Below are 140,350 nucleotides of genomic sequence, written 5' to 3'. Positions count from 1 at the left end.
TAAGAAAGTTAGTTTTGGCAGTAGCAAGGGGACATAAGACAACACAAACAAATACATAGATCTGAGCTTTTTCCTTCTGTAACATAAAGACACAGAGAAGCTTGCTTAAATTGGGTGGCACAGTCTGGCTTTTGTTCTCTTGGGGGTTACCAGCTATGATGGGATATTGGACAAAATTAAAATAATTTCTTTTGTTATAAGACAGTACTCGTGACCTCAACATAGAAACTGCAGATGGTGCCAGCAGACATCTTCAGTCTAAACATGTTCTTTGAATAACATTGAACCTAAAAAAATATCGTATCTGTTTTTTTCACTTTTTCTGACACACCTTGATAGTACTTATGGCCACCAATGGACTAAGCAAAAGCCTAATGTCATCCAGCATTCTGGCTAAAGATGGAAAAAACTTAGAATACTGCTAGATCAAATAATATTTAGAGGTCACAAAATTAAACACTCATGTAAGTTTTAATAGCAAACGAAGCATGCTCACACTGCACACCGAGAACTTGATTTCTACCTTTAATAAGAACCTCACAATGCAAAGTCAAATACAACTATGTGTGCATACACTGTTAGCTTTAGCTGACAGAAAGCACAGGAGGTGACCAGTCACTCTAGCAAGATGCTAAGGGCAGGAAAATGAAATAAATAAAATTTAAAATTACAATTATTATTCAATTTTCTGCTGAGAAAGGAGAGGATGGTTTACTCAGTTCTCAATAATTTATGTGAAAACTAGTGGCAGATGGGAAGGGGAAAAGGCAATTCTGTCCTAACAAAGCTAAGGCCAGCAGAGCCATCTTCAAAATATGTTGCATCTGACCTGGATATGAGCCACTTACTGTCAAGTATAGACAGTCAAATCAGAACACAGTGTTAAATGACTGCAAACATAATTACTCTCAGCCTTAGCCAACATAGTCTGTCAACACTGTTATTAATATCACTTGGCCTTCCTTGGCTCTCAGCTGCGTCACCAGAGTCTAGCACGTGTAGGTCCATGGCCTGACTTTTTGGTGTCTCTGACACTTCTGGGCACACCTCTCAGCAGACCATGAGTTACCTGCCAACACAGAGCTCTCAAAAGTCAATTTTTTGGTCCACATATCCATGGCCCACATATCTTCCTCAGATAACCCCACACCACCAGGCAAGTCTCTTCTCCTTAGTTCTTTCTTGGCAGCCCGACACAGGTCTTGTGTATTGCAAGCCAGGATGGACCAAGAATAGAGGGATCTTTTTCTGAATTGCATTCATTTTGTGAGTCAGAAATTACATTATGAGGTTCGTAATGTAATTATTGTACTATATTTGTGCTAAATTCTTTATTTATTTGGTTTACTTTAAAATTATAAACTTAAGACCACATACTATACATACTGACTCACAGGCACCAAGGATATTTACTGTGTTTTTCTGTGTGTAGATTCTTCCATCTTAATCACTGTTTCATCTGGGTATCTTCTAACAACACGTTAAGTACCATGACTAACACATGTCAAGTCCTGTTTATTCTTGTTGTCAATTTGGTTTGATTTAATGCAGCTTCAGGCTAATATGCCCACAGCTGTGTTTAGGTTAGAGAAATAAAGGTTGAAGTAATACAAATTGCTGTTAGAGCAGAAGGCATTGAGATCTTCCTTACTGCTCCCATCCCATGACTATGTGATTCTCAGCCTCAGATAAACCAAGGTGGAAAATTTTGTCTCCTACACAGGGAGGCTTGCTCTTACAGAGGGACATTCTTCTTCCTCTGTGGTGGAAAGAAGTTTACCTTGGTTGTTTAGGCGTCTATTTACATCTCTGAGAACAAGCAACTTGGAGGGCAAGAACAGAGATCTTGCATTTAACAATAGTTTATGGAAGGCAAAGCAGAGAACAGGCCACGGATATGTGTTTATAGTACTCTGTGTTAACCTTGGGGATGTGCACCTTGTGTTCTGCACTTCAGGGTATTTCCTATGGGCTGAAGGCTTCACAGGCAAGTGCATGGAGTGGATGTAGTCTGGAGGGAACAGGCAGAAGCAAAGACAGTTTCGTATGTGTCACACCAAACTATGTTGAATCATAGAATGGTTGATTGTGCCCTTCACCTCGTTTCAGTTACAGTTACAGCCTCCTATTCTATGGGAGATATAAGAGAAAGGGGTATTCATGTTTGCTAATGTGGTTAATATGCAAAAGGTTAGCGGTGGTGAGAAATGTAGAAGCAGTCCCATGCCATGACTTGAACCGGCTGGATGTAAACTCATACATATGCACCTTCTGCTCTTACTGTTAAGCTGCAGGACATTCCTGGGAATCTCGTGGCCCAATTTACATTCATTACATTTTTTGTTCTTTGTTAGTGCCCTCATCCTTGCCAAACAATTCTTATTTCTCTGATCAAATCCCCTGCCCGCATTTTCATTCTGATGGCCTTTCAACCTTTATATACTGGGACAGAAAGATATGAAAAGGCTGTGGATGTTTTCAGAAGTGGACTGGTAGTTCCAGGCACATCACAAGGAGGAGAAGGAACCATGAAGTTAGAAACGTCAGCAGCAAAACAGCAGCTGTGGCAGTAAGGACTGCTAGGTGAACCACAGAGCATAAGAACAGAAGAAGGACTGAGGATAAAACGTGTGTGTCCAAACTGGTGCCAGAGAGAAAAACAAGGAAAATCAGGTAGAAGGATAGAAAACTGAGCACGATAAAAATAAAATAGAGGTGAGGTTGACCACACAAAGGGGACAGGGAAGTAGAATGGTTATGTCAGGTACTAAGATGACCAGCAGATGGTGAAGTTTTGAATAGCTGCCTTGTCCGACAAGCCAAGTGTATGTATGCATCGGGTCCCCCCAACAACTGAAATTCAAGACCAGATTGACAGAGAGGAAACTGTTTAACGAATCCCCTCAGTTGTGACGAGGGGCAGGCAGGAATAGGTGGGATAAATTTGTGTGTATATTTATAGGCTCATATCTCTGTGCATGGGTTAGCTTTAGGCTATATCAGTAGTCATGGCTGTATTTCTGTTTCTGTAACCAAATGCATTTCATACCCTTCAAGACACACTCCACAGCAGCAAACTGTTATTTTCCCATCCTTCCTGTGCTTTTCGTCAACCCTCCTGACACAGAAAGTCAGTGCCGTCATGTGTGCCCCTTTCTTCTCCAGATCATCTTCAAAGGAGGTGACCAGCCAGCAGGGGGTTGCACAGAAGTACCACCCCTCTCTCTGGCAGCAGCTAAAAGAAAGCACAGAAGCTTCCCACCACTTAGGTGCAGGAAGCACCAGGATTATCCTTTCCCAACAGTAGGCTCTGACTGAATTAATTTTCCATGCTGCTAACAATGTAGATGGGATCTTCTTGAATCCCCGCTCCAGCTTAGCACCTGTGCTGATGGCTCTTCCTTCCCAGCTCTTCTGATGAACAGAGGAAAACAGAGAGTAAAAAAACTTAGTCATTTTCCTACCAGGTAACCTTTATAACACAGAGTTTTCAAGATTACATAAATCGCTCTCTTCATACTTTCATGCTGAGCTCCTTTGGCAAGTGACTATCCCTTTCATTCTTTAATTGTCCAGTACTGGCAGAGTGTTTCTACTTCAGGAGTGGGATTCCCAGGAGCTACATTATCACAGAAAAAGAATAATCTTGCCAGCTTTTGTTTAACACATTAAATAACGACCCTTTGAATGAGTCATTTAACCAGACAAATTTTTGAAGAGATTTTCCTTGAGTAATTTTGTAAGAATGATATTTCTGTATAGGAAGGTCATTCTTTGAAGGAAGAAGGCCCATACAGAATATGACCGTGGCGCTGGTAATTTCTGCACTGGAACATTTGTCAGTAGGTGAACTAGATAACTGCCGTCCATTTCTCCTGCAGAGCTTTTATTCAGCAGGAGTGACTCTGTACACCCAGCTGTTTTGTTGGACATAATCTGCACATAAATTAGAGTGAGAGAAACAAAATACGTAAGTAGGAGTAAATATGACTTCTGGAAATGAAAACAAAAATAGCATCCTACTGGACTCCAGGCAGGCTCCAAAGCCTGTTCCTGTTGTTTGTACAACCCTTCATGTGAGTCCAAATATTAAATACATCACTAAGCATCCCTGCAGCTCTTATTTAGAAAGATTTAAGCTGCTGGGAACCTGGATCAGATACAAAGTGCCACGTGTTGTCACTTCTGTGTGAACTAATGTAGGGTATCTTCTCTCTGGTGACCAGTGACAGAACCCGAGGGAATGGCAGGAAGATGTGCCAGGGGAGATTCAGGTTGGACATGAGGAAAAGGTTCTTCCCCCAGAGGGTGGTGGAGCACTGGAACAGGCTCCCCAGGGAGGTGTCACGGCCCCAAGCCTGACAGTGTTCAAGCAGAGACTGGACAAGCCCTCAGACACACGGTGTGACCTGTGGGGTTGTCCTGTGCAGGGACAGGAGCTGGACTCGATGATCCTTGTGGCTCTCTTCCAATCCAGGAGTTTTATTTCAAGCTGACAACTATTATAGGTCATAAAGCAAATTGCTTAGTCCAGGGACGTCCTTATCTCCCTAATGGGGCATGATGCTAAAAGCATCATTTGCAAAGCATGTTTAGGGTGGACATAATTTGTACGAGTGACAACATGGGACCGATACAGAGAATAAAAAATACATGTTCTTTAGCAGATTGCAACCTAAAAAAACCCCACACCTAAATTTGGTGGCAGCTGAACAAGTAGGGAAGGAAGCAGAGAGAGACCTATGCTACGTTCCTACAGCCGAAGAAGAAACCAGCAGGAGAGCAGGGGCTCCCAAGTTTGTGGCTTGACCAGTGAACTGTCACAGCTCCCAACACTTGTATAGGGAAGTTTTAGCTGCTATGGCAACCGTTTTTTTTCTGGTTGACTGCACTGTGATAAATATTTGATTAAACAGTTTTTATTTATGTCTCTAATCGCAAAGGTTTCTTTAGTGAAACAGTTACTTTAAAGGTTTTGCTACCTAATCATGCAGCAACTGGCACAGTTCAGCCCTGGCGTGGATGAATGGCAGCACAATTAATTAATAAGAGATGACAGAAGACAGAGTGTCAAAGCTGTAAAGGAAGTACAAAAAGGATGCTCTTTTGGTAGTTAGATGGATGGATGAACCTATGTGAATGATATTTTTTAAAAATTATTTGATGGTAATTTCACACAAGAGGTTAATTTCAGGTTGAAGAAAGCTTTTTATTCAGCCTGTCAATCTGAGCACTTTACATTTTTAATCTTAAAAGAAATTCAAGACTGAACAAGTAATTTCAAATAGAAGAATCAATACATTTTATTTAACATAAAGATAATATTTTTATTTTCTTTTGCTGTATTTCTCAGCTTGGATTTTTTTTTCACACAATTTAGTGAATCCAGAACAAATTGTCTTGCCAGAATTACTTTTTTTCCATAAAAGACTACTGAACATTTTGCAACGTATTTCAAGAAAACTATAATCTGAGGAACCTTCAAAAAATTCTTTAAAAAAAATATCTATTTGACATATCTTAATCCCTGCATATGCCCTTCCCTGTCTTTTCATGCTGACTCAGCAATATAGTGTCCCTCTACCTATCCCCACTAAAATATTAAGTTTAGAATTTGTTAGACCTGAAAATTTTTAATTTAGATTTTATTAGGCCTAAAGCAATCTCTCACTGCATTTCATTTCTCTGGGCCCGCATTTAAATGTATCACTAGTTGGCTTTTTATCAACATCCCCTTTCCATGACTAGCAGGCATCATTTCTTGGTTCTTCTAGGGCGACAGGTTCACATGTTCTTTTAAAACTGGCTCTAAACCAACGTTTCTAAAACTTGTGGTACGTAGGGCACATGGATTTTTTTTCTGGATTAAAATTGGATGGCATGTGTCAGATATCCCTGACTTACTTACCCTGCTGGGTCTATAGTGCAGTGGTCCTGCTCCTCAGCTTCGGAGACCAGTAGGCTCCTGGCAGGCTCACACATCATCTTGCAGGAAACCTTCTGTGAATTGCTGCCCTAAGCAGGGCCACAAGCAAAACAGGTAGACTCTGAACAAATGTGGAGAAAACAGAAGGTAAAATGTCGAACAGGATGATGGCTTTTCAAACCAAGAATGTTGTATTTATTACTGGATTTAGGCAGTACCTGGTTTAAAAGCTTCTGCTCTTGTGATCCAACAAAAGGCCGTTTTTATCTTCTAGAATCAATGCATTTATAGTCTGAGGACATGAATAAGTGAAGATTTACAATACATACTGTAAGTCAACCCTTTTGATTTCATTTATGTTTCTTATTTGTTGCTGGGATATAAAGCTTTGATATTTTACAAAGGGTACTCAGAATATAATTTTTCTAAGGAGTGAGGCAGTCACAAGATTTTTTTTCATAGTTTTTAGTACTTGCTTTTTTACTCTGCACTCTCAAACTTCTTATTTTTCTTTCTCTTAATGGTTTCTCTTTTTAAAATTTGGCACAGTATTGGGCATTTTCCTTTCTTTTCTCTCTTTGAAAATCAGAGGTCTGCTCTATTCATGTTCTTTTGCATAAAAGGCATTATCAGTAACATCTGCATAGGCACTGGAATAATTAACCTTTTCTTTTTTTATTCTAAGCAGATTTTTATGATTACATAGATGCATTTCTATATTAGTCAGAGGATGCGATCAAGATTGAAAGCCTGCACTGCACACATTGCTACACAGACATAGACACAGCCACTTCCCTAAACAGCTACACACAATTGTCTCCATCCACTTGGTCTCCTGTCCAGCAACAGATCTGACATATGAAAGACCACAGCAGACAAAAGAAAAATCTTAAATATTTAAACGAGTGCACTTTTTGGAAATCGACAAACAAATAAGAAGCCACTTATCCTTGCTGTGCCCTCATGTAGAACATTATTACCAAATGCCGATTTTAATGGCTACCACAACATCCATGGGGATGTGCTTTAAAATAAATTGTTTCTCCCTAGCTGTGAGATATTGAACACTAAATGCATGCCTCATGCACAAGTGCTTTAACTACGGTATGAAAGATGAGCAGTACCAATAACATCCTCCCCAACAACCATTTTAAAAAAGGAAGCCCTGCTCAATTGGGCAGTTTTCCCCAGGAAAGCACTGTGTATGCTGTAGATCTCTCACAGTGATGGGGCACAAAGGTAGAGTATCATACGTGTACCACACTCCCCACCTCCCCTGCGAAGCGCCTGTACCACTCTCCCTGTGTGCTCCACATGCACCCACTGACCACGTCACACAGCTGCCTCATGCCTTTATCTGTCAAGGTCTAATAGCAAAAAGGGAGGTAAAAATCAAGAACCAGCACTCCAGGCTAACAGTTTTCTATAGTCCAAGGGTTTTCCTGGGGTATACCTGGCAGCCCTGCTGGGGTCACTGACCTGAACCAATTCCCACAGGCACAGCCTGCCCAACTGCTGGTGTGGAGCAGGACCCTTCTGCCTCCCTACCCCTTCCCACAGTGAGCCATGTGCTTCCCTCTATCCCTCACTTTTGCCAGGACACCTAGATGTCCTCTTCTTTTTGGGTGCTCCAGATTCAGAAGAGCTCAGACTACAGGAAGGCAGAGAGCGCATCCTTTTGTGCAACAAAGGCAAAGCCAGGAGAAAGGAGGACTTTGGGCAGTAAGGCCCATCTCCAACAAGAGGTGTTCATAACCCAACAAAAGCCAGTTGCCAGTGCTGATACCCAGGACAGACCATTTTTATTCTGCTCGCAAAGGCTGTGGGCAAATGTAGGCCCTTACAACCGGGACCCAAAGAACAGCAATCTCATGCTCCCTGTGGTGCTCCCAAGGCAGCATAACGTGGGGACTGTTGCTCTCAGACCACTGTAGAAAACTCAGAAATTTTGTGTTGGATGGTTGGGCCTTAACTGCCATGGGTCTGAAAGACTCTGCTACAGCAGGTGAAATCTTCCTGGCTATACCTTCCACAGAAAACTCCTGAATTAAATGTGCTTTTGCCTCTAGCTTTTAGCTCCAGCCAACTCAGCCCAGGCAACTCAGCCCGCTAATGTGGTTAGAACAACACACAACTATCTAATGAGAAATCCCCAAGGATAGAACAAGATATTTAAGCGCCCTGCAGTGCCTCAAGGCCTGTTCCTGTTTTTTGCCCTCGTTGCAGAAGGAGTTTGCAGTCTGTTGCAGGCACAGCCCCCTGCCAAAACCAGACTTTGGTATTCTTCCAGGACAAACCCACAAAGATTTTTTCTCAGACGTGGGAGAGCAAAGTTTGTTTTCTGTCAGAGATGGTGCCTTTCCACATTGCCAGCCCTGGCAGGCTGCACACATTTCTGAGAATCCTGGAAAGTCCTTTTCCCTCCCCCAGAGCAAGCGGGCAAGACTGTGGAGGCGGCAGCATCTCTCTGCAAAGGAGTGGTAGGATGCCCACCCAACACCAGGACTCAGTACTGGGACCAGTTCTGTTTAATCTCTTTATCAATGATCTGGATGAGGGGATTGAGTGCACTCTTAGCAAGTTTTCAGATGACACCAAATTGTGTGGGAGTGTTAATCTGCTGGAGGGTAGGAAGGCAATACAGAGGGATTTGGACCAGCTGGATTGTTGGGCTGATGCCAATTGTACGAGGTTCAACAAGGCCAAGTGCCAGGTCCTGCACTTGGGTCACAACAAGCCCAGGCAGCGGTATAGACTTGGGGCAGAGTGGCTGGAAACTGCCTGGCAGAGAGGGATCTAGGGGTGTTGATTGACAGCTGGCTGAACATGAGCCAGCAGGGTGCCCAGGTGGCCAAAAAGGCCAACAGCATCCTGGCTTCTATCAGGAATAGTGTGGCCAGCAGGACTAGAGCATTGTGCCACTGTACTCGGCACTGGTGAGGCCCCACCTTGAATACTGTGTTCAGTTTTGGGCCCCTCATCATAACAAGGACATTGAGGTGCTGGAGAAAGTGCAGAGGAGGGTGACGAAGCTGGTGAGGGGCCTGGAGCACAAGTCTGTTGAGGAGCGGCTGAGGGAACTGGGGCTGTTCAGCCTGGAAAAAGGAGGCTCAGGGGAGATATTATCACTCTCTACAACTACCTGAAAAGAAGCTGTAGCATGGAGGGTGTTGGTCTCTTCTCCCAAGTAACAAGTGATAGGACAAGAGGAAATGGCCTCAAGTTGTGCCAGGGAACATTTAGATTGGATATTAGGAAAAAATTATTCACGGAAATGGTTGTCAGGCGTTGGAGCAGGCTGCCCAGGGAAGTGGTGGAGTCACCATCCCTGGAGGTGTTTAAAAGATGTTTAGACGAGGTTCTTAGGGACATGGGTTAGTGCTAGAGTTAGGTTATGGTTGGACTCCATGATCCTGAGGGTCTCTTCCAAGTGATTCTAGAATCCATAGATTTTATGATTCTAATGCTGTTCTGCTGGGGATATCTTTGAAAGAGCAACACCACCTCTGTCCTAGTAAACTAAGAAGTGCCAGGGACACAGTTTTAGGCTATCTAGGTGACACAGAGTGCACCAAATGGTGTTTCCATCTTGTGTGTCCAGTCTTGCCAGTAATTAGGTAGGAGTAAGACATCTAGCGAGTGGGTCATCTTATGCTGTCTCGTCTCTCAGAAGTGTGTAACTGCTGCAGGTTTTGCAGAAGATGAGGGCAGAGCCAAGCTTTGAGGCCTCTGAGATGCAGGTTGGTTAGAGGTGATGGGAAAGGACAGCAAAGGCAATGAAATACGGGGAATGTTTGACTTACCTTTCCTGTGTGTTTCTGTGTACCAGCATTGGACAGTTCTGGTGGGTACTGTGGTTTCCATGCTTAGCCACTTGCTACTGGCTGAAGGAATAAAGGAAAGGGAAAGTGAACCATGTCCAGGCAAACAAGACCTAAGAGTATGATACGGTTGTTGCATTGAAAGTTATTTCAGTCTAACAGCAGCATCTAATACACACCATGGTGAGGTCATTGCTCAGCTCTGCTTCACTGAGCTATGTCTGCATCTGAACTGGATAATTTTGTTTTCCATTTTATCTGCTATTGCTTGTGACATTGATATGTTCATAATATGCTTAACTGAAGGCATTCCCTGGAGCGGTGTAACAGGGCAGCAGTCCCTGGATTACAGACTGGCAGGGGTATGTATGTGCCCAGGCCCTGTATTAATTCAGATGATGTAATATAAGTATCTGCATGACTAAGTCTGTGGGCTTTGCAAACATGAGCAATGATGATTGATGATACTTGCACATTAAGGCAATCCACTTGATATCACTGCAAAACAGTTGCAAAAAAAAAAAATCAATTTGCTCTTGCAGGGTTAGGATCTTAGTCCATATCCCCATGAGTGACTACAGAACACTTTGTGAGAAGCAATAAATTTATTAAGTACTATTGTGTTATCCTCAACAGGCCCAATCTGTGGCACATTTGTAGCATGCCTGAATTGAGTCCATTAGAGTTTTCAACAAAATCACTGTAACACAGTTCTAAAGAAGAAATGGACTTTTTAAAGGCATTGTTTTGTTTGCATTTTAAATAGGGAGTAGTACTACTGACTATCATTTTAAATGACTTCATCCATTTGAAACTGCATGGAAATCATGAGATTGAGATTTTAAAGCGAACATCATCCACATGAACCCCAAACTGGAGTTCCCAAATACAGGTCAAGTCAAACATCTTAGCAAATATGTTAGTTTTGCTCCATCTGGACCCTGAGGTAATAAAAAGATTTAAGACTGTCTCCTGAGGAAGATAAAAGCTCTGCTCCTATTCAGACTACTCAAGAATCAGGGGAACGGGTAGACCTGCTGTTCCTTTTTTTTTCAGCAAAGAATGGGACTTCTGTTAGTTCGAAACATTTGGAAATTAGATTAAAAGATTTTGCAGATGATCCAGTCATTAGAGATGCAGGAATTTTTAATTTCTAAAACTGGCCTAGTGACAACGTCTCCCTCAAGACCTTGGTAGAAAGAAGTGGTTTCAGCAGCATGGTCACGCTGCAGGCACCTTTTGGAAGCTGAAGGATACAGAGGCACTCAAGCATTGCCACAGGAGAAAGAGCCCAAATCTGCATCCAGAAAGTGAACCCTGCACAGATTGCTTCTGCACTGGATGGCAGGATGTATTGACTTCCTCGCTCATGTGGAAATTATAAAGATGTTGTGTCATTTTTGCCTTAATATCCCCCTGAAGAATCCCAAAAAGTTTTGCACACTGCAGAAGGAGTTTGTATCCCACTAAGTACTGATATCAATTAGGAAGGAAGAACAAACCAGATGGAAGCTTTTCTGCTTTGCTGATTTTGAGGGATAAAGATAACATAAGCCTAAACTCTCTACATCAGCATGTGTTTAGGTGGTCCCTCACATCAAAATTATTCCAGCTTTTTATCCTGTTACACTGGATAGCATCAAATATGCAAGAACTGAAAGATGAGACTAGCTGTTGGGTATCTCCCTATCCGACCAAGTCCCTTACTTGCTATGCCCCAGGGCCAGGCTCGATGCCTTTTCTGAAATCATGAATCTTGCATTGGCAGCTGTGTGGCTGCCTAGGGCAGGAGCCGAAGTGTGTCTCCATCCCATTTGCTCCATAATCCACTGGCTGGTCATGTAGTCTGCAGGATTCACCTGGGGGGTTGGGTTTACACTAGTTGAGGAAAGGGCTTCCACTTCTTTGCTGACAGCTTTAATTGATATATTATTATCCAGAACTTATTATTGCCTTTTTCAGTTTATTCCTCTTCCCCATCTTTGCTAAGGAAGCCATGAGCCAGTCATCTACACCCCAATGTGGGTACCAAGCACAGCGCTGATCCAGGCCTCAGTGGAGCATCTCCTGCAGCCCTTGATAGGGTGCTCAAACCCAGGAGACAGATGGCATTTTAGACCACCCTTTGGTACTCTCTGTTAACAGTCTCAGATACACCATTTGTAGTGCTTACCTCCTCCCTAGTCAATGCCTAATAAATTCAGGCACCTGCACAGGTACTGCCGAGTGGGTGCTGGCTATAGCACAGCCCACGTCCCTTACTGGATTCAATCCTTCATTTTGGATTCATACCAACATAGCATTAATATTTACCTAACCCTCTTTCCTTACAGCTGTTCCACATTTGCTTTCTTTGTTCTCTCTTATTTTGTATGCATCAAGATCTTTTGTTGTTTACTTTGAAGTTCTCTGTGAGCTGTGAGCCAGTTTGGTTTTTGGCATTCCTAACATTATCCCATTGCATTGTGGACCACAGATAAATGCTTTAGCAGGCTAAAATGGTCTCTGTTACTCACTTTTCCCTATTCATCCAGTAGGTTTGGAGATATTTTTTCCCTTTTGTATAGCTGCAGGTTACAGACTTCCTCTACATTCGAGTCCCTAAAGTTAATGTAGCTGATTTTACTAGTAAGTCCTATGAATTCATCACCACTTCTGCTTTTAAAATCAGAGAGTTAAGTTGCAAATCTACCTTAATTTCTCCTTTTATCTTAAATTGAATCATCTCGTGACTACTTAATTTAAGATTATGCCCCAGAACCAAATCTTCCATAAAGCACACATTTCAAAACTAAGTTTAAAATTACATCAGTTCCTGATGTTTAAATTACTATTTGCAGAAGAATCTGTCATCTCTCACAGATATAATGTGTTCTAGTGCTACTAAGGAAACAGGAAATACATATTTTCAATATATACCTAGAAAGTTTGTGAGCACAAGGAGTAAAGCAGCCCAGGTAGACCTCATCTCATTTCATCTCATCTCATCTCATCTCATCTCATCTCATCTCATCTCATCTCATTTTGAGATGACACCTGTCTATGTCTGCCAAGGTTTTACATTACAGAATGGACATGTAGTAAACAACTGGTAAAGAAACAGGGAGGTGACACAACAGCATCAACAAAAAACTGAGATATGGAGCGAAAGAGGCTAATCAAGAACAGACAGAAATCACAAAGGAATTTGTTGCCAAAGCATCGTATCCTTTTTGTATGCCAAAAAGTTAAATTCTGCTTCAGTGATTCCACATTATGAGAGCTATTTACATTTTAGATACAATTGCTAAGGTTTGTGTTCCTCTGCAAAATGAAGTTAGGTGGTCTTTACCAGCATTACCCGAGTAGGTCTTCTTTTAAGTCACTTTGACCTAGATGGTTTCTTATCTAGCCATGTTTTCCTTCCTTATTTTTTGCAATTTTATCACATTAGTGATATGGACTGCTTCATATTTTCTTTTTCTAGAGTGGTTTGTATCCCCTTGAATGAGTATTTCACTCTTACTTTCTATTTTTACCGTTTGTATGTGTAGTCACATCCTTATCTTAGTTTTATCAGAGGAAAGTACTCAATGACAAGGGTGCAAATTCCATGTTTTCACTTAAGGAACATAAAAGATAGGTTTTGTAAGCACCACTTTCAAAACATTGTCTGCCTACCTATATTCAAGAAGCAGTGTTAGTATTCAACGATCTGAAGCAGTTAGAAAATATGGAAAGAAAATAAAACTGGTGACTAATGCCAGCATTGTGGAAGGTGTTAACACCAAGGGCATTTTCACTGACCTCGCTGGAGCTATGGCCAAATGAGGCCTTGCTCTTGGAGCTGGACTTTAGACAAAGGTCTGTGAAGTGTGTGTGTAATGCAACTGAGCATGGTCACTAGATAAAGAATTCTATGCTTCAAGATGTGTTTTATCTCTCTTCTCTGAATGAGATTTTGTAAGTTTCCAGACCTGAGGAGGTGTCAATTAAGTAGTTATTCTTATGTCACGATTGCCCTTCTCAGTAACCATACAACTCTTGCTTCCATCAAATCCCAATAAGACCGATTATTTAACAAAATTATAAATCAACCAGGAGTCAGACAATGGATATATACTGGTCAAGAAATGCCTTTCTTGTAAGAATTAGTGTGATGAATTGTATTACATTGGAACAATAATTAATACCACAAAAAAAGGGTAAATCAAACAATTTTTTTTTTGCAAAGTGGATTTTTTTTCCACTGCTGACCTGTACATGCTACTGACAGGAAACAAGAGATTGTACTGATATCTGATTACAGTTGTCTAAGCCAAAATCCTCTACTTTCTGAGCCCACTGCAAATCTGTTGAAAGGCACATGGAGAACACTGGAATATTTATAATGTATGTGTAACATAATAGAGGCTTTGGCATGGCATCACTCAGAGAGCTGTAAAATACCTGCTGCAGGAGGTGTTTCCACTTAGTCCCTTCCAGATCTCCGAGAACTGTTTGCTTTTTGGAATTTGGCCAATTCTGAAAAGCAAATGATAGCTAACAAGTTCAGCAGTGCCAAGTAGATACTGAACTTTCAGAAATATTGTAGTTGCCAGCCCAAATGAAAAAGTGTTTTTTGTTCTCTGCTCACTAAAGTCATATCAACAATCTTATTTCGCCTTACATCTGTACACAGTCTCTTTAAGAGACTCCTTTAGAGTCCCTCCTCAAAACTGAAAAAGCTTTCAGGTTGAATTATCTCTTGGCTGTGAGTAAAGAACTTGATATTAAAGAAAGACAAAAAGACAATTTATGCATACAAGACAAAAGATGATTGAGACAAGGAGGTGATGTTGACTTGGACAATGTGAATGTTTTCAAAGCTCTTCCCTGTGATGCTGCTCCATAGGACTCAAAAGTGTAGTACCGATCAACTCAAGTACACAGGGTGAGGATCAACATTTGGTTCAGGATGTCCAGGAACAATAAATGCAGACAATAGGCTTTTGGAAGATAGCAGAGAAGCTCTTGTTCCCACTATGTGTTAAGTACGGGCTTCAGCCCTAGACATTGTCCTACTGAGCATACCAATGCACATCTGTCTTCAGGAATGGATCAACACTAGCCAGTGACTGAGTGATTGCAGATCCCCTACCCTGCTCTGCCTTACCCTTTCCTTCCCTCCCCTCTCTGCTCTGATTCTGGCCCTGCTGTCAGCTTATGTTTCAGGAGGGAGGAGGTGGGGAGACAGAGGAAAAGGAGAATTCCCTCAGCCCAGGGCCAGGGACCAGATGGGAGAAGGCACAGCTCTTCTCACTCGCACTCTGCTCCTGGACCCCTGAGAAGCCAGCTCCATGCAGGAGTACAGTGTTGATTCCTGCCAAAGCTCAGCCTGTGAACAACATCGCTATCGGTTCTCAACTATTCCAGCAAAAACTTCCCAGTGATATCGTTCCTCATTCCTACACCCATCCTTCCCTTCCCAAGCCAAATGAAATAATAACAAACTACAAACATTAGCACAATGTGTAATCACAGATAAATACTGTCATCCTGCTAAGGAAATCCATTTAGTCTCTCAGCCTGTAGACTCCACACTGCCATAAGAAATGTCAAAGTTTTTCCTCAGACATCACCATTTCTGTCATGAAACTGCAGGAGTAATTGCATTAATTCTTGTTCTGAAGTATTCTGGAGCTTGACTTTTTGGTCCGTCTCAGAACTTCTCAGGCAAATGTGCAAACGTTGCTGGGTCGTGATCAAGTACAGATACAGAGGCATAAAACCCACTGTATAAAAGAAAGCACTTATTTTGCTCTGGTTGCCAAAATAGATCACACCACAAAGTTGAAGTAGGTCAGTCAATGTATTTCCCATGATAAACTGTAACACCAAGACAATGGTTTGCTTTCCAAGCACCATGCAACACATTTGGCTACTTACATGTAATTAAGCAGAACACAGAATGGGGAAGGATGGTCGGTAAAACTGAAAAGGTACCTTTGGCATGATTCCAGGGTTTAAAATCTTTAGGAGGAATATGTTTTTATGTTGAAAGGTCGTTGAACTACCTGTTTTCCAGCTGGACTGGTTTTACTCTGCCAAAGCAGCTGTTCATGTGCACATGCTTTTTGTCTAAGATGGCCTCGTTTCTTAATTTCCAAGGTCTATTACTTTTACCAAGACTTTTTTTTTTGTTGTATTTTGAAAACTTTATTACTATCTTTCATTAAAGAGAGTGAGCAAGCCTCTCTTTGACATAGATGGCATCAAATATTATTTTCTTTTAACAGAGTCATTTGTAAAATAGCACATGGAGATTACTCAATTTCCAGTTCTGGAATATAATACTTTTAGAAAGTGCTCAAGAGTCATAACTGAACATGAGTTTCCAATGCAGTACTGTGGAAAATAAAATTAACCAGATTTTTCTGGATGAAAAAAAAAGTTGGCACTGGAACAGGTGGTACCAGACTATAACTTTCCATTTTGGTGCCCAGAATTTGACAAGAATCTTGAAAAATTAGAAAAGATGCAGCAAGAAGCCCCAGTGAGTATCTGGAAGTTCAAGAAAATAGTTAATGCAAGAGACTGAAAGAGCTTAATGTGTTTAGTTTATGAAAATCATAATTGAGGGTCAATTATACACTGACTCCAGTATAACATTATTTCATAGAACACTCCAGGCTGGAAGGGACCTCAAAAGATCATCTGGTCCAACCTGGTCCATTTCCAGAGTAGCCAGTATGAAAAGGCTGTTTAATAAAGGAAAAGAAGAGACACTGGGTGATGAAATCACATTTAAGATATTGAAAAAAACTGCTTGGAGCAAGCTGCTGTAGTAATGCATTCCTGTCTACATCTTCATCCATTAAATCAGAAGCAAATGCCTTCTCCAAAGATAGAATTTAGTCAGATTATCCTCAGTGAAAAGGGAAAATGGTTGAAATCTAATCCATGTTGTGACATACAGAAAGATGAAAAGATTTAAGGGTTCCTTCTTGCCTTAAGGTGCTGCAATATCAAGAGCCAGTAATCCATATGAGAGTCAGCTAGTGAGTGACGAGCAAGATGCAGCATTTCAACTCCCCTCCCCTCCAGTGCTTGCCCTGCTATGAACAGAGAGCTGAGAAGGGCCTAGATCGCACTAAACAGCTTCCTGACTGCTCTCAGTCCTGCATTCATCTGCTGTTCTTTACAAGACAGGTGAAGCTGGGCTCAGCCCACAGAGGGCTGTGATCATGCTTTACCAGCTCCTGACAATTTTGGAAGACGTTAATGTGGTTAGCAGTTCTCAGTCAGGTGTGTGAGTCATGGGCAATGGTCTGACTGGGTATGTTTTTAATTAGCAGCAAGGCTGGATTTGAGAAAAAGGCTGTAGCTGTTGGGCCTAAGTCCAGTTGAGTGGTATGCTAAGGACATACTAGCAAACAAAGAGCTGTGCCACACCTTTAGCTAGCTCCTCACGAATGCTGCCCACGTGGTCCATATGGAAGGGTGACACAGATCTACGTAGTCACCTCACTGCTCCTGGCAAGCTTGATGGTGTTGGCTCAGTGGGCTGAGACATTCAGAAAGGCCATCAGAGCAATACTGACTTTCTTCCGTTTTAGAAACTTGAGCTCTGGGCAGTGTCAGCTGCTCTCAATCACGGCTCGGTCTAATGAATTGCTACCTGAAAAGTGAAGAGGTGGAGGATTTCTTGAACATCACAGTAAGCTTCCCTTTGAAGGGAAGACTGGAGACCAGCCAGGCCTGAAAACTAATTCATATATGTTGTGTGAAACACTAGGTTTGGGCTTTCTGGCAGGGTGAGCAGTACTGCTGAGATTCAAGAAGGAAAAGTAGAATATATAACTTCAAGAGTCCTTTCCTGCTCTAGAGGAAATGGTCTGAGGCAAACACAGCTGCAGCAAGAACGGAGTGCTTTGGGCTGCTCCCAGAAGCAATCCAAAGAATTTGCAAGGAGAGCCTTTACAAATCCTGGTATTAGACCTTGGATAAAGTGATAAAGAGGTGTGTCTGGCATGTCATGGATCTGAGATGTCAGTGGTGACAAGCAAATGTGTTAATGGCTCTGTTGAAGATGACTTCTCAGTGACTTAAAAGTGCTAAACTCTATCCAATTCTGCTTTCAGAATTATATGAGCAGGTTGCAGGAATTGATGCCTGGATGTGGAGGTGTGGTTCTGTGTTTTGATCACTTAGTCTTTGCCAGTGGACAAGGGGGTACTAAAGGGCTTATGTCAGCAGGAGAGGTTGGTATAGCTCAAAGGAACTTGCATATTCTGTTCAGTATCTCAGTTATCTAAGACAAAAGGAGTACCTATGTGTGCTTGTGAGACTATAATTTTCTGCTGCCTTCAGGGAAAAAATTATTAGCAGCATAGCAAAAGTCATTAGAGCTGCACACTGGCAGATGCCCAACAAATGTAGTCATTCAGCAGAGGGGTTGGTTCCCCACCACACCGGATGGGACATGGGCTGGGTGGAGGCTCCCTCTTGAAGAGGTGGGGGGGTGAATTGGTGCAGAAAGGCAACCACACTTCTTTCCTTCTTGCCTAAATCCCATGTGAAGTGATAGCAGCCCAGAGGGCTGGTAGCCCATGGTGCTCAGAGCAGGGCTCAGGGTGGCCTGAGCTGGCTGTGGGGTGACGGTGGGTCCCCAAGGTGAGGTGGGGTAGGACGTGGCTTTGCAGGGCAGGGGCTCACTGGCCAGGGCTCGTGACACCGCCCCAGCCAGGGAGCAGCCCAGGGAGCAGCAGTCCATAGTGACAGTGACCAGGTCAGACACAGCCCAGTGATCCCCAGGCAGGTCCATGGTGATGAGGCAGGTCCAAGGTCAAGCTGGGAAGTCAAGCTGCAGGTCAGGGACAGGGTCCATCTCCAGATCAGCGGCCCATGGCCTGGTGCAGGCTGGGCTGGCAGGCAGCGGGTGCTGTAGCTCCAGCAAGAGCAAAGCTCTGGAGCCCCAGCTTAAAAGCAGATCCCACATGGGAGGGACACTGCCTGTGACTTCCCTGCAACACCATGCTGGCTGGGAGCCTCTCCCCATATCTCCAGCAGGAAGGGGCCATCCTCGGCTGCATGGTTTGTAATCTGGCCCCAAGTCCCAGCGGCCAAACCTCCAAGAGGGGCAGATGTACTCAGGGCCACTGTGTGGGTTTTCTGGAGATTGAGCTCACTTTGATTGCAGATTAATGCTTTTTTTCAGCATCGTGATGTTTTTCTTCAGTGTTTATGTGTAGCAGTTACATCACAATATTTCTGTTACTACCCACTTTCCCTCTTTTCCTGCCTCCTTCCTTCTTCATCTGTGTTGCAATAATTTCCCTTTGCGTCTACCATCTTTCAAAGCACCGAACTCTTCTGTCCACAGCACCGTGATGCTTGTTTGTGTCTAATACTAAAGCTCCTGTAATGCTATCAGTGTGCTGTAGCACAGGTTAATTCTACTAGTGGCTGGGTTTGATGATAAAAAACATGATACCTTCATTGATCCCATCACTTCATCAATGTCTGTTCAGAAGTTCTCAGCAAAGCGCAATGACCTTGAATTTCATCCTGGCTTTCAGCACTGATCAAACATATGACTTGTCCTACCATTTCAACTTCACCGCATTTTAGTGTTTTGCATTTTGTAGTTTTATGTAGGTGCAACCATTTTGGCTTGCTGCCACTTACGGCAAGTCTAAGCAGAGTGTGCCAACAATAACAGTACGCTTAACGATAGCAAATGTTTTTAATCCATACGTGTTTGCTAGTGTCCAGCGCCAACAGCATAAACTAAGGAGTCTAATGCTAGATCATCCAAAAGTAGCATTTTCAAATCCATATCTTACGTCCAGTTAAGTAACAGGATAAAAAAAAAAAACCCAAGGTTAATCCTCTGTATTTTTATTCTCCCACCAAATGCTGATTTGAACCAGTTGTTCAAAATCCCACCCGTTCTTAGGCACATATTCAAAAAGTGCTCATGTAAATAATGTACATGAGTAAGTAGTTTGCCCATTGAACAACTAACATGAAATGATTAAAAATGTAATGAGGCATAGCTTTTATCTATATAGACAGTAAATACATACACATGGCAATATACCTATTCATGTGTATTCTTAAACACATGTATACCTAGCTTGTGTGAAGTTAGTGTAACTCCTGAACTGGGTTATCTGCTGTATCTATATATTCTCAAAGCAGTTCTCCTAGTGATAAGTGTATGAAGTTTCTGTTCTACAGCAAAATAACAACTGTACCATTAATTATAAGAATTTACTATAGTATGTAACACTGATACTCTACTCGTATTGTGACTGCAGTGCTCAAAAAGAGCAACAAATCTGAATGGTCATAAGACTCTGAAATTACCTTCTCTAATTGTGTATGTCACCCAGCACTTTGTGAGTAACAAGGTGAGCAGCAAACATCTCAAACCGCAACTGTTTCGTACCATTATAACGTGATGTTGTCCTTTTGCTATAGCGAACTGCGAAATGGTCTTTTCCATCAACTTTCCCATTTCCAGTGATTTCATTGCTCCTTGAAATTCCTCCCTAGGTGGTGCCTCTTCAGGCTTTGCCTGCTCCCCTGTTTACCCGGAGTTTCTAGGGTGCATGCACCTGGAAGGGACAGCAGGATTTGGCACTCAACTAGAACACACCCTTCCTACTTTCAACACCACCTGGTACTTCACTGCCAGTTCTCAGGAACCCGTTCTGTGTTTGTGTTATTGTCCCAGTCATATCGCCATGCAACTTAGCCCTTGCCTGTGTTGAGTAGTGATGTCTCCAGGCTTTTTGATTTCTTTGCCACTTTACGCAATGCTTTTAATTCTTCACCTTCTATGGAAGTCTTGAGTCACTTAGTCTCTGTAACTTCTAGTTCTACTGCTTGTCCAAATTCTCCATGGTTGTTTAGGCCTCTCGTAACTTCCTCCACAGCCTTCAGGATCAATTTGCATTATCCATCCACTCTGCAGAGGGATATCTTTATCATTACTAGTTAATTATCTGGCACATTGTCTCCATGTTACCTTATCTACTTCCTTTGCAGATCTCTCATTTTTCTTATCCAGACAACATCTGAATTGATTTACACTTAGTTCTTTTTCTAATTTTACCATAGCTGTGTATGTCTTCATGAGGAAAACATATATTGTCAGCAGTCAGATCTGTATCAGCCAACATACCAGCCTTGGGAACTCCTTCAACTCACAGGTTACGGCAATTAACATACGCCGAAGTAGAAATCTCAAACTGAAGGCTCCAGCTTACCCATATATACGTTCTTGCCCCGCTGCAAAGGTGTCAGCTGTGTTTAAAAACTGGCATTGGACTGATTTAAAAAGAGAATATCAGTAGTAATTGATATATTACTTGTTACTGACACAGAGTTCAATTAAATAGAGCCAGCCATATGTTACATGATCAGCTAGTGTATTTGTGGAGTTTTGGGGAAATGGTTTAACAAAGTCCTGCAGCAGTTTTCCCTTTTCCAACTTTGTATTTAAACACTCCTTAAGCTCCCAGACGCTTTCCAACTTTTGTCTGTTCAGTAACAGAGAAAATAAGTTTTGATGTAATGGAAAACACCATTAACAGGTTAACTTTCAACTTTGCCTTCAACTTCTTAAATGACTGATTAACTTACTTTCTGACAGTTTATAGAAGAAATGAGTGTTGTAAACAGGACCTCTTACTTCTTTCTTATCACCTAAGTATCTGTTTAATTTATTCATCACTCACACACTAACAGCCTAGAAACAATGCAGGGTGAAGTGCTTGCAACCATGAATTCCACAAAGTCATGCACTAGACTAGGCTCAGCATAAAGGCCAAAGAACCACTAAGTCTTCCTTGAGCCCTGCAAGTGTAGTCTACAGTTCAAGTGGTGCCTACAGGCACTTTCCACTAAAGTGGCTTTCAGTGTCCCACAAGCGAGAGTGACACTCATGAATGAATGTGTATTGGATGGGACCTTTGTATGCGAGCATCTAAGAGTGAGAAGGGGAAATGACTTATGAGTTTGTAGTTCAGTTTATCTAGAAACAGAAATGTGAAGTCCTTTCCTAGCATGATACCAGTTTAAAAGATAAAAGAAAAAAGAGAAAAAAGAGAAAAAAAGAGGAAAAGGAGAAAAAAGAGAGAAGATAAAAGGTCTTACTGAGGAAGCTCCACTGTCTTTGGCCCATGTCACTAGGAAGCAACCTGTCCTGAGCCTGGGTAGCTCCTCATAGCAAAGGGCAGAGGAAGGAAGGAAGGAAGGAAGGAAGGAAGGAAGGAAGGCAGGAAGGAAGGAAGGAAGGAAGGAAGGAAGGAAGGAAGGAAGGAAGGAGCGAGCAGTGTTTGTATCCAGTCACCTTTGCTTTCGCAGCCAAAATAGCGGCTTCTCCGTTTTGTTCTGGGTCAGTGAGGAGGAACACCCATGGCAAGTCCAGAACAGGGCTTGAATTTAGCATCAGATGTAAAACATGTATTTGAGCTTCTCTGAGCACTGACAACATCAGTGTCACTGGGCTGGTTTAAAAAAAAAAAAAAAAAAAACCAAACCTAATGACATCTCCTGTCAGTCTCCTCTGTGAACTAGCACAGCCTTTCACAAACAAACAAACAGAAAACCCACAACAAAAACAAACAACGCTTTCCCCCTCAAAATGAAACCAAATCTTAAAAACCAAAAACCTAAAACTAAATCACTCAACCAACCAAAACAAAAACAAACAAAACCAGCAACTACAACAAAAACAAAAACAAACAACCAAAACCCACAACATTTTGTATGGTAGAAGTTGAACAAAACCCAGTATAAGCTCTCAGGGATCTACTTCAAAGATCAACCCATTTCTGTATACTTCTCTATACCATTTCAAATTTACGGAAAAGACATGTGAAGGATTACATGAAGGTTGACCCTTGCCATACGAGAAATATGCCATATGAAAAATATGTTACTGCATTATTTGACAGCAAGGAAAAATAGCTCCCTTTGTAATATTGTCCTCATCATTAGAACAATCTGCTCTATTATAATGTTGCTCTGTAGCAAAACCACTTTCCATGTCTCTCAAGCTGGCTGTGTTAATAAAAAGCTTTATATTTATCCTTGATGTGTGGGAGGTGAGCCTACTAATTACTCTGAAAATAAATTCCTTCTTGTTGTGTAATTCTTTGACCTGTGTAATCCTACTTTTGGGTCCTACTTCTTACCACTGAGGTGATGGTTCAACAGGATGGTCTCAGTAAAACTCCTCTTGGTCCTTACAAAGGTTATCATGATGCTTTAGTAGCCTTCATTACCTGTCCTTGAGATTTGGAAATCTACAGAAAAACTCAGAAGCCAAAGTTCAGTGCGGTGTTTATCACAGCTGTAAAAGGGAGAAACAACACTAGAAGCATCCAAAAGGAAAAAAATAGACTACTTTCGTTGTCAAAAGAGATCTCCAAAGTGACCTCATGTCACCAAGTTGCATATGGTAACACCAAAGAGAGGAGACACTTGCTCATTCTTCAGAGGGGAGACCAAAAGGACTGGAGCATGAGGATGGCATGAATAAAGCTAGAAGTTGTCATACTGAAAGACTGGAGGCCACACATATTTGCAAAATCTTGTGTAAGTCTCACACTTGTATTGAGAATTTACTGAGGAACTGGAAGCAGAATAGTTGTTTCAGTGTGGTGCTGCACCCCAGCTTATCAGATCTGCTAGGTGTCAGTGCCTTCTTGTGAGGATGACATTTTATTAAATCATTGGTGTTCTTTGAGGATCTCTCATGGCATGAGGTTGCAGGAGCTCAGTCAGTGGTGGGACAGATGTTTCCGTGCTATATTCATTGTGCAAGGCAGACATGCCGTAAGACACAGTAAATTTTCTATGCTGACCAGAGAAATCTTGATGGAGGATACATAAGGTTTATTCTGCTGACTGCTACAAGGAGCACTTGCTGTTTCTGTTGTTGCTCTAGATTTGCAGTTCTACAAACGCATCCACAGAGGCTGCCTCCAAGATGCTACTGTTTTATGGTGGCTAGTGATGGCTGAATTAATTTCACAGCCTTTCCAAAATTTATTCTTCAAGTGTTGTGTGATCCTTCTAAAATGTTATGGTAATCTGTTAAATAGCACTGTACAGTTTGGACTCTGGACTTCTTTTGCTAGATGCAATGGTTGTAAGTTTCCAATTAACTGAAAATTAAGCATTAACTGGAATACTTTAATTGAAAAAATATGAAAAAAATTAATTAATTTTTACAATTAGAAATTAGTAAGTAAGTACTAGTAATTAGCTTCCCTAAAGTTGTACCTTGTCTTGCTTTCTAAACATTTGTAATGCCTGAGGCCTTTTTTGAATCACTCGAGCATGACAATTTCTTCCAGCCACATTAACTTTCTGTAGCAAGTGTTACTGAACTTGTTCAAGGATAATTTGCTTATGTTATGCCTTTTTGCTTACTCACATGACTAAAGTACTTTTCTCTCCACGCAGTGGCATTACTAAGTCCCTGGGCTACAAAGAAACATGCTAGGAATACAGATTATAGCTTTCATATTTTGTTTCTGTGGGCTGGGAGCTGCTATTGCTGCTACTGCATCAAATGAGTGGAAAGTCACTAGTCGAGCATCATCTGTTATCACCGCAACCTGGGTTTTCCAGGGGCTTTGGATGAACTGTGCCGGCAACGCGCTGGGTGCTTTTCACTGCAGACCTCACCTAACTATCTTCAAAGTAGAAGGTAAGGAAGTTTAATTTAAGCGGAACGTATGAAGAACTATGTGTATTGCAAGATGTGAGCCTGAGGAGAAAAAGATTATTTGGGCTTGTGTAAGAAATTATGATTAAAGCATTGAGATGAAGTATAAGTAAAAGATATTGTGGGCAAAATATCAGAAACAACTTTGTAGGAATGACATGTATTCCAAGAAAGACAGTAAGCTCTACTCCGTAGTTGGTAATATGCGAGAAGCATACTGGACAAAGTTCCAGTAAATATTCTATCAGTAACAAACCATTGTTAGCAGGGAGATGGACTACACTGTCTTCCAGCTCTAATTTCTATGCAAAAAGAAGTGTTCTGCTTGCTGGATGGGGAGAGGAGGAAAGATAGCAAGGTCTGTAACAGCTATCGATCCTCTTTTTAGTATCTAAGGAACTTAGATAGCAAAGAACCATGTCCGTGAATATTATGCAAATATTCATATGCTGGGAATTGTGTGTTTATATACGTGCTGCGTCAAAGGCTAATATTGTAAGTTTAAAAATCAAAGTTGTGCTGTTTCAGAATGTCCATTTTGATGGAAAGCGTTGGATTTGGGAGCTGTCTGACACAGTATAAAAACAAACGAGTTCTTGCCTTAAATCAGAGATAGGGACTAACTAAAAGTCTACTGCACGAAGTGTTTTCTATGTTGCTCTACGTGTAAGACAGTAAATGAAGAGGTTTGTTTTCTATTTGTTGTTAAACCTTGAGACAGTAGGTAAGGCAGTGTTTTCAGTGAAACTGTGCAAGCACTCAGGAGGGCAAGGGCAGTGGGATTGCTCTCTCCTGGATGTGGGCAGCGCATGAGCAAGATGGAGTCAGGCTACAGGAGGAAAAAATGGGTTAAGACACCGGCATTTTAGGAAAACAGAAAAGAAATCCAGGGTAGACATAACATTCCAAAGCTTTTATGAGACCAGAAAAAAGCACAATTGTAAGATGTAAACAGCCAGTGGCTGAACAAGGTATAAAATGTACCGTTGAATCGTTCTTACCATACTACATAAACAGGGTCATACACACACCTCACACACGTGTGGAAACATGGAAATACAGGGATGTTACAGATTCATACTTTTCCTTGCCTCTCATGCCCCTGCCACCTCAGACTGCATGCTGGGACATACAGGTCAACTCTCACACATATAGAGGACTTTGAGATACAACTCAGCATCATTTTTGTACACATTTTATCGTGTCCCACTCCAAATAATCACAAATTGCACATGAGGGATGTGAATGGATAAGAATAGTTTTATGTATTTTAAAGAGTGCTGTTCATCAAAAATTACTTAAAAGGCATAGAAACTCACACCTGCACTTTAAAAACAAATATTATATCTTTGTGAATCACCATTTGTGCATTACTTCTGCCAAGATTTAAAGAGAAAAATTAAAAAAACCAACACTCTTCTTCTCAGGCACGTATGATCAAATTTCTTTAAAACGATGTAAAGTACTTCAGTAACTTGAAACTATCATTATTGCTATTTTTAGTAGTACAAAAGCTACTTTCAGAATAATCAGCTGTAATCCACTTGCCACTGTGTATCGTTACTATTATTTTGATCACTGAAACTTGAATAAACAAAATACGCATCATTATGTGTGCATCCTTTAAATATGTATTTAAGCATCTGAGTTAGATTTTGCTTATTTGCTGTGCAGAGTAACATAGACAAGAAATTCACCACAAGTCAAAGTAGCACACTCTTGCTAAAGTAAGCAAGTAGCAAGCTGCTGCCCTGACATTTAGGAAGTCTAATTTTAACCTGCCAGTGCACGCACCAGCAGAGGATAATATTACACGTAGCATAAACACTCCTGGGAAAGACTGAGGTATTTTGTTTGAAAAACCTGCTAATCATAAACTCCTGGTAATCCAAGGAAAACAAGAGTTCAACAGGGAAAGAGCTTTGTACTCTCACTCCATCCTGCAATGTAAAACAATAAAATGCTCAGATTAAGCAGGTAATGAGCTCCCATCTCTGTCCTCAGAGCTTCAATATATCATCATTATTTGCATACTGACATTAGAGTCATCTGGCAATATACATTTTTCTTCTGCATGTTTATGACTATATGGAATCTATTTGCAATTTGTCCTCTAGCCAAAGATAACTGTTACACAAGCTCCTCACTCCATTCCTACCTGTCCAGTGCTCCACAGACGGTAGTTACCTCTCTTCTCACTCCTCTTGTGTTTATCATCCTGAATTCTTACAATCCCAGAATGATCCAGATCTGACAAGAACTAGCTTTGAGTTGTCTAGCACTGCTTAGACACCTTATTTAAATATATTTTGCATTTGGTGATGCTACAGAGAGTTGCTTTGTTCACATAAAATACTGAAGTGTAACTAGAAAACTGAATTGTGCCCACAACCCTTTCCTATGGCACTTCCCTAGCCTGTCAGGGCAGCTACTAGGCTTCTTCAAACCATTAGTTCGGCATTTGTCATGCCTAACCTACAGTACTGTTTAATGTCTCCTTTGCGCTCCCTGGTTTTCCATGCCATGTATTCAGGGAAGCGTGCCAGCACATAGAAGAAATGTGATTCCTTGAACCTTCTCTTGTTTGAGCCTCGGATCTTCTGCTGGCACCTCTTATTCTTGCCAGTGCCTGTTTTGATGGAGTCACATGGGGCAAGCAGTGCTATCCTGATGGTAGCCAATATGGAAAGGGCAGTGCCCAGGTGTTCTGGGTCACATCGGCAGACAGATTCGAAGATGCCATTTCATGAAGGTGTTGCTGTAAAGCAGCTGAGGGGTGGAAGGAAGGTGAAACTGGGCAACTGCTATTGCAGCACCTGTAGCCAGAACAGCCTTGCTTAGGTGAACACCATCTAAGTTCACCAGGGCGTGGAGAGCAATTTCAGCCGTGCTTCAGGGTGACAGAACTTTCTCAGAGGGCTCAACCAAGAGCAGGAATCACAGAATCACAGAATGGTTGGGTTTCGAAGGGACCTCTGGAGATCATCTAGTCCAACCCACCTGCTAAAGCAGGTTCACCCAGAGCAGATCACACAGGAATGTGTCCAGGTGGGTTTTGAATGTCTCCAGAGTAGGAGACTCCACAGCCTCTGTGGGCAGCCTGTTCCAGTGCTCTGGCACCCTCAAAGTGAAGAAGTTTCTTCTCATATTCAGGTGGAACCTCTTGTGTTTCAGTCTGTGCCCATTGCCCATTATCCTGTCATTGGGCACCACTGAAAAGAGTCTGGTCCCATCCTCTTGACACTTGCCCCAGGAAAGGACTGCCATGAGAGCTTCTCTCACTAGACAGAAACTTACTGCCAGGGAAAACACTACCCATTTGATTGCTGCCAGCCAACAACAAGCCAACCAGAAACCTGCATGGCAGCCAAAGCCAGGGATTTAGTACTAAAACCTCTACTGCTCTGTACTCATCATGAGTGGGTTTACGTAGAGGGCAGGCTGAGTGAGGGCCAGAGAATGCACTCCTGCTCCCCGCTGCCTGCCAGATTCAGCTTGAGATTCAGCAAATTCTGCTTACTAAGTAACGTGAAGCAGAGAGTGTATTAAAAATCACACAACCTTATAATTCTAGGTGATTCATTCTATTCAGTACACATTGATTTAAGCTAAATGATTGATATGAAACTTAAATTAAGCTCATCCACTGATCTGTGAGTAGTAAAAATCATCGCCATACAGCCATCTTACTTAGCAGAGAGAGCTCGAAGTAGGCTCACCCAGCCTGTCATATTTATAGAATAAAGTGGATGTACTCGTAATCAAATTGCACACAGTGGGAAAGGTCTGCATGGAACTCCCTGCACCCACAACTCATCAGCGTTCAATGCTGTTCTGCTTCCTCGTGAGTTTCCTAAAAGGAGTTATAGAATCATAGAAACATAGAATGTCCTGACCTGGAAGGTACCCACAAGGATCATCGAGTCCAACTCCTGTCCCTGCACAGGACAACCCCACAGGTCACACCATGTGTCTGAGGGCTTGTCCAGTCTCTTCTTGAACACTGTCAGGCTTGGGGCCGTGACACCTCCCTGGGGAGCCTGTTCCAGTGCTCCACCACCCTCTGGGGGAAGAACCTTTTCCTCATGTCCAACCTGAACCTCCCCTGGCACATCTTCCTGCCATTCCCTCGGGTTCTGTCACTGATCACCAGAGAGAAGAGATCAGTGCCTGCCCCTCCTCCTCCTCTGGTGGGGAAGCTGTGGACCGCAATGAGGTCTCCTTCAGACTGAACAAACCAAGTGACTTTAGCCACTCCTCATACGGCTTCCTCTCCAAACCCTTCACCAACTTCATAGCCCTCTTCCGGGCACTCTCTAGCAGCTTAATATCCTTTTTATCCTGTGTTTCCCAGAACTGCACACAGAGCTCCAGGTGAGGCCGCACCAGTGCAGAGCAGAGCGGGACAGTCACCTCCCTCGCTCGGCTGGCAATGCTGTGCTGGATGCACCCCAGGGCACAAGTGATCCTCTTGGCTGCCAGGGCACAGGGCTGCAGCTCAGGCCTTTACCTCCTTTGTAGCCTGGACCAAATGGTGCTGGTTTGGCTGGGGGGGGTCGGGTGCGTCCACCACAAATCCCGGCTCCCTGCCCGCTCCGTCCCGCCGAGCTGGGCGCGCTCCCCTCTCCATGGTGCTGCAGGCCGATGGCCAGCCGCAGAGGACTCTGCTGAGGGGCACTCCGGGTGGTCAAAGGGACAGAGTCACAGGGTCCGATTTTGAGGTTAGAAGATAACTGCGTCTAAGAACTTTCCTGTAGCAAGCAAATCCTCCTAGGAAAAGTGCTAACTAAAGGGAAACATGGTTGATTTGTGTTCGGTAGACTGACACACCCCTCCGTTAAGTTTCTCTGCCCACTGAGTACAATATCCATTTAGAAAAACAAAGTCAAAAGAGCATTGGCAAAGTTGAGACGGACAAACAACATAGACCAAGTTCTTAAGTACGAACAGCAGTCTCCATTTATTGCCACAAACGCCTTTTTATATAGTCTTTACCAGTTCATGTGTCTTTTTGCTGTTGGTTACAGGCTGCAATAGTAACATATCATTGGCGAATTTTGCTTACGTCAATGTTACTCTTTTACTCCCTTCTTTCTCACGAGTACACCTTAATATCTCCGGATACTCCTTTACTCCCATCTTTCTCATGGGTAGGCCTTAATATGTTCCAGGCTAATTTCTGTTCCCATACCCTCTGTCAGGGAACCCACGGACCCGCTGTAGTTTCCCACATAAAAGAAATATACAATAGGATCAATAGTGCAAATTTGGCAATGGTGATCATAAGACATGGCCAGGATTCTTCTCAGATTTTTACGGCATAATTCCAAAGTACTCTCCATTTCTCAGCAGGCAGAAGGGTCACTGTTTAGACTGATCAAAATACTGATTTTTGCATGGGGACTTTTGTGTATGCAGAGAAACAGGGTGTTAAATCTTGGTAGTGAAAGGTTCTCCACTCTCACAGTTTGCCTCTCCATTGCAGCAAACCTCTTTCCAGGCTCATGGACTCCATTCTGACATTAGATGCTCTCCACTTAAACAAGATAGCCTGAAACACGTTTGGTCCCTAGAGGAAGCTGGTAATGCACTAGAGGTCATGAGATGTCACAACAATATACAGAAAATGTTTTGGGAATCTGTTATATATTGTATACTATTCCCAAAAGTGAAAGAAGAAAATAAATTTAAAAGTTCAGCCTAGGCAGGAGTTAGTCTGAGACATAATGGGTGTTATTTGGGTGGTTTCAAGTAAGGGAAGGAATTTATTCATATGCAGCAGAGCTATTCATGAAGCAGAGAGCCATGTTTGACCTGGCAGCCCCTGGCAGAGTAAATATGAACTGAAGGACGGGGCTAATTCCCAAGTATCCCCCAGGGACCTCCAGCAGCAGGTTTGCTGAGCAAAACCCAGGGCTTCCATAGGCATGGTGAGTTCCAGAGGAAGCATCCAGAGCCCAAAAGTTACCCAAGAGGCAGGACAGCTCTGTGAAACCTGGCTTTTTGGATCTCAGAGCTGAAACATAGGTTAGAAATTTTGAAGTGGTTCACAAGGAATCTTGCTGTCAAATTTCATTTTCTCTTTGAGCCGTTTGTTTCCAAGATTTTAATCTTTAAGCTCTGAAAATTCATGAATCTAAACCACAATGAATCACTATTTACTATGAAGACTGTCTGGATCTGGCCGATTACTTGAACCAGATTAGTCCAGAGCTGTGGGGCAGACTGGAAAGAGGTGTGCCTACTGGGGGATCTGCAGCCACAAGGACATACAAAGGGAGTCCAAGAACTGCAGGACTAGACTGCACAGGGCCAGCTGGAAAACACCAAGGGTGGAGGCTTTCACAGCCAGCTGCCAGTTTTGGAGGAGAAGCTGATGGCAGGTTACAAAGAACAGACTCTGACACTACTTTAAAATCTGCAGGATTCCAGGAAAACATGAGGCATTGTGGACCAGCCCCCCTTTTTTGCTCTTGTTTACACCTGGCAATTTGACAGTATCTCTGCAATCCTCTTTTTGTGGTACAAGCCTTCTGTCTTCCCACCTCTGTGCAAGGGCAGAGGTTACGGTGCTGAGATCTTTTTCACTTTTGTCCAGACCTGGACAAGATTAATGACGCTTATGCTTCCCTTCAGTCATCCTTACAGATTTTTTCCTGGTGGTCAGTCTCCAAGAGGTGGTCTTCATTTGCAGAACATCAGTGAGAAAATCTGGAAAGTGCGAAGTGCTGCAATTTGCTAGCGTGGTTCCCGTGCAGCTGGTGCAAGAATGGGAATGCAAAGCTTGTTATTGGGGCATTAATAATGAAGCTCTTTCATCTTCTAATACTCACGCTGGATAGATTGTTATCTCTGCTTTGCTTTTAGCTGTCTTTGATTACTCCTACATAGCAGCATAGAGCGTACTGCAAAATGAATAGAACTCAGCTGTAATTGGTATGCAGCCAATGTCTTAAAATACCTCTGTTCAAACAGGTTTTGTAGCCTGGTCTGCCTTGTGAGCACTGAGGTGGGTGAGGGGAGCTTGCCTGTAGCATGAGCTGAGGAGCATAAGGCCGATGTACCTCTTCTAATCTTTTTAGCAGTCGTGCTACAACCACAGCTTCATTCAAAGTTACAGAGATACAATACATTTCATTTTTACAAGTTCCTGCAGTAGGAGAGGAGAGGAAACCTGGCAAAAACAGCCATGGTAAGCAGATGGGTGGGAGAAGGAGGCTGGAGTACAAATCATTAAAGCTGATGATTTTGGAATTCAGACTGCTGAAACTTAAGATTTTAAGTCTTTAACCTTCTAGCACACATGACATTTTCAGAGAGTGGTGCAAGGGGGAGGAGAGAGGCTGGAGCAGCAAATAGCTTGGGAATGGTTATTGGGGAATAAGTGTAGCCAATGGTCATGAGATGAGAAATTGTAGACAAAAAAATATATATACATAAAAATCTCTGCTGTGGATACCATTTGGAGTTGGCTGATCAAGTGTGAGCTAAGTGCCAATTTGGTAGAGAAAACGAATTGCTACGCAGACAATAGCGGTATTAAATCCCTCAATGTAGGTGTTACTCTGTGTCTCATGGTACTTACACATAGTTTTGCAATGTCAAGCAAGGTGCCAGATGCGTGCAGCCTTTTAAGTAGAGCTGTGCCCATGGGATCCCTCTCCATATCCCACATGTATCAAGTCCTACAGTGTCTGGTTATCTTTATAACCCTTCCCTGGAGTGGGTGCCTTGGGGCTCTCTGGTGGTTTAGAGGCTGAGCGACGTATCCTCTTGGGTGTTTCACTGATTCAGATGAGATCAAATGCTTGGAGCAGAGATATTGCCAGGGGTGTTACTGAGGCCTTCAGATCCTCACTTTTTCAGGGCATTTATTCCTTGGCTCGGTCCTGGTGTCAGTACTGTGAAGGACCTCTGGCTTTGGCCAGCAACCAACTCAGACTTCTCTCTGCAGACTGGACATCGAAGCCCAGGGCTCCTGTATGGTTTTCCTCTCCAGAGATGCATTTCCTAACACAGGAGAGAGCACATCAGCTCACATGGCTGTGCCTTAAAGCAGGGATTTGTTATGTGCAAAGGAACTTTTTCTTTTCCCATGCCATGCCTCTCAGACCGTGACCTCATTTGCCCCGCACAGCCATGCAGCAGCTCATGGACCTGCTGACCAAATGGTCTTATCATGGAGGTGAGCAGCCAGGGGTGCAGGAGGTAAAGCAGGGGCCTGGAATTTGGGCAGCTGAGAAGGTGTGAGATGGGCAAGCTTGTTAGCGGGGTACCTGGCAAGGTACTTGATGAGGTGGCACAGATAACTGACAACACTGAGCAGATATCTACCAGAATCTGTTAGTGTAGACCCTACAAACTGACATTCAGCTAGCTGAGGTCACTCAAGAACAAGGATGAGGGCTAAATAGGGTGGAAAATAGGGTGGACCCGTAGAATAAGATGGCCTCATATCTTCTTCGTGCCAGGCAAAGGACTGACAGGGGGTGAGTGAATGTGCTGGACTGAAGAGAAAGCTGGAAAGCCAGATCATTGTTCTGCCCCTACAGTCACCTGTTGTGGGATCCTGGGAGACACTGTTGCCTGCCCAAATATTAAAAAATCCATAATTTAAACATGTATAGTCTTAATTAGGTGAAGCACATATTGAAATTCAGGCATATGCAAAGTCTCCTGAGAACATTTCATTCACCTCTCACCTTTAATACCTTATGCTTATCACCCAGACATTTGCCTTTTAAATTTCAAAAAAACAATCTGAAACAGTTAAAAAAGCAGAGGCATTGAAGACTTCTAAAGGTCATGCCCAACAGTTCACAGATGTGATCATTTTACACTTACGTTTCTCTTACTGTGTTAACTTTTTTCTAAAGAAAATGTATGTTAATCTGGAGGTAATTAGTCAAGTTCTGGTATAACACAACCTCAGGATTAACCTGCTTAAAGATGGAATATTTAAATTCTATATCCTGAACTAAGATTTATGTTGCACTATTTAAGAGTTTTCCATAAATCAAGACTTCCACGTGGTAGATTTTATTACTATACATGACCAACTGTATATGACATTAATCTTATTTTCTAAGATTATTTTATGTTAAAGTCCAAAATCTCCCTTCTAGCCCTTCACTTTCCCAAAAGTTAATTACACAAACTCTACTAGTATTTACAATTACATAACCTCACAGTCCCAATGAGAAGCAGCACTGAATACTTGAAGATACTAATGAATTTGCTTTCATAATAATATATATTGATTTTCTACCAGGTCCACTCTACCGATTGTTGTACTTGCTAGTTTTTTTTCTATCCAGCTAAGATGTGAGGCTACTGTTCTGCAGACACCAGTCAGACACAAAGATGCATCTCACGCTCATATTCAGGGCAATGCATACCAATTCATATTTCCAAAGGAAACAGGAGCTCAGAAGCTCTAAATTTCCGCTGCAGGAGGAAATCTGCCATAATCTTTTGTTATTTGAAGACTGCCTTTTCCTTCTTCACAAATGAATTTCTAAACAATAACACAGAACGTCACATAAAAGCCTTTCTATTGATTTTTCAGCCTATAAAGTGGCAAAAGCAGAAATCAAACCCCAGCCACTAAGAAACAGTGAAAGTGAGTCATTAATCCTATGTCAGCACAGTGTTTAATTGGGTGGACAGGAGAACGGGACGCTCGGGAGGCATAAAAACTTTCTCCACTGCAAGCCCACCACCAGCCCAGGCTGCTGCCCCAGGCTGGCATCCCAGCCCGAGCAAGCACCGCACCATATACTGGGCCCTGAGTTCAGCCACCTTTTGTTAATAACAGAAGTAGTTATGTCACAAAGTGGGGAAAAGAGGTAATTTAATTAACTAAATAATCATTATGGCATCTGGCTGTTCCATAGCATAATTTTAATGGAAATGTTCCGCCTTACAAAACAGATGATACCATTATATACCACCAAAACCAACGCAAGAGACAATTTTACTTTCGTTTACACCACCTTTCAAAATCTTCATGCTGCAAGAAGTTTCACTTTGCTCAGTGGCTATTATGAAACCTCCAATATAATGATTTTTTAATATTCTGTCTAGAAATGCAGTGGTTTGCATTTAATCTTTACAGAAATTCAGCATTTGAAAGTGTCTGTAACTCTTGTGCCTCTGTGTGCAGAAAGGCTCAGGTCCTCTTTGAGCAGACCTGTTTGCCTGGGCTGGTGGAGCTCTTTTGACCCTCATAAGTGCATTCCCATTCAGATCAAAGCATCCTGCAAAGACATCCTTTCAGTGCAAAAGCCAAAGCTTCTTCAGCTTTCCTGATGAGCTGGGTCTCATCTTGCTCCTCATCTTGCTCCTCCACATCGGCTGTACTGAGGAGGTAGGAAATCCCAATATGATGTGACATGACCAAAAAGCCCCACCAGCTAAGAAGTAACCCAGCATTCTAGTCAGAGCCCTGGACCTCCGCTTTAAAACAAAAGCACCCACCACAGCCAGGGACAGGATATGAGTGGAAGGCAGAAAATTTGTTTTCCTCCCTGGCAGGGATTTGGGTCAATTCCTGCTGAGTCAGCAAGACTCGCTGCCATCTCAGGCAGCTGATGGCAGCCAGGACTTCTCTCCCCGCAGTCCCAGAGGCTGAGCAAGCACCGCGGTCTGGCACTGCTCATGGAGCTCTGCGAGGGAGGTCACTGCCCATGGCACTGCGAACACCAGCCCTTCCCCACAGCACGGCCCTCCTGCACATCTTATCAACCCCATGGCCTTCATCTTCTTTGCTTTTCTCTCTCAGCTCTTTTCTCCCAAGAGCATCTCCAGCTGAGACCACCTGGGCTCCTGTTCTGTTCCTGGCTGACACTGGAGTCCGACGGTACAGGTTGCAGAGGGACCATCGCATTACTGCTGCCTCTGTGTAGGCGTTTGGTACAGGGACATCCTTCTAGGAGGTGCAGGAAGCTCAGCTGACATAGAAGGTGGGATACTCAAAGGCAGAGAAATAAACTACAGCTGGAAATGTATATCCCTGAGGGAGCAGGAGGCCACATATAGTAGAGCCACCTTCCCCAAAGTAAATGAGATGCAGTGTGGTTGGAGATGGTGAGGTTCAGTGCAGGGATATTTGACAGAGCACTGGAACAGGCTGCCCAGAGAATTTGCGGAGTCTCCTTCTCTGGAGACATTCAAAACCTGTCCAGACACACTCCTGTGCAATCTACTCTAGGTGAACCTGCTTTAGCAGGTGGGTTGGACTAGATGATCTCCAGACGTCTCTTCCAACCCCAACCATTCTGTGATTCTGTGATATAGCTGGGAGCAAAGGGATCATGTTTCTCCAGCTCTGTGCATCTCGGCTGCTTTCCAGGCTGTGGTACAGGGCTCACTCTCAGAGGGTCAATGGCCACTTGGGTCTCTGCGGCTGGGAGATCCTGCACCACCATAGCCATACTTTGGCCTGGGCTTCACTGGGGGTGCAGACACCCCCAACCCATGGCTTAGCTAAGTTCCAAGCAACAAAGCTCCCTTGTCCTGGCTCGTGATGGTGGTGGTCCCTCTCGAGAGGCAGTGCTTGGCACGGCTAGGAAGAGAGGCAGGAGGAGAGCCAGGCAGCCAAAGCTAGAACCCCTCCCTGCAGGCAGCAGCGACCACCCTCAGGCAGGACACACAGCCTGGACACACGGTGCAGAGGTGTGGTGGGCTGCGAGGGGGGTGGCTGCGTGGGGTGGCGTGTCCTTCCCCTCCGTCCTCGCATCATGCACGGAGCAGAGCGCTGTGTGTGTTAACGGGAACAAGGATAAACATTTCCAGCCAAGGTACTTAACACTAGTGTGTTTGCCAAATGGCTTCACTACCTTCTTTGGTTAAGTTTAAGAGAAATGTTGTTGCTCAAAGGAGAAAACAAGTGGAGGTGTTTTTCCCCCTCACCCTTCCTGTCTGCAAATCCAGGCACCTCTGGTCTGCCGTTCCTTATAAACAAAAGAAGGATCTTTTGTGGAGCCTGTTGATAAGAGACACTCCACACCACTTCACATCCCACAGATTCTTATTATTATTTTTATGCTTGCAATAATATGCAAATGTTTGAGCACTTTCTAAGGTCACTTGCTGGTTGTGCTACGGTGTGGCGATCGCTCTGGTTACTGCAGAGACCTAAGGACAAGTCCAGGACACAGTAAGACACGACAGGTTGTCTGGGCCAGCTGATGGGATTTGCACTCAATCAGTGAGACATAAGCGTGCAAGACTTAGATGCTCCCTGGTGAGAGGAGACTCAGGGAGATAGGAGTGGCTTTCTCTTGCATTCCTCTTTCCTGGGAATGCTTTGCAAGGACACAAAACGTTTGCAGCTGAGGAAAGTGAGTCTGGTGTACAACAGCTGGGGCATGGAGCAGGGAGAGAGCTCATGACAAATCACATAGGCCACAGACACCCAAAATACACCAGGGAGCTTGATGGAAGCAGATCATCAGGAAAGCAGAAAGTGAGCTTGCGAGGTACAAGGCTCTGCCTTGACCTAGTGGTGACAATTTGGCCACCGCTTTCAGTACAAGAGGGACCAGGCCCAAGTTCTCTGCAATCTCAGCGAAGGCTCACCACTCAGCTGGGAGAGATTAGAACATTTCCAAAAACCTCCAGCATTTTAATCAAAAGAATGAGTGGGTGTTCTTATTTAAGGAACCTGAATGCCTTCAACCACCTGTTCTTTACAATTTTGCCACCTTGGATCATTTTGAATAAAAGTCTGTGTCCAGCAAGAGAGTTCCATGCTGTACCCACTTGCTCACACAGCCTTGCAGCAAGATGGTTATGGTTCATAATACTGAAGGGAAATCACTGCTGAACAAGTGAGAGGAACTAGGAAGGAAAGAAACGTACTTCAGGTGCACAGGGCTCCTGAGTAGCTCTTTAAAAGAAGAAGGAATGATGAGGAAAAGTCTGTTGCCAAACAACACTCATTTCTAATATAAATGAGTCATACAAAGTGATTTTTAGAGCCAGAGATTTCTTCACTGGCATTGCTCACTTTTCTCAGTACGCAAAAGAAAAAACATTACTTCGAGGTCTGAAGTTCACTGGGTTACATCTGCTTTCACTCGTTTCTACCAACAGTAATATTTTCTACATGGATTTATTTCTTTTTTTTTTCCTTCCCTCTCAACATCTTTGGAGCCTTACTGTCTCCTTCATGCCACTAGCAGAGACAGGATCATAAATTAGTTCAGTGCTATGTCTGACCCAATACTGTTGCTCAAGTAATGTTAAGTTTTTTATAATCTACCCCTCCTTTGCCTCAAAATATCTACCTTCTCCTTTCTGAATCACTTACTGGAAACTCAACAGAAAAAAAATCCCACAAGGTTCTGGTCAGCTATTTGGTCTGGGTAGATGGATGAGCAGAATCCTCTCATTTGGGATCAGGCAATGCATGACATACAGATTGTACTGTGTTGGAGAAGAAAAAAAAAAAAGGTGGGGGGGAGGAGGAAAAAAAAAAAAGTCAAGTCTTTATAAAGAAATGGCTTGTCTGTAAGATGTGAGATGGCTTCTCTTGGCCCAAGCAAAGCCTCTGCTGCAGTGCTGTGTCCAGTTTGGGTACTACACTTGAAACAAGATGAAGAGCACTTGGAAAGAGCAGACAGATAAGAGCAACAAGAACCCCTCGAGTTTATGAAATGTGACCTATGAGGAAAGACTGGAAGAGTTAAGACTGTTTAGTCTGAAGAAGAGTAGACTAACTGTAGGCATGAAAATAACCTTCAAGTACGTGAAAAGTGGCTGCAAACAGGAAGAACTTAATCAGTTCCCCATGGCCAGTGGCAGCACCACAGGAAACGGTGAGCCTGGCTTACCACAAGGACTATTAGCAGTTTTAGCATTCTACCCTAAAAGCAACTGTCCTTTTTTGTCTGTCTACAGACAGCCTACCTCTAACCTTTAGCTTAATTTTGTTAGTCTGTGGTTGTTTTACTCTGTGATTAGCTGAATCGGTGCAGCCTTATACCCCTTGGTCAGTTCTAGCTGTCAGAAGTGAAACGTGTCCCCTGAAGTCCTCACCTGTTCTCCCTTAGATTCCCCCTTGAAATGCGCTTAGGTGGAAAGCTGTAATTCAGAAAATATCATTTATAAAGTATCTAAGGTCCACTGGTTAGTAGCCTTTAGTCTACAAAGGTCTTTTAGTGGATCTTTGCTTTGGTCTGCAAAGGTTGGTTGGTATTAAATCCTCTTGCACTTTTTCTATACATTTCCTACTGTCTGTCTGGACTTGGAGAGGCCATTTTTCTCTGTGCTTGCAGAGCACGTAGCTCTGTGTAACACATTTGATGCCCATGATTTGGCCTGGATGTTGCTGAGATATCTATAGTCCTGAGCAAAGGCAGCACGCTCACATTTGTCCCATTTCACTTCTCTGTGCTATTTTCACTGTGAAACAATATCCTCCTAACATATCTGAAACAGCCAAAAACGGAGGAGGTAGGGAGATAATATAGGCCAAAATGCTTGAAGTACTCAAGCTGTAAATTATCTTCCTTGCTTCAAATATAAACAGCATTTAGACTGGAATCTGAAAAAAACCATTCAGTTAATGACCAACTCAAGGAAGAGTCAAGTGAGGCTGGCAGGGAAAGGCAGTGCTTTGAATAAGCTTCATGTCCTCTGTAACAGCCGAGATTTGCCGTGAGATGGTGAACCTGTGTACAGAGAGTCACAAATCAATAATCTTGAATGGTATGGGTCCCATAGTTCTCCTTTCTTCCTACCTAGGAGAGCTTGTCCTGCTTCATCAGGTACCTAAAGCTGGGCACAGACGAGGTGCTAAAAATGCTGCACTGGATCTTAAGCATAGGTTTAAGGTTTATCCCAGACTGCTTAGACATCTGTGATGTTAAATGCTGCGTGGGAGCTAGTCATTCTTATAGTCAACAGGGACAGAATCCATCCTATCCCTGTGAGACACCTACACCAAGTCAGAGGAGCAGTCTAGACGTGCCAATGGACAGTAAAGTAGACGGATGATTAGTGAAGGTATAGAGATACTGGGCAGGATTCGGCTGAATCCCACCCTGACTCAGTAGATACCTGCGGGTGAATCCTACCCTATCTCAGATCAGTTGGATGTAATTTATACCCACAACTTTCAGGGCAAACCAGAGTGCACATGGAGAGCACTTTCCTCCTTTCCTTCTGCAGTTAATTTTCCCATATTTCACGTCTCTCCCTTCTCCCAGTCTGTGCCTGAATTTTGGCCAAAGCTGCTGCAGTGGTAGCATGCTGAAGCCCTTAAAATGTCACCTTGCATTGAGGACCCCCTATCCATCCCACATTATTAATCTCCATTGAATAGACCGTTAGCTGACCAGGACTCAAACTGGCCTCAATGCGCAAATCCTTGTCACCCACCTCTTTCCGCACAGCCTGGGTGACCCAGTGAAATCCACATTCTTCTTTAGCCATAACGTGGTGATGGGCACGAGTAAGAAAACAAGTCTCTGCTAGGCATTTGCTGACAGCCTGGATCTCATTCACACAAGAGATAACACCAGCTATTTCAAAAACTAAGCCTGCCATTTGTTCTTTTGATCCAGCTTTTACATAAGCCATGTTCGGGGTGGGTGTGTGTGCACACAAAGTCAAGCTGTCCCTCATTTTCCTTGGGCAGAAGTAATTTCATTCTTGAAGGATGCCTCACTAATAAAAGGCTGCTGGAGAAGCAGTTACACTGGGCAAAAAGGCTAATCAAGAGCAAGGGCTGGTTAAGATCAGTTGTTTAAGGTTATATCATTGCCAGGCAGCTTTTGGGAATCAACAGACATTTTTGTAAAGTGTTTAATAGTTAGAATGCACTGAGACAATATAAACCCTTTCCAAAGGAGCCCTTTGTTGAAATTTTGGCAGTATATCTCTGGCTGCAGTGAAATAAATTAGTCGTCAGATAAACCAGTCATGCCAGCTACGAGAGTGATACCAAAATAAACAAAATGTTTTAGTCAAATCCATGAAACAAGAGGATCAGCAAATCTTATTTAAAATTCCCCCATGTAATTGATGCATAATTAAGCTTCTAAACATGAATGCAAGTGTGCTGTTCCAGAGTATGTGGCGATGAAGACTGTATCTTTGAAAGTAAATGGGGATCTCCGGATGCGATTAAAAGTAATTTTTGAACTGCTGGTTCCAAGTTCCTACTGGCAAAATCCAATAAATTCTCAGCCTGAGTCATTCCCAAATTACTGCAGTTTTGATGCCAGGGAAACTCCAGAGATTTTGATGGAGTTACACCAGACTCAGGTTGAATCAGGCCCTCAGGACTTAGTCCCATTTAAAATGCATTTCAAATATTTTTATAGGAAAATGTCGGGATAAGTTTATAGAAATCACATTCCCCAATAAAAACAGTGTAATACCAGCAACTTGACTGCCTTGTCCCAAATGTGTTGCCTGAAATAATCTACCTTACTAGGTCTAAAATACACAAATATTCTGAACTCTTTTAAATTTCTCTTGTCCTAAAATACTCACAAAATAGTAACAGTGATACCTTTATAATTATTCCAGTTATCCTTATGTTTAGCTCATATATTAATAATTATTTTCATATAAAATACTTCCAAAAAGCTACTTCTTTTACCAGTGTCCTTACCCTACTCCTTGGGGTGCCTGTCAGTCTGGCAAAGGACCCAGGTCCTGGGAGGGCATGAAAAAGAGCCCATCGGTTGTAGTCAGTGTTTGTTCCCTAAGAGCTGCTGTCTCAGTCCAAAATATTACACTTTGTGTGCCTAATGTCAGATAAGTAATTAGAGTAACTGGCCTTGTGCAAAGAGGATGCAATTCTCACTGGCTTCAGTTGTCCGAGCCTCTGAAATAAAGTTTGGAAGGGGTGCAGGGGCAGATTCTCCTTTACCCCAAGTACATTTAGATACATCAAGCCTCACAGCTTTGATGTGAGTCTCACACTGTCCTCCCATCCAATGCATCCCTGTGCCACACAGCCATGGTCATCTCTGTCCTGTTCCAATTCTCCTTACGCCAAGTGCAGTTGATGATCATGTCCTTCAGGCAAGGAGACCTGCAAGGGGGTGGCTTGAGTATGGATGACCCATACTCAAGTACTAAAGCAATTAATGCATTTCAGTTCAGGTTGATGATGGGATTCCTAACCGAAGCAGTACAGAGAGCTCTCTCAGAGGTAGGATTTCCTCTCCTTCCATTACTGAGCACATGTTTCCATGAGATGCCTCTCCTAAAAACGCTCCTCACTTATTCAGTCCCTTAGTAGGAAGTACCCTAAAAGTAACAGCCTTTGTCACATTTATTCACTAATGTTGTATTCCGTGTGCACATACAAGCAAGGACAGGCCATCACCTCTGTGCACACTCACCAAATTCCACTGAAAAGAGACTAGGGAGCAAGCTTCAGATGTATATTGTTTGGAGGAATATCCTCAAAGCAGAGAAATTTCACATTTCCTCATGGAAATGTAGGAGCCTTGTTGAGATTTGGCAATGTGGCCAATAGTACTGCTAAAGTTTGACTTATATTACTTCACTTTTACAGCAGCTCATATACTATTGAATTCCATATCTACAGTTTAATTCAAGCAATAACATGTTCTTTCTCTTGAAGCATCAACTAAAGTCAATATGTACTTGCATTTGAAAGGCTGTGCCACTTTCAACAGTACCATAAACCACACAGATTTTAGAATTGACAAGGACTAGAAGGAAAATATTGCTCTGTAGGATGCTCAGGGCATTTGTGAATCTGATTCTGCTTGATGAGGTATTTTCACTGCTCTGCTGATGGTCAGCTATATTCACATATTTTTGGGATTACAACTCTCACATGCAGTGCTCCACAAAGGAACCAAACACAGGCATTGTGTTCTGTTCACACTTATCAGGAACCACTGAAACCAGAGCAAATGTTTATTATTTGTTATTATTATTGGCTTCTAGGAGCACAGCTTGTAATTGGCACTGTGCAAACACAGAACACAAAGGACAGTTCTGTCCTAAAGCGTTTATAATCTAGGGAGCAAACTTCAAAAGAAGTGGGTAGGTTTATGCCATGAAGGAGGAGGAAGAAGGAGGTGGAAGAAGATTGAGCTTGTTTGATCACACTGCTTCACAAAAAGCAAAAAGGAAAAATCCTTTGGATTGGTGGGGTGTGTAGACTCTTTGTCAGGCTGTTCCTCCAGGGCACTGGGAGTTTCTCCACTGGTCACTCCTGCGTTTTCCACCTTAGAATCATTTCTGTCAAAATCGAGAAGGTACAGCACCCCAGCTCTCCTTTTGAAATGTTTTATAGTTCATAGTTTTTTGATGTCTTGAAGAAAAGGATGAAAATGCCCAGTCAGACTACACCCAGGAGTGAGATGAGAGCCAGAACTGTGACCCCCAGGTAGGAAACCAGGTGGGCGATGGTGGCAGCCAAGGTCTTGGTGGCCCCCACCTGCTCTGCAGCACCCGCAGGGCTATGGAGGGCACCTTCTTCTGCTGGGCCATGCAGGTGCTCAGCCCAGCAACAGCAGAGCATTAGAGATGGGAAATTGGATCCAGTCCTGTCCAGCTCCTGAGTTTCACACAAAACCTTAGTGCATCTTAGAGCAAAACATAGTCTGTAGGATGAGAGGGTGTTTTGGGGTGGTTGATTGACATTGGAGCTAGAGAACAAGCTTGTGAAAAGCGACTGATTATAAAAGCGACAAAAACTCAGCTCTGAAACCCCATGGGCACTTTCCCAAATTATTTAATGATATCTGAGTTGGCAATAGCACCAGAATACTTTTCTGGTATCAGTACAAGACAGATTCAAATGATTCCTCCACTCACCACTTCAGACAAGTCACATTATAAATGGTCTGTTTTCCAAGCCAGGATACTTTAAACACATAAAAGGTTTGACTGCTTAGCTTCAGTATATTTTACACAGCTAATACTTTTTAAAGATGGGGTTTGGATTTAAATAATTAAATGTTTCTTGAGGAGTGAGCATAAGATAACTGAGATTTCCTGGGAAAAAATATGTCTCTGAGTTTTATGCTATTCAAACAACAGATCTGAGGCTGAGAAGAATATGTGTAGGGCACATTTATATACATGGATAAAGATGAAAGTCCTGATCTTACATAATTTGAAACCATTATCCCATATGTCATGGAGGCACCCCAAAGTCCGTTTTAGGTGGACAACAAGTTCCAAAACAGTCTTCATTCTAGCCGGAAAAGTGCAGCCGATAAATCAACTAGAAACAGGGTTTATACAATTAGTTAGCACTCTGACAACATAAAATACAGGTTCAGATATCAGTTGAGGAGATTATTGGGGTACAGCAAAATAAGAATAATGAGGATCCACAGCATGCATGCACACACTCACAAGAAACAAAACCAGAGCCCTTCAGTTCAGTTCATATATCTCACATTGTGCTCTTATTTTTTAATGTTAGGAGAAATTAATCTGCAAGCACGGGAAGCAGGTTTTGATGTAGGCACCAGTCTGGCCGTAAACATCTGAGCAGGATTGAGTTGGCCACTTATCCAAGCTTATGTGATGTACCTATGAAGAAACAGATGATTTCTTTAAGTTTGTGTCTTGGTTTTGTGATAATAATTAATTTATCATCATCCATTAATAGGTATATGGCAGAAGCTCTTATATGGCCAGTTACAGCTGAGACCGTGGTCCAAGAAACAACCATTAGGGGAAGAACTTTATGCAACTGCATTAAGAATTGCCTTAGGTAGCAGGATTAAAAGTTTTTATTTTATCCTCTGGGATAAACATGTATAAAAATTTTATTTTGGGATCCTCTTGTTAAGTTATGTTTTGCTCTTACTTAATTCTCCCTATTCAGTTTTCTGGTTGCCTCCACTTTTAGTTAAAGCTTAAATACATGTTAGAAAAATAATAAAAATATACATAGAATTAATAACTGCAGGTTATTTTCATTGGTTAGTCAAGGTAGAATGGCTGGAAGGATTTAATATGGTCAAGGTAGAACGGCTGCAGGAATTTAATAAATTCTTCATTTAAGAGGAGTTAGCTAATTCTGCTTACCGGACAATGCTGATTATTATTATTATTATTATTTAAAGAATCTATCATCCTTCCTTGCTACCACATAGGGAAACATAGTAACAGCCACATTTAGGATTTACTATTCAAATTACTGTGCACACAGGAAAAACAAATCTCTCTCACCTATAGACAAAAAGGAGAGGACAGTGTCACGTTACCCAGCATAGATGTTTCTTCTTTCTCTGGTTCCTCTCCATCTTTATGCTGGCATTTTCAACTGGACCTTACTTGGAAGAAGGAGAGGTTTTACAGTGGATAATGCTTTTTGCCCTTGAAATGACCAAGAATGTGGACCTTCTTGTCTTTTTTTTTTCCCTAAGACTTTAAGTCCTATCTCTAGAAATTCAAAAGTTCACCAGTAAAAACCCCAAATCAGTCTGTTAGGATGTTCAGGCCAATTATGACTAAGAGTAATGTAAGAGTATACAAACCCAGTAAGGTTTCCACAACATGCAAAATATTGTCAAATGTTGTTTAAACATTTCATTTGAAATGTCCTCTTGCACAACCCTTGGATGTTAACATACGTGATTAAAGTTTAAACTTACACCTAGCACTCCTTAATCGGCTTATAGCTTCCCTCAGCAATGCCAGTGAAAAGGTATGCACCAAGACTGATGTAATTTATCCGGGTTTATGTAAGTCTGGGCATGACATCTCATTTAAAACGGGGGTAGCACCTCCTTTTGTAAGCCTGGGAAGTCCAGAGGAGCTTTAGCTGGGAGCACCATGGCCTGTGTTGGCCAGGGCAGCACCCACACTCAGAGCAGGCAAGGGGCTGCCGGGGAGATAGGCGCAAGTCTAAAAAACACTTTGCAAATAACGTGACAGAATTGGGAATACTTTACTTTACACATACATGTAATAGTTTGTGCTGTAGCTCTGCTAGTGGTAACAGAGGTCCTATTTGCTAGCTATACCAACAAAGGACCCAAAAGCACCAGGTTCAGCACGGATCCCTGCAGACCCCTCATGAGGGCATCGTGGACAGCAAGCCACTAATGACGATGCAGCGGGTGTTTGGGGTCTCTGCTTTAGAGTGATTTCAGCAAATTTCATATTGTTTTTATTGAGTGTAAAAAGCCTCAAGGTATAGAACATTTAAGTACAGCTTCCTAACCAGGAGGCTTTCCCCTCTTTCAGGGAAGAAATTAGATTGATTTGTCATGACTCATCTGCACTGGCTGTTATGCATCTCTTCATTGTCTTACAGGTACTTATAAATACTTACCTTGGTACTTACTTTGGGCCCCTCACCAAAAGAAAGACATTGAGGTGCTGGAGAGAGTTCAGAGAAGGGCAACGAAGCTGGTGAGGGGCCTGGAGCACAAGTCTGATGAGGAGCGGCTGAGGGAGCTGGGGCTGTTCGGCCTGGAGAAAAGGAGGCTGAGGGGAGACCTGATCGCTGTCTGCAACCACCTGAAAGGAGGGTGTAGCGTGGAGGGGGTTGGGCTCTTCTCCCAAGTAACAAGTGATAGGACGAGAGGAAATGGCCTCAAGTTGCAGCAGGGGAGGTTTAGATTGGATATTAGGGAAAAATTCTTCACGGAAAGGGTTGTCAGTCATGGGAACAGGCTGCCCAGGGAACTGGTGGAGTCACCATGCCTGGAGGGGTTTAAAAGATGTTTAGACGAGGTTCTTAGGGACATGGTCTAGTACTAGAGTTAGGTTATAGCTGGACTTGATGATCCTGAGGGTCTCTTCCAACCGAAAAGATTCTATAATGCTATGATTCTATTAAATAGTTTATTTCCCTACCTGTTCAAAAATATTTCCAGCAATTGACATTAGGTGTATGATGCGTCTTGCTGTGCCTTTTTTTTTTTTGAAGTTTTTTAAGTTTAGCCCTGTTTGTCCTTGTCAAAGCTTCTCCATTTACAAATCCTCCAAGAGCCTGAGAAGGCTCTGACTATGGCATAAAATAAAACAGCCCAGGCTGGTATTCAGGCCTGCTCAGGGCACACTCCAGAGCAGACATGTCTTGGGGAGAGCCAGTTAGTGTGGCCTAAATCGAGCCATAAAGTTGTACAACTGGCAATCAGAAGTCCGAAGCCATAGCTCATTGCTTGGACCTTCTTTCTCTAGAAGTATGCATATACTGAAAACTACATGAACTTCTCTAAGACTGCTTCAAACTCATTATATCATTCCAGGCTATATATAAGGCATCTGCCTTCTCCCCATAAAACATCAGCTCTGGTCTGCCAGAAGTGTGGACACAGGCGCACTGCCCTGGCCGAACGCCCACAGGGGAATTACTGCCCTGTCAATGTGCCATCAAACGGAAAAAAGAAAAAACAAGGGCAGAGAACTTGACTCATAGAGATTTTGCTGCCACTTCTGATCTCTAAAGATCTTAAAAGTAATCATTTGTCTTTAAAACTCCTTTTAGTGCAAAAGGAAAGCTTCAAATAGGTATAATTACACCACCACACATATCACAACCCTTCAAATATGTAGTATTTTAAAATCACCCTTTAAGACTTTGGCTCTGAGTCTGTATGCAGGTATTTTTCAGACAAGATTGTTCCCTGATCCCTCATAGGAGAACAGACAGAAGTCAGGAAGCTTCATGTCATAGATTTATTCCAAATCATGCCTTATAATGTCAGAGAGGAGAACACCTCTTTCCAGACTTGATGAGTGCCCTCCCTGCTCCCGTGATTCTCTGTCATCCCCAAATCCCATTCTCAAGGGAGCTTTTGAAGACTAAAGGAAGACTCGCCAGATGACAAAGCAGCAAGATCTCCTGACATGAGCAGATTAAGATATCTTAGCCATGGGTTCCTTTGCTCTGTGAGACCTTTCAGACTGGAATAATGTGAGGAGTATTCAAATCTCACCCAATACTACACAGGAGCAAAGAGAACAAGTCAAGTATCTCAGCTTTGGGTGTTGTTTACCAAGATCTGGCAGTCTGATCTTGCAAAATTCTTGCCTCTCTCTCCATAGATTCTTGGGATCTGCTTCCCTCTAAAGGCCATTCAGCGAATTATGGTATTGCCCTGAATGTCAATCAAGTCTTAATGCAAAATCAGTTCTCAGAGGTATTCCTTATCTGGAGAGGTGTTTGAGCTCTGTGAAATAGAGGAATAAATACTTTAAGGGTTGCTTCTTGTTGTAAGAGAGCTTAAAATAAGTAAGATTTAAGTCAAGTCATAGAATTTATCAGCAAGCAGAGGTTTTAATGATAAAATTTATCTAAAATAGAATCTAAAGCACGCATGCTTTTGAAGTAGTACGTTATCGTACAATAAAGTGAACTTAAAAGCTGCACTGGCTTGTCCCAGGCAGAAACTGGAATCTGGCCATCCTTGCTCCCAGCCCGGTGCCCAGAGCAGTAAGTGAGTCTCTCCAAACATGATGGAGCATTTGACCTCGTATTGCTGCAGTTTCACATGATTCCAGCTAAGGAACTTCCTGGTGTAGTGGAGTTTGGGCAGACTGTGTCTTATCTCAAAAGGTGAATTGCTCCTTCAGCTGAGAGGCTCAGATGCGCCATGAAATCGAGACCTTTAACTGAGCTGTTGGACTCTCACTGCACTCAGAAGATAAAGAGAAGCCCAGGTTGGAATGGCACACTGAGAAGCTGGTCATTTTGTCTGCTTAGTTAAGGAAGCATTAAAAAAAGGAGGCGTTTAAAGTCTACCTGCTTTTTATTTGAGAAGACCGTGAGAAATAGGATCATCTGTAAGTATACTTGTAATCTGAGTAATAAACATTGTCAAGCAGCATTTGGGCTCAGTTTCAGCACTGTATAAGTATCTCTGGAGGGGATCAGATTTTAGGTAAATTGAGTACCTCTCTCCAGTCCTCTCCGTGGGGGGAGCACACGGCAGTTCCACTCCTGAATTTAATCGGATAAATCAGGGTCTGAGAGAAGGGCTCGTCTAACTTAGAGTCAAGGGAATATCTGAGGTATTTAAACATAGGCCATTTTAAAAGCCCTTAAAATATCTGAGTCTTTCCACAGGCCTGGCAAATATGATAGAGGAGACCCACATCCTGCAGTCAGGGCACCGGAGAATACATTAGGGCAACTAGAATGACACAAGCCACATATGCTTATGTACCTGCATTGCTCCTTAGTTGTTTTATCTGCTATAACTGCCCTAACCAGAGAAGGAATCATCCTTTGGGATTGCCTCTTTATCTCTCTGCAAACTATAAGAATCTGCATGACAAATTCAGGGTAAATCTTTACACTAAAGCTGGCAGAGCTGCATCCTGCCTTGACGCGAGGAAGCAGCAGTAGGGCTCCTTATTAGTGTTTTAGCCTCCTCCAGGTGCAACATAGTGATTCCAGGTGGCTTCCAGCTGTTTGGGGTCCTGTTCTTAGAGACTGAAGTCTCCAGGTGAAGAGTTGACCCCACTGCCACTGGGTCTTCACCAGACCCTTCGTTGTCCTCACCATGATTGTCCACACTATTTCATTTAGTTCACTTCCAGGATCTCTTTTGGAGGTAACTCATTAATTTGGCCAAAACATAAACTGGGATGTAATTCTGAAGACAGCAGGCTCCACAGATTGGCTTTACCAGGAGGCAACACATTCTCTCACACATGCCAACATGCTATACTGGGATGTGAAAACCTTATATTCAGTTTCATAACATAAAAACACTGAAAAAAACCTCTACCTTAAAATTCATAACTATGTCTTAGAGCTGTGACTTAGGATTTGGAAGAGATCCAAACCAAACAGCATACAATGAGATCCTGAACAATTTGCTTCAGTGATAGCTAGCGGGTGGATATAAACCACCCTGGAAATTTGGCCTGAGAGCACCATCTGATCCCCAGGAGTGCCTTTAGCTACACGGAGGCAGCCCGTAATTCTTACACCTTTAGGGGAGTACCGAAGCTGTGCATGAACGCAATGTTCACAGCAGCCAGCCCAGCTGACTCGCAGCTCACACAACACTCAGTCAACAGCAAAGCCATTGCTACTAGGGACCTGCTGAAGGTATTGGTCACAAAGGTATTGCAAAGAAAATCCTCTGCAGATCTTCACCCTCTTCAAAGCAGACAGGGCAAATTAAAAATTAGGCCACCTTGGTGTTTTAGGTACTTTGAACTAGATCTGAATCCTGAGCTACTGTTTTCTGAGGGTGCACCTCCTTTGTTCTTCAAGCTGATCCTGAATCCAGTTTCAGCGTTTCTTAAGACCGCTCATCTTTGTTTTATGCCTCCATGCAGCCAGCCCTCCAGTCCTCTGTGCTTTACTCCTGCTGTTAACAAGAGCTCTGCCACATGCCTGCCACTTTCCAAGGTCAGCCCAAAAATATAAAGCCCATGCAAGCAACAGAACGTTCAAACTTAATAAATGAGAAATTGTTAAAATAGGTGAGAGAGCACATATTGCCAAAGGTGTTTTGGAACATGTACAAAACATTAGACATAACCAGTTTTGCAAGACCTGTGTCCGGAGTATCTGCAGAGTCCAAACCTCTGTGAGACACTTCTATGAGAACAGAGAACAATATACAGTAAAATGAGATATCCTGAATACAGTTAAGTATTATTTACAGAAAATATTATGTTCTTTGGCAGGTGATAGGGACACAAAGAGATGTTAGAAAGGGAAAGGATGTAAGACAAATCTTCTACCAAGAAGCTGTTTATAGAAAGAAGTTATATAAACCAAGTAAGTTCTTACCACTTATAGAACCAAAGCTGCCTACAACAGTAGCTCAGTGCAGTGGAATAATGAGATAATAATGAGATAAACAGGTTAGTAATTAGGTTTGTTAAAAAGCACTGTTCAGAGTATGGCTGACTTGGGTGAAAACAGTTCTCAAAGATACATGACAGACCTCAAGGTCACTGAAGATTAGCAGATCAGAGATTTCTTGTTCACTTCGGTGTGAAGAAAGTACAAATAACTAATCGTATCTCTCCCCAGCCAGACAGAGTATTATCCTGCAAACATAAAGAAAAAGGTACTACCTTCTTTCAAATACTATATGATTGGAGGTATCAGGTTGTCAAAGCTGAAGATGAAAATCCTCTAATGTCCAAAAAGTTGATGCAAAGAGGACAATAATAATTAAATAACTGGTTTGTTCTCTCCCTATTGTCTAGAGAAAGAAAGAGGCAACTCACCCCACCTATCTCAGACAACTATTTTTGTATATGATGTCCTTCCCTGTCTGTTGTCTCTGTCTTGCCTGTAAGACAGCCTAGAGAACTGGCGTAAACTACCCATGAAATTTTAGCCTGCTCCAGCTGGGCTAGATGAGACACATCTTAACAGTGCAAGTTTCTTCAGCAGTGCTTCATCCTGGAGTGAGGATGACCATATCTCAAAAGGGAGGTTTAGTTACCTCTCTGCAACACTGGCAGATGGTCAGTGTGTGCTATTTGTAATGGTCATTTGGTACCTGTGCACCTTCCATAGCTGCCTGTGCAGATAATTTTCCATCCATAATCTGAAAGCACCAGCTGTAGTGTCTGTATGTTATGTTCCCAGAAGAAAGTTCACAGAGGTACAGTTTCGTTATCTTATGAGCAGTTGATACCAGATCAGTTACCCAAAGTCTTGCAATAAGTGCCTCAGTTGAGAACTGCTGAAGTACTACCAAGTCAGGGCCACCAAGACCCTTTCCTCGGGTAAGCCCTTTAGACAGCAAAGCCACAAACATTATCCTGGTAGTGGAACTCTCCTCCATCACTTGGTGAAAAAATTTGAGTTTAGAGAAAGGTTGAAATGTTCCTTACAGGAGTACCTCCATGAAAGGGCTCAAGGTTAGAGAAATTAATCTGTAACACTGCCCCAGATTTGAAGTTTGGGCATTTAACACACGTGTTTCTCTGCAGCTTTGCCTTGTTCCCCCTGGTCCCCACAGAGACCACCCATTCAAAGGGCTAAGCAGAAGGCAGGAGAAGCTCTGTGCACCTAGTACTGGGAAGTTCAAACATGAGATTCTTGTAGATCTTGAAGTCCAGCCTGTTATGCATTGTCTGGTAGATGCCAAATCCTACACAGAGTTCGGGAAGGTTTTAGAAAGAGAAAATATAGCATATTGGGGCAGTTGAGAGAAAGACCTACTAATTAAAAATAAATAAATAAATACAGAAGCCATCAAGAAAATATATAGAATTGTGTTTCAAATAGAATTGTGTTTCAAATACAGCAAGGCTCAGATGTGAGTTTTATGGTATGAGGAAAACAAATGTTTCATATGCTCAAAAGGACCACCAACCAGGTCACGTACTATGATTTACTTTTAATTCTGCTGAAACGCTGAAATGTAATAATACCTGGTGAACTGATGTTTGGGCAGTCAAGCAGACCCATTCACCGATTTCAAATAATAAAAGTAGCATTTACAAAGTATCACTGAGAGGATCAGATAAATATATAGGGGAAAATGAGCAGGTGGAACAAATCAATACCAGGTCAGCTCAGCTTTTTACAACGGCAGGTGGAAAGCAGCAGAGCATCTCCCACATACGTAGGTCTCTCCGCTGCAAGAACAAAGGCATGTCTCCCGCCCAGGAAGCAGTGTGCTGCCCATGTCAGGAAAACTCTTGCAGTCGCTTTACAATTACAGTGCAGCTAAGACAAATGAATCCTCAAGAGCAGTGGTAATGTTCCTTGAAATATAAGGTGCGCTATCATAGGGGACATACAGTTTGCCCTGTAATATCTGAAACTCTTCACCACAACACGGACACAGCTGAGGTGTCTGAAAGAGAAAAAATAAAGAGTAACTAGGTGGGGTAAAGTTGAACGAGACAGTACAGAATGAAGGAGTGATACATATTTTTGGCTAAGGGCTGTAGATGGAAAAAAAAAATAAATATGCAAGAAAAACAAAAGCAATGGCAGAAGAGTAAAAATGTAGCAAAGGACTTCAGGTAAGAAGTGAAGCAGGTGAAAAGCCATTCCCTCCCCAGAAGAGATGCTGTGAAGTCAGGTAACTTAGCTGAAGCCATCATGATGGCTTGACCAACAAGCACTCATTAAAAATCCAAGCCTACTCACATGGCAAAGCAGTAGACCTTACCTGAAAAAAGCATTATTTTCAGGACAAAACCATTCATACTGGAGTTTCCCTACTAGCCCACTGAACGTCAAAGAAAATTTTAAAAAAATCAGATCACTTTGCACAGAATACGTTTGTCTCAAAATCTCCAATCCACTCCTCCCATTCCACACCAAAAAATCTAGAAGTCTCTTAACAAGTGGCAAGAACATGTCCAGAGTTACTCCCAGTGCGCACCTTAGAGGTAGATGTTAATCAGATCCCAATTTTCCAAGCACCAAGTGGTAAAGCCCTGCCTTGTTTCCCCGTCACCTCCCATGGAGCAACAGAAGGACCTGGTACCAGGGACCAGAGCGGCAGCAGCCTCTCATGTCTTCCTCCCAGAGGTAGTGAATGACTTGATGAACGAGATCTACGTGAATAGATATTTGAAGAGATGGCCATAATTCAACCGAGGGCAGTAAGAGGACATGCCAAGGCAAACACATTCCAGATGACTTGCAACACAGTGTGAAACTTCACCCTATCATAAATAACACAGTAAATGCGAATGTTGTATTTCCCGAGGTACTGGTCGGACACATCCTTTTCGCTCAGGAGCAGACGTGTAGGAAACGTAGCGTCCCTGCTCCTTAGCCCTGAAAAGCAGATGGGAGGGATGACCGTGGTGCCCACTGATCCCACCTGCTGTCTGCCTGAGCAAAGAAAGATGCTTCAAAAGCTGCAGCCAGGGCACACGCAGCCAGTGAATTACATAAATACCAGCAGCTCCTGGGAAGACAATGAACAAAGGTGTCCTCCTTCCCCTTTCCTGATGTGACCTTTTCGCTGCATTCAAGCCATCCGCAGCACAATACCTTGATTCCACTGTAATTTGAGGACATACACTTCCACATGCCTAAAAGCCAACCCACTTGTTATGCTGAAAGCAGGTGTGTCTATACCTTATTAGTCAACAGCCAGGCTCATCCAACCACATCTGGAGCAGAAATCATCTAAAAGGAGAGAAATCCTTCGCAAGTGTGACCACAGGGTCTGTCCACAGTCAGGAGATGGCGCAGACAGGCACCAAACTGTGGGCAATGCATGCAGTTTTTCATCAGCCCAGAAAGCTGCTCAGTCACTCATCTCAACAGCACGACCTCTTGAGTTGAGCAGTGCTTAGGAGGTGGGACTCACCTCACTAATTTTGGCAGTCTAAAGGGGATGTCTAAAATAATAATCTTAAAATTGTTTCCACAACAAGTGAAAACAGACAGGCGTCCCCACAGGGCAATTCGTATGAGGTCAACAGGATAGATCACCCTCTGGAAGTGTCCAACCACTAGATATGGAGCTTAGAGTCAGTGGTGTAGGGTAAATCCTTAAACTTTAGACAGTTAATTTAAGAGGGACAAGTCCCATCCAAAAGGAGTAGGTGGCTCAAGCTTGTGGTTCATAGGTGAGACGCATGGTTCATGTATTATGGATTCATCATGGATTCCTCCATATTCACAGCTCTATTAGGTGGAGAGTGAGTTTTTCTTACAAAATAACCATATATTTAATTTTGCTGTGCCTTCCTAGCTTTGTGCCAAATCACTCGTAAGTGCTGAGAGGTTCTTCCTCAGGGCTTGCTCTTACTTTTCATGCCTGTTTTTTCCCAGCCTACGGGCAGCATATTCTGAAGTGCCACACATTTCCACATCTCCTGGGTCCACAGAAGCTTTGTTCTTCTGCTTTCTCCCTTTTTTTCACCTACCACTCCTGTTGGAGCCTCTGCCTCCCCATGCTCCCGTGTTGCTCTTACAGAATATCGGTGTGAACAGACTTATTCCTCCATCACAATGTGCAGTTTGGGAACTCACAGGAAATTCAGTTCCCAAAAGCAGATTTTTTCCCATCCTTGGAAAGCCTAGGTGCCCCGTTGCCAAGGTCCTAGTAGCAAAATACATTCAGGTCCAAGATCAGCAGGAGGGCAGGAAGCTGAAGTTCAGGTTGGCAGGAGGTGGGACCCACCGCCAATTTGCACAGACTGGGCTGGGAGTGGGGAGCAGTCCAGGCTCCCTGGGCACAGAGCTCAGCCAGAGGTGCAAGGTCTCCATTTCAGGGGATCAGGTGATGGTTCTGGAGATAGTGGGGGCCACTGGAGCTCTGCTAACGCTACATGACTCTGTCCGCCAAAAAGAGAATTCTGGTGGTTTCTGCAGCATCCAGAACTGAGCAGGAGCTGTATGGTAGGACACCAGACCTCTACTGATGCAAAATATGGGCATTTCTAATAAGCCATTTTTGTGCAATTGTGGTTAAGAACCGCTTCAGATAGAGTCTGCTCTTTGCGCAATGGCAAAAGGATAGGACACAAATTTTTTATATATACTCCAGTGCTAGTCCTTTCCTCCAGAAGAGGCAGTGGGTCCGTATCTTTGCACAGAAACACAGATCCTCCTTCTAGCCCTTCCTGTAGATAGGAATCATATTTGCCAACTTCCAGTCAACTGGGACCTTCCCAGTTAGCCAGGGCTGCTGATAAATAATTGAAAGTGGCTTGGTGAGCACTTCAACCAGCTCCCTCAGTACCCTTGGGTGGATCCCATCTGGCTCCATAGACTTGTGTGTTTAAGTGGTGTAGCAGGCCACTCATCATTTCCCCTTGGATTATTGGGGTTTCATTCTGCTCCCCATCCCCATTTTCCAGCTCAGGGGGCTGGGTACCTGGAGCACAACTGGTCTGACTATTAAAGACTGAAGCAAGGAAGGCATTTATTATCTCAGCCTTCCCCTTGTCCTCTGTCACTGTGTTTCCCCTCACAACCTTTCTCAAGGCCATTTAGCAAAGCTGACACCTAACAGCTCAGCAAAGCAGACCTAACAGGCTGGTCTCTGACTTGATCCTGCCTTATGCAGGCTGGAGAAAAGGACTGGCCTGAAGGACAGCTGATTTCACAGAACAGATCTCATTTCTTCTCCCTGGCAAACCTTCTTTTCTTTCTGAAGCTCAAAATGACTAGAGAGAGATGATCACTCTAGCGACCCTTTTCAGACTGTTGGCTATGACTCTGCCAAAGATGGGGTTAACACACATTATTGGTCTGTCAAAGGTGCAAAGAGTAGTTTTGCGGGTACCCTGCGAAAACGTCTGCTGAGTTCATACAGATGGGAAACTCTGGCAACTGCTTGCTCCGTTTTAGTTTATCCTGTTTAAATGAGAAGTTTAGAAGAGGCGTCATTCAACCAAATTGGACAAAACCACTCAGAGACATAAATGTGCAGATCCCATCTGGAAAGCTCTCCATACTCTTCTCATGTCCCTTTTCATACATGTTTCAAGTTTCAGACCTTGAACCTACCACATAAGTGGGCAAACTGGTAGCTCTCTTTTTTGATAGCCAGAATTACCATTCCTCTCAGGTCAGACTTGCTAGGTCCAACCGTTTCTTTTGTTTGCATTATCCAACTGCCACATTTCAGCTTGTTCAGGAAGATAAGGTGTGTGATATAGCCCTGAAAAGTGTCATTTATTCTTACAAGTGAAATAATAATTGTTGTTTACTTTCCTGTGACTGGATATAGGATCTGATAATGAACTCAGAGCTGCATAAATCTTAACAGTGTAGACACTAATCGAGTGATGTCGCTGTAAAACTGCCACAGTTGAGATAAAATTCAGACTTGTTGGGTCGTTTTCTGCTCTGGATTTTCCAGGTGAACAGATACCAAAAGACTTTTTTTTTTTTTTTTAAATCTCTGTTTTCATGGAGCTTCGATGTATTCAATCAAAGTCATATTTCACAAGAGACTACAGTCTAGTTATTAACTTCATCAGCAGATAAAGTCACAATTCAGGAGCCATTACGTACCAGTATTTCTAAGTGATCAGAACTGAAGGAACAGTCAGCATCTAACAAGATGTTCATTGTGCCAAGTCTGCTCTAGGAAAAAAATGAAGGCTTCACTGTATGGATGTCTTTTTTTATATATATCTTTTATTACACCAATGTGCCAAACATTTTTTCCAGAAGAGGGCGCAAAATTTATCTCCAGCAACACAAAAGAACTACGTTGCTGCCAGCCTGTACCTGTGTGTGCTGAAAACTTTTCAGACTGTTTCTATCTCCATTTGTAAAAATGCCATCCTGTGACATTTACAATATAGATGACTACGTATGAATCTGTCAGTCTTGGTTCCTTTTACAGAACAGTAAAATGAAACAGGCATTTCAAGGACACAGTTCATCTCATTTCACCCTGTATTTGATCAGCTGAGTAGCTTTCCAGACTCCTTTGACTATATTTCCTGTAGCTCTGATGACCACTATGGAGCCTGGACATCTACTCAACATGTGGACACCTACAACTAATGCCAAAATCTAGATGTCTACAATCTGGAATTGAATCCCGTACCTCGGATAGGATTCACCTGACCTATTTTACATAGTGACAAGGGTGACTAGCCCAGATATGGATATTTGCACATTGGATATTGAAGTTAAAGAGAATCCCACCTCTTGCATTTGCTAGGTAATGCTCTGCAGTGACAGTCTGGGACAGGGCTACCCACACTGTGCTTATTACCAGACACCACTTGTCATATTACATCATATTCATTGTGAATTTAAGTGAACTTATGGAAAGTTCTGATTACTTGATTTGTGGGGCTGTTATCAATGTTGCAATAGAGAGAGGGGTGAAGGGCCCCTTGCAGAGATGCTAAAGAAGTCGTGATGAAAATGGCTGGCAAGGGAAGGGAGAGGAAGACGAGCATCACTGCGGTTAGACCACAATGTTACTTATGCCAGCTGTCACACAGATCAATTGCTCTGTTCATTCACATGTCATCAATCCCTGTTACCATTTCACATGGCCCTTGTCAATGCTCTTTAAACTTCACAGACTGGCAGATCTTTAGGAAGGGTTGAAAGCTTGAAGTAAGCCCTTCCTGCTGAGCGTTCCTCATCCTTGTTCACATGAAAATGAATGAGTGTGGATCATTATTTAAAAAAAATCGTTCATTTCGGAGATATACCTGCTGTGTAGATTGTACCACCTTTGCTGGATATGATACAATCTTCAAACACAGTGCTTCTGTGATTTATGTATTCACAAAGAGTTGCTTTCAGAGCTGCTTTCAGCAACCCTGCCCCTTAAGCATATATGCAGCAGTCATCGCACAAAACCACTTCTGTTAAGGTGTCTCCGCATACTCAGGTGCCAAACAAGCGTTATATTTCCAGCCGTGGTCCAGCCAAATGGGGAAGTTACACAGCGTGCCCTCCTGTTGTCTCAGCCTACAGAGGTGGGGAGCATTTTACATTTCTCTGGGGTTTTCCATCTGAAGATTGCTTCCCAGGCACAAATGCATTTTAACGCCACCCCTACTCACAGCAAACAGCGATAGCTAATATTTACGTAGTAATATTGTCTTAGTTTAAGAAGCAACAAAAGTAAGTCTAAGAGAAATTCATAAGCACGCTAATACATAAGGCAAGGTCAACCCTTGCTATCACAATTCAGAGATCCTTCCTGAAATGGGCATCAGAAAAGGATTTGGGAGCTGGAGAAACAGCATTCACAGCTGCTTCACACCTACATTAAAATACTCTGATATTAACAGAATAACAAGGTAAATCCTTCGCTGACTTGCCTCTTTTGGTGTTGATCCCCCAAAATAATAATAAAACCCATCAGCATCAGGCTCATAATGAAGAAAGAACCATTGGCAATTGGCTTTGGATATGAACTATTTAGTGAGTTGGTCATGAGCAGAAATCATTCAAATAGGACCAGAAGTCGCTGGATACACAGTGCAGAAATAATTGTGCAAGCCAACAGCTGGCTGTTCTGAAGGAAGACACTAGGCAGAATAAGACTACAGCAAATTTACATGAGGTGGCAACTTCATCCTTTTAATACAAAATCTGGCAAGCTCTGCTGATGACTACAAATTACTCCAAAATCCCACTGATGAGAGTGTGATTATACAGAGCCACCACCAAAGCTCTGGGTACTCCTAAGCTTACAAATATATTTGGACAGTAGAGCTAAAGTCACTTAAAGCAATGGGACTCTAAAGTGAAAAATACAGCACTGTAACACTGCAGAGAATGCCCATAGAAACGCTGAACAGTGTCTTTATTGCCCACCTGAGTATCAGGAAGGGCTTGAGATAGCTTATCTAGCCAAGCATGACTGCTGCCATAAAAGAAAAAAGTGAAATCAGCATCAAATGCTGGAAACCAACAGGGAAAGAACCTCAGAAACATGTCTCCGTTCAAGGCTACTGCAGCCCTATTGAAAACAAATGGAGATTACTCAAGTACCTTACTTCCCCCTTATAAAAATCCCAGCTGTTGCACAAACAAACCAAGCCAGAATGTCATACCTTGTCGTAACCTGCCGTTTGAGTGGAGCTGATGAAAGGTAATGACCTGTGATTCACAACTTCACAACATTTGGGGAATCTTCTCTAGTGGATTAAACATACTAAAGCAAGTTCTTAGTGTCAAGAACACAAATAGTGTAGAAGAGAAAAAATAAAGTATGAAAAGCAAAATCCTAATGAAATCAATGTCGTGATGGGCATTTTTAGGACAGGGGTTTTTAAAGCAAAACTATGAAGGAAGTACCTCTCTGTTTTGCAAGTAAATCTAGATAATTCCTGATAAGGCTAATGAATTGTTATGCCCATCCCACTTCTAGTAAAAAAAAAATCCTAGGGATACACAGGTGGTGGGTAGTAGTGTGCAGGAATATCTAATGCAGAAGAAATTCTGTGAACAAAGAGAAGCCCTGTGATCAGACACCATTTGTGGTCCCTAGTTGTAGATTTCTGTAATGAAAGGGAAAAGAACATTTTTATCTGCTAAGGGGGAGGTTGAGTTACTCTAGTTTCCTCTATTTATCCCAAATCTTTCTCTCTTGCTGTTTTATGAATTGGCTTCATCAGTTGGTGGTGGTAGTGCTTACTTATTGAGCCATGTAGGCATTCAATTTTCCTAAGAAAAGATGAAACTGTGGTTGGTGGTGTTTGTGGCTAATAATTTTGCTCCTATATCAAGGAAATAACAGTTATGATAAAAGCCTCATCTCTCCTATTCTTAGACATGATATAAGGCAAGGATAAAAAAAGTCTTAGTATCACCATCTTTCAACATATACCAATACATATATATGAGAGTGTGCTTGTTTGCTTTGTTCGAAGAAGTGAGAAATTTTCTTTGTAAAATATCAGTGACTGGTGTTTCAGTCCATTTGATATTCTGCAGACCAAATTCTGTTTTCAGGGATGCATATCCTAGTCTAATGGCTTTGTTTTATTTACTCATGTATATGAATATATTCAGTGATGCATGTGCCACGTAAAGGACTATGGATAACTTCTCGGCATGATGAGTATGTGGCATGAATCCTTCCCTTAAGCGCAGCTACAGGTTTTGATGTACTCAAGGGAGGGCTCACTCCACTGAGTTTAAAGTTCAGAAGTTCAAAGGCACTTCTCATTAGAAATTAACCATGAAACTTCAAAAATGAGAAGGGAACGACCTACTCCACGCCCGAAGAGCTTGGCAGGGGCCCTTCTCACAAGCCAACAGACACCAGCGTGCCGAGAAATGTCTCGGAGAAAAGGGGTTGAGCTCAGGGGCAGCACAAAGAGGAGAGTGACCTCTTACAGTCCTGCCCTGGAAAACACAGATCCCAAGCCTTGTTTGGAACACAAGGTCTGCAACACGAGCTGTAATGGGCTTTATCTACAGCTGTCGATATTGCTCTGACCACGTGGTGGCTGAATATCTAGACGGACGCCCACCCTTGGGGCATCATACCAGCCTCAGACAGTCCAAGCAAATCTTTAACCTTCCTGTCCTTCTGGTGTGGTGTAGAAACCCATAAGCTGACAGACAGAGGTAGCAGGTTAATCGCTGAAATGCAGCCGGGCAAAGAGCCTGTCAGCTGCTAGGCCTGCGTCCAAAGATGCCGCTAGTCCCTGCCAAACGCCAAGAAATGTGCCGGCACCCGTGAGGTTCACTGGACAACCGGGCAGATTCTGCTTGCAGGAGACGCTCGCCTGTGGGAGCCACCGTTGGAGACGTGAGAGGGGCACAGGGATTTGGGCTCAAAACTTGGGGATGCCCGTTTGCTGAGCTACTCGTGCGGCGACTCATTGGGATGAGAGCCGTCAGCCGATGTGTACATTTGGGTGGGAGGTCTGGAAGAGCCCAGGACAATATTGGGCTGTGGCATGGGCAAATGGAGGCTGCTCGATCAGTGCTCCAGGAGTGAGGCTTGCTAGAAAAATATGAGAAATAACTTCTGTTGAACACAGGGGAGGATTGAATTTTCCCTTTGTTTCAATCATGGCTTTTCCTTTCTGTACTTTAAACTCAACCTTCAAAACCATCATTTCTTTCATTTCTCTTGTCAGATCTGGGGTGTGATGCCTGCCTGAGGCTGGTGACCTTCAGCCAGCGTCCCCCTAGAAGCAGTGGCTTGAAACAGAGCTGCTATAGGGCTCTGCTGAGAGACCCTGCAGGCAGAAGACAGGGACTAGCAACTTGGGTCACACTTAAGCAAACCTCAGCCTGCAGAGGTGCCCAGAACCGGGGTTTCCAGAGCTGGAAAACAGCTGTGGCAGGGGTGGGAAAAACCTCCTGCAAAGTACAGGCAGCAAAAGGGCTTGGAGGAACCTCCAGGGCATTACATCGGCTTGACAAGGATCCCAGCTTGAGGATAGCTCCTGTTTGGGATGGGAGGAAAACTGAAACTGGTTCAGACATGTGATCCCAAAATCAATATTTTCACAGCTCAGGGCATGTGACGTGTCACCAGAAAGTGCCCGGTGAGGACAATGGCTGGCACAGGACCACAGCTCCACAAGGCTCTAACGTGCCCCACCACTGACCAGCCTGTCCATGGGCATCTATAAGCTGATGCCTACACCTAAGACAGTCTTTCTAAGTTTCCTTTACAGGCAAGAAAATTCCTCTGATAAATCTGCACATCTTCCAGAGATGCCCTGTCTTTAATGGGACTGGAGGGAAGAGTGGGGGATTTATGACTAGGAATTGAATTTCATGCATGATTATGTCTTGCATTTCATACTAAAGTACAGTATTTTACATTAACAGTATATCCAGCAATAATGCAAATGCTTCCTCCAGCTGAATTTTGACATTGGTGTCAGGTTCTTTAATGGATACAGCAAAACTGTGGCTTCTGCATACCGGGTTATGTCCTAACTCTCTCTTACCAAATCAGGTTTTTCCCATATGTACATAGAAAAGTTAACACTTCCCAGAACACCGCATGAAAAAAAGGCTCTGGGCCATCTTTCCCAGCAAACTCTTCATCCTCAGACATCACCAAAAGTCATTTTTGTCAGCAGTGCACCATCCTGTAGAAAAACATAGGGTAGCCACTGCAATAAGCACTGGTGTCTCCAACCTCACATCCACTGGCATTTTTATTTTGTTGGTATTTGTCTAACAATTTACAATCGAAAGCCACCACTTTGTCACATGGAGACATCTGAAATTTATGAATTCGCTGTTGGAAGGTTTTCTGATTCCTTCCTACACGTAACATGTAAGATAATCACACCAAAAAGAAAGGGGGGGGGGGAAGAAAAAAAAAAAAAGAAACTAAATGTTCCCAGAGCTGGCACAAAGTAAACACATTGCTTCATTATCCCATTTTCTCCCACTGTACAACTTTGCTTACTGAAAAAAGTGCAGTGCAATATTTAAATCCACGTGAAAGCCTCACCACTAAACCCAGAAACATTGACTGTGTGCATGAGGCATCATTCAGTGCTGCAAACTTTCCTTACAAACTGGACTTCAGTCAAAATTGTTTAAGAATATCTCCTTTTCTAAAAGTTGAAATTCATTTCTGACATGAAAAAAGACTTTAGGTAGTTTTAACACTAAATTCTCAAAAGTGATTCTGCCCTTTTTCACCTGGCTTGCAGCTATAATGAATTAAAAAGCTAGAATGAACACCTAAATGAGCCACAGAAATAGATAGTTGGCTGAGAAAAGACACTTGAACAAAGAGGAAAACAGAAGAATGTTGGGCATATCTGAATCTCTATTATCAGTGGAAAACACTATTTCTTTGCAAGGACAGTGGTAAGGTAGAACTGCTGCAACATAATGAAAGAAAAATATTTTCAGTATGGGAACGTGAAAGCATTAACAGAACAGGTAGAGCACATTGTGTCCTGCTCTTGGCGAATGTCTTATTGGCTACTCTGGCCTGAGACCCAGCAAAAATAAGCAGTCCAAATGAATTTTCTCCTAGGCAATATACTATTTCACTGCATGCAGTAGGCACTGGCAGACTGTTTTCTTGAGAGTCAGTTGTGATCACAACATTGCACTCAGGAATAGGAAGAACCCGTGCTGCACGCAAATTGCACACAAAATGAGCCAAAGCCCAGCTCGTTACACTAAAAACCTTCTGAGTACATTTGATCCATTTGATTTTTTGATAAGGCAGTGCTCTCGGAGGATAGGAAGACAGGGGAAACCAGACTGTGTACCCCAGCACGTGCACGCTCCCATCGGCATTTATGTTTTTAAGGTGTTTTTTTCTCCTCAGACCTCATTACTGTCAGTTGTATTTGTGATTCCTTAAGCTCAGTACCTTTAAATTTTATTTTAAATCTCTCCTCTTTACCCAAGAGCTTCTGTGCCTGTAGGCAGCCTCCCCTTTTTGCTGGAGGGTTTTACCCACTTGTGTCAGATCAGTCTGGCTATCACTTCTATTTCAAATACACCACTTCAGAAAACAAATCAAACCAGTAGGATCAAAAGAAGCAGTATTGCTGATGGAGCAAATGCACATTAATTTCAACCTGTTTTATCAATTTTTTTTTAATCTGTATTGATCGAAAAAAAGTCACATATTATTTCCTTATTCCCTTTGTTTCTGAATTGCTGAACATGTTGATCTAAGTCAGCTTTTAACTCCGCTTTGTCACCGTGACCTTTTTTGATACCGGCCTGTTTGCTCTCAGATTAAGTCACGCTACAGAATCTGCTTTGCTCCAGGTTGTGGTTTTCACGCTCTCGGTTAAATGAAATCTTTCTGTGCCACCGGCCGGGACAACTGGTGCCTGACAAACAGTGGTGCCGAAGACGGTAAACCACAACACCTTCTTTGTGACACAACCCTTCTCTGAGTAAATACGGGTCCACTGTGGGAATCGGGGAGAGGAAGCGGAGGAGGGCAGGGGAAGAGCTTCCTTGCAGAGAGAGATACTGCTGGGAAGGTATAAGGCTGACCCTCACCTTGACCTGTCTTCCCCTCCTCCCAGCTCCAAACTGGGATAAATTTGGGTTGAGGGCTAGGCTGTACCTAACCAGGGCTAAGTACAAAAAGCACAATGTAAATAATCACCCCTTGCCCATGATCTCCCATGGCTCATTTCTACCCCCGCTGGGACCCTTGCCATGCTTGCCAGTCACCTCACACCGCATCATCTCCTCTACCATTGTTGCTACCACCTGCTTTAGCTTAAGCACGCGCTCATCATCTTTTCCAGCAGCTCCTCTCTCCTCCTCATCCCCACCCTGCTGTCTCAGGAAGGGTATTTCACTGGCAGAGCTAAAGGCCTCCATGCCATGCTCCCCGCTTTGGGTTTTCTTTAGCATATCCAGAGGCATCCTCAAAAAAAAAGGATGACCGTTGGAGCACAAGTCTGATGAGGAGCGGCTGAGGGAACTGGGGCTGTTTGGCCTGGAGAAAAGGAGGCTGAGGGGAGACCTGATCGCTGTCTGCAACCACCTGAAAGGAGGTCGTAGCATGGAGGGGGTTGGTCTCTTCTCCCAAGTAACAAGTGATAGGACAAGAGGAAATGGCCTCAAGTTGCACCAGGGGAGCTTTACAGTGGATATTAGGAAAAACTTCTTCACAGAAAGGGTTGTCAGGCATGGGAACAGGCTGCCCAGGGAACTGGTGGAGTCACCATCCCTGGAGGTGTTTGAAAGGCCTGTAGACGAGGTTCTTAGGGACGTGGTTTAGTGCTAGAGTTAGGTTATGGTTGAACTCGATGATCTTGAGGGTCTCTTCCAAGTGAAATGATTCTATGAAATATTTCCCTATGTGTAACCAGCTGGAAAAGTTGTTAAATGTACTGCTGCTATGAACTGAAGTACATAGACCTCTGAAAAGATTTCAGCACGTGGGCTAAATAACAGGGTAGTAGGAATGACCTGCCATTATGTATTATGAGTGTAATATATAATATGTAATCATTAGTTGCACTGCTGCACCACTTAGAGCTATAATGAGCCAACTGCATCCCAGTGCTACTCTATTTGCTTCAGTGAGGTAACAAAATCGCAGGGTAACAGAACAATTCAGGACCTCCAGAGGCTGCCTAGTCCGAAACACATCTGATCAGATGGGCTTGTTCAGGGCCATGTCTGGTGAGGTCTTGAACACCTCCACAGAGGGAGATCCCACAGCCTGCTCCAGGGCTCGACCATCCTCATGGTAAACAATTTTTCCCTAATACCTTACTGGAATTTCCCATGTTGCAACTCGTGCCCCTCGTCCTGTTGCTTTGCTCCTCTCAGAGGGTCAATTCCAGCTTCTCCGAGTCCTCTGACTGGGAGCTACCTTGGTACCTGTAAAAGATGACAGACTCCTCATGCCCAGATCCACCAAGTGCTCAGGAAATGGCAGAGACCAGCTGTGGCACACGAGGGCAGAGGACACATGCGGTGGGAAAGTGTTCCCGCTCTGGGAACACCGTTGTCTCAGCCCTGGCCTGCAGCTCAGCCGCCGGTCAGGACTCAACCTCTTCATCTTTATGGCTCATGGCAAGGATCGCTTCTGAACACCGGCTGCTTTGGAAAGACATTTGCCTATCTGCCTCCCACCTCGATTAAATCCTTTTAAATTCCATTAGATACCGTATTCTTTTATTTTGCAAACACTTTGTAAACTGCTTTATATAGGGCCGTATATTCTAAAGATCAGTCTGAAAGTTTCTCATCACTGCAATCTACCTGCATTTAGCAAAACCTAATTTGATGTGGAGGCAACTTCTGAACGACGAGAGCTGCACCTGTGCTCTTGGCCAGGTGGAATGCACCTCCAGTAAAGTAGGAGATGCACTTCTTCACATTTCCTGCTTAGTTTGTTAAACAGGTTATATCTATTTTTAAAAGCATTGTATTACAAACTTTCAGAGAACAACACATGCCTTTTTTCAACAAAATTAAGCCAAGCTGAAAAAAAGAAAAAAAGGAATAATGTATTAATCTCAGTGTCAAGAAACAAAAGTCTGTAGTGTTGGAACGTGCTGCACAGAATGAGAAAGAGAAAAGTTTATTAGCTTATGGAATGCAATTTTTCACTCCTTAAAAACTGAGTTGTCACTTCCTATTAAATTTTCTACTTTTTGTTACATAACATACGTACATAATGCATAGCTTAAAATCATTTTTGTCCTAGCAGTTTACAAAAGACATGCAGTAATTTAATTCAATTTCTTATAGCTTGAGAAAAACAACAGCAGCGACTCCAGCAAGGACTGGTGATCATTAACTGATGTTCCCACTCTGATGGACTGTTTTTAGGCAACACAGAAACATCCCTTTGTCTACTCTCTTTTGGAGAAGAGGACCTAGTTGCCCACTTTTTAGGCAGCACTTTTTGTTCTTCCCAGTGCAGAACACCATGCAAACCTCCTCATTTTACAGTCAAGTTAATCTCCTCTAACGCATATGCCAATTTGAGGTGTACTCCTCAGATCTACCACTGACAGCAGATCCAACTTTGTCCAGGTGATGATGCTCTTAGAAGCCTGTCTATATTCCCTGCATGTCTGCCTTACCTTTTCAATATTTAAATTCTCACTGAAACCCTAGCAAACAAGGAAGTTGTCCTTCAGCCTTAGAAAAATAAAGTTGGGTACTTTTTTTTCCTTTTGCACAAGTGCTCTAGGCACCCTGGAAATCACAACACGGCAGAGCCAGGAAAGAGTCTCAAGTTGCCCAATCTGTGCATGGTAAAATTACAAGGAAAATTACTCTAGGACAGAGGCATGACGACCCTAGCCTGCTTATCCTGGCCGAAGAACAAATGCTGTTGTCATCCGGTGTTTAACTTATGATTGCTTGTAATTTTGATCCTGCAAGAGCTAAAATAATATCCTGCATTTCAGACTTGGGAGCAAAGCCATTTCTGAAGGACTTCTGTACACAGGAATACAAGAAATTTTTGTACATTGTAAAAATCCAACTATTGAATAATATTCTATTCTGATTTGTAAAATATATGTAGTTTAAAAATCTTGGGGGTCCGGGGAGGTCCCTGCTGACTGGAAGCTAGCCAACGTTATTCCAACCTGCAAAAAGGGTGTGAAGGAAGACGCAGGGAACTACAGACCTATTAGTCTAAGCCCGATTCCTGGGAAAATTATGAAGGAGATTCTACTGGGTACTGCTAAATGGCATTTAAATAACAGTGCAAACGTCAGGCACAGTCAACATGGATTCACAAATGGAGGGGGAGGTGCTGATTTCTTCTTCCTGGGATCCAGTGATAGAACACGTGGGAATGGCTCAAAGCTGTGCCAGGGGAAGGTTTAGACTGGACATTAGGAAGCATTTCTTTACCAAGAGGATGGTCAAACACTTGAAGAGGCTTCCTAGAGAGGTAGTTGATGCTCCAAACCTGTCAGTGTTTAAGAAGCCTTTGGACAATGCCCTGAACAACGTGCTTAAACTTTTGGTCAGCCCCGAAGTGGTGAGACAGTTGGACTAGGTGATCATTGTAGGTCCCTTCCAACTCAAATATTCTATTCTATTCTATTCTATTCTATTCTATTCTATTCTATTCTAAACACTTACTCATAATTCCCCTCAAAATGCCATTTTTATGCCCAAGAGCCAATGAGATTTACCACAAAAAAATGAAACACAAGGGTTGCTTTTCTTACAAAAAAGATGTGAGCACCTTTCTTTCCCAGTCTGAGAGAATAAATCCAGCCTCATTCAAATAACCGAGCACAAAACTGTGCAATGTTCTTATCAATTTATGTACAGAAAATAACAGGAATCAGTCCCACAGCAGTCTGAGGAGCTTCAACAAAATTCCCAAGGCATAGCTTGTCCCAAAACACAGGAACAAGAAACAAAGCAAAGGCCAAGTCTCACTCCAGTACACAAGTTAAGCATCACCAAGAAAGCCAAGTAAGCAAAGGCAAAGCTGGAGGGAGCTATGGTGGCAGGAAGACAAGGGTTGAAGGGAGTTATAGGCATGTCTTCATATGGATATCAAGTTCCCAGCACAGCAATGGAGAGAAAAGGGACCATTGTTTTCTGGAAAACTGGAAACTGGAAGACACGTGGGTTACAGTCATGATGGAAGAATTTGCAGTTGCACAAGAGAGCAAAGCTGAAAATGTAATAAAGGGAGAAACATAGCCTCACAGATGAATGTTTTCCAACATCTAATCCCTGCAGATCCCAGCCAACACAAAGAAAATGTCATAGAGGAAGGGCATCTCTTGCAGCTTCCCTTACCGCTCAACCTGAACACTCAGCCGTGCACAATGTCATTTTGGGTTTACACCACAGAGGAGACCACAAGCTCAACCTCTGGATTTTTACATAAGAAAGATGGTAACAACTGGACTAGTAACATAAATGTCCCCAGAAGCAGCAGTGTCAGGAGCAGAAAAGAGGAGCCTTTCCCTGAAGCTGAAGTGAGTCTGGTTCTTGTGTATTCTGAGTCCACCTTACATCATTCTGGATAAAAAGGTGTTTACAAAGGAATAAACATACACATTAGCCCTGCTTGAAGAGTCTTTGCTCCTAGGAAGAGTAGATTTGAGGTGGAGTTAACTTCATTTAACTTAAGCCACCTGCATAGGGCTCGCTCTGAAGTCACTGGTGATAGATAGGTGCCTGCCAGAGGGACATGGATTCACACTCCATATCGCAACCAAAGTCCAACTCTGTTGAAAGCAGAGTGGTCTGGGACAGCAGAATCGGTTGTTGGAGACCACAGCTGGAGCCCACAGCAGCTTCAGCAGAGTTACCCACCTTCAGCAGGGTTACCCACCCAGCCTACCCCTTCCACAGCCCCTCTGGGAAGGGGTGCTTATGCTTGTCAGGAAGCTTCTCTTCCTCCTCCTCTTCTTCCCTGGGGCTCAGACTCAGACATGGCAGTCCCCAGGCTGTACTTCTGTCCTTCAACACTCGTTCCAGCCTTCTGGTTATAGCGTGGCAGCATACGGTAACCTTCTGATAGGCCCTGGGATTCAGTAAGCTTTACACTAACCACATTGGCTTTATCAACAAAAGAACAGGTGAGTTCCCTGCGTCAAGTAAACATGATGACCCAGACTGGGACTCAAGTCTCCTACCTCAGACTGGATTAGATCCCAGCTGATAGCTGCTTGGATTGACCTAGCTTTCCACCACCAAGAGAAATCCAGTCTGCAAGACCTGAAAGTGCTATGATGGGGGAAAACACTCAAAACTCTTTTTTTTTTTTTTCCTTTCTGCTGCCATGTCCTACAATAAATAGGTCAGAATGTCATGTAGATGACACTTGGATCTACGGTCATGCCCCTATTGCTTGACCCAGAAGCACTTCCCTGTGTCCCGAAGTGAGCTCTGGCTGTAGCCCACCACCACAGCAGAGTGCAGCTCACCCACATCTAGGCCCTTTCTCTCTCTTTTCTCTCTCTTCTCCCTCCTGAGGAGAGGAGATCTTGGCACAGAGGTTGAACGGGAGCTGTAGCAGACTCCATGCCCAATGCTGCTGTGCAAACATGCCTACTGCTGCATTCCCTTCTCCCTCTTCCCTGCCAGTGCCTCTGTGCGTCACCTGCAAGCTGGAGGGTACCAAGGAGGCAGAGAGCAGGCAGCGAGCCAACACATCAGCAAACACGGCTGTGGACCCCATTTTATCATGCTGGGGCATTAACAGATCAACAAACAGCCTGTTCCCATTGAATTCTGACACACATCCAAGGGTACACCCAAGTCTAGCTTTTTTTTTTCTTTTTAATTTTTTTTTTTTAATATCTATAATGTGATTACATCCGGGTTTGTGTCCACACAGCAAAACCAAAGAGCATTCATCATATGAATAATGATGTCAATGTGGCTACTTATCCTTCAGTGATTGCCCATCTGGCAAAAAGGTTTAGAAAATGTAACAATAGTTTTGAAATAAATAGGAGGAAAGTAAAGACTGGCAGTGTACTTTCCACATCAATGGCAAATATACTACTCATGTGGAAAGTAAACAGCTTCAGACAAGAGGACAAGCCGCAGTGGATAGCTTTACCCCTGTGAGCTGCAGGATCGGATGCCAGTGCATTAAGACTGAGGTAGAAAATCCCAAGTTCATCACCTCACATTGCAAAACCAGCTATTAAAAGCTGTATCGTCTGTGGCCGGATAATAACTGGAGGCCAGCTGAGATTCAGAGGATTAAAAAACCTTGCCACATATTTTAAAAGCTTACCTCCTTGCATGAATATGGAGTGCTCAATATGGTTGGTACGACTCCTTTCTATAAGCCTTGCTTGAAACTACCCCCCAGCAGGGCTGTTTTTGAGGGGCAGAAGGATGTCTGCGCGGAGAAAGAGATGCAAACCTGAAACTACTGAGAAAACTGCTAAGGAATCATAGAATAGTTTGGGTCGGAAGGGACCTTCAAAGGACATCTAGTCCAACCCCCCCGCAATGAGCAGGGACATCTTCAACTAGATCAGGTTGCTCAGAGCCCCGTCCAGCCTGGCCTGGAATGTCTCCAGCACCTGCCAAGTTGCTGCCACCCTGTCCCTTGCCCTGCCGGGCTCACCTGCAGGGGAAGGAGAAGCTAAAGCGTAGTTGTAGGTCGTGCCGCCGTTCGTTGTTTTTTTTTTTTTTTTCAGGTCTGTTTTTTATTGCTGCCCCGGGGAATCACCCCGCTCCTCCCGGCCGTGCCGCAGGGCTGCGGTCCGCCCCGGGGGCAGCGCCCCGCTCCCCGCCCCGCCGCGGCCGGGGGGACCCCGGGCAGGCTCCGCGGGGGCCGGGTGGGGCGGGGGCGGCCCCGGGGGCGCCGGGAGCTGCCTCTGCTGATTGGGCTGCGCAGCCCAGGGCGGCCGCGGCCGCCACCGCCCCGCTCCGCCCGCTGCCGCCGCCGTCGGACTCCGCCGCTGCCGGGCTGCCGCCGCCGCGGCTCCGCGCCGCCCGCCCGCCCGCCCGTCCGTCTGTCCGCCCGCCCGTCCGTCTGTCCGCCCGCTGCCGGGCCCATGGCGAGCACGTCGGCGGAGATCATCGCCTTCCTGCTGACCATCTCGGGTTGGGTGCTGGTCTCCTCCACGCTGCCCACCGACTACTGGAAGGTGTCCACCATCGACGGCACGGTCATCACCACCGCCACCTTCTGGGCCAACCTCTGGAAAACCTGCGTGACCGACTCCACCGGTGTCTCCAACTGCAAGGACTTCCCATCCATGCTGGCGCTGGACGGTCAGGCTCCCGCCGAACCCTATCCCAATTCAGTTCCCCCCCACACACACATCCCGTGCCGGTCTGTGGGAATCGGGGGCTCTGGGGCTGCCCCTCGGCGGGGCTGGCGGGCAGCGGGGGTCGGGGCGCACCGAGCGGGCCCGGGGGGCAGCGGGGACCCCGTGGAGGCGGCTTCCACGCGGGCTCGTGGGCGACTGCCCCCCTGTCCCCGAGCAGGTGGCAGCGTGCTGCTTGTGCACACCCATGGAAGTGGGGGTCTTTTCCCCAGACACATGCTGATTGAGCTTATATTTGGTTCCTAAGTGCCCGGTTTAGCCTTTCTCACTGTCACTACCTCCTGTTTTTTTTTCCCCACCCCCCCCCCCCATCGGAAGACTTCTGTGCGTGTGGATTTGACACAAGAAGAATGCAGGCAAAATTTTCTTGCCGATTTATTTTCTGACTGTCGTGACAATCCTCTTTTTTGTGGTTTTGCCAGCCGTGCAACGGTCAGTGAAGAAGAACAAGCCTTGGCGTCATGTTGGTTTAATTAATGTTCCTTTCCTTTTTTTGCTAAGCGGTTATTAACTTGGATGTAATTGTTTCGTTGATAAATGACAGTGTAAAAGCTTGGGGCAGTAAGGGATGCAAAGGTATGCAAAACTGCTGCATAGCTCGGCTTGGATTCAGGACAGTGTTATTTTGAAGCAAAACTGAGAGTTTTGCTCTAGTGCCTGACACCAAAGACTGAGTTGGTGCTGGGTTTCTTCTCTGGTGAAGGGGAAACATTTTTGCCCTTTAAGAAAGCCCAACTGGGAAACTGGGTTGCTGCAGGAAATCTGAACAGCTAAACTTTTAGTTGATAAATCTGCACTGATCATGGCTGGTAGAAACGGGGAAAGTGCAGATGGCATTGGTTTGTAACCTCAGGAGTGAGAGTAAAGAAAGGGAGGAAAGTTTTTTAAAATGATGGCACCTTTTCTGAGTTTTTATAGTCATAAACTAATAAACTACACAGGGTCCCAGCATCTGTGATACTCCAACTGTCCGCGGTCTGGCCAGGCCCTCCCTTTGCACTGGACTCTGGGTGTGGATTTTGGTGGGAAAGGTTTGTTTAAAAGGAAAAGAAAGTCTGTTAATCAAATCACTAACAGAGATTAATATTATGATAACAGGGATTAATGTTGTTGTGAAGCTAATTAATACTAATACCAGAAAACATTTAAGCTCTGTATGTACAAAGGGCTAAAAGAGGTCAAGACACTAAAAAGAGGTAACGCAGTGAACACTTAAGTGTCACTCTTGCAAGATGCTTCCCTTGGCTGGAGAAGTACCATTCCCCAGACCTTATTTTGACCTAGCCCCATGGTCACAGAGGGGTTTTCCAGTTCCTGTGAAACGGTAGGAGAGCTGGCTCAACTCACTGACCCTATGGCCAAGTGTAGCAGCTGAGAATGCGGTTTCCAGGCTTGGGCAAGGAGCTGTGGTCTGTGTGTAGGCGGGCACAGAGTGAGCACTGGTGTGTAACATTTCAGATCCACCGAATCTATTGTTTAGCTGTTCTTTTAGTTCTGGGTTAATCTGTTTTCAGAATAAGAAGAGCGTAGTTACAGACGAAGTGTACAGAATTGGGAATATTTAAAATTAAAAAAAAAAAAAGAAACACAACAGCAGTCCTTACCACCCCTGCCTCCAAACTCAAGTCTGGGATACCTAATGTGTTGGCTAACATGTTCCACTTGCCCAAAAAATGAGTTTCTGAGGCACCTGCTGCACAGTGAAACAGCCGTCTGAGCTCTAACTCATTTTGGAAAGAAACGGGTCCGAAGTGCACATCTGGAAGGGCCTTATCCTACCCTCCTGGCCAGACTCTTTATTAGTAGTGGGAAGAAGCTTGGCTTCAGTGTTTCTTAATAACACCTCTAAATGCTGTGGGGCCAGATCCTGTGGGGCTCTGCTGGGAACCCGTTACCATCTGGCAGTGGGTGGGTACATCCCTGTTTCGCCCTAACCCTGCCCTGGTGCAGGCGTCACAGTTCCAGTGTGTTACGCATAGCTTAGAAGGATTTGTATGTCAGCATGAACAATGATGGTGGTGAAACACTGGCCCAGGTTGCCCAGAGAGGTGGCAGATGCCCCATCCCTGGAGACATCCCAAGCCAGGCTGGACGGGGCTCTGAGCAACCTGATCTAGTTGAAGATGTCCCTGCCCATTGCAGGGGGTTGGACTAGATGACCTTTGAAGGTCCCTTCCAACCCAAACTATTCTATGATTCTATGAAGCCAAATCTGTCTCAGCCCTCAAGTGGCCTCTCCCTTCCTCTGTGCCCAGACTTATGTGGCTAAGCCAAATTCCCTTCCCTGTGACCAGGAACATGGGAACTTCCTCACTCCATCCTCAGGTGAGGGACTCGGAAGACACAAAAAAGGGCAGCTCTGGCTTCCCATTTTCCCGTAAGTGTTTGTGAGCAGAAACAATAACCTTATCAAGATACATATAGGGATAACGTATTGCTCTCCTCAAAATGGATTTGCCTTGCAGAGCAGTTACTCTTCTACGGAAATGGGTTTTTTTGTCAAATTGGAAACCTCTGAGTTTTGACGGTCTTGTGTGGAGGGACCACTCAGGTCTACCAGAAGGTCAGATGAAAACATGAGGATAAGGAATCAGGGTATCATCATGCTGGTCGTGTAATCCTTCTTCAGAAGCCATGTCCTAGTTTGGGTCAGGAGTGATCCGGAGATCGTTACTCTTATTTTGGTTTGTGTCACGGCGTGCCCCAGATTGTTGTAGGGTAGCGGGCTGCCCTGATGGCTTTCAGACCATCGCTCCACATGAGTGGCCACCAGAGAAACTTGCAGGTGATGCCCCTCCACCTTCATGCATTCCTGTACAAGAAATCAGTTTGGCCAGGCCTCGTTAAGGGCTCAGCCCCACATTCGGTGTGTGAGCAAAACTATTCTTGCTGTCTGTGAGACTTACAGTCATTTTGGGTTTACTTGTATGTGCTACAGGTCATAGGTGGAAACTTAGTGATGAAATCACCATCCTCAAAAGAGGACGTATCAGCTACCATGTTTCCAACGGTGGATCTAATGGCCTTGTGCAAGAACAGAGCTGAACGAAAATTTACTTACGAGCTAAAAGAAGGTATTAGAGCTTAGAAAAACATACAAAAGCAATGGGTGTGTACTTTTAGAAGGAATCTGCGATGTATCTGTAAGGCAACCTCTTATACTCCACGTGATGCAGGCTGCGGGATGCCAGTGGAGGCATTTATTGTGAAAGTGACAGTCCCCAGAACTTTGCTTACGTGTTTTTTTCTGAGTGTCATATGATAGGAATATATGAATCCCTCCGAACTCTTTGTGAGCATGAGAGGCAAGCGTGGGAGCAGCGAGGCAAGAAAGATGACGTTCTAACAAGATTAATTTGAATGCAAGACAAAACACATTTGTTTAAAAGAAAAAAAAAAGTACTTTGAAATAGGTTTCTCTTGGAATGTAGCTAAACATGACTGCTGGTCTGTTTAAAACATGGTTTTTTGTTGCTCGGGAGCTTCATTTGGGTGGTCAATGCATACATAGCAAGCTTCCTACCACAGCTGGTGCAAATACAGATGATAAATACTTGGAAAGGGGACAGTCTTTGGTCTTGAGTGGAGGAGTGTGAAGAAATAGGCAGCTCCCCCTTACACTTCTCTGCATTATAGGCCTTGGTAAGCAATGTAATGTTCTTGCTTTCTAGGGAGCAAAGAAAAAGTTTAATTACTTTACAGCCAAATGCCATAAAAAGTTTTAACATGGGGTCCAAGCAATAGGAGGCTGGATTTGGTGAAAAGATTGATTTCACACTTTCAGGCTTCCTAATGCTCCAGTCAATCTAGTGGACTAATGGAGTCTTCTGCTCTTCTATGTAGATTGTGAATTTTTTTCATATATTTTGTTTTTAAAAGGTGTGCTGGTTGGATGTTTGGTGTGGTGAACTGAAACAAGTCCCGCTGTGGCTGGCCTGCCTAATTGAGTGAAATATTTAATGAGGAAGGTTATTCATTCTACAGAACTGAGCAGTCCACCAGCTCATGCTGTTTATAATTGAAAATGATTTCTGAGTGAGTTAATTATTTCTTGCTGTCTCACTACCCTCTACCTATTCTAAAACTGTGTATTGACCTTCAGGAACAGCTGAATTTCAGCCATGTGGTTCCATCATATGCTGGTTATTTTGTTTGAGGTGAATATTTACTGTTTCTCCTAGGAGGTTCAGACATAAATAAAAGTTTAGAGGACCTCTGGGTAAATATGTTCATGGTTCAGCACTTTAATGTGTCAGTTAGCTACTAACAGTGTCAATAAATTGGACCTGTCAAAAATAATAGCTTCCTTGCCAGTTTTCATCTCCTGCTTTACCTGTGTGCTACAAGAAATGCATTATACATCATCAAAAGTAGTAAAAGCCAACTTTTCCATGCCTATGGCAAAAATTAACAAAGCAAGACCGCTTTCTTCAGACTTGAGTTTTATAAACTAGGAACCACCTTTTGAAATCTTTGTGAAGCCCTTTTCCTACAGACATCGCTTGAGTTTTGCCCAAGTGAAAAAATAGGAGTGAGAACAAGGGATTTGACTCAAAAGCAGAGGTGTACCTGTTACCTGAGTCTGAACTGAACTTTTTGGGAGTACAGTGTTGTGTAATTTTACTCTGCCCAGCTGGATGAGAAGGGTGATCATCTCACCTGATTTTAGGTAAACGCGATCTGGCTGTTCCCTGTGAGTCACTCTGGGCTCTTCGCTTCATTTATCGTGAATGGAGAAAAGGAGGTTTCTCCGGAGGGCGGCTCATCCTTCTACCATAGGAGTCTACCTTATAGTTCAGTCTTAATTTACCTATTTATAATGACAGACACTTCAACAGGCACAAATGACTCTCTCTTACATTCCAACATGAGAGGCGCATGACAGTTGCAGTTATTTCATTGACTCTTGTATTTCTTTAGCAGAAGGGTTACAGAAGCACGATGCAAATGCAAGAAGTCTCCGTGCATGCCAACAGATGTCGATAAGTGGCAGTAGGTTACATTCGCAGACGTGCGGCACAGCACCAAAATTCCGTAGGCCTGATAAAACAGAGTGTTAGGTGGCACAAATTGCTTCTTGTGTGCTGCTTGTTCCGCCAAGCTGTGAATCAATGAGTTTTTTAAAAATATTGTTCAAACACAAGGCTGTCATCCTGGAGCTGATGTGCCTGCAGCAGTGGCCAAAGTGGGTGGCAGTAAGGAGAGCAGAAGGTGGCCAAACATCAGTGATAGCCATCTCCAGCTAAAGGACCTGCCAGCCAGACACAGGTTTCTCTTTAATGAATATATCCAATCTCTTTCTGAATCTCTGCAAACCTTTGGCATTTGGGTACCCTGTGGAAAGGAGTTCCACAACTTCGTTGGATAAGCAAGCGCACGTTTTGTTTTGAATCTGCTGCCTTCTGTTTTTATTACGTGTCCTCTAGTTCCTGGGTTTATATATATATATATATAAAGACTTCTATGCAGGGTTGGTTTTTTTGATCTGTTATGATGTCAAATTTGCTGTGATAGGCAGTGAAAATGTGGTTTAGCTCCCAACATTTCCACCCACTGGAGATCAAAGTGAAAAGAATGAATACCCTAATAGTGGAAGCACATTGTCATTTTAAATGAGACGTAACAAGAGGTTATGAAGAAAAGCATCTTGTCATGGTTATTCAGCTGCGTAAGATTGCAGTGTTCCACCCTGTAAATAGTGATATGGGATTATCGCAGTGTTTCAATTCCAAGATGTTCTCAGAAGGGAGAAGAGGCCAAGCAACTGGTTGTCCTGTTGGAACGCCTTGCCCCTGGGAGGTCCCGCTCAGAGCAGCCTCAGCCACCACGGTAGAATCGCCTGTGGCTAAACCCAGCCACACTGGTCCAGGCTTAAGCATGGCAGACGTTTATCTCAAAGGGTTCCTGCTGTCCATGAAGCTGAGCACATATTTGACTTTCTTGCAGATTGAGGGCCGTCTTGGCTCTAAATCAAATCGGTGGCATGTCCAGGCAGGCCCAGGACTCCATCCAGGGTCAGCACTGCCCATCTGCTGCCGTCCTATTGCACCCGTGACACACACGCACAACAAGACCGACATGTAAGACTTGCTTTGTGTGCACAGAGCGGCTCTGCAACCTGTGACAGCCGCTGCAGAGACCGCTTGGAGTTGCTCTTCGAAACCTCATGGGTACAGCCTCTTGCAGATACTGTACCCAATGCCACAGGTTTATTTTTGGCAGCCCTGGATACCATAGTGTGCTTCTTGTGGGCTGGGCTCAGGCGACGATGCCCTGTGAAGGTCATACATCACCTAGGAGAATGCACTCAATGGTGGGGTGACATTACTCCAGCCAGAGTCTGGTTCAGTTTGCTATAGTGAATGCCTAATGCGCAGAGGGAGGGGAGCTACGGCAAAACCCCTTCTGGTTCCAGTTCTCATGCCAGCCTTACTCTTTCTCACTGCAGGTTACATCCAAGCCTGCAGAGGACTGATGATCTCCGCTGTCTGCCTGGGCTTCTTCGGAGCCGTTTTCGGACTGGTCGGGATGAAGTGCACAAAAGTCGGAGGCTCCGATCAGACTAAAGCAAAAATAGCTTGTTTAGCTGGACTGATTTTCATACTCTCTGGTAAATATACCTTATTTCTTTAAGTTTGGGTAGTTGAAGTCATACCAGACCTGCTTCTTTTTTCTCAGAAACTCACACACAGTTTTCCGTGACTTCATTGGCTTCAGGATCAGGCCCAAAGGTCTTCTGCTGGCTCCACTGAATGGTTTGTCTTATGCTTTTCAGGGTTGTGCTCTATGACTAGTTGTTCCCTGTATGCAAACAGGATTACGTCTGAGTTCTTTGATCCTACTTTTGTTGCACAAAAGTAAGTACTTTCCTATACCCATAAATCTTTCACAGAAGTAGACCTTAAGTTTCATGCTGCACACCAGAACCCGTGTAAACAGAGAGCAGGAGCTTCTCCTGTTGGGCAGAGAAGGAGAGTGGGCTGTGGTTTTATTTAATCGTATTTTCCAACTGTAGTAACCGTGTGTTGAAATATGACAAACTGACACCTCGCCACACAGTGATTGCTCTGTCATTTTTGTTCCCCGGGCTTATCGTAGCTCAGCAGGGTTCTGCCCTGCTTGCCACAGAGCAAATGGGGTTAATCAGGAGGGAAGCTTGCATTTATGTGAGGGATGTAGCAAAGGGATTTTGCAAGACAGAGGCACTCATTAGGTGCATCATTCGACAGGGAAGGAAGAAAGTTATTTCCTTAAGATTTTGCTAGAAGGCGGTTTCCATAAAGGTGTCAAGTACAGCGCAATCTTGACTCCTCTTGAAGACAGGTGTTTGGCAGGGTCTGTGGACATTTTGCTGACAGATCTTCAAATACAGATGACTGAAATTTGGATCATAAACCTTATTGTAACCCGTGATCATACAAGCACTAACATAAATGCTTTGACTATACATGCAATGAAATTTAAGGGAGCGAGTGTTCATAGAATTGCAGGATCCGTATCAGAAATAATGAGCATCCCTAAAGACTCCCTTTAAAGCTGTGCGAGTTCTCGGGACCTACAAAGGCAGCAGTTCGTGAACCAGTGCTTAGATTTTGGATTCATGTCTTATCCACCAAGTCTGAGAACATTGGCTGTAAATTATACCATTGCGGACTTTATTGTTTTGGCTTCTTACATAGTGGAACTTCAAAGTTTTCTTGGTGGTGATTCCAGAATATGTGAAGTATTGGGTATAAATTTCCCTGAGACCCAAGTAAGGGCTCAATAAGGAGCCTGAGCCTTTCTGTTTCTTCTTGATAGAAATAAAATAGTCTGAATAAATAATATTAACTGGATCCATGTTTGCGGTAGGGCTGACACTGTTTCTGCTGTCTTGAAAACAAGTTCATAATAAGTTTTCCTCCATAATTCTGCTATAGTTTCTGCTTGTTTGATACAGTGAGGGCAGGAACCAAAGGCCTCCAAAAGAAACAAAGATGTGAGGTACTGTGAAGAAAATGGAGCCTGCCTATATAGCCAGAAGTTAATAATTCATCAAGCTTACTGTTCCTAGTGAAAAATACCATGGTTGTTGCCAGAAGTCCCATTCCTACACTGTATTCTTATGCTGTTCTGCTGCAAAAGAGCAGGCAGACCTCACAGTGGAGTTTTACTGCGAGCAAATGGGAAGCTCAGTTTAAATATTGAAATAAAGGCAGTAAAACATCTTTTGCAGGTATTACCCTTTTTTTTTTTTTTTCCCCTGAACAACCAACGTAGCTCAACTGCTTGCACACATAATCGCGACTGCAAAGATAAAGGCCGAGAGGAGAGCCAGAAGTTGTATTTGAATTGCGCACAGTGTAGCTCATTCAGTGACCTTGGGTCAGATTAAGCCGAGGGTGGCATTCAAGTCCTTTCTCAACCAATGTAAAATATGTTGGAGTAATGTATTTCATTGCCTGCTCTGAACTCTTTCTTCGATATGCGTTTCAGAAGCATTTAGTGTGCTTTGTGGGTATATTGTGGAAATTTGGCATTGGCTCTTCACAGAGAGAGGGTGCTGCTTTGGGTTTCGACCCTGACGTTATTCTGGCAGCATCAAAGACAGGCTTGAGGTACCGTTAGCGGGAAGTGAATGACACGAGATGTTTAGCATCGTCTCAGCCATCACAATTTCCCTCCAGCCTTCTGCATTTGGAAGAAGCATTCTACATATGGGTGCAGGAGGAATCGGAGACCTGCCTAAAGCTGTTGCTCAAGAGACTTCTAGTTTGAATTTATGTACTGAGGAATGAATTTACGTATTGAGGAATTTGCGAACTGAGGAATGGCAGAGGCCACCATGGGGACACTCTGAAACCTGCCTTACTTACGAAGAAATCTGAGGCTGGATGCCTAAAATGCAACAGTTTGTATTGCCGATTTAAAAGAGCTCCAAAGGAATTGTTTCACCCTATGTAATAACACGTGCAGAGTCTTTGGGACAGCATGGGACACCTCAGTGCTTGCAGCCAAGATGGATTTCATTTTTCTTCAGACACCTCTAATATTAATAGGAGAAAACCTGTTCTTCTGCTTTGCTGTCTTGCTAATGTTCCTACAGCTTCTCTTAAGGAAACCATTTTGTCACTTTACTGCTTTTAGTTTAAAAAAACCTTCTTAGAGTCTATACTTTTTGTTCCTTGCCAGGAATAGTTTGAACTCTGTAATCGTGATCACTCTTACTGGTGAGTGGGGTTAATTTATCCAAATTATCTGACTCTTCCCGCTCTTTTTTATAGGGAATAGTTTACCTTCATCTTTCTTGTCTCTGAATGGATCGTGCTCCATTCACACAGTCCCTCTTTCCACTGTCCTGTTGTGACGTTTGAATCTATTTTTCAGTTTCCAAGAATTGTAAGAATTAGACATTAAAAATGTACATTTCCCTTGAGTAGCTGTGTAGATCCATTCGGAAGGTATGCCCTCTATGTATGCCTACATCCAGTTGGCTAATGAAGCTTCCACTGGTTTGACTGGGAGTTTGTTTCATGGTCCTAATGTATGTAACAACTAGAATATTGTTCTTCTATACTGATCTTATCCTTTTTTCATTTCATTGAGTTCTGCCTCCCTGGATTACGGTAAAAAATCTGCTCTTGGCCTGCTTGGTGAGCATAGTTGAAGGTGGCTTTCAGTTCTCTGCAGTTGAATTCTCTTAGTCTTCAGCAGTCAGCACCTCTAGCCCCTTCATCAATGTCCCGCTCCTCCCCGAGCTGCCAGAAATATCTACACAATCCTTCGGCAGATTCATTTCACTGACTGGAGACAGTGGATATGCAGCCACAGACTTAGGAGACTGGCTACTTTAGTTCTTGTACCAAGAACTGTAAGAACAGAAGACTGTATTTCCCCTCCCAGGGAAGGTAAAAACAGCAAATGCAGAAATTTCTTCTAAAAAAAGCCTTTCAAGTCTTTCAAGTAAATGGCAGAGCTGCTGATTTTATGATGAATAATGTGTATGTCAATGGAAATATATTAAAGAAAAAATAAAATTTAGTTATTTTATTCAGAAAAAACCTGTTAAATCCATGCTGTCTTGTGTTAAACCCATTTGTTAACTTCCTGTAGGTATGAATTAGGAGCAGCTTTGTTCATTGGATGGGCTGGAGCTTCGCTCTGCATAATTGGTGGCAGTATATTCTGCTTCTCCATAGCTGAAAACGGTAATTCTCCAAGGTAAAACACAAGTTGTACTTATTGAAAGAAGTCAATACTAGTGCATTTCTACCCGCTATATGTACATGGTTTGATTAGATTTCCAAAACACTTTGTGGTGAGGCTCACAAAAACATCATGTGGATGAAAGAAAATAATGGGATTTAAGGATAATGCTCTTTCCATCATTACTGTAATTAAGAAAAGCTATTGACTCAGAACAAATACTTGTTATATATATTTAGTAAATTTACTGCAGCTGGGGAAAAAAAAAGCATTCTCTGATGCAGGAAAAGTGGTCGGGTTGCTCTACAGGTGTGAATTGGCGAAATTTATTTAATCCCAAATCATCAGATTAAAAGTGAGAGAGGTGAAGGGCAGCAGTGGTGGCAGCAGGACCTCCAGCAGCAAGAGAGGGGTGATAATGAAGAGGCACATCTGGAGGGAGTAACTGTTCACCTAGGATCTGCCAGAGCCTTAATATTTCATGATTGGGCCCGGATTTACTTAGTTGTGAACAAGAGATTCGCTTTTATAGAAAAGTGAATTGCAAAGAGAGGTGCTGGAGGGGGAATCTCAAACCAGAAAGAGACCACACAGGGAAGGAAGGTGTCCCCCCGCCCCCTCCCCTGAGATTTGTAGGTGAGTTCCTATACATTTCTTCTAGTTTTATATTGCTATGATGCTTGGATACAGAGATGTTACCTGTCTGTGGGATGAGCTGTAAATGGTTGATTCTCTTTCCTTTTCAGGAGGGGGTATGCGTATAATGGAGCCACATCTGTGATGTCTTCTCGTACAAAAGTCCACAACGGTGTCCCAGACAAAACCCCACCAAAGCACTTTGACAAGAACGCTTATGTTTAATTGTACTGTTGGAAGATTCAAGGCATTTTAAAAATAAATTTGTACGTTTCATTCAGAGTGATTTCCCCCCAATCCAATGTAATTACCACTAAGACAATGACTTTTTAAAACATTAACTTTCAGCTTTTTACATACTGGTGTAAATTTTATTATATACTATTTTAAGATTGATGTTGGTACTGTAAAGTTTATACCTGAGAATCATGAGCTGATGTTGCTTTCTGGAAAAAAAATAAACGGGGTATTTACCAGTTCAGTGTGTCAGTTGCTTACGGGAATGACATCACACGCATGATATTGACCACAGCGCATCATTACACTGAGGGTGGTGAAACAGTGGCCCAGGTTGCCCAGAGAGGTGGTAGATGCCCCATCCCTGGAGACATTCCAGGCCAGGCTGGACGGGGCTCTGAGCAACCTGATCTAGTTGAAGATGTCCCTGCTCATTGCAGGGGGTAGGACTAGATGAGCTTGAAGGTCCCTTCCAGCCCGAAGTATTCTGTGATTGTAACTGTTTCTGAAATGGGTTCAGTACTGGACAAAACGGTCCTTCCCTGTGCAGGTTAGTATGAAAAATATCTCACCACTGATGAGCAGTGACACTGGAATTGCAGAGCACACGGCAACTGCGGGGCCAGACGACAGTCAGTGGGAATCACCAGGCTCTTGCCTCCTTATCCCATTGCCGGGATGGACGAATGTGCAGCTGGGTCAATTCAGTGCCGTAGGAATAAGACATGAAAATAAGTACGGGATTTGGGGGTTGTTTTCGTCCCCTCCCGCTGGGCAGGGCACCGGGACACCTTTGGCTCCAGAGTGGCTCCAAACCCCTGGGTCACCAGAGCAATGGAAAAACCCCAGGCAAGCCCTGCCCTGCCAGTGCCATTCCTCAAGGGCTGGCCAAATAAAAGCAGGCAGTGCTTAACAGCGCTGTTTTAGATAATCCTGAATTAGTTACAACAGTTCAAAAATTCAGCTAGCTTTTTTAAAAATTGTATTTACCTGTCCATAGAAATGTGATGGCTTTTGAGGGAATATTTGTACAATGAGTCAATAAATGAGATCAGAGGTTATGAATAACCACAAAACGCTTTCTAGGCTGAGACCTGAAAATAAGTCACACACTCGGGTCTGTCTTGAAGTTTGAATTGCTGGACCCTTGGAATTTCAATACATTGGTTATTCTGGGAGAAAGGCATAAGTATAAAAAATGAATAGTCCTATTTATTTATAGGCACAGTATGACAGAAAAGGTTTTGCATCTGATACCATCTAAAAGCCACTCAAGGATCTTTTTATTTTACTTTATTTTTGTTTTTCATTGAAGTCAAAGCACCATTGTGGTTTTTTTAAGAAGGCAGGCAATATAGACAAAACAGAAACATGAAAGTATTTGCGCAATGGCAAGTCAGTATTTTCCTCACCTTAGCTTGACATTTGATATTTTTTTTCCCAGTTTTTGTGTTTTTATATTAACCAAGACTCGAGTCTAATTTAAAAAAAAAAAACACCAAACTTCCCAAAATAGGAGGCATTTCACAATAACTAGTTTTATAGCTAAGGCTGTTTTTTCTTTTCATTTGGTGTTTATTGTAAAACATGTTAGAAACTTAACATTTTCATAGATGGAAATATTTTATTTAAAATGTTCACAATTCTATATAAAGTTTATGATAAAAAACCAAGAAAATATGCATCTAAAAATTTATAAAGTAATACTCTGGAGTAAACTCTGTTCATTGCTTAACAGGCTTTCTTGCAAGACCAGTTTCAATCTTTAATGTAAACATTAGAGGCAAGATCTTCACCTCAATGAAATCAAAGATATTTTCACCACTAAGTTCATGACAAAGAAGAATTAACTCTCAGTTTCCAAATAGACATGGCCAGTAATGTGCATATGAATATTCTTGTTTCAAATTCACGACTGAAAGACACAAGAGCTCTGTAGAAAGTTTTCCTTCTTATTACATGACCTGAATGAGAAATTAATAGAAAACACTTGATGTTTTCAACTACATTTTCAAGGGGAACAGGAGCCGACCGCAGCGCCTCCCATCAGGAATGCAACAATTATATATCCGAAGAATCGCTCCAATCTGTTACAGTGACTAAGCTGCTTTTTAACGTGCTTGTATTCTCAGCTTCATGCAGGACTGTTAAAATAACAAAAAACATATTATTAACAATTATTAATAATATTTTGGGGGTATTTTTACTTTGTATTTATCCATGAAAGAAAATTACATGCTATGTAAGCAAACACCTGTGGACTTCAGGAAGTCCAGAATTTCAACCAGTGAGGAAATTACAAGTGTTGATAATTGGAAGGCTGTTTCTGTCACAGAATACAACGCACAGCCCAAGCAGTTAGTGTCAACATTACTTTAACAATAACCTGAAGTATCTTTATATAACTGACACAGCTTTAACCTTGAAGTATATTGAAATGTTAGGGCTAGAAACTACTGTGTAAGTTCTATGTAAGACTGCAGTGATTACCAGTACCTCAAATATTTATCTCAGCCTGGCAGGTCACTCTGATATCTTGAACAAACCTGAAATTTGATTCTTACTCTCAAGACAAAGGAAGAAAGTTTCCCCCTCCCTTAAATCTGAGAAGGGATTAAAAAAAAATCCTGGATGATTAATCTTTAAGATGAGGTTGAAGTCTGATAGTACTATATGTTTCAAAACGTCAAATTTAAGGTTCTTGTCACCTCTGTGTATTTATGTGTGTGTTGTTTATTTGTATGTACCAAAACCATCATATATGATACTTATATGCCATAAAACCAAGCACACAGTTTTTCTTACTTGTTCTTTTCTTACAAAATACCATACATTGAATTGCAATGTGTAATACAATATACTTAAGTTCTCCTTTATGTGTGTCAGTCGCTCAAGGCTCATACGTAGCAGTATGAATACGTTACCTTCCTCCTTTGGTGCACTTCTCTTGGGAAGACCCCACGCCTGTACCACAGCGGGAGCATTTGACTCATTTTTCTGAACTGTCAGTGGCTTCTGAGCCTTATCATCTTTTGTCAATAAAAAGTCTTCTACTGATGATATATCCCAATCATCTTCATCAGCTTCTGTGAACTAATAAGGAGAAGAAAAAAGATGCATTTTTCCTCTGTCTGCTCAAGTTGTGCTGAGTTCTCCTATAACCTCAACAATGTGAAACAACTGAAGAAAAATGCACTGGCATGTACCTGGTACGACATCTATCCCCACAACTTTAAAGTCCGTATAATTCAATTACCTACATTAACCCACTATTATAGTTCCAAAGCTATAAGTGTTGGTTTGGGTTTTTTTCATAACTGGCAGAAACCTATGGTTTTGGGTACCACACATCTAACTTTAAAAAGGATCGTTTTTTCTGGGATATTAGCTATTCCAATGAGAGAGAAATTCCTTTAAGCATTAGAACGTATATTAGTTACAGGAAAATAAAGACATGACATCATCATGCAAGTTGGCAGTTTAGTTTGCTACGTAAGCATTCTATATTCACACTAGAAAAATTTAATTTTGCAACAAAGGCCTTTTCAATTTAAAATCATTTACAAGAAAAATAACAAAGGTTTAGAAAAATCACATGGTGCTCGAAGTTGAAATATGTATTCTTCTTACGACTCACTGTCAGCATGTACAAATATATTTTTAATTAAGTGGTGGATCTGCACAATGAGCTCCCAAAATAAGAGTCACGTCAAACAGATGAACCCAAGGCAGTGTGTCCTGGTCTTTCTTATCTCATCTACCTGACAACTAAATATCATCATTCAGCTTTTGATGGAAGAGCGAGAGCAGTTCCCTGTTTGTCAATCAGATGTGGCTCAATGGAATCGAGCCATTATTAGAGAGCTCAGCTGTGGAAAGCAAAAGATGGTTTCTCACAAAGCTAAAACCTTCCTTCACTGGAGTCTCTCAATATTACAGGAGGATACAGAAGGTGCTTCTATTGCACAGAAGAAAGATCCAGATGCTATTAGAAAACAATGTAAGGTATGTACATACTAGAGAAAAATCAACAAATATGAACGTGTCGTGTGTCTCGAAAGAAGGAAGAGACTGCAGTAATACTCTATCTTGCAACATAATCCAATTTGAACATTGCAAACTGTTTTTCAAAAGCTGACAGATCTGCTCAGTGTGCTGTGTTATTAACATACCAGGATTCAACATTTTGCTGTTTTAAATGATCTGCATTTGGAGGGCGTGGTAATGGAAAAGTCAGTCACATATACTGAGAAATGCTGGATGAAGAGTTTCCTCAAACATTCACTAAGTCCCAACTGATTTTTAAAGGACAAAATTCAGAGAAAAATGTCCATTTCAAAGATAATTCAGTTTTGATCAAGTGTAAATACACAGCACCAATCAAAACTGCTAAGCTATTTTATTAACTCAAAGACTTACTCCAAAGAAATACCATAATCCAAACTCTCTCTGGTACAGGTGAACTCAGGTAATACAGCTCCAGGTAAGCACAACATTAATTTTCTCTAAAATGTTTCTGAAGTAACTTCCTTAAACGTGACCTTTATAAAACATATGACAATGGGATGCCTTACAAAGGTTTTATGGTATTGTGGGTTTTGAGAACAACCATTAGCAGCTCTAAGTATTTAAGCTAATAAAGATATTTGGATTTTTTGATAAACGATTATTCCAGTGGTATTTTCCACTTATGTCTTTGGACACCTTTGAAAATCTCTCCTAATATTTAAAGAATTAACTTGATCTATACGCCTACATTTAAACATACAACTATGGACATGAATCTATGCACACACACACATAATTAGCAAGAATACAAGATGGTGTGTTGTTCTGTAAAGATTCCAGAAATAAAGTAGCAACACCTGCCCTGGGTTCATAAACTTATTTCAAACTCATCATGCTCATACAGCAACACGCCACTGTGTTAATACATCAGGGGCGCGATGTTTTCTAAATGAATTATAGCAAAAATATTTTTCATGGAATCATGGAATGGTGTGGGTTGGAAGGGAACTTTAGAGATCATCTAGTTCAACCCCTTTGCCATGGGCAGGGACACCTTCCACTAGACCAGGTTGCTTAAAGGCCTGTCCAGCCTGGCCTGGAACACTCCCAGGGATGGGGCATCCACAGCTTCTCTGGGCAGCCTGTTCCAGTGCCTCACCACCCTCATGGGGAAGAATTTCTTCCTTCTATCTAATCTAAATCTACTCTCAGCTTAAAACCACTGCCCCATGTCCTGTCACTATAGGCCTTGCTAAAAAGTCTGTCCCCACCTTTCTTACAGGCCCCTTGTAAGTACTGAAAGGCTGCAATAAGGTCTCTCCAGAGCCTTCTCTTCTCCAGGCTGGACAACCCAACTCTCCCAGCCTGTCGTCACAGCAGAGCTGTTCCAGCCCTCTGACCATTTCTGTGGCCTCCTCTGGCCCCTCTCCAACAGGTCCATGTCTTTCCTGTGCTGAGGGCTCCAGAGCTGGACACAGGACTCCAGGTGGGGTCTCACCAGAGCGGAGCAGAGGGGCAGAATTACCTCCCCTGACCTGCTGGCCACTCTCCATTTGATACAGCCCAGGATATTATTTGATTTCTGGGCTGCAAGCACACATTTCCAGTTCATGTCCTGTTTTTCATCCACCAGTACCCCCACGTTTTTCTCTGCTGCTCTCAATCCCTTCATCTTCTGTGCCTGTACTGATACTGAGGATTACCATGACTCAGGTGCAGGACCTTGCACTTGGCCTTGCTGAACTTCACGAGGTTCACCTGGGCCCACTTCTCAAGCTTGTCCGGGCCCCTCTGGATGGCATCCTGTCCCTCAGGTGTGTCAACTGCACAACTCAGCTTGGTGTCATCTGCAAACTTGCTGGGGGTGTGCTCGATACCACTATGTCATTAATAAAGATAGTGAGCAGTATTGGTCCAAGTACAGACTCTTGAGGGACACCACTCGTTCCTGGTTTCCACTTGGATATTGAGCCATCAAGTGTAACTCCTTGGATGTGGCCATCCAGCCAGTTCCTTATCCATCTAACAGTCCATCTATCAAACCCATGTGTCTCCAATTTAGAGGTAAGAATGTTGCAGGGGACAGTATCAAATGCCTTACGGAGTCCAGGTAGATGATATCTGTAGCTCTTCCCCTGTCCACTGATGCAGTCACTCCATTGTAGAAGGCCACTAGATTAGTCAGGCATAATTTGCCCTTGGTGAAGCCATGTTGTTTGTCTCTAATCACTTCCCTGTTTTCTGTGTGTTTTGCACATCTTCCAGGAGGATCTGTTCTACGATCTTACCGGGCACAGAGGTGAGGCTGACAGGTTGGTAGTTCCCAGGGTTGCCCCTTTTTACGCTTTTTAAAAATGGGTTTGATGTTTCCCTTTTTTCAGTGAGGGACTTCTGACTGCCATGACTTTTCAAATATGATGGGGAGTGGCTTGACAACTACATCAGCCAATTCCCTCAGGACCCTGGGTGGCATCTTGTCAGGTCCCAGGGACTTATGTATGTTAGGTTCCTCTGGTGGTCTTGAACCTGATCTTCTCTCACAATGGGACGGACTTTGTTTTTCTGGTAGGAGTGATAAACTTCAGATTCATATGTTACTCACGGAGCCCCAAGGTATCACTTTTATTATGGATAACAGGATTTTAAGTAATTATTATTTGTTTATTTAGTGAAAAAAATTTTTCTTGAATGCTAGAACTAGTATTTGGATATCTACTTTGATCTGATAACAACTACTAAAACTGAAATGAATAGCACTATCTGCTGTTGACTTTTGATTTGGAGTAACTTCTGTGATTTTTTAAAAAATTGTTCAACAATTATAAAACTCTAAACTGAGGGGAAGACTGGGACTTTAGAAGCCTGAGAGGCAAAGAATAAGTTGTGTTAGTATTCTGATTGTGAACACATGCCATACTCAATGGACAGACATCAGTGAGATATCTGATGTAGTCTGAAAACAGTATAGGATTGTAAACAGATGCAGCAGAACAAAGACCATACTCAGACATGGAATTTGTCCCCTCATTAAAAGGTATTTAAAAGTTCCATATCAGATGAAGTTCTAGAAATAAAAATATTTTAAAATATTAGATAAGCAAACTCATTTTTTTCCTTCGTCAATACAAGATACCAGGAAAGCAAGTAAAGAAGAGTTCTCTCTATGCTGCTAGAATAGAAGATAAAAATGATACCAATTGTTCCCAAACTTTGGACTACCTGTACTGACCCAAAATAGTCATGGCATAAGCTGATAAGAAGTGTGGATGAAGAGGTCACTTGCCACAGCTCACTCACTTGCTAGTGCTTTTCCATATACCAGTGCACATGTACTACACCAAAAAGACTAAAAGGCTATAATTCCAAAACTGTCTTTGAGTTCTTCAATGCATCAAGATAGTTTCAGCATGTAAAAAAAAAAAAAAAGGCATATATCTAGTTCAATTACTTAATGAAATAACAATGGCTATTAGAAGTGATACCTTCAGTTCTTGCACCTCTTCTTTCTTAATAAATGCCTGCGCAACATTAACCCCTCCAGCTGGTTTGTTCTTATTTCCATGGTTAGAAAGGCTCTTTCCAACTTGTTCGGTCAGTTTTTGAATAACTGCTCCTAAAGTTCACAAAAAAGTTATATTGACAGTTTCCATTCACAAGTAAAGGGATTTACTGTAAACCATCTAGAAATCTCCCACAAATTAAAAATAAGTAAAAGGCTGAGAAAAAATGTATTAGACAGAAGTCTCTCCAAGCCACTGATTGTCTCTTTTTATGCATTTATATAAAACAGCATGATACACATCTAGTTTGAACTTACATCTCTAAGTACTACATCAATATAAACATATTAGCAAAAAATTAAGTGCACACAAATATACATACACAAGACTAGTGAGTCTGCCTTCATCATGTTTTCTAACACAGAAATATTATCAGGAAATGCAAAATCATGCACAGCTATTAAAACATGCATATACAAAAGCAGTGAAAAAACCTTTAGAAGTTTTGGCAGGTGTTCCAGTTTCTTCAATTTCACTTTCCTCCATCCCATCCATATCGCTTTTGGCAGAAACTTTCTGAGAAGCGCTGACATTGCTGCTTGATGTTTTTGACAGCTTTTCCAATAATTCTGGTGATATGTAAGACTGCTTAATATCATCTTCATCTACTTCTTCCTCTGAACTGAATGGTGGAGTTCTATGCAAAAACACATAAAAACCGAAGAGTTACTGGGTTTCAGTGACTGCATTGATATATACATATTTAAGCTTCCCTGTATTTTCCATTCCTGTAGCATGTTTTTCTTCTGTGAAAAAGACAAGAACTCCCATAAATTCTACCTATCCATAAAACTATTTTAAATAAATCATGCTGCTAAGTAAACTTGGAAAGTTATCACAAAATAATCTCCTGTATAGATATGATTATTTCCATCTACGCAACTATCTTTACGAAACAACAGACTAATATATAACAGGTCTTGCCTGGCAAACAAAGATAGGCTTTCATGGATCAACAGGGAGAGAAAAATTCAGGGTCAAGAAATCTGCACCACAGAAAGTCTGATATTCTGTTAATAATAATATTATAATAATAATTCAGGAATTTTTCAGTGTGGGAAATCACAAAGTAATGTGCCTGATGTGAGTGGAATCTGAAACATGTTTCATTTTGGTCATAGGATGAAAATATCAATAAACTGAAAAAATAAGGTTATCAAAGTCTTTAAATGCTTTTAACTGGCTCAGAAAAAGCATCTGAGAACGAAACTAAAGGAAGTGATAGCACACAATTTTTTCAAATGTGCCTCTCTGGTTCACAATAAAGAATACATCTGCTGAAAGGAGAACATGCTGTCTTTCAGTGATGATAACAACAGATTCAAACGGAATAATACTTTAAAACAAAATATGAAATACGCAGTCCAGAAAATGTTTAATTTCAGCTTAACAACAGCTTTTGCGTGGCAAGCATGTAAATGTTCAGTCACCAAAAATGGTTTCTTCAAAAATACAAGGGAACAAAACATACGTGGTACTAGATGTCCTTCTGGAAACTTCATTTCCAAAAGGCTTCCTGGATCTAAAAATAATAAGACAAGTTATTTCAAGACTGCCAGTCAACTAAGTAAGCATAAAGTTTATACAGAAGTAATGCGAATTCTTCGCTCAGTTCTCAAAATATTAGCAGGAGATGTTCACATTAGTCACAAAAACCCAAACCCATAGGACTGTCACTTGAGGTATGAGTACTATGAGAACAGCATCTCTTACTTTGGTGTAGACGTATTCTGAGCGATGGCTGTTCTTTGTTCAGCTGGGCGGACGGCTGTTGAAGATCGTTTTACTGGCTTTTGTGTTGTGGCAGATGCAGAAATTCCCAATTGACTGAACTTCTGTTTATCTACAACAAACATTATCTCATTATTAGAAACAATGTTTGGTATCTTTTATACTTAATTTCTAAAATTAAAGATGTCTCTACTGCAGACTGTAGTTTTATACAAAAAAGAACAAAAGTAATCTTTTTTTCTTCAGAGCAGTTTAGAGTTACCACATATTTTGGCATTATAGGACCAAAGATTTCTGCAGTTAAACACCATGTCGAGAACCCTTTAAAGGAAATTGTTTAGTTGGCCATAACTATACAGAATATTTATATAAAAATTATGAAAGCAGCTACACAGAAATGTTGCTAAATAAAACCTTAAAACAGCAGTTATAAAATATAAGAGAATGAATAAACAAAACAAAAAGATTTTAACCTTGTGAAGGAAGCTGAGGACAGGAAACGGGTCTATAACAAGATGATGATTTCTCCTCAACCCTAAAGCTAACTTGACGTTCAAGGTGCTCTCGAATTCGCTGAATGTCAGGCTCATGCTTCTGTTTGCATTCTCTGGCAGATTCAATCACACGCAAAATTTTATTTAAGCGATCATTTGGGATACCACGAACACCCTAAGGAAACAAATTGTATTGTAAACACAGGGGCTATTATTTCTAGGATTTCTATCCTACAATCATATACACTCTTTTAAACTTCAAATAGCACAAAGCTTGTAGAAAAACCACAGAAGTTGGTAACACTGCTCACAGGTGCAGCCATATCCTCCACAGCTGTAATTTGATGGGCATCCTCTCAGGTTAGTAAATTATACTGATTTATAACACGCAGAAATTTAGCTTTGGATTTTATAGGTTGAGGGTTGTGGTACAAGAGTGAGAGAGAATAGCAAAAAAGTGGGACAAAGATGACCACTCTTTCAAATAACACAGAATAATCTTACTGCTTTAATTCCCAAGGTTTCCAGCTTCTCCTCCAGGGCTTGCTCCAAAACAACTCGTAATTCTTTAGTTAAAGAAGGATCAGTCTTCAAAGCATTTATTAAATAGTGGTTGCTTCTACCTGTTTTATGATCACCTTTCTCAGCTTCTGAAATATGAATGGAAAAAAACACGTTTAAGAGACGTTTGAGAAATCCACAGTACATGAGACGACTAAAAACTGCACTGAAGCATGCATTTTTTTAGAAACACTATAGACATATATATGCATTTTTTGTCTACATGGAGTTGTATTCTTTTTAAAATCTTGGGCTAGCTTACAAAAGTCAGCTCACTAGGAATCTATAGCTCAGTACCGCTGCACTCACCATCACAAGTATCTTTTATTTTTCCTTGTTACAGAATCACCGTAAAGATATATGTCTGAATATTTAGCAACAAAGATCTTTACTTTCAGAACTGTGTTTGGAAACTTCTGATAAAGAAAGAGTATCTTATGATAATTAAGTTCTCTAAAAGTGGTATTTCAAATCAGAGCTGAGCTCTAGCGGGAATTAGAACAGGAATATGACAAAGGTTCTCAAGAAAAGCTTCAAACAACTTCCCGTTCTCTGATAAAAAGCACCTACCAAAATCAAATCTTTGGAAAGCTGTAACACTTTCAGAAGTCTTAGCAAAGACAAAACCTTAGTCTGAGGCAGACCGTTTCACAGAAAATACAAAGATAATATTTCAAAACTCTTTCAAGGACAAAGTTCAGTGTCGTGTTTTCTTCTACGCGTCTATGACATCATACATACTTAAAAGCAGACAAAGAAGTTTCTATCTCCCTTGCTTTAAGTGCCAGTAATGACATGAACTCTTATGCAAGAGATAAAGAATCATCGGACAGATTCTTCCATCTAAATTAAAGACTGACATTTAAGTTAGGCCAAAGTATTCTAGGGTCATATAGGGGAAGAGAGAAGCAAAACATACCATTGGGAACCTGCCTATAAAGTGCCTTCGGCAAGACAAAGCTTTACTGAATGCCAGCCCACAGACAAGGACGTAAATGAAGGAATAATTCCATATCGTGACTTTCAAACATTTTCTTTCAAAACAAACATGGCACTTTTCCTATTTTTAAATGACGACTGCTTCAAAAGTTTAGTTTTCCATTTAGTTTTCATTTTCCTTTAAGGGAAAGATAAGCACTCTGAAGAGGACCCAAAAAAGCCTCAAGATACACAAATGATATTTAGGTTGTTTTGAGGCAGTGGCTTCCGATGGATCTGGGAAAGAACTATAGGTAATGAAAACTGAAAAAGACTTCAGCTACCATACTAAGAGATCTGTGCTGAAGAGGACAAAATCTGGCTGAAATCCTAACTGTCCTTGGGGACTTGTGTGGACAACTTAGTCCCTGACAGAGGTGGGATTAAAAGTGATTCGATGGAGAGCTGAGTCCTAGAAGAGGCAAACTATGGGTCAGTGTGGAAACATAGGGCTATCAGACTATCCCTGGTCAGGAAAAGGGGCATTACGCAGTATGAAATCTTCCCAGAAAACCAGACATGAGACATTTTAAAGTGGAAGGCTCCAAGGAGCCTTCTGAAAATCCTGTCCATTTCAGATGTTAATCCTCACAACAAAATAGATCCATCTAAAATAATTTTAAAATTCATAATTACTACATACTAATATGGGTAACAAGACTATCCAGCATTATCCTAATTAATGACAATATTAATTCTTGCTAATTAGCTCAAGCCAAATCCTCTTTGCTGGAGCCAAGTATTTAAGGAACTGTTTTCTTATTCACTTTTGTTTTTTTAAAAAAACTCTAAATACTAGATTTGACAACTTTGGAGACAGGGGACCTTAAATCTGATCCACTGTCTCAGCTCCTACATAATCCTATGAAATAATCTGAGAAGTCAAGAATTTTCACACTCTCCCTTATAAAGGGCTGTCACTGAAAACAAAAAAATCTTGGTCTATCTTTTCAGACTGCATTCTTTCTTTTTCTCTTGTGTACTGCAGGCCATGCCTTTAGGCACAGCAGAAGAATCAAAGACAATCCATCAAGAGAGAAGATGGCAAGCAAGAGCAATAGCAGAAAGCACGGCAAAAATGCGAGCAGTCTTTATTTCAGATTGTTCAGAGTCACTGGGTTTTCCCTGGGGAAATACCTCTCACTTACGTGCAGAGGTATTCAAATGACAATTTTGTTTTCGAAACAGCATCATTCCTTCAAAATTTAAACTCATCGGCTACAAGGCTCAAGACTGATTTTGATTTTTGCACATGGTACAGATTATGTCATTCAGCTATTTGGTGTTTCATCTAAAGTACTGTTACCCTTCTTCAGGAGAAGAATACCCTGCAGGGTGAACCAACACTTTATCTTCTGTCACTGTAAATGTTGCCTTCTCCAAGTTTTCCTCAAACGAAGCAGAAGAACAGCGGCCAACAGTGAGCTATGTAATTTCGTTCAGAATTGCACAACCCTGGCTGGAGCTGTGGCTACTTGGAGGTAGGCGTAACTGAGATTGCCTGCTGAAGTATCTTGGGTACACCTATGAAAGTGGACAGCTTCAACCTCCACCACCAACCTCCTTCTTCTGTCTGAACTCCTTGTCCTCTCACAGAGAGTTTGAAAAAGAAGTAAGCATCCATTGCAATAGCATCAACGCCAAGAAGCTTCTAATAAGGGTGTATTCCCCATCAAACATTTTCGCTCTGCTTAGCTCATGTGCCTTTAGGCATACGAAATATGCCTGATTTCAGGAGTTAGCCAGCTTTCCATAAAAACATTGAATTGGATAAGGAAATCATAATATTAACAAGCACCAATAGCAAACAGGAGACTGACACAAAGAATGTTCCCACCCAAACCACATAAGCATACTCAAAATACAATGAAAAAATACTGTAGGTATCAAGAAATATTTACGTTTTTATTTTCAAAAAACACATGCCACTACATTTTGAGCTGAATCAACCATTACCTTTTTCCTCTTCTGAAAGCTCCTCTATGGGTTCCAGCATATGCACCAAGGGTGCCTGCTCTAATAATGAGGAAAAAAATGGAATACCAGACAAACAGGACAGAAGAAGGTCAAGGTCCAGAGTGGGAAAGTTAGGCAAAAAAACACACTGACGTCAGTTTTCCTGATTGCTTACAACCTGCTTAACAATCACAAACCCAATGCAACGTGACTCTTCACTGCCTTGATGGTACATTTTTGTAGAGGACACCCTAATACAGTAGCCACTTCAGGAACGATTAACTTGCCCAAACATGGGTGTCTAGTGTCATCTCAGATATATCAGAGTTTCAAGTCATGGGGACAGGTCCGGCTGATACGTCACACAACCACAGAAAAACCTGTGCCCTTCTGGAGTGGCACCCAGAGGCCAGGTGGGAGGTTTTGAGGCATCTACAATGACAAGACCACCTAGGATTAAGCAAATTAATACTGTCATTCACTTCTCGTAAGAAGTATTTGAATTTTAAAAATAATTTTAAAATAATTTTAATACGTAATTTGATACAAAAAGTTTACAAAATGGACAGCCATAGAAATCCTCAAAAATATATGGAAAAAATATGTTAACTCATCATTCCAGAGAATTATTAAGTACTGAGTCAATACATGCAAGAGATAGAGAAATTTTATATATATATGATAATTTCCAAGAAAACCAATTAAAAAAATCGTCGATCACTCCAATATAGTGAGATTCAGTATTTTCATGTGCTTTAAAGAAATCTTGAAATGTCCTCTGCTGAAAACAGCTTCCTAAACACATTGAAATTACAATTCTATAGGCTGTCAGGTACAATTTGCTTTATATAAATGAAGCCAGAGTACAGTTTATTTACAACTTTATGGATTTCAGATACAAGAGGTGCATGAAAATGCTTATATGTAGACTAATAAAAATTCAGGTTTTTAAAATGTTAATATTCACCTTCCATAAATAAATTTATTTCAATGAAAACTAGAATTTTAGTTTCTAGAGCTTATAATAAAAACAGAAATGCGCAAACTGTATTTGCAGCATTCAACTACTGGCAGTATAGGTGAAAAGAATTTATCGGCCAATATTTTGAGCCAACATACATTTGCCCCAGCCTTCACAAGAAACCTCTGGCACTATAAGTGGTTGCTACACCATATAGGTAGAAGGGGAGAAGGTGACGCTGCAGTAAACGTGCCTGCTCTGCAGCACTTCTCATACAAGGTATAAACATGGGTGCTCTGGGATAGATAATCAGGGTGAAATGAGCACTTGGAGCTAAGTGACATTTACTGTCACATCTCCAATATTCCCCAAGTGAAGGGGACTAAAAGCAGTGTTGTAAATGCTTGGGTACGGCTGCTGCTTTCTCCACGCTTTCCATACTTGTGGTTATATTCAGCCTCTCACCTGCTTTTCCAAGCAGGTTACAACACTTAAGATTTGCTCTCATATAATTTGCGCTGAATAAGAAGCTCTAAAAAAATGCTTCTTACACTATCACAAGATGCTAACAAGATGCAAATGTCAATATATTTTATGGAAACACTTAAAAGCAAAACTCTAAGAGACTGACTGATAAATAGGCTTCTGGTCTTTCAGTCTCTAAGGCTGTAAAATTTAGCAGTGGCCAGAGCATTCCTGGGCACTGGAATACGATCCTCCACACTACTGAACTCCTAAAGCTGCTCCTGACACATTGTTGTCCTGCACCAACTAACATAATTCTCCAAACCAATCTTCAGGCACAGTTTGAGATCACTCCCAAAAGCCTGCAGTGAGCCCGTTTTGGAGGACAGAGCCAGAAGCACAGATGAGGGATGTCCTCAGGGTGATTTAATTCAGCTGCACGGGCATCGAGGCCTCCAAGTTTCTTGGAGTCATCAGATAGTGAGATGGTCGCTCTGTAATTGGATTTAATCTATACTTGTTTTACCTGTACTTTGCTCAAACACAATCTGCTTAAAGGAGCTGACTCATCTCTGCACAAGCCCTTGTAAAGTAACTTAAATTTCATTTAAAGCCCAGTCCCCAGAACTCAGACCTGAAAATAGTCTGCTGATCTGGCGTAAGGTACGTGCTTGTCTTTTTCAGTATACTAGAAACAGAGGAAGTTAAAATCAGTAAAAGAACAGTTGCAAGAGCAAAACCAAAATGCATTACTTGCTACAGGTAATGTTTTTCACTGCACGGCGATAGAGATTGAATGCTAAGACACAGGGGAGTGCAACACCTGGTAACACCAATTTCTCCAATATGAGTGGGCATTTTCTTTTTCTTTACTGTACATTTGTTCCAAGAGATATTTATTAAAAAACACACTAGAATCCTATGTAAGAAAAAACAGCTTGGCTCACCACTCCTCTGGTTTATAGACAGGTGTAGAGATCACTCCCCTAAGGAGCTCTCTCCTTATGTTTTCCAGGGATGTGCTGCTTCTAGCTGTTTGATCAGACCTCTCAGCTCTTACCTTACTCCACATCCTTGAAATCAGCAGCATCTAAATATTATCAAGCTTATTTTTAGGAATCTTTTAAGTCTGACTACCCAGCTAAGCCTCAAATCTATAGAAAGCAGTATTTCCTAACTTCATACCTAAAACAATCCTGCTGATGCAGACTGAAATCCTCACTACTCTGAATTACTGTAGGCTTCTCATCAGGCCTTTTTGCCCAAAATCTCACCAAGCCAAAATCCAGTGTTAGCCTTAAACGAGTAATCACTAAAACTTCTGACTTAAGTAGAGCCAGTTACCTTCCTATCAATTACCAGCCGTAAGTCTAGTTCAGCTGACTCAAGTGGATGCTGCTCTACATCGACATCTTCAACATCAGACCTTGCTGGCCAAGATTGTACTCCTAGCTTTCATCCTAGTCTGAGTGTTGAACCTAGGCAGACTCCTATCTTCCCTTTTAGACTCAAGCCTAGATATAAATTACTTGTTCCTAGTCACTTCTCTGTTCCCACTCCAGACAAACACCCAAACTGTCGTTGCCTTACTGGAAGTGGATCCCAGGAGGCTGAAGCAAGGCAAGAGGCACGTTGGGCTCCAGGAGATCACCTGCTTTGGACTACCAGAGTACTGGTAGAACTGGAGATTACATCAGCCTTGCAGTTCAGGTGCAACCTCAATTATACTTTGTTCATTGACACAACTTGAACCCTGGCTCTCATCTCCACCCCTTTCTTGGCTATGAAATAAAGATAAATTTCAACTTCATACATAAACCTATTCAGCTGCTGCTACCTTGCTTAACTGATCCTTCTTAACTATAAGTCTCATTTGCCTATTGTTGTCTGCCTAAATCTAATCCTAACCCTAATCCAAGATCAGTGATCCCTGAATAACCAGGTGGCTCTGGGTGATACCAGCCCTTTGCAGACCCTGCCATAAATCAACTTCTGCTGCTGGCATGAACCACCTTAACTCCAAACCTAATCGATAGAATCATAGAATCATTTTGATTGGAAGAGACCCTCAAGATCATCGAGTCCAACCATAACCTAACTCTAGCACTAAACCATGTCCCTAAGAACCTCATCTACGTGTCTTTTAAACATCTCCAGGGATGGTGACTCAACCACTTCCCTGGGCAGCCTGTTCCAGTGCCCAACCACCCTTTCCGTGAAGAAATTCTTCCTCATATCCAATCTAAACCTTCCCTGGCACAATTAATTCAGTCCTCCTCAACAGTCCCACACCTGACCCTAACCTAACAAAATTTACTGCTAAATCCTATACCTAGTCCGTTGGCAAATTCTAGATAAATCCTCATCATGTGTCATCAGTCAGCCTCAGTTCCAAATCTAAATCTACCTTTAGCCTCAGGAGGACGGTTCCTGCCAGCTTCAGGCTTGAACCTAGTGAAACTGCAGCTTCCAACACCAATCTGAATGCAGACTGGTCATATTCATATCTCACCGGCCTGTATGTTGATACTTAACCATCATTAAGGCCAGTAACCTTCAGATGACCTCCACAATGATGTGTCTGTCGTCCCACATCTTCCAGAATATTTTTTTTTGCCAGCTACAATGTGTGGAGAGAGAGATGAGATGTATCAAAAGTACAGGTTGCCTTAATTTCTTCAGTGGATAATTATACTACTGAAAAATTATTTGCCTGGCATACTTTGACAAGTCATTAAAAATCAGTTTTAAATATTTGAAAACAATTTCTATGCAGGCGGAATAGGAAAAAATATCTAACAATAATTAAGAATTCAGGCTGTGAATATTTCAAGCATATCATATATTATTTCTCTATTCTTATCTACTAGTTTAAAAAAACCCAATATTCTGAGAATACCATTGGAACAGAAGTCTTCTGGCCAATATTTAAAGGAGAAATCCTGTCCATTTACTCCAAAATACGAAATGCTAAAGTACTTTTAGCCTGAATAGAAGTGTTAGAATTATCTATAGTGGAATATCACCTACAGTAAGCGCTTTGGACTTGTATTATGAAAACCAAGGATGAAATGGAAAATTTGTTTGCTGTAAATTGCTGCACTTCTTAAAGACATAAAGAATGGAAGCCATGACTACATTCGTTATCTACACCTTTAACTTGTACTCAAATCTCACATCCAAAGAGCTGCTAGACTTAATCTGTGATACCTGTAATTTTGACTGTCATCTTTGAATCAATGCACTTCATATATTTTTCTCCTAACTAATCAATGGGAAGCCATACATTGCACATAAGCAGCATAAATATTAATTTTCAACCAATATTCTTAAATACGATAGATTTTTGACACTTACCTGAGGCCTCCTTAGTTAAGAGCCTAGTCATCTCAGACTTCTACATTCAACAAAGAGACACAGACAACTTCAAAGAGCAGATCTTAGTTCTGCTGAGCCAAACTCTGAAGATGCTCCTTTCCTCTGATAACTGGCTAGGAAGACTACTTGGACTAAATTTTCCTCAGATGCTTCAGTTATGTCCCTAATGATAGCTGGACCTTGGTCCGCACCATGTCTGAAGACTGAGTCATAGGTTTTAATGGACTATTGAATTTAATTTCTTTGCTTTTTAACTACTGTCTTCAATTCTGTCTAGTATTATTGACCCAACAAAGATTAAATAGTGAGAAGGTATCAAGATTTCAAGACTAATATAGAAGCAAAAGTATGATTTTAAAATATGACTAAAAAAACCCCAACATAATTAATCCATTGCCTTTTTGTGAGACTTAAGTAATCTTTGAAGATAAGATAAAACCCTAAAGCTAGCTCAGAAAGTGAGATAAGAATGGTCAGCTAGGATGGCACTCAAGGCAGACTGTTAGCTCTCCCAAGAAATCAGGAACACAAACACAAAACCACCAGGCTAACACAGTTATTCTACAACTTCACACCTAAGATACCTCATTTATAATTCAGGTATCTTTTCATAGCAGAGATTTAAGAACTAATCTTAGGATGCAAAAACTTCCAGGCAACTTTGAAAAGTGTACTTAAATTCAAACAAGAGAGCCTTTTCTAGAATTAATTTTCTTTCAAACAGAAAAAAAAGAAAAAGGAAGATATTCCATATGCAGGCAATTGTTTGGTAGAAAAACTATAACTCTTGTGATTTCAGAGATGCTCTGTGCTAGATAAATTTGTATGCTTAGGTTGACAACAAGCCCTTTCATTTTCATAAAGGCATGAGATGCAGCCATCATGTCCTAATTCAGTACATAAGTCAAGCCTTGAGAGGCCATGAAAATTTTGGGAAAGACCCCATAATTTCTCATAACCTTTATATCCAGAAATTAGGTAGGATAAGTTTAAAAAAAATCCAGAAGAGAAGAAAGAGGACAGACAAGAGACCTGCAGAGATAAATAAAATTATAATGAGCAAAGGCATCTGAAGGAAACACCTTCTTTGAGGTTTCATAACAAACTGATAGTGAATCTCTCATATATCAACGGCAGGAACAGCCTCTTCTATCTTGAGAAGGTTCATAAAGTGTCACAAACTTCGTATTTGGGGCAGCAAGACATCAGGAAAGATCTGAATGAGCCTGATATAAATTGTCAGATTACAGAAAATACTAACGTTCACAGAGCTGTCCTCCTCCTCCTTCCAAATGACAGTAAATGCACTAAGAAAGCAATGCTTGACAAGCTTGGTGTGTGAGCACTTAGCAGCAATATTCTTCATAAAACTCGTTTCTTAAATTCAAGGCAATAGCTAGGCTATCACTTGCTGTGAGATCTCTTAGCTAGAACCAGCACTACTGTGTTGGTGCAATGAAGATGGTTTGAATGAAAAATAACTGGATTATTTGAAACAGTATTATTAATAATCTATTTTAATATGTCATTACTTTTCTCCACACAACATTTCATCTATACAGTTTCACTTAAAAAGCTTCTAGCAATGAACAGCTACCTTGCATAGGTTTGTAAGAAATCTCTGTATTTTTAAAATAATTTTACCATATGATAAAAACTTTTTTCCTTAGTTTAATAATTCTTGACACAAAAAATGTTTTGAAATCAATACTTCATCAGTTTTTCATTCATCATCCAATTATCTAAAGCTTCTGTTGTATACTGCTCTTTGTCCCCATATGCCTTTTTAGAACTTTTTGAACTTGTTGAAAAAGAAAAATTCTGTACATTTCTCTTAGACAAATTCCATCTCCTCTCCCCTTCACAGATTTTAAAACTAAGAGAAATAATAATTAAAAAATCAATATTTATACTTCAATAAGTCAAATAATTAATAAACTGGTTTTAACATTTGAGCATTTTACTTGCTCAAAGTGCATTTTTCCTATTACTTCCCCAATTGAAATGAACATAAAGAACTGATGACAGAATACTGGTATGGTAACAATACTCTCCTTTACTTGGCATACTGAGAAAAAAGTGAAAACTATTTTCACAAAGCACCAAATAATATAAATGGAGGTTCATTTCTTCCCCCAATTACTAAATGATATCACAATGTCACAAGTTAAACTAACTAAATAATGATCTAAATGTAACTACAGATATACTCTGTAAGAACTCTCTAGATGGGATGACTCTCTGTTTTGATTGTCTTCTGTATTTTTCCTCCTTGACATTTGAAGTTACATGAAAAATACAGCATTTCAACGCTGTAACATCTCCACATTTTTCTCTATACAAATTCCAGTTTATGCACATACTTCTCAAGTATACGCATATACCAGAAAATAAGCGTATTTTCTAGAAGAAAACATAAATTTCCTCAATCAGTTTAATTTACCTTAAAGTGCTCCAATACTATACACATGCTAGGAAATATTCTCAAACTATTTCATTTTGTTTTCATTTATTCTTTTCGATAGTGCATTTTTACAAGTACTTCATGGGAATTCTCAATGCTGACATACAGCAAAACAATTCAAATTACATTATTTCAATATAGCTACTCTTACAGCTTTGATTTGACAAGCAACACATTTGAGAAGGCAGAGCGTTAGATTTTAAAGTGCTGGATCTGGACCTATCAAAAAAACTTACCATGCGCCAATGGTAGACTTGGTTTAGATTCCTCAAGATGCTCTACAGTTGTATTCACTAAAATAGCATAAAAGTAAAAAACAATTAAATGTATGACTGTAAACAGTAACAGACATAGATTAATAAATATTGCAATATTTAATCATATTTATAAAGTATGCAATTTTGTGTGTGTTACAAATAGTTTACAAAGTAAAAATTGGTCCTTCACAACAGAAACGTATGTCTCCAGACATGTTTAACATCTTCAACACTTCAAGAACCAGGAAAAGAAACTACTGAAATGTTACTGAACTGGAAAGTGAACCTGCACTAGTCAGATCCTCTCTTTGGTCACATCTGCATGTTGTCTGTGTGGCCCAGGGAAGAAGCCCTGGCCCAGCGTCAAGTCCAGCCTGATCAACACTTGTATTGCCCAAAGAGGATCTTCTGCATCCACACTTCATATCAATTAGTGCAAACTCCATATATAACATGCAGAGAGTGTAGCCTTGGAGTGAATTACCACGTCAATCCTACATTCCTCAAAGTAGCTTGGGGCCAGGAGCAAATGCACTTGTGCACCACAGGCTGCGTGTCCGTGTGGCTGAATATGACCAGCTGAGATTGAGAAGCCAGAGAGCCACACTATTGCTATGCTCTCCTCAAACTCACCTACCCCCTGCTCATAAACTCAGTTCAAGCCGACATCCTGCTGATAAATCAAGATGGTTTCCACACTGGGATTAGAATTAATCCAGCCGTCATCATCTATTGCAATAAACTTATTTCAAGCCACTGCAGCTGCAGCATCAGCTACATGGGTGTTTGTGGTGCAGGACTACATCCCAAAACACTATTATCAGGCTTAGCTACTTGTAATGGACTTCAGTTGTTAAAGCACTGCACAGACAAAAATATCAGAGTTCTTATAATTCTCGGAACATCTGTATCTTAGCTGGTAAATTAATCGATTTTGTCTGCTCTTTCAGTATTTTCCCTTTTTTGAGTTCTGCAGCCTAAGGACAGTCAAGCATGAAGAAACAATTAAAATTACACTTCATAAAGCAAAGCCAAAAGTTGTTTACATGATACAAACCAGGGTTGCTATATTTCGCATCTCTTCACTACTCAAGCAATTAACTTTGAACCTTAGAAGTCCTTACAGCTGCAAAACATGAACTTCGGAAATCATGGCATGGAAATAAGAGAGGCATTCTGTGAAATGCAAATAAATTGCCAGTATTGATTTGATTTCAACATTTAGTTAGTAAAGTTGATACCTATAATTTCTAATGAATTGTAACATTTGTTTCAGCCAAGCTGCTGAAATCAGAAACAAAATTTGCTTTTTCTTCCAGTTTGTACTTACCATCATATGGTTTAATGCTTACAACTGACCTTGTGGACAATTCTTTTATCTAAAAGAGAAAAGACAGATACGTTAACAGTTACAAATGTAAATTATAAATATCTAGAATTGCACACTGGACTACTATTCCATAACAGAAATTATTGTTTATGATTTGGGGAGAAAATACCACTTTTGTGGAACTCTATTCTTCTGCCTAATGCATATTTCATTCATGCTTACTGAACGTTGAAGACGTATTTCTGTTTGTTGCCCTGCGTGAACTCAGGCTTTGTACATCTTGTTTTTACAAGCTATAAAGTGAAATCAGAGTGGGCTTGTGGGCCACTTCAGCACTTGTAGTTTCAATACGTTCTGCTTCAGCAATTCATGTTCAGTCTTGCAAGTCCAGCTCCTCTCCAGGCAAACACTTAATAACACATTGATTTTAAATATACAAACAGTTCTCCTGTTTGCTCCAGTTTTCTCTGTTTCACAACCAAGACATGCACTGAACAAAACTGAGAGTGTAGAGGAAACAAACTGGTTGCAATTCAATCTAAAGAAAACAGGAAAATTGTGAATCCTCTATCATTAAAACAATGTTATGCACTCCCATTCCCAAAACAGAAGCTAAACCCAAGCCATGTAGGCAACAGTCAAGGTCAGCTGGAACCGGCACAAGATATTGGACTCTAGTCGTCCTTTATTTATCTGTTTGGATATAACTAGTAATGCCTCAATTCACTGTCCATTCAGTTTGGATTCTACAGAAGTGTTAGCCATTTCTCAGGCCCTTCCAGTTTCCAGGTATTGAGAATGTACATCTTCGCAATTCTATTTCACAAACACCAGACTCAGATCCCTCTGAACCTATTTTACATCTGTGGATATACTGTTTTAAAAGGTCATTTTACAGTAAGTAATTTGTCTAGGATTAAGTCCTCTATTGCTCCAGCTATTGAATTCATTAAGGTGGAGATGTAAAAGCTATTATTTGTCTTTCCAAATATTTAAGCACTTATGTATAGGTTTAACGCTAATCTCAATAAAAACACGTAAAATCAGATTTTGATTTGTAAAGAAAGCACGATCTAATAGAGGAATAGGTTGTAAGGATCACAAAATCATGCTATTCTCTAAACTCCAGGCCACCCAGATCTTCACCCACTGATCACCTCGAAAATCTATAGTTATGTTTGAACAAAAGTGTATTTTTAAGAAAAAACAATCTATTTCCAAGCAAATATTTTCATAGAATCATAGAGTATCTCAAGTTGGAAAGGACCCATAAGGATCATCCAGCCCAACTCCCTGCTTGTCACAGAACTACCTAAAACTAAACTGTGTATGACTAAGAGCATCGTCCAGACACTTCTTGAGCTCTGACAGACTTGGTGCTGTGACCATTTCCCTGGAGAGCCTGTTCCAGTGAATGAACATCCCCTCAGTGAAGAACCTTTTCCTAATGTCCAATCTGAACTTCCCTCAACGCAGTTTCTTTCCATTTCCTCGTGTCCTATCACTGGTCACCAGAGAGAGGAGATCAGCAGCTCCCCCACCGCTGCCAGCCTTGGGGAAGGTGTAGACTGTGGTGAGGTTGCTCCTCAGCCTTGTCTTCTCCAAGCTGAACAAACCAAGTGACCTCAACCACTCCGCATAAGCCTTGCCCTTGAGGCCTTTCACCATCTTGGTTACCCTCCTCTGTTCTTGTATTGAGGTGCCCAAAACTGCCCCCAGCACTTGGGGTGGAGCTGCACCAGTGCAGAGCAGAGCAGGACAATCACCTCCCTTGACCGGCCAGTGATTCTGTGCTTGATGTGTCACAGGACACGGTTGGCCCTTCTGGCTGCCAGGGCACACTGCTGGCTTGTGTTCAACTTGCCACCAAGCCAAACCCCAGACCTCTTTCTGTGGGGCTGTTCTCCAGCCTCTCGTCCCCCAGTTTGTACGTATAACCAGGATTGCCCCATCCCAGGTGGAGAATCTGCCACTTGCTCTTGTTAAATTTCATACAGTAATAATTTAATTATATATTCTCACAGAGATAAATATGATACTTTATTTTTAGTGTGAGAAGTCATGCATTTTCAGATTTCAAATGCTACATTTCATCATGATTATTTTGTGGCAGATTAAATCTTGTTCACTACCAGAATTTTTCCATCCGTAGAGGTCTTTTGCGAGCTAGCAACCTTTTAACTTTGCATTGAACTTATTAAAAACATTTAGTTTATTAATCCTTTCCTTCTAAATTGTGGTTTAATTCCGGATTTATATTCCCACGTCTCTTTTCCAGATCTATTCTTATTTATCAACATAATTTCCAAAGGGGAATGTTAATTACACAACAAGAAACATATCAAAGACCAAATGCTAGTATAACGTTTCTCTGTGTCCTGTGGTCTCTGAAACATAGAGTGCTTCACAAAACAGACCTGCTTCTTCTGAGTAATAATCAGATCATTCTGCTCTTGAAGCCTCTGCCCCAATTCTTCTATCCTCCTCTTGTAAAAGGTGTTATTTTTATTCAGGTCTTCCCTCACTGATGATTTAAGCTTCTCAATCTGTGACAGTAGCTAGAAAGCAATCAGAAGAAAAGTAATTTCATATTCATATTATATACAATATTTTAATGCTATGGTTTAAACAAGAGTCATGCTTAAATATTTTTAACACTTTTTTTCAGTAAAAACATAATGTCTCCTGTGATTTCATTGTGGCTCATATTACCAAACAGTTGTCTGGATCACTTTTTATTTACACAAAGAAGACTACCTAAATCTCAATACGAGAAAGGGACAGACAAATACATTGCTGAGGCTGCCTAAAAATAAGATCTCAGAAAAAAGCATATGACACTATAAAAAATGTTTTGGTTATAAATAGCATCAAATAATGATATTTCAAAGCGATGAGACGTGAATTTGCATGATAAACCTAATATATTAGCTCTGAATATAGAAGAAAGGGAACAATATTTTAGGTGCACCATCCCAAAAGTAATACTTACATTACTCCTCCCTTATTCTATTCTTGCATTGTATGTGGGTGTATCATTAACTACATCCTTTTTGGGGAATGTTCCATGGTTCCTCCCCACTGCTTTCTTGCCAGAGGAGGAGAAGCATTGGTCAGACCACTATGATCTGCTCAGTTCTTACATGGTCACGCAGATGAAAGGAAAATTAAAGGAAAAGAAGCAAGAGAAACAAAGCAGGAAAGAGATTAAAAAAGAAATGCAGACATAAAAAAAATCTGAGGAATAAAGCTTTGTATAGTAAAAATATATAAACTGATGCAAAATAAAATGCCATGGTGTTTTTTCCTGGAAAAGCTGAACAGAGTCTGCGTTAGAAAGCTACAACAGAAAAAGCAGCAGAGAAGTGATAGAAAAGAGGAAAAAAAAGACTGAGACATATGCCATAGGTCCATGGTAGCAGAAGGTAACAGGGTAGATGAAAGCTACATGTTGGCAAGTTATATCTCAACTATCCAGTATCTTCACATAACAAAGAAAACACTGTATAACATACAGTGCTCACAGAATTAGCTGTGAGCTCTTCAAAACAGAGATACAGTTCCAGGCATCAGCTGGATTCTTAAAGAATAAATTCCATTTCAACTATATAATTAACTGAAATGTCAAGATTCTAGCATAATAGAAATACAGAGATAACAAATATGTTGATATTATAAACTCTTGAGATCTAGGCTTTCTAATTCAAGAGATGTATTATAGCACATCAAAAACTACCGAAAGGGTAAGAAAACGAGCACAAAGTCTCCCTTTAGTTTAGGTGGTTTGCTGTGCCACTTACCAGTGACTTTTCTGTCGCATGGTCATGACGAAGGGCTTGTATTCTAGATGTCCACTTACTTTCCTGCATAGAATAAATCGATATTAATTCCTGCTAATAACACATTAACATTTAGTTTGATATATGCAGCTTTATTTTTCTAAATAATGCATAAATACTGAAAATATTATCGATGTTACGAAATGTGAGTAACCCCATGTTTAAAGCCTAGAACAGTCACCAGCATGTTTTATACATCTGAGTGTGGTGTTCTCACCAATCACTCTGTATTTGCTCTTTGATTTGTATATATAGTGACTGTGAGTGAGAAATACACAAGTATTTACATACATCTCTGCATATTAACAATATGAGTAGTAAGAGCAGGGTTTTTTTCCCCTGAAAGCACTCATTTCAAGTACTCGTTAACAATGTGTTTTGCATAATGATGAAAAAAAACCGTATTAATAATATGAGTTTTAGACTGAACTGAATTTTCTTTGATGAAATAAAAAACCACAAAACAAAACTCACTAAGTTTTCCCCATCTTTGAGCAGAAGTGACCCAACTTCTGGATGATACCAGCAGTTTACAAAGACCTTCACATTCCAAGAGTCAGGAAATAAATAATGTGTGTCTCAAAGTGTCAAAAAAAAAAAAACCAAACAGTAAAAAGGTTTGTAGGTATTTCCGAAGGCCTCAAAACTCATTTTTTTAAATTGGAACAACCCTGACAGGCAGGTGAGTCTCAGAGCAATGCAATGATCTTGGCCTTGGTGGCCTTTCCTAGCTCAACCTTTCCTATAGGTGGGAACTTGGATTATTGGAGGGCTTTTCACCAGCGCCAGCATCTGTGCTGGTCAGATGATGCAGTCCTGGTACAGACGTTGCACCTGAGAAGCTCAAGTGCTTCATATGACTCAAAAGCCACAGGCTGACAAATCCTGTCGGGAAATTTCTTAACTTTTTTTTTCACCTCGGAAAATTGGAAAATTCCAATTTTTCCATAAGTGGCCTCACAGATCAGCAGACACAAATGGTTTATTAGAGCCTTCGGGAACTGAACTGAAACCATACTTGTTAAAGCTTAATATATTTAATAATAAAGAATAATAGAATATCAATAAATAAATAACTTATTTATAAAGGATAAGGGAAATAATTCCTTGATTTCCATTATAGAGATTGTACTAAATAGTTGTAAAACTTTAAAAAGAGTTATTTTAGAAATTAAGAGGGATGAGAATTTTAGTTTATGCATTTAAAATCCTACTCAGAGGTGTACAAAAATGAAAAGAACACAAGTAGTCTGTCAAAAGCAATACATTAAGCTACAGTGTTACCTGTTTTTCAAGAAGCTTAACCACATTGTGATAATCCTGAGGACTCTGAGGTTTCTCTTCTGTAAATTCTTGGCTGTCTTTCAGTGTTCCTAAATTGGACTTTTGTTGCATATTGGACTTTTGTAATTCTAACAGTTGCTAAAAGGCAGAGAGAAAAATGAACACCTGAATATGTATACAGATTTTGTTTTATAAAACTGTCATTTTGTACAAAATGTACTTTAAACATACCTACATAGAGGTTGCACCAGACACTTCTCCCATTTCTCGTGAGCTCAGCATTTATCAAATCTCATGTAATAATTAATATATACATATAAATATACCTTGCAAATATACACAGGAACTAGCAGCTACAAAACATAAGCTGCTCTGGCAATGCCATGTGTAGTTGTTTTCTGACCCACCTATACTTTTACAATTCTTTTCCTAGTCAAAACTCTGGAAAGCACTTCCAGGGCATGTAATGAAAACACCTGCAGACCTACTGTGAGGACTATAATGCAGAGGTTAGTCTCCTCCACACCAGTTGTAAGAATATTAATATAAGGATACTTAACAGACAGCAATAATAACAATATCTAGTAATCTACAAAGAGACACTCAACAGTTGAGTAAGAAAAAACTGACATACTTGATGAAGGCATAATTCATTCATCCAAAACAATGCTATTAAAAAAAGAACTGAAATGATGCTAATAAAGTACCAGTATCCAAAGATACAATTACAGCTATCATTTAACCATTATTTTTAAAGATTTGTAATGACTGTAGGATGACTACATCACATTTCAAACACGTGAGGCTCACTACCATCTTCTGTAAGGGATTCATGCCTTAAAATATTGAAAAATTTAAATCACTTACATTTTCTAATGTTGAATTTCTTGAAGATAACTCCTTAAGCTCTTTCATAAACATCTGTTTCACTTTTTCTATTTCATCAGCCAATTTCTCCTTTTCCTCCTCTTTCCATTTATGAAATGATTGTAGAATTTCTTCTTCTTTTGATTTTTGCTGTTCACATTCCTGAAATTATTTTTAAAACATTATTTGTTATTTTTCCCCAAATGCAATACCAATTCATGCACCTAAACTCTGTGTGGGAAGCACTCACTTTCAATGGGCAACATTGTGACATCAAAAAACATGAAAAAACACCAGTTTCTCAAGAATTCTGGGGCAGCAAACTATATTTGCTAGCAAAGCAAGTATGTTTCAATAAGTTCTTCTAGTTCATTATTTCTCATTGGATAAGACGTGAATGACCTTACATGGTCATATCAAGGATCCACCTAATTCAGTGCCCCATTTCTCACAAAGGCTGTAAGTATGTAGGTCGGAAAGGATAAAAACAGGGCAAAGCAAACATGCACGTTCTCCTTAAGAGTCTCCAACCTGCGAACTGTTTTCAGCTCAGAGAACCTCCTCGGCCTGATGCCGTTTTGTAGACTTGTTAACCTTTGATACGTTCCTCCTCATGTTCTTTTGCAATTATCCCTTGTGGCTGTGTCAGCTTCTAGCAACTGCAACATCTTTTGCCAAGGCACTCCACAGGTCTACCACAAGTTGCATGAAGAGCCAACACTTTTTTTTTGTTTGTTTGTTTGAATCTGGCTCCTGCCAGGTTCATTTGATGGATGCTAGGTCCTGAACTAGAAAAAAAGAGTGAATAATTGATTACCTGTTCACTCTGTGTAAACCATGACTTCACAGTCTGTATTTAGAATGGCTGAGCATGCTAAGAGTTGTCAGTCTTTGTGGGGATGGAGGGTGAGACACTCATGTCTCCAAAGACCTTTAAGATCATCGAGTCCAACTGCAAACCTAACACTGCCAAATCCACCACTAAACCATGTCCCTAAGTGTCACATCTATACGTCTTTTAAATACCTCCAGGACATTTAATTCTATCATATTCTTTTTGAGATGAAGAGACTAGACCTACACACAGTATTTCAGCTGTGCTTTGCACAGTGATTTTTCAGAATAATTAGTAATTTTCTTTGCTGGCTGCTACTAACCACTGGACTGACATTCCCCTGGAATTACGTATCACAACCTTAAGATCTTGCCCTTCAGTAAGAACACTCAGCTCAGAACCCATCATTTTGTAGATTGTTAAAATTATTTTTCCCTCCATTTACATTTACCCCACGTTATCTGTTAAATTACTTTTACCATTCTGTTACCTAGTCACTCATTTTTGTACAGTCCTCAACTTGTTCAAGGTCCTGCATTTCGCTGCCCAGAATATAGACACTTTTTAGGCAACCCGTATGTCTTTCCATCGCAGCATTCACTCTGAATTTGTTCTCTGACTAACTATAACCAGCAATCATTGTACACTTAAGAAAGAATGGGACCTTCTGTACCCTTTCATCTCAAAGGAATGGAAGGGAGCAAGAATTGGAAGCATGACAGTTTTTATCCACATTTTCTCCAGTAGTGGTTCTCCTAAAAAAAACCACAGGGGAAAGATCTGCTCTTTCAATCAAAAGACAACAACAACATGATACCTGAATTGACAGTGGATGTCAGTCATGGCAGACAAACTGCCACCAGTCACACTTCACATTTCTATCTTCCTTGACATCCCAGAAAAACACAGAAGCTTTGAAAGCTTCTTGTTGTGTAACACTGGAGGCTGTAGCTTCAGGACATTTCAGGCAGTCCTCATGTAGTTAGGAGACTCAGCTAAGACAAGTGACTTCAAAATAGGCCCCTAAGGCACCAAAAAATCTACACTGCATTGTTATGAAAATTCCAGGTTCCATCTCATAAGAAAAGCAGTGCTTCAGGGGCAGGAGAAATATGTTACAGAAGTACCTCTCAAAAGTGAGGCATAGAATGAATGTGTAGAAAACCTAGCAGATGTCCGCATAGGGCCAAGGCCCATTATTCTGACACCGCTTGCACTCCTAAGTGAAACTCTACCCATGCTCTTCATTTGGTCATTCACTAATTTCGAAAATGGAAAAAAAGCACAAAGCTGAATGCTCATGAGAAAAGGTGAACAAGAGAACTCAAGAAAGTAGAGTCTGAAGCTGTGTTCAGTGAAAGAAACACTGCATGTTTTACAGAATATCAGGTTTTCTTCTGAAAAGAAGGAAGAAAATAATTAATGAAAGCCATGTTTTAGATTCAAAATGCATTGCTTTTTTCCAAACGGTTGGTTTTATCTTTGAAGGTCCTCAAATTCCACTAGGAAAGCCACTTAGAAGTTCGGAATACTGGGAGAAGGTTCTTACAGGTTAATAACCACAAAACACTGCTTTTGAATGGGATACAGAGCAAACTGCAACCCGAAGACCAATGTTTAACTCAATCACTAGAAGTAACTTGTCTCTTATGCCAAGAATTTGCTCCTCAAATTGAAATGCAAAGCCCCTCCTCTGTGAAAAAAATTTCCATCCCTATTTTGATAGCAAATTATCTGATTGTATTTACTTAGATAGAAATGAAAACTGTGAGATCATCTGAAATTATCGAGCTTTAAAAAAATATAATTAAACAGGTAACTTAGAGGTTCCTTTTTCTCTTCAAGAGCCAGCAAGTGTACTTACAAGATTTAATATCATCCTAAACAAAGGCTTGCATGTGATTACACATAGATAATGACTGCTTTAAAATCATTCTGGTTTAAGGTCTTTCTATTCACACAGCAGTAGCTAAGACTACTTTCTGCTTTGGCTCTCCAGTCAGCCAGATCCTAAGGATTTAAAGACCAACATAGAAGTTCTAGATTGCTTTGTTTCTTCTCAGCCTCTCTTCCTTGAACTGCTTTACACCTCTGTTAGACAGTAAAGTTCTTCACAGCAAACAATAAATCCTACTCACTTTATAAAGTCACATGAAAAATCACAGTCATATCTAAGAAACGCTTAATCATCACAAAACATCATAATGTCAAAAATAGCTTATATTTCACCACAGCAAGGCAATTTTATCTGCTTCAAGAACAAGCCACACATCTTATGAAGTGGCAAGTGCTAGCAGAAGTGTTGTCTCAAGTATTCATTGAAAATACGTCTACAATGCAAGTAAGGAGAAAGTGGATGTTCAAAATTGCGGGAGGCGAGGGAGGGCTACACTCTAACGCCCAAGCACCATCAGTGCCAGACAGGCAAGCTGTAGAAATATTTTTGTTCTGTTCCAGTTACAAATCAAGTTAATACAGTCCAAAGTACTAATTCTTTTGAAAGTTTCACATTACTTACTACATATTACCTTAGAAAACCTGACCATATTAGCCTGTTGTTCAGCCTCTAACTGGGACCTGGTGAGTTGCAACTGCTCCTTCAGTTTATCAATCTCATCCTGCAATTTGTCTGTCTTTGCTTTCCTCTTCTGTTCTGTTTGAAAAAACACAAATTTTAAAAATGTTTGTTGTAATTTCTGGAAATCCGATACTGCAAATGTGTTTCTATGGTGTTTCAATAACATCCTCCTGAAGTGTGACTCACATAGACCATTTTTCTTCCTACTATCATGAGTCTCCAAAGATGCTTTTATAATAAATACGTATGTTCTCTGCACTGCTAACACCCTCAAAGATTGAAAAATACTAATATTACTGACCCGTGAAATAGTTTATAAAATATTTACAAGATAAAGTATTATATAACCTAATTTCAAAGAATCTAAGCAACACAGGCTCAAAAAATGATGTATGAAGGACAAAGTGAACCTCTGAGACTCAATTCTGTTAGGTTTAATTCATTCTAAATAACTTCAGTAAGGAGTCCATTGGTAATACGACTTATTATTCATCTGGAATGAGGCAGGGAAAGTCACTGTAAAAAAACATTTTATAACCACAACAAAATTACAACAATCTTTAATCTTGAAACATTTTACCAATCTACCCAGTACTTACTAGACTGCCCATCATCTGGAAGTCTAACGACAATGAAGAGCATTATTTCAGAAGTAAATGCATGAAGTATTTCCCAAATACGGCCATTCCAGACCAATTCTTTATCTAATAATTAGTTCAACTGGTTCTGCAGCTCTTCCCTTCATTTTTATCAAGTATGAAGTGGACAAGAGCTTCTTTCTTCTTCATTAACACTTCCTCAGATGCCTGCTCAGACCCCTCTCACTTCTCCTGCTTTTTTATTTGCCTGACAAGCTACAGTTCAGACCTCACTGGATTCTTCCCACTCTTTCTCCTACCAAATGCTCTTTTTTTCCTAACTCATTTCTAATCACTGCCATTTGTCAATATTTGTTAGTCCTTAGCAATAAATCATAAGCAGTAAGCCTAACAGGAATGAGAGAATTTAGAGATGGATGAAGCAAAACTTTGCGAATAATATTTTTCAAACTAAATATTTTTCCATGAAGCAAGACAAATTTATAAAAGTTAGTCGTATAGCAACTAAGATTATCATAGATACATGAAGTTAAATTATTCCTGACAGTTTCTTTTTTCACTATATTTTACAGTCAGTTTAGTTCAGGAGAGCCTGATCATATTCAAACTGATTTCAGGTGAGTTTGTTTATTTCTGTACTGATAATTCATATGTGTCCACAAAACGTGTTTGCCTTAGTGCAACTTGTTCATTTGACCCACACCTTCATAACACACATGCCTAAAGAGAAACTGGGCTCTGAACTATGCTACTGAACAAAGTATTCAGTGGGAATCCTAGTTTGAAAAGGTACTGTAAATGTGGCATACAATTTTTTGTTAAATACTTTCCAGAGATTGAAACATACGTCCCCCAATAATACATTTTGTCAGTCAGTGTTGTTTGCATTCACACAAACTGGTATATGCCACCTAAAAATGGAACATGAAAATCATTCTTCCCAGTTACACAAAATCATGGACTGCACATCCTCACTATGTTTACACTTTTCTAAACTACTTAATTTTTTTGATAACGTTAAAGTACATACCAATCTGAGATTCTTCCGGATGACGCCTTTGCATGTGACTTTGTAAAAAGGAATAGTTCATAAAAGCCTTTTCACAAAACTGACACTACAGAAACAAATAAAGATATGTTAGTTATTATTAGTAACTTCTGCTTGGTAAGTGTAATGGTTAAGGTTTTTAATAGGTTATCAAATTTGTCCAGATGTCAAAAGTAGGTGACTTTAGTAAATTCTATTTCACAAGAATAATGACTACAATTCTCACAGTGCCAGATTTCTGTGAAGTTATTAATATATTTGTGTTATTTCATGTCTCTCAGTGATGGCCATGGGCAAGAATCCCATCGTGCTAGGCACTGTACAAACTCTGAACAAAAAATACTCTGGCCAAGTAAGTTTAAATTCAGATATAAACCACAGGTAAGAGATGAATATAGATAGGTAGAGAAGTATAAGTAAGACAATACTGTTCAGCAAAATACACACCAACTCCAGCCAACCAGCGGCTCAGGTATTTTGAGACTCTTGTATCACAACAAAAGAGACCAACAAAGATGGGTTTGAATATACGTAACGAGTTGTAAGATGACAATACTAGAAGGACCACAGATATGTAAAAAGGTTGGAGATTTCAACCAAAATAAGGTAACATTACACAATTTTGCAAAAAAAGGTACACACATACATTAGTACACTACCTAGCACCCTTCTGAAGTGTAAATTCTTTAAATTATTGTTCCTGTAATTTACTTATTTTTGAATTTGAGCTTTAAGTTATATTTTAAATCAAATTTGGATCCTACCCATTTTAAAAGATTTTTTTCTTCACCTTCAAAGTACATTCCACTAATTTTCAGAATATTAAAAACAGATGGGTGGTACAAGGACAGAAGCTAGATCTATGGATTTTGCAGCATACTAATAAGACTGTGAATCAAAGCCCCTAATTGCTTTAGGTAGGGTTGCCTGTTACCTCTTTTGAATTTTTTTTTCAAATAAATATATTTTAACAAACCACAAATACTCAGCTAAGTCCTTTTTCCTCATAAATGTGATATGACTGTAAGAGACTGACTTAACAGATTTAAGACCTTGTCACCATAATCAAATTCCCAGATTTCATCTAATATTTAAAATACTGCCACTGATAGTCAGGTAGGCTATTAAATATAGGGATCTTTCAGCAAACACTAAAGCAATAAATTATTAAGACAAATTTTGTTGGACAAATGTTAAAAAGTGCTAACATAAAACTAAGTAAAGAGATACAGTCTGGCAGTAAAGCATTGCTGCCAACCAAGAGGGAGCTCCCAGTGTAACAGATTGCACATGATTTATGGCATGAAATTGGCTGTGAAATAATGTTATCCATTCAAGCACAAACTTCATGTCAGTTCAACCTGCTGCTAGTGAAAGAAAGCTCTTACTGCAGGAGACAGGATTAGCACAGGGAATATTTAGGTTTTGAATTATGTAACATTATTCTTGCAACTACTTTTCACAGTGTTAGATACAATGTGCACTTTATGCCTACATTGTGCATGAAAATATTAGATTAAAAATTGTTTAAAAATTAAATTTGTTTTACTCAGATGAAGGTATGGACCAACAGGTCTTAAATTTATGACTTCTGGCTACTAGTACCATTTTATACTAGTATTTCATGACTGATCTGACATTGGTGGTGGGTTAAAGGCATTAAATATGAATTCCAAAGCATGGTTACATTAGATATAAGTGTATCTCTAGTAAAAAAGGCTAATAACTATTTACAGGTTTGTCTGCTGAACAGCCAAGACTTCATGGGGACAAAACCTGAACCATCTTCTCAGGAACACCAGCAAAACCCTTATTAGCTGGCACTGCAGATCAGCCAAGATCATGGCACAGACAAATAATACACAATTATTGTTTACTGATCATACTGCTGCCCTGCATTTGCAAACCATAGGAAGAGTTTAATTTATCTCTAGCATTCACACTCAGAATCCTGAAAACATGGTGGGAACTGCGGGAACGGTTCAGCATCATTCCCTGAACTCACTTTTCCCACGTGAACTTCAAAAACTTCTAGAGACAAGAATTTACTAACAGAGAGGAAAAAGGAGGGAGGGCACATGTTTACTTCATATGAAATTTAACTAAAAATGGGAAATAGCTTTCCATCTCTGCTTTATTGCAAATGCCACCAAACACAAGATTAGTGATGAGCCAAAATCACTACCATGTTCTTCAGCTTCCACTGAGACACCATGAGAATTACTTAACTTTACACATAAAATTATGCATGCAATCAGTTTTCTTTTGCAACACAGGACAGACAAACTGTTCTGTAAGTTGCGCAAAGGCTTTTTAAAACAATTCAACATCAGCAGTTTGTCCTTAAGACTAACACTCAAATTAACACATTGAGACAAGGTTCCAATTAAGTCAAATGTATGTGTAACAATACTCATGGGGCATAAGGTATCTTTTCTCCTACAGAAAAACTTGAACCAACTTAGCTGATGTCTTAAAAAATTAAACTCTGTCAGTCTGCTGAAACTGGTATTATACTGTGGGATAAGGCTGTACATACTGTAAGAAAACCTGTATTGTTTCTGTACTGCAACTACTCCATGATTAAGGAGAATTTCAATAATCAGGACTGCTACTATCCCAAGAACTGAAAGAAAAAAAAATTTTAAAAGGGAATAAGGCCACCACTTTCAACAAACAGACACAAAGAGCTAGCCTGAAATCATGTCAAGTCTGTGTCCAGTGTACTCTCTAGACTTCAGACTACATTTGAAGCTGCAGTCTGCATTCCTGAAACCTGTTGAAAAATGCTGAAGCTGAAAAATATTTAAATCAAACTATTCCACCCAGAACACAAAAACTCCTCCCAAAAAAACCAAGAGTGCTATGACAAAGAGAGTCAGAACAGCAATGCAGCAAGGCTCTTGGGGAAGACCCTTATGGGACAGATTGTTATGGAATTAGGGGTGAGCTACCTCACTGGGGCTCCTTACCGTCATGCCTGAGTCACTTCTGAGTCACACACAGAAGCAGAAACTTTGTGCCTGAAGAACATTACTGCAAGAAAGTGACAGCTCACAGACAGGCAGGTTATCACTTAGCACCAGTTCTGATGTACTTGCCCTGTGTGTTTTCTGACCATGTAGTTGATACACAAGGCAGCAACAGAAAGTAGTAACACACCTATCACAGGTTTTTTATGTGTGTGTCTATCTGACACTTCAGATGTGTCAAAAGCGAATCCAAGAATACATAGCACTTGTTAGTAAAATGAGGATTTGTTAAAGATGATGACAGAATGATAGAATGTCCTGAGTTGGAAGGAACCCACAAGGATTATTGAGTCCAACTCCTGCTCTTGCACAGGACAACCCCTGATGATGTAGCACTCTCCTAAATGTCTGTGATACTAGCAAAATGCCTGTGAAACACAGATGGGAAGCAAAGCACCTGCAAGCCATGCACTCCCTTCTTGTAAGGTCACTGGTCCCTGCAGCTCCAGCAGTTCACCCAGCAAGCAACTGCACCCCAGCAGAGCGGGACTGCTCTGCCGCTTGTCCCCGGTGGGCTCGGAGCCAGCAAGGTGTGTGTGACCAGGCTGCCAGGACCTCCCCTCTCACCTGGTGGTAGCTGGCTCGGGCCTCCAGCATCATTTGCTGGGTGCTGATCATCTTCTTCCTCCGGCGGCACTCCTCCTTGAGCCCCTTGATCTCCTGCAGGCGCTGGGCCACCTCCTTGCCCAGCTGGTCGCGCTGGGCCTGGGCCGTCCGCAGGGCCTCCTCCAGGCTGCCGAGCTGGGCGCTGAGGAACTCCTGCGAGTGCAGCAGGTACTCGGTGCAGAGCTGCGCCAGGCGCAGCAGCTTGAGCAGCAGCGGGTCGGCGGGGCCCTGGCAGTGGGGGCAGCGCTCCCGCTCGGCGCTGCAGAAGGTGACGTGCTCCAGGTGCTCCTGCAGGGCCGCCACGTCCCCCTCCCGCGACACCCGGCCCACGTCCACGGCGCTCAGCCGCCGCCAGTCCGGGCCCTCATGGCGGCCGCGGAACTGGAAGGCGGGAAACGGCGCCGGCCCCGCGCCGGCCCCGGTTCCCCCCGCCGCCGGCGGGTAGTAGGCGCGCTCGGTGAAGGGCTGCGGGAGCGACAGAGAACACGGCTCAGCCCGGGCCGGCACCACCCCGCCCCGCCGCCCGCCCTGCCCGGAGCTCACCATGGCCGGGCTCCGTCCCCCGGGCTCCGCTCGGCGCCGGCGTCCTCGGCGTCGCTATGGCAGCCTCAGCCTGTGCGGAAGAGGGGATGGGAGTGAGGCCCGGCCGCGCCGCCTCCCGCCCGCCCCGCCGCTCCCCGGGACATCGCCCTCCGAGCGCCCGGCCCTGGCGGCGCCCCCTCCGCCCGCCCCGCCGCGGCGGTACCGGCAGCGGCGCCCGGGCCAGGCGGCGGGCTGGCTGTCGCCACGACGCCAGGCACACTGCAGCCGTGCCCCGCTGCGGGGACTCGGCACAAATCCCGTCCGCTTCCCTGTCCCGGTACCTGCTTCCCCCGGTACCTCATTCGCCTGGCAGCGTCATGCTAACCAGCCCGCTCCCGCGGGTCCCAAGGCTCCTCCTGCTCTGAGCACCGCACGCTTGTACCAATGCATCTTCACACGTTACTCACATCTACAAATGTATCCGGGATTTGGGGCTGTTTAGTCTGGAGAAAAGGAGGCTGAGGGGAGACCACATCGCTGTCTGCAACTACCTGAAAGGAGGCTGTAGCATGGAGGGGGTTGGGCTCTTCTCCCAAGTAGTAAGTGATAGGACGAGAGGAAATGGTCTCAAGTTCAGATTGGATATTAAGAAAGAATTCTTCACAGACAGGGTTGTTAGGCATTGGAACAGGCTGCCCAGGGAAGTGGTGGAGTCACCATCCCTGGAGGTGTTTAAAAACATGTAGATGTGTCACTCAGGGACGTGGTTTAGTGCCAGTGTTAGGTTATCAGTTGCACTCAATGATCTTGAGGGTCCCTTCCAACCAAAACGATCTTATGATTCTGCGATCCTCAGCTATGCTATTATGTATATGGACCCTTACCACTGCTACACAGCGTGTGTCTTCTCCCTTCACTTGTATGAAGTCTATACATGGCACCGTATAGGCCCATTTCATTTCACTGCATCAACATGCCTCCTCACCTACCGCTCTGTCCCTTCTCCGAGCCGCTACTGACCCACAAAGCTTTCTCACTTTACCGAAGTGCTACACTCCTCTACTCCCGTGCTGTTTTATGCCCTTGTCCAACCTTACGTACTCATCTCCCAGGTGCGGTGACACCTGTCACCTCCCCACATCCAGCATATGGTACGCATACCATTTCTCTGTACATCAGATTCACACTTCTGCAGCCCTGTGCACCTCAGGTCCATGCAATCTCTCCAGTGCAACTTCATATCCTCCCAATGCCTGCACACCAACCTCCTGCCAGGTGCTTTCACACACCTTCTTCACCCTAACACGGTCATACACCCTTTGCATGCCGCTTCCAGATGCTCTCCCCACCCACCACACTGACTCACCTCCACCTGGTATTACCACACACCACACCACCTCTTACGACCATATAACCCTACTACCTCACCATGTCTGCCTGTCATTCTTGTCTCACTCCACCAGTCCCAAAGACTTCATCCCCACGAAGCATCTCATGGCTTGCATACATCACCTACTTCACCATACCATGCTCAAATACTTTTCTTCAAAGGCAAACAACAACTGGTGCCTATCTCCCTGACTCACCACAATTCCTAGTACTCCTCAGCTTGGTGTTCCCATTTCCCTGTTCCTGCTCAGTTGCTTCAAACACTGTTCCCAGGCAGGAGCATCATTTTCCATCATATCAAATTATCCCATTCCCTTGCTCATCCTTACTACTCTTCTCAAAAACCTGTTCTTCCCGTTAACCATTTCTTAGTATTTCAGTCCTCTACACTGCCTCTGTCTTACCATCATGTTCCATGTTTATACCAACTGGCTTCTCAGTGCCTTCCACAAATGCTTAAGTTTCTCATTCTCCTGGTCATTTATAGATACATACCTCTCCATTCACACAATACGTACTTGATTATACACTCCATTCCAGAGGTTCCTCTACATCGTATGCCATAGACTCACAGAAATGTTGTTCACCAGTGGCCTCTGGTGATCATCTAGTCCAACTTTCTGCTCAATGCAGGGCTATCACCAACACTAGTTCACATCATCCATTGTTTTTAAGATGAACGAACAGTCCATGACCTCTCTGGACAACCTGTTGCATGACTGTGCTCTCCTCCTGATAAAAAACATTTTTCCCCATATCTCATCAAGTATCTGCTACTACCGAGAAAAAAATGGTTCTGATATTTTTGCGACTATTTTCCAAGTAACTGTAGGCCACTATTAATTAGAGTACCCCTTTGCCTTCTCTTCGCCACACTAAACAAGCCCAGCGCTCTCAACCTCTTCTTGTAGATCCTGTGCTGTAGACCCCTAACCATCTTGCTAGCACTCTTCTCTGTTCTCTTTCAGTTTCTCCACATCCTTCAGGCTACCTTTTAATATTTTCCTTTATTCATCTCCAAGGAACTTGAAAGGAACCTCACCTCTCATCTGCATTTTTAACACGGTCCTTTCCAATATAAACAGTAGCATGTGTTCCTCGCAGTCAGCACACCCAGCGTGCACTCAAAAATTACTTCGGGGCACACCTCTGCTTCACAGCACAGACCCAAGCACTTCCTCCAGCCCTCAGCTACCAAAACCCTACCCCAGTCAGTATCAGGAAGACTCATATCAGTCTCAGATCACTCACCTCAGCAACCCAGGGTCCAACTCTTGCCCGCATCTCCCATCCTTCACACCCACTTCTACCTGCACACAAAGGGAAAGCTGAAGGAAATGTCTTTTCCTACCCACAGAGAACCACAAGGACTTCTCTCTTGCTTTATCCACATACAGAAAAGTCACACCCTTGTGTCATCCCAACTTCTGTAAAAAGGTTGAAAATCAACCTTTCCAATAAAGTATCTAGGCCCAGCATGAGGTTTCATTAATTTACAAAATGAATGTCAATGTATTGGAAGTTTGAACAGAGAAGGTAATAACATGAATCAAGGACAGTGAGCCCTCCTGCCTGTTGGCTTAAGCCACCCTGGAGGGCAATAATCCAAAATACTTGGCACTGCAACTTGCTTTTTGGACCTTTAACCTTAAGCCTACTGGCCACACTTTACTGCAATATCTAAAGCTCAGTACATCTTCCATTCAGATTCTTCCATCACTTACCACAACATATTTTTTAATTTAGAAAGATATCGTGTAGTGTTTGTAACACTGCAGCCTTCTCCTGCAAGGATGACATTTTTGCCATCTCATTTTCCACAACAGGGCCTCCAGCACTTGCTACCTTCAAAGAAATGTATTTAACTTTTAAAAATAAATATATCAAATATAGATCTGCCTGGTTTACCACTGAACTTTGCACTGCTCTGACTCCTGTAATATTAAGAAAATACACCACTAATCTCCTTTAGAGCTATTTCTAATATACTGCAGACTCACTTCAATTTGCAGTGTATAAATACACTTTTATTTGTAGGCAGCTAGATTTTTAAAAAATGCCCAAATACTGACTACTGTCCAAAACACCCATGCCTTGAATTCCTTAAAACAACTTGAAAACTTGTATTTGGATACTTTTCCGCGTCAAATGAACTGTTAAATTGTAGATAATGAAATCTATCTCTCAATGACCTGCTCTGACATAGAAGAAGTTTCTTTACAAAGAAAACACATTAATTTTGTAAACTACCAATTTGTGTGCCAAGGAGCCTGAAAAAGCACACATGCAATACGTCTTCAACTCATAGATGCATGGGTTTAATAAAACACCCTGTTATTTAAGGCCAGCAAAGTCAAACCAAACCTGTGGATATGCTTATGTTCCTCGACTGATGTATTTAGCTGGGAATATCCACATGGAGTTTCATTCAGCTCCAACTAAACCTGCTTTAAACTGAACGTGGCCTGGCAGTGGTGCATCACTAAGTGGAGGAGAGGCACAAGCTGCCCGGGTATCAGGCAGAAAGACAGAAAAAAAAAGTCACCAAAAAGGGCAGTCTCAGTCTGTACGGCTTTCCATCACTTGGTTTCTTTTTTCTTTCTTTCTGAGGATTGACTCCAACCTTGGAGCTGTGCCCATGCAGAAGTGGGGCTGTCACCCTCTTGGTTAGGGGTTGTCACCGCCGTAACTGGAGGGCGGCGGGCAGCGGAGGAGGCCTGTTCCCCCGAGCCCCCCTTCCCACCCGGGCGGGTGGCACAAGAGAAAAGCGGCGCTTCCCCGCTGCTGTGCCCGCAGGCCAGGCCCGGGCCCGGCGGGCCGGCAGCGGGGCGCTCGGCGGGGTGCACCGGAGCCGGCCGAGCAGGGCCCGGCCTACGGGAGGCCCTGAGCCGGGCTCTACCTCCCAGCCAAAACCTCCGCGTCGGAGCGCGGCCTCCTCCCCGCTCCCTCCCGCCTGAGGAGGGGCCGCGCCGAGCGCTTCCCCCGCCTCACCCTCCTGCGCCCCAACGGCTGCCCGGCCCCGCGGGGGACGGGGGAGAGGGGGAGCCCGTCCGCTCACCTCCGGCTGCTGCTCGGCGGCGGGGGGGCCGCGGCTGCTCCCCGGCCCGGGCGGTTGGTTACTGGTGCGTGCCGCAGAGGGAGGCAGCTCCCCCGCTCCTTCTCCTCCTCCTCGCCTCCCCCGGCTCGATCCCCCTGCGCCTCCCGCTGCCCCGGGGCCGCGCAGGATGAGTCGGGGCGGCCGCGGCTGCGGGGCGGGGGTCACGGCTGCGGGAGCGGGGGGCGGAGGCTGGAGCTGCGGGGTGTGAGCGAGGGGCTCCCCCGCTGCTCGCCGGCTCTCGGCTCTTGAAACCTGCCCGGCAGATGTTGATGCCCAGGCGGGACGTCCTTTGGTTCTAGCCCAGGAACTCTTACGGCGGGGCGGGGGGGGTGGCTCTTTCATGAGTGTTTTCCTGAAGTGTGCAAGAGGACACAAGTTCCAGGGGGAGGATAAGGCTTTCCTGAAGGCACCTTGACCTAAGGCATCTTCTCCCGAGTAGCAAGCGATAGGACAAGAGGAAATGGCCTCAAGTTGCACCAGGGGAGGTTTGGATTGGATATTAGGAACAATTTCTTCACAGAAAGGGTTGTCAGGCATTGGAACAGGCTGCCCAGGGAAGTGTTTGAATCACCATCCCTGGAGGGGTTTAAAAGACACGTAGATGAGGTTCTTCGGGACATGGTTTAGTGCCAGAGTTACGTCAACACTTGGACTCGATGATCTTGAGGGTCCCTTCCAACCGAAATGATTCTATGATTCTAAGTAACGTCAGGTGAAGCAATTGGGTTAAATAAAAAAATGTATCATGCAGGTAGAATCATTCCAACAGCTGCAGTTTTCACCAGATCCTCCTGGTTTTCTTCCTCTTCCCTGTATGGTTTTGGATTGTGTTTTTCCAAAATAAATGTTGTGCAGCCTTTGTGGCGAGGAGGAAAATTTCTGGCATCTTGTATTTAATATAAACCAGCAAATTCAGCAGAGATGACCATTGCACATTTACAACACCTAATCTTCATTGAGGAGTTCCGTTTGGCCAGGGAGACACCGTTTTTTTTTTTCAAAGTACATAGGCAATAAGCTCTGGAAAACTTTTGGCTCTCAATATGCATGCCAGAGACTTACCAAGACACCAGCTTTCCTTCCTGAACCATGAATTTCTGTTGACATAGTGTTGGTGTGGGCACATATGCTACGTACACCAGCTTTAAGAAAATAAGTCATCATTTGGATGCTTCCATCTTCAGTGTCTGAAGGGCACCTCGACATGCTCCCGTCACTAATACGCATTCAATCCAGAGGATCAGGTTAGAGCTAATCTGAAGAAAAACCTGAACATGTATAGAATGTGGATGTCAGGTCCTCAGTACTGACTTTTGCTTCTGCAGAACTGCTCCTGTTGGGCTACTAAAGCAGCCATTGCCAGAGGAAGATGGTGATTTCAAGGCTTCAGTGTGGTAAACATTAATTAACACTAATAATGAAGAGAGGACTTCAAAAACTAGCAATGTGACAGTCACAGCCGCTATGGGTCAGGCCTAGAGGCATATATGCAATACGAGTTGATGAGCACATTATGTGAATGGTTGGAGTAGTCACTTAGAAAACATGGTGTGCAAGTGCAGTCTCTTCTGTGCCCACAAAGTTTTATACCCCATGTCCTTCTTAAAATACCCTAAAGGCAACATGATAGTCTGTTCAGTGTGCTTTCTAAGGATCTGTTGCTGAAGCTGTTTTTTATATCAAAGTAAATGCTAACTGGGTAAGAAAATGTTGGAGATTCTCATCAGTTGATCAGGGGACATGCGTACCAAGTGTGCAGGAACACTTAGATCTTTGTCACTAGTTCTAGTATTTAATATAAAATCCACAAGCAGCCCTTAGAAGGAGAGCTAGAACCAAGTTTTCTGTTCTGTGAGGGTAGGGCCATCACCTTGTCTGCCAGAAAGTCTCATTCTTTCCCTCTTACTTCCTTCCAGAGCTTGATTAATCTTTAATTACTTGCTGTAAGTGGTACAGCCTCACTTGGCAAGAGTGGGTATTCTTTAACCCACATTAGTGCCCGTCTCCTCTCTCCTCATACCATGTAACTTGGTGACAAAAGTACTCTTCTAAAACATGCATGGATTTGCTACAAGAGGACCAAGAGTATTGTAGCTTTTCCCAATGAGCATGACTTGACGCAGGAGGTGTAGGACAGCCAGCAGTCTGGCTGGAGCAGACAGGCAATTACTGTTCATGCACAAACAGGCAGTGGTGTGCAATAGCCATAAATCCAATGTGCACCTACATCTGCCAAGAAGGTTTCAGTCGATACCCAGCCACACAGGCGATGTACTCTGTGAACTGCTGCCTTGAGAGATGGTAAACTTTCTCCATCGGCCTTCTTCTGACGTTCAGTAATTGTCACGTTTTACAAATGTACTGTGAGAAAACGTGGGATATGCTCCTCTGGTGAACTCACTTAAGGTATGCCCAGCTTGTTCACACCATGAAGCACTGAAAAAGACTCTCAGCAGCTTGTTTCTTGAAGGCATGGTGCTTTGGGTGTTTGCAGACACGGTGTTGTATGTTTTTCTTTAGGTGCCTAGGAGATAGTAAAATACTACCTTCTCCAGTTAGCTGCTGACCTTTTTTTTTTTTGCAGTAATAGATGACAGCTGAATGGGAATTAGGAACTTAAATTTGTGCTGAGGCACTTCAAGACTTTCTAGAGTACTAACTCAAAGCCTTTTCTTCCCCTTGTATTGTTTTACTCCCAGCTTCCCCTACCCAGTCACACTTCAAATTTTACACACTTGTCCTGTTCTAGCTTGTACATCTCATTATTATACACTAACACATTATTTTCCACATGCCAGCCCACTGCAGGGAATGGTTTAAATAAAGATATCATTTTCAGTTTGTGGTTCAAGTTTACCAAATATAAGTCTGTTACTACTTCAGTCCTCTATTTAATGCAGAGGACTGGCAATTAACAGAGTCCTCTAAAGGTAGTTTGTGTGCTTGATGTTTTTATGAAACTACAGTCTGTTTCAGAAAGATGGACCCAATTTCAAAGGAGTATATTGGGTAAATTGGGTCCATCATTTTGAAATACCCTGTATTATGCAACTATGATCTGTTGTTCTGGGAGGATGTTGTTCTGTTGACACAGTACAATGATGAACATGGGGGGTTTTTTTGGTGGAATTCAGGAAAAAGGGGTAGGGAAGAATGGAGGTTTCTAGGAAGTAGAAGGATTTTTATAGAAAGCTGGCGAGAATTGCTAAGGAAGAATTAGGATAGGATGAAGAAAGCAAGTTAAAGTGCGAGAAGTAAACCTAAGATATTGATTGGAGCAAGGTATTTATGAAGTGTATAGAGGGCACCTGAAACTGGAGAATACAAAAAGGAGAGATTATTCTGGTTGTGGGGTGAAACGCGATGGCATCTTGGCCACGGCTATTTGGGAAATGTCCTGTGCAGCAGGGGTGTCAGGGTACAGTGTGGGCCATCTGCTCCCCATGGGATGTCAGGACAGGACCCCCCAGCCAGGGCCTATCCCACCCCCCAGCCAGGAGCAGGGTGGCCAGGAGCACCAGGGCAGCCCCAGCCCCGGGCATCGGGCACCTCTCTGGGGACAGGGATGGGCTGCGGCTCAGTGGGGCCCATGGCTGGGCCGGGAAGGGCTGTGGGGAGCTGGACACTGGCCCTGCTACGGTGTCACTGGGGAAGGGGCTGATGGCCCTGGGGGGCTGATGTGGGGTCCTGGGCCCTGGTCTGGTGGAGGGAGGCTGGGCAGGGACAGCCAGGCCTGGCGGTGCCCTCGGGGCCCTGATGCACTGCCTTAAGTGAAAAATGATCTGTGTGTATTGCAGAATGGAGGAGGATGCCATACATGACCTACAAGATGTTTTAATTTGAGAGGGCAGTGGAAAAACTGTCTTGGGAACTGAGAAATAGACTCTTCAGGAATCTTTCTCCTGTAGGAGTCTCAGAGTGACGCATACCAGTAATCATTAACTGGTGGAAAGTTGACTTGAGTAGCACGATACAGGTATAATAATGACTCTAGCCAGATTCTCAGTTTATTTAATCTTTTCCTTCCTGCCAACTCCCTCCATGGCACATTTTTCAATTTTAATGCCTATAATACTTCCATCCGTTCAGTCTTTCCATCACTTAGTTTACCTGAGGAAATCATTTAAATATATATTTTTATCACAGGAAGACAAAGCATTTAAAAGAAAAGAAAGGTAGGGTGAGCCACTCTCCTGTCTCCTCTGTGCCACCTCCTTCATTCAACACACACCAACAGCTGCGATTAAGCACTTTGAAGAGATGCTGCCTCATGTAGTTTAACAAATTTCATTTTCAGGTTAGGGTACTTCAGTGTCTTCTCCAACTACACTTCTTCACTGCTGTAACTGTGCAGTCAGCATACCCCAGAGCCCTCTTGTTGAGCTTGGGACACAGTGCTGAAACAGAAATCGTATTTGCTCTGCTTCCAGGCGGTCTGCAGCTCCAGGCAGGGCAGATATTCCTCTTCCAACCCATGGGGTTCATCAGCTGAGCTCCACTCAGCCAAACTCAGGTCTGCACTCAGGAAAACACCCACTGTCCATTGTCTGACACATGCGGTACTTAACTTTTTTGTATTTAGAAACTGTTGATATAATTGGAGCAACAGCAAGGTCACTGAACAGTGAAACCAAACCAAGGACTTAGTTCTTAACACTAAGCAACCTCTAGGTGCATTTTTAATAGCATACATTAGATGTTTGTTCTTTTTCTAGCAACCACATTGCACTTTTACACTGACTGGGACACAATCACTTTTGTAGGCAAGAAATAAACTGTATGAAAAAGGAAAATGAACCACTATCTCAGAGTCTCAGTCACAAAGCACACAAGGGCAATCGATTTCCCCCCTCCCCTTTGTTTTTAAATGTTGTTAATCCTGATACTCAAAATTTAAGGGCATGCCTTAGGACTTTGTGCCCCTTCAGGACTTTTCAGAGCCCTGGATTCAGCAAACCTCAAATTTCTGAAAACAAAGAAATGAGTTAATCAACACACCAGGCATTCTGCAGGATGTATGCAAGCTCTGTTGTCTTTCTTAGGCTGCACTTGTCTGCAGGTTGCTTTACTGAATGGCGAGATGTGATTAGTTGGAGCAAACCTGTGGGCGTGAAGAGAGGCAATATATTTAAGTATATAGATGATCTCTGCTTGGACTCTGGATATCTGGTCATAAGAGAGATGCAGTGGCTGCACCAGCAAGGAGAATTCTGTTGCTTTTCAGACTGTGAGCAGTCAGAGAATAAATGAAGTCTGTTGATTTGGAGGTGAGCAAGAAGAAGAGGATGCTAAATGCCATCACACGCCAATGGCTTATATGCCTGTAAAAATGTGCATGAGGGGAACTCTGCTGCAGAATGGCTGGAAAAACTGCTTCAGAGATGCAAGAAACTTCCACTTGTGAAGGAAGAGTATGGAGGTGTCTGCTAGAGCAGGCAGAGGTAAGTTTGCACACACACACACACTCTAACTTCTAGTCTAAATTCTTGGAAGTGTGAACTTTGCTGACCATGGTGTTTTGGCAGGACATAAGATAGGAACAAACACCTTCGGTGATGGCACAGCATTTTGTTAGTGATATTTTTCATGTTTTTTTTAAATCAAATAGACATTACAGAGAAACAAACAGCTTGCAGTTATCGTGTACGTTTGAAACTTGGAATTCAGCTGAGAAAAATATTTGTAAGAAATGTCAGATAAACCAAAACCAGTTTCAGGGAAATCAAATCTAGTTATGAAAATAGGCTGAATTTCATAAATTGTTTCAATAAAAAAGAGATCTAATTAATGTTAACATTTTCCATATATTTTCAAAACAGAATGCTTTCTTTCAGAAATACCAAAATATTTTAAATGTTGAAGCAAAATGTTTTTACTTTGATTTCAGAGTAGCATTTTTCTTTTAAAATGTTCTATGCCTTAAAAATTGAAAAGAAATGTTTTAAAAGGGGTGTGCTTTCATAATAGACGTAATATGTTGTTTTCTGTTAAGACTCCCTCATCCCAACAAAAGTGAGTTTTCAGCTTAGTGAATAAAGCAGACTCAAGGACCTTTATTACAAGAATCTTTAAATAAATGAGACCAGATGGTCCACATAAAGCATATTTACAGCAGTATAAGTAGCAGGTAATAGATAGCACGTTTATATAGCATCTAAACATGCTGTTGTAGCACAATGAGCTAAATAAATACACAATAGAAATGTGCTTCTCCCATAACAGGTATGATGAATACATACATGCAGAATTTTGTTAGAATAATACGGAGGGGAAAGCCTTAACAGAGGCTAGCCCTGCCCTAAAGAAGCCTAGTCCCTCTCAACTCCTTTTCAAGTCCATGGACAAAAATAAACATTTCCAAGTGCAAGCTCAGAGCACGTAAATTAAGTTATTGTGCTGAACTGTGGTTTGCAAGCACCTTGCTACTTCCATTTACTGCAAAAGGGGCCCAGAAAAATTAGTTTCCCTGAAGTCCTCTCTTATAAATACCACTCCAAATGTGAAATTACCAAAAGATGTGGCTACACAAACAATAATCTCATGTTAACCAGATGTACACTACTATTTTAGCTACAACACATCTAAGTTTCTGAGAGAGATGTACAAAGACAAGAATAAAAAATGGGTGTGTGAGAGACCTCTTACAAGAAGCAGCCCTGAGAATAGGATTTTCGTGTTATCATCCTCTCTTAGCTCCTCCTTTATTTTATACCAGACCGAATATGCAACACAACAGCCCGCTATACTGCTTGCTTTCCTGTATCAGGTAACTGATTCTTCTGGATTTTTTTGGAAACGAGATTATTAATTAAAATGTATTGCCAAACATACTGGCTCACAGGTAATAAGCAGGGTCCTTCCAGTACCTTCTGTGTTCTTGCATCTAATCTTTATTGTAATGTATTATATCTAGTAGGTTTCTCGTTTAATAGATAGAAACTACAGATTTAACTATCTCCACCCTATGACACCAGATTGAGTTCACCGAATAGCTTCAAGTCATTCCTTGCTAATTGCCGCCCTCTGCTGCTACTATATATATATTACCAGCAGTAACTCGGAGAAAATCACTTGACTTTGTCTTTTGACCACTTTGAACATTACTGTAGGCTTTGCCGTCCACTCTTTCACTCCGAAACTCAGGGTTGCTGAAGAAACTGGTTTCGGATACCAGTTTAATTATGACTTTTTACATTACAGCTGTATTGCTTTGCTCTTTTTTGAATTCCAAAATATAATGTTGACTTGACATATAGAATCATTTAGGTTGGAAAAGACCCTTAAGATCATTGAGTTAAACACATTTGTTCTTTCAAGTCTTTCTCCTTTTCTACATTTTGCCTGCTGTTGAAATTGCACAAGGGAATATCTGTAAAAGAACTTTTTTCTCCTAGGTTTATCCTAAATATCTAAATTACATATGTTTGGGGATCTGTGATAACCAAGAACCGTCCTTCTTCGTTTATGGTCTCTTTGAAGAATTACTGTGTAATTCTGGGTACCTAGTGGTATTTCTAGCATGGAGTGACAATGATAAATGCTTTCTCTTTGAACAGATAATTTTGTAGTGCTGGCATTACACACTATTCTTTTCTGTGTCAGCCTGAAATATTGACCTTGGCTCAGTATTTCAGGGTCAAGGTCAAGGACCAAGGGCTTGTCAAGTATCTACTCAAAATGATACTTGACACTTTAATCATACTACTTCCCTCTTGCCTTAAAAGATTTGATGATTGAATCTTTACGCTTGGTATTCCAGTATGAGGTACTGAGTTTTCTACAGATTGTCTTCTCCTAATCCTGTTATTGAGGGCCCATTAAGCTTATCATCATCCTTACTATTATTTCCAGATATCTTAGCGGGCTGGAGGTGTAAATTCTCTTTCATATTCATTTTATCTGGCTTTGGTCTAATACTTTTTTCCTCAGGAGAAATCAAAGGAATTCATTTAATGTAGCAGTGATTGCATTCTGTTCTGTTCAGTTTTAGGCTTCTGTATTTTGTCTTATCCATAGTGCCACAGAGTTGTCATGTTCTTCCTCATGCTGACATCTACAGAATGTCATCAATTATTTATTTCACATCTATCACTTCTTCTACTATTTCAAGTTCTTATTTCTGAATATCTTCTGCAGGTCAAATTTCAAGGTGATACCTTTGAAGCATCATCTTCCAAATAAAATGTTGAAGAGGGATAACTTACTTTTTTCAGTCTGATCTTTCAAGAAAGCTCGTAAATTTTATCGTCTGGGGTGAGAAGGGTAATGTGACAGTGTCCATGGAATGAAAAGAGACATTCCTGTCATTGCTGAATTGGACCTCAAGCCTCAAGTTTGTTACTTTCTGAGTAGATTTCCCCTAAGACTTTTTTTGTTTGTTTGTTTGGTTTTTTACATAATATATTTCCAATATGTTTGTCTAACAAAACAAAGCAGATGATTTGAACCTATGAACAGCTACGCACATACAAGATTAGTTCTCCTGCATTGTATTTTCCTATGACAGAAAAGAGGTCTCCAAAAATATGTTAGATTGCAGGCTATCTTAACAGGCTTTACTTTCAGTGTACAGATCCAATACAAACTTTAATATGAAAATACTGTGCTCTGTTAAGTCATATAACCAATTTTTCTGCCGTCTGGTAGATTCCCTAATGCTTTTTTGGCATGACTGGAGGCCAGTACAGTTATGGCCATGCTATCTTGGCTTTGCTGCTCTGCCTAAACATGACTGTGTCCTGATCACAGCCAAGCACAGTTTGAAATCGAACTTGCCATCCTCTCTGCTCTCTGGCTAGGTCAGACACAGCAATAAAGAACTAGGATCAACTTACTTATGACTTACTACCCAATTTTTCTACTACTTGAGTAGTTCAGAGATGCCGTCTTTCAAGAATGAAGGTTAACAGCAACCATCGGACCCCAGAAGGTGGCCCTGTAGACCGACAGTGTTAAACGCACTCCATTAGCCCGGACACCGGCCGTTTAACCCCGGCTGGCCCGGGCCAAGCAGGCTGCATCCTTCTCCAGGCCTCTGCAGAGCACCCTCAGAGGGGCTACACCGGGGCCTGCAGCGAAGCCCAGGATAAGTCCGGCTGCGGTAGGAGGGGTTCAGCAAAGAGACACGAGATAAAATAGACAAGCGGACGGGGACACCAAGGGTTTATCCTTCTGCCGAAGGTCTGAGACGCGTCACCCCCTCCAGAGCCGCCATCTCCAGTGAGGGCAGTCGACTGAGGGCAGTGGCGTCACTCCGCCTCCGCACGCACTCGCGAGGGGAACCGCGCAAGCTCATTGGCGGAGGCGCCCTGCTGTCGTGCCGCGGCGGGCGGGGAGCCACGCCCCCCCACCCCCCGCCCCTCCGCTCGGCCGGGCCCGGCGCTGCGCTGACGAGCGGCCTCTCGCCGGTTCCACGTTCGGCGACCGCGGGGGGCGGGGCGCGCGCGGCGCGGCCAATCAGAGGCGCCCACGACCCACCCCGGAGGAAAGTTGGAGCCGTCGGTCCCGGGGACGCCGCCACTGTCGCCGCGGGGTGGGGGGGGGTGGCGGCGGAGATGGTGTCTCCCGCGGCCTCCGCCGGCCGCCTGGGCTCCGCGCTGCCTTTCCTGCTGGTGCTCTTCGACCTGCAGTACCAAGGTGAGGGGCGGAGGAGGTGTCCGCGCCTCCGGGGGCTGCGCAGGGGGGTTGCGAGCGGGAGCGGGGGAGCCGCGGCCCGGCCGAGGGTGACGGGCGGGGGGCGGGAGCTACCGCTTCCCGCCGCGGCCCACCGGGGCCTGGGGCTGCCGCTGGGCCCGCGGTGGTGCGTGGCCGGGGAGAGCTGGTGGCTGATCGCCCGCCCTCCTTCCGGGCTGTCGTCGTGCCGGTTCGGCCTGTTGGGGTGTCCGCCCGGGCTGTGGTGCAGCCGGTAGAGCCCGGGCCGAGGTGCCGAGGGAGAGCGGAGCGGAGCCGGTGTGGCTGCGGCCTGGCAGCGGCGAGCCAGCGGGCCCGGGCCGGGGAGAGGCCCCGCGGGACGTCCTGGCGGGGGGAGTATTTCTGGAAAGGATATGAGGAAGAAGGAGGTTCAGAGCTGCCACCTCATCGCGGCTGTTGCGAGGGGTGTGTAATGAGGGCACCGCCACTGCTCCTGCCCTGTCCGGCTTTATCTGGCGTTTGAGGTGGCTTGGTGTGTGTGCCTCGTTTTCCTGGGCCTGCTGACAGGGGGCCAGCTGCTGTGAGGCCTTGGAAACGTCGGGGTGTCCTCGAGTGCAGCTGTGTGGCAGCGTTGGCCAGTTCCCAACTGGCCTTAAATTTCTCGCTTCTGTATATTGTGCGGTTTTCAACTGCACAGGCTTTTTCGGTCGTTGTCCGCAGCCACAGCCATTGTTAGTGTCAGACCTACAAATTCAGTGGGGCTCTTAACAGTTGTGTTGCATTTGTTTCTATTTTTGTTTTGTTGTCGTCTATTTTTCCTTTTTTTTTTTTTTAAATCTTGTCATTAGTTTAGCAGAGAAGTTTTACTGCACTTTGTGTGACCTGTTTGCTTTCAGCATACACTGTCAGCAACCGCAAGGCTCAGCAATACCTGTTTGGTCAAACTTACATTCACAGGCTCCTGTTAAATGTATAATTCGGTTATACAATTGCACACACAGGCATAGTTTCACCTGAGGAATGTTCTTTAACTGGCAGTGGCAGACTGAAGCAGAACCGAAGCTGTCAATAGTCAGAGTAAGTCTGTAGACTTAAGACTGACCTGGGCTTGACACTAGAAATTCAGTTGATGTACCGAACTAATGAATACTTCAGCTGGCTAAGTGGCAAAAGGAACATACTGTGGCAAAGATGCTCTGTGGTATCAGACTGCAGACTGCCGTGTTGAATTGCTTTTTTGAATGTGTGTTCTGGTAGTGTTAGAGGAAAAATAGTAATTGTGGTCAAAGTATACTTCTGTTTCTCTTTTCCTAAGGTTGTGGCAGTGACGCTTCTGCTACGGATTATTTATTTGGAGTTGTCAAGCTATTTCAAGTGTATGTTTAAATGTCTATGTGGATTTACCAAGGCCACACTTCCTAATTTGGGGTATATTTTCTTAGCTTCAGTTGATAAAGGTGTACAGTAATAAAATGAAACATGATGATTCTGGATCTTATTTGGTGAATTTACTAACCTCTTAGTTCATGAGTTCGTTTTCAAGAGTATGTGTTTAGGGAAGTTAGGGGGGTTACATTATTTAAATATATAGTGTTTTTTTTTTTCCCGCACCAATATTGCTGGTCTTTGAACTTAAGGGTGTTCAAATTCACATTTAAATTTGTCTTACTGTCTTGATAACAGAAGTTTGCCTTGTGCCATATGATTCATGAATTGGTGCAACTGTTGGCCTGTATTAACTTTGTAACTTACAGTCGATATCTACGAATACTGATTTATATCTAGTAAATTAGTTCAGTAAAAAGGTTTTTGAATACTTGGTGATGTGGCAGGTTGCAGTTCAGCCCTTACTGTTGTATTTCCTGAATTCCTCGTCTTCAAATACCCTGACTCCCATTTGACACAAATCACCTCTTGGTAAGATTCATCCTTTGCTGTTTGTCCACAGTAATCATAACAAAAAGAGATGATTGAGGAGGATAGAGGAATATTGCTTTTCTTCCTCCTCTCTTTCCTAACAGTAAAAGAAAGGAAATGTAATAAGAGGAAGAAGAAATGGGGTTTAAATATAGAGAGTTCAGTTCATTATTGTCAGACCACTGGCCTTAAATGTCTCTCTCACCCCCACACAATATGTTTCTCTCCAGAGTTTGGGAGGTTGTTTTTCTCACCCCAAATAGCAAAGGATACTTGGGATGGCAAGGGTGGCTTTTTTGTTTGCCAGTCTTAGCTATATTTACCAACCGTCTTTGCAAACAGAGTAAAAACTTGATGGATGGAAGTTACATATGGCTCAACTTGATGCACTGAGGCTCCTTGTGAGCCTTTTTGTTTTGCTCCTGAACCTGTGGTTACTTGTCCACTTCTTACTTTGTTAAGTCTTGTCCTTGAAAAACACACTTGCAAACACACATAAAAGCAAAGCCCAAACCTGTTTAAAAATAGCAGCAAACTTAATACTTATTACGCCAAACACAGGGTCATTCTGATCAAAAAACACCCCAAAAGCAGAATCTTCCACTCATGTGACAGGACAATCATTAGGATTTTTTTTTGTAAAAAAAAAAAAAAAAGGTAATTGAGATTAGTGACATGCGTTTTTATTTGGTTTTGAAACAATTTTGCTTCTGGTACACAGTCAGAACAACTTCTGTTTGTTTTAATAGTCCCATTACTCAGCTTGGGGACAAGCTTAAACAAACAAACAAACAAACCAAAAAACACAAAGTAGGTGGAAATTCTATGGGAGAAAAAGGAGTATGCAGACAAATGTAAAATCTTGAGTCTGTTTTCAAGTTAGAGGGCTTTCTTAAGCTTTTTTTACACTGTGGGTATGACTGATTATATGAGGATATAGTTCATATATACTTTGGTACCCACATATTAGCACCAGTTATTTACAAAACAAAAATCCTATCAGGAAGTCATAATTTATTTGAAGTGAGTGTATTTAACTGGAAAAACAGGTTAGCTGCACCTGTACATCTTTGTTGTGCCTTCTGACTGACTGAGTTGTCAGGGCTGGTACCAATTCTTTATCTGGGAGGAGGTTTTTACTTTTTTTTTTTCTGTTTGACTCTTCTACTCTAGCGTCAGTGCCAGGATTACAGACTCTCAATTTATCCAGAATATCTGAGTTGATTTGACAGCTCTTGTGTGTGGTCGCCTGAGGTCACTGGTGAATAGAGAACAATTGGGCAGGCTTTATAAATAATATTCAAATTAAAATACTTGGATATTTTAAAAATAAATCGTATGCTTGTGAAACTCTTGTATAAATGTAGGTTTTTGCTGGAGCATACAAGGCTTCTTTAGCTGTAGTGCTGGCCCTTGGTATCCCATTCACTAGTGACTGTCAGTCTGTTGGAAAGAGCTCTGTGGAGTTGGTTTGTTTTTTCTTCTGGTTGAACCTGAGTCCTTATGTTCATTTCCAGACCAAAGAGTGAAGAGGTACCCAAATAGGTTACAGAGAATTTGAGTCCTTAGAATCCTGTTTGTATGTTAATAGTTTTCAGATATCTGCTGTGGGGTGGTTTGAGAGCAATTGTTTGCCTGCAGTCAGAAAATGAATAAGCAATATATTTCTATGAATAAGCAGCCGAACTCTCTGTTCAGTGTACAGTATTCCTGAATAGTTATGGTAAATGTCACTTTTCATCATGGTTACACTGACTATATAGGCTTGTGCTGGAGATTTCCACTTCAATTTATGATGTTCGGCAATTTGCAGAGCCAAGTTTTAATGTATGTCTCATATAATTAGTCTTGTTCTGCACGGAACATACAGTCCTTTACATTTTGCATTCTCTGTGTTGCTCCTGCTTTTCTTACTTATGTGTTTACTATTGATGGTTACCTTTGTCATTTCTTTTATTTATTATCTTCAGTATGTTCAAGGAAAAAGATGGATCTCCTGCCTAAAGTATTATGTAACTGTAGTACTGTACTGAGCATAACGTGTATGAAAGACACTGAATAGTATAGGTACGTCTTAGTTATGGAAAATCTATTCTTGGAGGTATCCTGATGTGACTAAATGTGAAACAAGGACACTCCTTCAGATGCTTGAGACTGTGAAAATTGAATGCCATGTTTAGGTGGATTGAAGGTTCATCAAAGAGTAATTTACAGCCCACTTCTAGGATACTACTCCAAACTGACAAGTTTTGAAAGATTTCAGAAATTCTTATGTGGGGAGAGATGAGAGGGATGAAACTTAAGAACTTGTGCTGGTTTGGCTGAAAGCAAGTTCATTTTCTTTATGCCGTTAGAAACTTTTCTTCTTTGTAGCTAGTACGGTCATTGTTTGGATTTAGTTGAGGATGAGAAGATAACACCCTGAGACAGAGTTGATGTTTTTAATTGCTCTGGCCTGAGAGCCAAGGATGTTCTGAGCACTCTGTCCACAGGTGTGAGGCAGCTGGGAAGGGTGGCATGGTTGGGACAGAGTTGACTGACATCCAGACTAATCAGTAGAAATATTCTATGCCATTAGTGTCATTCTTCATATTTAAGGAGAGTTGGATTTTCTGGTTAGGAGGACAGGGAGAGAGACAGACATGTTCTGGTTCTGCTGCATTTTCAGTGGAATTCCATTCGGGAATTCCCTTAGTTGGGCCTTTCACCATCCTGCTGTTTGCAGAGGCCTCTGGGCCTTTCTGCCTTTTTCTCTCTTCTCTCCCCGGGATCAGCTTTGGGACCAGGTGCTGCTGCCTGGCACTGGCTGCTTGGTATGGACAGAGTTTGTGAGGAATTGCATTGAGTATCTTTTATATTCTATTTCCATTTTTTATGTAGTAGTAGTAATAGTGGTGTATTAGTATTATTATTTTTTTTAAATTCAACTGTGTTTATCTCAGTGCATGAGTTTCTCCCCTTTGGAGTCTCTTTCCTATTGGGGGAAGTGGGGAGAGTGAGTGAGGGGCTATTGTGGTTTTGAATTGCTAACTCGGTTTAAACTGCAACAGAATTTTTTGCTTGTTTGTTTTAGCTCATGTTAAATACTTCAAGTCTCTTTACGGTTTGATATCTGATTTGTTGCTAGTGTACTTCAAAAGCCAGGGAAATTTGTGTGTGGTGGTTTTTTTTGTTTTGGTTTTCTGTTTTTTTTTTTTTTTTTTCCCCCTCAGTTTCTGTGGAGTTTTTTGTTTGGGGGGGGGGTTTGGTTTTTTTTTGTTTTTGTTTTTTTTTTCTCTCTCCAGTGCTTGTTTTATTATTTTAGAGGACACTGGACTACTCAATGATCAAAGCTTTAAGCTAGAGAAGAAGCAAAATGGCAAAGAATGTCAATTTTTCTGAAACGTGGACATTCCCATAAAAGCTACCTTGAAGTAGGATACTGTGTGAAAACATTACTGTCAAGAAATGCTTCTCCACTATCAGTGCAGCTATTTATATTTTATTCAGAGCTATACATACCTAGAATGGGTTTTAAAATGCATCCTTTAATAAGATCCCCAAATTGACTATATGATAAGTTATTATTATTTTAATTCCATCTGTTTAAACAAACAAATTCTGATTGGAAATTTGGGGCTTATTTTATAAAGTCATTATCTTTAATTTAAAAAAAGAATTAGTTTTCTGTCGTTGTTCTAAAGCAAATAATTGACTCGAAGCCCTTGAATCCAGTTTGCTGAATTATTACCAATCTTTTAGCAGGTAGAGCTCTTCCCAGTGGATACAGAGGGCATTTTGCTTATTTTAGTATAGACAGCTCAATGATTTTCTTATAATGTGGAATTAAAAGAATTGTGACCTGTAATAAGGAGTAGAAAAGGAAAACAATTAAGATCCCAGGTACCGAGAGCTCCTAGTTCTAAGATCTTGATGACTTGGTGATCAGAAATTATTATTCTTTCATTAGAAATACTTTGTTGTTTATTCACCTTTCAGTGTGAGAAGTTTTGATATACTGTCTTTCAATCTGCCTAGTGTAACATTTTTACTCGTCGTCTAAGCAACTACTTCAAAGTGCTGCTGCATTTCTGTATTTCAGATTAATTCAAGTGCCCATCTGAATTAGGCTGATACAAAACCTGAGTGAAAGAAGCTGATTCCTAGTAATTGTAGTTCGTTGTTTTCTAATGTAATGTATTTATTCAGGGTCTTAATATATTACCTTGCTTAAATTCGTGCTGTTAGTATAAGAAAACTGCTTATAGTGTGAAAGTTTTAATAGTCATAAACTGGTAAGTTGTAGTGAAATTCTGTCCTAATTTGAAGAATGCTGGAAGGTGTACAAATGCAAAACCTCTGTGGCTGAATTGATGTAGGTACAGCATGTGCTTGCTGATTTCTTCTCTGCAATAGTCTTTCCCTGTTGGTTGAGCGGCAGCAATTTATTAGCTTTTAACTAAAACTGGCACTTGGAAAGCATACCACTTCAATGTGACTTTCATATTACTGGTTAAATGAAAAGGGAGTGAGCATTTTAATTGTTTATACCTAAACTTGTGCTCTGGAAACAGTTTGCCTTGGAAATAATAAAGATGAGACAAAAGTGCCGTGGATGAGAAAACAATTTCTGCAGTAGCTGGCAGTTCTCGGTTGAGTCCTAAGTTATCAGTAGGTTATGAAATTTAATTTAAAGCCCTTTTATATTTGCTATGTGCACATTAGCAGTGTTTTTTCCAGATTCTTTTGAAACTGAAAGCCCACATAGAAATGTGTTTTGTTGAACTGTTTATATAGTTGGTATATAAAGCTCGATATGCAAAAGTATGGTACTGGATGTTTAGACAGGAATAGAAATGTATATTGGGTGCCTTCTCACAATGTGGTGC

General features: G+C 42.1%; 3 protein-coding genes across 5 annotated transcripts in view; 2 read left to right on the top strand and 1 right to left on the bottom strand.

The window, feature by feature from the left end:
• The first annotated feature begins 24,225 nt into the window (after nucleotides 1-24,225).
• On the top strand, nucleotides 24,226-82,286 carry CLDN10 (claudin 10). 3 transcript variants are annotated; one of them, XM_065651276.1, is made up of 5 exons: nucleotides 24,226-24,439; nucleotides 77,487-77,648; nucleotides 77,814-77,895; nucleotides 81,131-81,238; nucleotides 81,973-82,286. In XM_065651276.1, the coding sequence occupies exons 1-5, from the start codon at nucleotides 24,226-24,228 to the stop codon at nucleotides 82,082-82,084; spliced, it is 678 nt and encodes a 225-aa protein (XP_065507348.1). In that variant the 3' UTR covers nucleotides 82,085-82,286. The 3 variants fall into 3 exon arrangements, with proteins under 3 accessions (XP_065507348.1, XP_065507339.1, XP_065507331.1); XM_065651267.1 differs by having other exon boundaries at nucleotides 81,970-82,286; XM_065651259.1 differs by lacking the exon at nucleotides 24,226-24,439 and adding an exon at nucleotides 70,731-70,982 and having other exon boundaries at nucleotides 81,970-82,286.
• A 1,425-nt stretch (nucleotides 82,287-83,711) lies between these two features.
• Nucleotides 83,712-119,996, bottom strand: DZIP1 (DAZ interacting zinc finger protein 1). Its single transcript, XM_065646669.1, has 19 exons — nucleotides 119,917-119,996; nucleotides 119,471-119,540; nucleotides 118,889-119,392; nucleotides 115,272-115,356; nucleotides 113,593-113,717; nucleotides 110,230-110,391; nucleotides 109,363-109,500; nucleotides 108,040-108,102; nucleotides 106,657-106,797; nucleotides 104,240-104,288; nucleotides 102,889-102,945; nucleotides 92,394-92,539; nucleotides 91,869-92,064; nucleotides 91,378-91,507; nucleotides 91,136-91,186; nucleotides 90,099-90,301; nucleotides 89,587-89,717; nucleotides 85,021-85,189; nucleotides 83,712-84,240 (listed from the first exon to the last, which is right to left on the bottom strand). The coding sequence occupies exons 2-19, from the start codon at nucleotides 119,471-119,473 to the stop codon at nucleotides 84,158-84,160; spliced, it is 2,436 nt and encodes an 811-aa protein (XP_065502741.1). The 5' UTR covers nucleotides 119,474-119,540; nucleotides 119,917-119,996; the 3' UTR covers nucleotides 83,712-84,157.
• A 13,318-nt stretch (nucleotides 119,997-133,314) lies between these two features.
• The window catches only part of DNAJC3 (DnaJ heat shock protein family (Hsp40) member C3), a 37,688-nt gene continuing 30,652 nt past the window's right edge, over nucleotides 133,315-140,350 (top strand). The window contains exon 1 of the mRNA XM_065654109.1: nucleotides 133,315-133,571. Within this exon, the coding sequence (XP_065510181.1) occupies nucleotides 133,490-133,571 (82 nt within the window). The 5' untranslated portion in view covers nucleotides 133,315-133,489. The remainder of the gene's footprint in view (nucleotides 133,572-140,350) is intronic.

This window comes from Caloenas nicobarica, chromosome 1, assembly GCF_036013445.1.
Source record: "Caloenas nicobarica isolate bCalNic1 chromosome 1, bCalNic1.hap1, whole genome shotgun sequence".
NCBI classification, from domain to species: Eukaryota; Metazoa; Chordata; class Aves; order Columbiformes; family Columbidae; genus Caloenas; species Caloenas nicobarica.
Note: the sequence above shows the minus strand (reverse complement) of the source record. Positions and strands in the feature narration are given on the sequence as shown.

Bases quoted from the DNA above. Each gene is read 5' to 3' on its own strand.
- CLDN10 (XM_065651259.1), top strand. From the start codon at position 70,763: ATGGCGAGCACGTCGGCGGAGATCATCGCCTTCCTGCTGACCATCTCG. The intron at 70,983-77,486 runs GTCAGGCTCCCG...TTCTCACTGCAG, and splicing joins ATCCATGCTGGCGCTGGACG to GTTACATCCAAGCCTGCAGA. The intron at 81,239-81,969 runs GTAAAACACAAG...TTTCCTTTTCAG, and splicing joins GAAAACGGTAATTCTCCAAG to GAGGGGGTATGCGTATAATG.
- DZIP1 (XM_065646669.1), bottom strand. The intron at 108,103-109,362 runs GTAACACTGTAG...TATTCTATGCAG, and splicing joins TTAAGCTTCTTGAAAAACAG to GAAAGTAAGTGGACATCTAG. The intron at 106,798-108,039 runs GTAAGTGGCACA...ATTGCTTTCTAG, and splicing joins ATGCGACAGAAAAGTCACTG to CTACTGTCACAGATTGAGAA.